Here is a 134,419-nt window from a genome sequence, read left to right as displayed (position 1 = left end):
GTAGTCGCCGCCAGAAATCCAAGAAGGCATCGACCATAAAATGCGATCAATGTCCCCCAAAGGTGTTCAACGCCACACAAGTCCTTGACAGCCAAAGAGTGTATACAAAAACCGATGCCCGTAAATGCTTGCGAACACAGTTCTGACTCTTCGTTTCCTAGTAGGCAGTAACATAGACAACGTCAAGGATACCGACCGCGTACTGAATTCCTGCGCATGTGGAAACGCCGAGCATATATACCATGAACCAGCAACGTCAATAGGGCGAACAGGCTGGTCCTGATCGATTCACGTCTGGCGTATCCGCTCACGAATTCACGTACTGGAGAGTAATTTTCATGTCAAATGCCTGTCCGCATCAAGTCGAACAAATTCTGTTGTTGCCTTCCGGTGCGGCTTGGGGTCCTGGTAAGGGATTTCTTCTTGGAATGTCGGTCCGAGAAAGCTAAGCATTATTTGTAGATCATCGGAGTGTTGGGCGTGGCGCTAGGAGGTATTATCGCTGTTGGAGGTATCATTCAGTACACTCACCTAGGTAAGAATGAGCACATCAATCACGTCCTCCCCTCCTAACTGGCTGTGGAACCAGGTGGTGACATCAAGAATAAGTTGCCATATGTCATCCAGATAGTCGTATATGGATTATACGCGATTATATCTCTTGGCGGGTAAGTGGAGCCTCCACAAGCGCGGTGATGCATGCTGACACCACGGGAAACAGATTAGTGGGGGCTGTCATCAAACGCATTGGTTTAATCAAGACGTTCTATTTCATCCTCATCGTGCATGTCATGTTTAGCATTGCCTCCGGATCCTTCTCCATCTATCGGTATTTCAAAGATGCGCCCGACAGCGTGAGATCATGTGTCAATGGATCCCAGGACGATCTGGTCGTCGAGGGATGCGAAAAGGGTGTATCCGTGATGAAAGGTGTATTGATCGGAGTCTTCGTTTTCGTATGGTTAATGGAAATATGGGGGTGTATGATCGTCAAGAGCTATTCGAGACAGCTAGAAGATGAGGCAGATGTAAAAGCATATGCGAATAGGCAGTGGGGGTAGCTTTCTGATCATGGACTGAATGTGAAAACTTTGAACGCTCTTATTCGATGACTACTTTCGGAACACTTGCAGCGATGACTATTGTACAACAGAATTACTCTGTGGATGACACAAATCACTAGGCGTAGCATAGAACCCTGTAGTTCTTCATATGGGTAATCATTAGTACCCAAATCATCGGTTTACCAGTATCAAATGACTTACGTGGACGGTCTTCTCATGGTTGTCGTACGGGATGACCGCACCTGTGAAACATTAGATCCCTGCTGTTCTTCCATACGTATTCAGAAGTAACGTACCATCGAGCTTGGAACTAGCCTTTCCAGGATGCACGGCACCCTTGTGAGGCGCTTCGGCGATATACAACGGCGTCCCATCGCTCTCGCGACCACCCTCAACGGGGCGAGCGCCTAAAGCAGCTACATCAAGCCTACCACTGGCATCAACCCATCGCAGACCACGCATATCCCCAACGAGGATTTCATAGGTATCGAGCTAATCGGAAAACATCAAATCCAAGCTAGAACGACGAAACAGCGTCACCTACATGGATCTCCTCGTCATCGTATCCAATAACGGCACCTTTCTTGAAGACATCAGATGCTTTGCCGATTTCTGAGAAAAGACTAGTCAGGGGTTCGTCGATGGTAAAATTATGATCGGAGACTCACGAATACCGCCCTGTATTGTGTGAAAACCTGAGTAAGTGCTATTCATCGGAAAGAAGAAGGAACAGATGTACCTCATAAAAGGCGCGACAAATATATAAGGTCCAATCATGCTCCCTGCCGACAACAATTGCGTTGTGAGGGATATTCTTGCCTTGGTTCAAGATCCACTCGGCCGGTCCTCTGGGACCATTGTGGCGGTACTGCTCAGTGCGTGCTTGGGCGTCTTGAAGCCAGTTCTGAAGTGCCCAAGTTTGCGCTTTTTTCTAAAAGAATTGAAAGATGAAGGACAAGAATGCGTATGCCCGAATTGACTAACCTCTTCTTCGCTCTTTTTATGCCCCTTGAAAGCCAAGTAGCCGGCGCCGAGAAGAGCGGCACCTACAAGCAAAGATGTGAGCTGAAGATGACGGTCAAAAGGACACGAGGTTGTACCTGCTACGAGACCTCCGCCTACCTATTAGTTGAAGGTCAGATGCGGCAAGCTCCTTTTCATGAAAGACAAAAGTTTCACCTCAAGCTGATGTTTCTTCTCACCGTCGAAATCGAACCAAGCCTTGTGGTCTGGTTTCTTGTCAGGCGCCTCTGTGAGAGAATAAGATTGTTGTTGAAATGATACAAGGGAAAGACACGCACGTTCATTGTAGTGAGGTTGCTCCTGAGGTGGGGGTGGAGGCTGGTATTGCTGCTGCGGTTGCTGGTATTGCTGCTGCTGCTGTCCCTGGTTATAGCCCGGTTGATAACCAGAGTTGTCGCATTCGCCAGTATGATCTTCATCTGAGAGGCGTCCCCACAAAGCGGGAGTGTTGTCGGGAGCCCAGTCAGACTGAGAGGAATGCGGCTGGATGATCTTGTATCGATGGCCTGCATAACTTGAGCTATATATTGCGCGCTCAGTAGAGGGGAGCTTACCATTGTACTGAACAATGTCGCCGTGGTTGTATTGAGTGCCAGGTTCCCAGTATTGAGTCATGGTTGCAGGAAGAGATGAGGATGAACGAGACGGAAGAGTCCGGTGTGTTATATCGAAGGGAGGTGGCGTGGGCCGCGATGTATTGCGTCAGGGTGACTCAGGACCCAGACGATGGATGTGTACTGATCAGTCTATATCGATGAATCAAAGGCCACCAGACCAGACACGTTCAATGCCAAGATCTGGGCATCGATGAAAGCAAGTACCATTTGCAGATGCTGCCTTGGAGACAATACGGACTAGAATCAGCATCAGTGACTGAAGAATGCGAGAAATGCTTTCAGTTGCGATGGGAGTCGATACCGGCCAGTAACCTCCGTGTTCACAGCCCTTCGACAGATCCATTGCGGTCAAGGAGATTCGACTACTCGCTGATGAGTACTAGTGCTCACTAACATTGTAGTTGTCGGCGTCGTAGTGGCGCCGTGGGAACAATTTTAGACTTACTCATCTCCATTACGAGAACAAATAGTGTGGGGCAGCCTCCGTTCACTACGTCCACTCCCTTCGAAAATCCTACACAATGTCGGCGCCAGCAGTATCCAAGTTTCAAGCATTCATGAACCATCCAGCGGGTGCGGTGTCTTCGCGTCTCGACTAGTATCCTCACCGACGACTGGCTGCAGGTCCGAAGACAGTTTTCTTCTGGGCTCCAATGATGAAGTGGGGTCTTGTTGCTGCAGGTCTCAAGGACCTGTCGAGACCAGTGGAGAAATTGAGCGTCTCTCAAAATCTCGGTTCGTCGTAGCCGTTTTTTCCCTGCAACACCAGCTCATTGACTTCAAGCGCTGACTGCAACCGGGTTCATCTGGGTGCGGTATGCCTTTGTAATAACGCCTGTTAATTACAGTCTTGCTGGAGTATGCGAATCATGTTTTTTCGTTGCGCCTAAACCTCACCCCCGTTCCTAGGTCAACTTTTTCGTTGGATTGAGTGGCTTAACACAGCTGGGAAGGATTGCCAAGTGCGTCGTCCTCTTCTGCCTTTGTTGGTTGATGCCTGACGTCCATTGCAGCAACAAGTGGCTTTCATGAGCACTCGCGGATATAATACATATTATACGTTCGAATTACATAGATTATCGTGAGACTGTTGTCTTGGCTCTGCTGTCATTTCCATCATCTTGTCCTCTTCCATCTGCCATAACGTCCATCGCCATATCCCACCACCGTGTGATTGCCCCAATCACCTCCTTGGCATTAAAGTCGCTACGGCTTTCCGGCTCATTTTTTGTTTCCTGCCACGCTCGGTGACGATCAAATGACTCCCAAACCCGGGGCCTCTGCGGGGGTGTCCTCGGTTTACGTTTTGAGGTTTGTCCACTGGGACTATTCAACATATCCATCGCCATCTCTCCAAGGCTAGACCATGGCATCAATCCTCCACTTTTGTTGGCCTGTAGTTGTTGGCTACCAAGCACCCATCCTGAGGCCCCGATTAGAGCGGCCACAATGGTGCCCCATTTGATAAACCAGAAGCTGGTGCGCAACATCCAGCTTGTAGTCCGATACAGACTCATGAGAGCGATATACGCTGAGAACACAGCGATAAGAGGGGGTAGTAGTGTTTGCGCATCCCATTGGAGAGGATTCGTTGAGACAAGCTCGCCGACCAGAGTGTAGAATGCGGTGCAAAACGCCAAACAGTGCGACAGCATAGAGATAATGAAGGAGTAGACTGGTGGTGGCAGTTGTTCCTTCAGAAAGGAGAGTATAGGCTCCAGGAACTCGGTAAGAAGGTCCATTGTTGAACGGGTCACTGCTGGTTAACTGGAGTGTCAATAAGAGAAGCACGAGCAAAACACGACTGACCCGGATGTCCGGCACGGAGTTGCTATATATGGACCGGAAAATGGGGTTCTCATTAGGTACTCGAAGCAAATAGCCGTCAATAATCAACAACCATAAAAGGGACCGAGTCTCATACGAATCCCATCCAGGGCGTCTTCTCTCCTTTCCATCACCTCCTTCCTCCGCTGTCCCGTCTTTGCTGTACCGACCCTAAGTCTTCTCTGTCCTTGTCACTATCCGTCATGGCCATGAAAAGAAAATTTGATGATGCCGGCGACGCGACGTACAAGGTACGCGTCTTGATCCATACTATCCCCCTTGCCAACTCTGCGCTTTCAGGAAGCAAAACAGCTGAAATGCGTTCCTTTCCCCCACTGCGAACCTGACAACGACGTCGCAATGTCTGACGCCGAGCCTCTTTATTCCTCTCATCATATGCGCGCCTCTTCTAATGCCAGCTCAGCATCCTCCGACACAGATTCTCCTTCGACGGAATCTCGTACGTAACGCAGCTACCCTTTTAACTCTCACAAGTCGTTTACCACACTCTCAGCCGCCTACCCGAACTTTGAAATCTACCCCCTTCCTTTCTTCAACAGCGCTGAAGCCGTCGACCAAAATTCTCACCCTTACTCAGACTACTCGACTCAACCTAACATCGGTCTCTTGCAGCCTCACAGCAACTTCGTACATCACGGGTAGGTGCACGTTCTAACTTACCTTGTGCGGTCCTTGTCAGTCGAACTATGCTCATGATGTCTTCCTTGCCTTGCACGAATTCGTGTTCTTAGTTCCCATTGCTCGCAAATTCCGAAATTACGTGTCGCCTGCGCTTCCGGAGTCCATGGACAACGTACGATGTGGAGTTTCTGCGAACAATGCGGCGCGATTTCCATGGTCGACAGTGATTGAACACCAGACGATCTCGACAGCCATCCTTTTTCACCTTTGAACCCATCTCTCTTTCCATCTCCTTTTCGCCACCTACCATGTCGACCTCTGCTTGCATCTCCCTTTTCATCCCTTTCGCTCCTCCTTTTGTTATTTTATACATTTTTTTATTCCTTTCAACTCTTGGCGACTCTCATCCGGTATCTCTGATGTATCGGCACACACTCACCCAGTAAAACTTACCGGCACTCCTCTTTCGACGTCCTTTCCGGAACATCGATTCTTGCGACCTCGTCTGCTCAAAATGTCACATACAACCCATCAGCATTCGATATGTCCCAACTGTATATATTGGCTCCGGACTCATTCGTATATATAAGTACCTTGTAGTACTGTCTTGTTGCTGCTCGCTTGCGCTAAAATATCTATGCTTATCGTTAAAGTGGTGGTGATCTCTGATGAGGTGCATTTTACGAATGTGTTTCGCTGAGAAATACCGTGGATATTTCATGTCGCACTTTGAAAGGAATTTTCATGGCTGTTTGTATTGAGCGCTTGAGCTTCCAGTGATAGAGTTTTCTTGCACGAGTGGAGAGAGTAACTTTAACTTTGTTGTTTTGGTTTTCTAATTTATCTCGGTGTTCTCGGGAAGTTCTTCTATGCGCTCGCAAGTTCCCCAAGTCCATACCTTACTTAGACCTTCTTTCATCATCCCAAAATGCCCCTGTCTATCAATGCAAACGGCTGTAAATATGCTGTTCCGACCGTATGAGGTAACGTTGATGTGCTGTCGGGCAGTCAACTACGTGTACACACCAAGTACATCTGGTAGGCACTTGACCAGGTGGTACAGTCATCTGAAGGCATGTCATGGTTTGGAGCATTTATAATTTGTAAGTAAGAACTGCTAGTCCAAGTTTCAATCATTTCCTCAAAAACGCACGAACGTCTGCCACTAGTCCTTGAAGCTTGAATATTTGAATCTTGAAGGCAGACAGTCCAAGGCCAAATCTCTCGCAGTTGAAGTTTTGGAGGACGGGCCGTTTGGATGCTCCAGATTCCCAGTAAGCCACTCTGAATCGTTTCAGGTGTATTTCAGCTTTCCCAATGATTTCAAAGCGCAGTGGTACACGACGCAAAAACAAGCACTTGCCAAGTGCTTGTTTTTGCGTCCTAGACTCTGCATTTGCCTTCGGCGGAAAAAAATTGCGCTTTTATGTGATGCGACAAATACCTAGCGTCACTTGACAGCTCCAACAACCAGGGCTGGCTGGCTGACGGCCGGTGAGCTCATAACCTTCGTCCTGGACTCGTTTGCATACTTGTGAATTATGGCTCATTATTTTCACATCATCTCAGGATGGCATGCATAGGATGTACGACCGTGATGAAAAAGCTTCAGCTAAGCTTCGACTGAGCTGCATGCGGTAATACATTCAAGATTACGGCGCTCCATTGCAATCAGCCATGTTTCCATGCGGAATAAGGGGTCTCCGGCTCTTCGCTCTGATGCATCGATTACTTAGCTGTCCAGCTGGGCTGAACATTTTAGGCGGTCTGTCATCGCCATATACCCCCATGCGGCTTCAGTTCCACTCGGAAAGAGATCCGATACTGTAAGGAGACTGTTTCTGTCTCAAGCTCGTCTAACGCTGACTAGGATTGCTGTTGAAACTTGGACCCACTTTAGACAACTCCAAGTCAGCTATCCGATCTTCCCGGGATGCTAGGAAATGTGCGTCATAGGTAGGTTGTAAAGCTAATAATTTGATTAGACATCATCGGCAACATTCTCTGGACCATGCTTCCTCTTTGGCCCAGCGGCAGAAGCTCCACTTTGATGACACTTGTTTCCATTCTAGACGAGTAATACACTGCTATAAAACTCTCCACACCCCGCATTACTCGTCCCCATCCTTCTCCAGTATTTCTCCCCACATCATGGCTACTACCGCCGAGAAAGAAAAGCGTGACTCGGAGTCGTTTCACGAGTACACCAACGCTGGCGGGCGCAAGGCCGAATCTACCCAGAACATCAATGCCAAGCTAGCTAATCCTCTCGCTGGATTGTCGCATGAACAGCTAATTCAGGATGCAAAGGATTTCGCCAAGCGTTATGATTTGGACGATCTATCGCTGGAGCTACAGAAGGGCGCTCTCGTCGCCCAGGACACTACACTGTTCGAGACTCTGCCATTACTGGATGAAGACGACAGAATCGCCCTTAGGCGGGAGCTCACACATCGCTGGGATCAGCCAAAAATGTTGTATTATCTCGTCATCCTGTGCTCAGTCGCTGCAGCCGTGCAAGGCGTACGTGTTGTTCACTCTTCGCCCTTTCATTCTGCTCATAAGCATTCAGATGGATGAGACTGTTATTAACGGAGCTCAACTTTTCTTCCCGAAACAATTTGGCATAGATCCTAATACACAGGATGGTAATGCTAGTAAGAATCAATGGATACTGGGTCTAGTAAACTCCGCGCCTTATTTATGCTGCGCCGTCCTGGGTTGTTGGTTAACGCATCCAGTAGGCTTTCACTCATCCACCATTCAACAGCATATAATAACATATTTATACAGCTAAATCAATGGTTTGGACGTCGAGGGGCCATCTTCATAACAGCACTATTTTCGTTCCTCACTTGCATATGGCAAGGCGTTACCAATTCCTGGGAACATCTCTTCGTTGCTAGATTCATCCTCGGAATTGGCATTGGTCCTAAGAGCGCGACAGTTCCTGTATATGCAGCCGAGTGCGCGCCTCCACCTATTCGCGGGGCCCTCGTAATGATGTGGTACGTTTCCACGTCGTATCCAACTTTAACTACGTAACATCTAAGGTATTTGGGACAGGCAAACTTGGACAGCCTTCGGTATCATGCTCGGCTTTGTTGCCGATTTGGCTTTTTATAGAGTGCCCGATAAGCCACATATCACCGGTCTCAACTGGCGTCTAATGTTGAGTAGCGTGAGTAGCAACTGAAAATATTCCGTGTTATCGTTGTCTAACTTCAGTCAAGGCTGGCCTTCCCGCTCTTTTCATTGTGGTTCAAGTGTTTTTCTGTCCCGAATCTCCTCGGTGGTATATGATGAAAGGCCGTTACAGGGAAGCGTACAACTCCCTCTTAAGATTGCGACACAAGCCCATCCAAGCCGCGAGAGATTTGTATTGTATGTCCAAATGTTTGTCGAACTCAACTTCTGTACTTAGCCGTCTGCAGATATTCATGTTCAACTCGAAACTGAGAAGCAGATTACTCGGGATCGGAGTAAATTGTGGGAGCTTTTTTCCATTCCACGGAATCGCCGTGCTACCCTTGCCTCCGGTATTGTTATGTTCATGTGAGTATATTTTCTTCTTGGCTGGCACACGGTACTGAGCGTTGCATTTAGGCAACAATTGTAAGTCTGTGTTGTTTTTCCGCGTCCATTCCGATGTAAATATATTATTAGCTGCGGTATCAACGTCATTGCATACTACTCGGTAAGCTGTCCTTGGCATGCGAGGAGATACAATCGAACTCACACGCCTGGTAGTCTAATATTTTTTCTGAGGCCAATTTCACCGAGATTCAAGCACTTTTGGCTTCGTGGGGCTTTGGCATGGTCAACTGGTTGTTTGCGTTCCCTGCCGTATGGACTATCGATACTTTCGGTCGTCGCAACCTACTCCTGACGACTTTCCCGTTGATGACGATCTTCTTGCTTTTGACTGGCTTTGCCTTGTAAGCCTATCGAGTTCCGCATAGATCATAACGCTCAACAGTCCCGTTTCAGCTGGATTCCTGAAGAAAATGAACATGCGAGGATCGGTGTGATCGCTTTGGGTATCTACCTGTTTACAATGGCGTACTCGCCTGGAGAGGGACCTGTGCCCTTTACCGTAAGTCAAACGAAGAGAAATAGAACATCAGCTTATTATTTATTGCAGTATTCAGCTGAGGCATTCCCTCTATACATCCGTGACTTAGGAATGTCGTATGCTACTGTGAGTACAGCAGATTTTGTGTGCTTGCGTCCTTCTGACCGCCAATGCTGTTATTTTAGGCAACACTTTGGTTCTTGTAAGTGCCGCTATTAAGCTATGAATAAATTGTTAACGGCGTACAGTAATTTTGTTGTCTCTATTACATTTCCTCGGCTTCTTGGGGCGTTCAAGCCTCAAGGCGCTTTTGGTTGGTACGCCGCATGGAAGTGAGTGTTTCGATGCCTTTTCAATGCTGTTCTCTGATGTGCTGTTTGTAGCGTCTTTGGGTTTTTTGCTATATTGTTATTCCTGCCCGAGACGAAGGCGCTTTCTTTAGAAGAACTAGACCAAGGTAGGTCTATTCCTCTTCAAGTTTACATTCATGTAACATCTTTGTTGCAGTTTTCAGCGTTCCGACACACGTACACGCTGCATACCAGATTAAAGCACTTCCGCACAACATCAAGAAGTATATCTTTAGAATGAACGTGCCAGACCTACCACCGTTGTATGACCATGAACAGCTTGAAGGAGCTCCGAAAACGTATGCGCCTGGAGGGGCGGGCCATGCATGAATACCCAGACCATCCCGACGATGTAATGTTACGGCGCGTGCAGGGATATTATAATGTGATGGAAAGAACAAGGACACGGAGAAACGTCACGACTCGACGATTAATGAAGTAAAGATGTTTCGTACTTTCAATGTATTATATATGTACAAGCTATCGTTGTGCTAAAAGGAACCATGAATGCTGGTAACTAAATTCTAAGTGTTCGATCAAAGTCACAGCCACTCAAGCGAGTTGTATTATACGACCATCATCTCCTTATGACATCGTACACCACTGGCTGAAACTTCCATGACCCAAACAACTTTTCTTCAATATGAGGCTCCTTGTGCGTATCCGGGTTTGGCCAGTTTTGTTAGTATTGACACCCTTGATAGGGCCTGTGCACAGTTTAGATTGGTGCAAGTCGGCCGCGCCAGGACAGCAACTTTGGCCGCGCTCTGCCTACCGTATTGGCATCGCCTCATTCACCGAAAATTACAACAACCGCATCGCAGTCATCGGCCTACAAGACGAGCGAGTCCTTGTCGAAGACGACTACACGGACCAATACCCCGACTTTGCCACGCTTTGTGAGGCACCCCACGGATATCCAGCCACCAGTTTGCAGTGGCAGCCAGCTTCAGCGACGAGTCATTCATGGACGCAGAAATCGCCGACGACGGAGTTACTTGCGACCACGGGTGATGCGCTTAGGGTGTGGGAGTATGCAAGCGATGCCTCTTCACAGATGTCGAGTTATGTCGGCCGCCAGTCAGCCGCCATGTCGCATAGTCTTACGTTGAAGACTGCATTGTCGGGGGTGCGCCGCTGTCGTCTGTTCTTGTTTCCAAGATTGACCATGCCTTCCAGCAATCCAAAGTCCAGAATCAGTCAACTGGTGCTCCTTTGACCAATTTCTCATGGAACGAGAAAGTTCCCAGTCTCATTGTGACTTCTTCCATCGATACAACGTGCACAGTCTGGAACATAGATACCGCAGCAGCCATAACACAGCTTATTGCCCATGACCGCGAAGTTTACGACGTTGCATGGTTGCCAGGCTCGACCGATATCTTTGTATCTGTCGGAGCAGATGGCAGTCTTCGCGCTTTTGATTTGAGGAGCTTAGAGCACTCCACAATCCTGTACGAAACACCAGCTCCAAAGAATGTTCCAGTCCCCTCTGTGTCGCCTTCCTCTTCTGCCCGTCCACCGACTTCCCCTCTGCTGAGAATCGCATTCAATCCTTCAGATTCGAATTACATGTCTACATTCCACATGGACGGCTCTGAGGTACAGATATTAGACATGCGGAGTCCTGGCCAACCCGTCATAGAGTTGAAGGCTCACCATGCGCCGGTTAACGCGTTAGGATGGGGGTCCGCCGAGCACCCTCTGCTAGCAACTGCCGGTCAGTGACAAGTTCCTTCTGCCAGCGACAAACATTTGACTTTTTGTATCAGCTGACGATTGCCAGCTACTATTGTGGGACTTGGCAAGTTACACGCAGACAGGCGCTTCACCCAGAAGCGCCGGATCGCGTTTGAATTCTCCGAGACCTGATGTAAAGAAACGGGTAGTCACTGAGCCCGTGATGGCGTACACGGCCCCAAGTCAGATAACGAACTTGGCCTGGTCTCCTTTAATTAAAGGGATGACGATGAACACAGGCCACACTACTGGGACTGGGGAATGGGTGGCCATTGCCAGCGGCAAGTCTATTCGCGCGTTGAAAGTATGATGCAGCACCGCTTTGATAGGCATATCGACCAATCCCTGTTATCTGCGACCCCATGGACTTAATTACCGGTTGAATGCTTGCTATATGTGCTTATCATGGCTGCGTGGCTTGTGGCGACACCAGGATCCACTCCTCAATGTATCTGGGGACAGGCTAATATATTTCTTGGCCTTCTTGATTACCTTGAGATAAACGTCTGTGCAACCCGCATGGTATCGTGTCGCAGCATGTGGACCAAGGTCCTATCATGCCATATGTAAGTACCCCGCTGTGCATACGTTCTAATTCGTGGACCTTGGGGGGCCTTATCATTCGTACGGATCACGCAGTTCCAACTCATGTCGGCCACCAAGACCAGCGCTCAGGTACCCCAGACTAAAGGGCATCACCTGGATAATCGCGAATCTCGTAATCCTTTAACTGCACTATCTCAGTCTAGTCCTGTCTTTCCAGGTTCGAGTGTCGTGACAGCACTGATGGAACCATATGGAAAGAAGTTACATCTTCGGATAACGTCCGATTTTAGCACACACTTCTTTTAAATAGATCAGAAAGACGGAGCATGATTAGTGCTTCTTCCTGCGACGCTCTCCGCCGTTTGCTCTAATGGCCGACACCCAGGCAGCCGATGTCCATCCCTATGCGCCTCCCTTGATCACTTCAGAGCAGACTGCCATACGGCGCAAGACCACGAGCTCGTCTACGTCCTTTGACGAGAAGAAGGGCCATGCTGCTAAAGATCCTAAGGTTGTCATGTCCAACGACAAGGAAGAGGATGGGATCCCAACTTTTTATCAGAGGTTCCGCCCATTTATCCTAGGAGCGGTTGCAGCTGTTATCTTGGGTTGGTGGATAAGTTCTATAGTATTGAAGGATACACGACATCGCTGGTGAGAGCTTCCCTTGTTTAACATCCACTTCTGAGGCTTGGGTTAGGATTGTCCAGACACTCTTTGCTTGGTTCTTCCTCCTCGTCATTGCATTCCGATTTATTCCCAACCGCGTTGTGTCGGAACCTGTCAGCGCAGTGTGGATGCCGTTAGTTCAAGAACCATGGTATAGATTAAACCGTAGGTTGCGGCTAGCAATCGGTTGGTTGTGTCTTCTCGGCATTGTTTTTGGATCAGCTTTTGGTTTCAAACTCGAGAATGTAAGGTTATACCAGCCTTCAGTATATCGGTCATTGACCAGTAAAAATTAGGGTTCCAACTATGGCGATCGTGCAATTTCAGTTCTTGGATTGTTCATCTTCCAATGCGGCTTTGTGATTTCGTCAAAGTCGCGCTCCACGATTCCCTGGTAGGTGTTGGAGTCACTGTCATATATTCTTCTCATATATGTTGCTGTGTAGGCCTACCGTTATCGTTGGCTTATTCATCCAACAGGCTATCGCTTTGTTTGTGCTCAAGAGTGGAGCTGGATTCTCAATCTTCAACTGGGTCGCAACTCTGGCGGCTGATTTTCTCAGCCAATCTAAAGCGGGAGCAGCCTTCTTCTTCGACGCTGAAACTGTGGCGAAAAGTTGGTTCTTCGTGAACACTGTACGAGCACGTTAACGCATTTCACAATTGTTTGCCTGATGTAATGCTTAGCTCGCGGCGATTATCTTTTTCGTTGCGTTTGTGCAAATGATGTACTACCTTGGGGTGATGCAATGGATACTGAAAAACTTGTCTGTATCATGTCTGTCTTTATTTTCAGCGCTTCTAATCATCTACTTCTTTAATCAGTGCCTGGTTCTTCTTCAAATTACTGGATGTATCCGGTGCTGAAGCCGTTGTGGCCGCTTCATCTCCGTGGATTGGTCAGGGAGAATCTGCCTGTTTGGTTAGACCATACGTTGACCGTACGTGATCAATTGAGGATCCTCTGGTCTCTCTAACGTCCTGCCGTATATACTATCTAGTCATGACAGATTCGGAGTTGCGTGAGTCATTCACTTTCTTCCCTTTCTCCTCGCGTTGATGCTATATTGGAACAGACTTGACGATGACCTCTGGGTTCTCAACAATTGCTGGGTCTGTCATGTCTGCCTACATTTCCTTAGGGGTTCCACCGGAGAACTTGGTAACCTCCTCCGTGATGAGTATTCCGGCGTCCATTGCCATAAGTAAGATTCGAATGCCGGAGGACGACGAGCCCGTCACTCGGGGTAATATTGTCATTGATCGCGGCGAAAGCAAAGAGCGGGCTCCGGTATGTATTACGACGTCTATTCGGCTTAGTGCTTATCGCGGGATGTTACAGAGTAACGCTCTTCACGCTTTTAGCCAGGGCGCTGTTTTCGGTCTTATCGTTGCTGGCCAGATTCTGTAAGCTTCAATGAGGTTTTCATATCAATAAATTTTATCCTCATGCCGTTTTCCAAGGACTAACGTTCTCACTGTCCTATCTTTGGTATCTGCGTGCGTCTGCGTTCTGTATTACACCTATGATGAACTAAACATTATCCATCTAGAATCAATGGCCTTCTTACCTGGATCGGTCACGGATTTGGAATCCACCAACTGACTCTCCAGCTCATCATTGGTTATATATTCTACCCTGTTACATTCTTCTTGGGTGTTCCCCGGGCCGAGATCCTCACGGTTTCCCGGTTGCTTGCGACAAAATTGGTCGCGAACGAGTTTTCTGCATACTTGGAGCTCAAAACATTGATGGCCAGTGATGGCGCACTTTCACAGCGAGGATATACGATTGCTTCATATGCGCTTTGTGGGTTTGCCAATCTTGGCTCTCTCGGTATCCAGATTGGCGTACTTGGGGCGCTGGCACCCTCTAAGGGCAAGGTTATTGCTCGCATTGCTGTCTCAGCGATGATTTGCGGATTTTTGTCTACGCTCCAGACCGCCAGTATTGCGTATGTGTTGTTTACTATCCTCATGATACGAGTCCTGACGTCCTTGTAGAGGAATGCTTGTATGAGAGGGATATATGTCCCATTTGCTTCCAAAAGAGGGTGTTATTCACTTTGTAGTTTACGTCTTCATGATATTCAGTGTATTCAAGAAAAATGACGATCGGTTTCCTGCACTTAGCTTGACTCCGCTAATACAAGAAACAGTGAAACAGTTACTATTGGTCGACTCTACTCGGACCGCGGCAGGCTGTTACGTAAGAACTACTTTTTTGACTCTTGACTGCAATGGACGACATACTTGAACAACCTAGTTCTGAAGCTCCTCCACCAAAACTCGATGATAATCCGGATGAACAGTCGTCGGGAGACGAAGATGAAGGCCCCGACTGGACCAAGTTGAAGTCTGTTATGTCCGTTCTCAGTTACGCAGCATCTGTGCTCAACGGCGTCCAAGGATAGGAATCTCTCGCCCCGTCATCCCCAAGCGCGGTGAAAAAGAACACGAGCCTGCAGCTGGCGGAGAGAGTGGGCTGCAGCAGCATATTTTACAACGGTCAAGAAATGCAATGTTTGAGGCGTTGAGAGCGACACGGACGATCTCCAGGTGAGTTATACATCTTTCTTCCCATCTCCATTTCTCACCCCCACAAAGCAAGACGGTGAGCTATGGAATATGGCATCCATCCCTTGCGCGTGTTTCCGTACCTGTTGCTCGAGGAACCCACTTTTCAAGCATGGGCCATTCTGCATCGCGTCTGGCGAAGGATAAAGAGAAGCCTACAAAACGTCTAGAGTTGCTCCCAGAAGAGGCAATTTATCTGATTGAGCGGGGATCCCTTTTCTGCTGGAAGGAGATCGACATTGACCTATCCGGATTGGAAGACGTATCTGGAGCTCCAATGAGTGTGCAGCAGGTATACGCCGAGATGATTGGGATGGAGGATGTCACCGTAGAGAAATATCAGGTTTACAAGCTGATTATGTTCCATTGTTTGATCTCATATGTTGCAGGTTTACTCCTACCTCAGGCGACTGGGATATGTTGTCACCAGGACCGTACCACCTACGTCGGAATATCCTGCGGCAGCGCCATTTGAGAAGATGTGTCCACTTGGACAACCGAGACCTTCTATCTTTGAGCGAATCCGGTTAACGTTCTTTACCTGGATACTCAAGTTCTTCACATCTGCCTTTAACTGGTGGAGGCCTCTACGTCTAAGCCGTTGGTTCTATCATGACAAGAACTATGGTTTGTTTTTTTGACTGCTTCCCCATAACATGTCTGATATTCCATTTTGTGCAGGGCATGTCTTTCGTTCTTTAAGGTTCATGCCGGCGGGACATCAGCTACCGTTACGCCAATCAAAGGAGGAGGATTCTCCTTACAAACCATTCTACAACCTTTACAAGCCTCCTACGCCATTCAAGAAAACGTCACCTCCACCTCCCGATTTTCAGATCGTCGTGATCAAGTGAGTGCAAAACGACTGCTTATCTTGATCACTTTTGAAAACTTATTTTTATCTCAAGCACTCGAACAACGCCCATGCCTTCCCTTCGAGAATTGACTGACCTCTTCGATATCTCACCCGAATTGCCCATACCTCTACCAAAAAGACCCCCTCCGCCTCGACCAGCACTTCCACCTCTTCCCTGGTGGCGAGCGATTTTTCCCTTCCAGCGCCGCGACCCAGGACCACCCGCGCGCCGACCACATCCGTTTGTGGCACTTAGGGCAGGGAAGAAAACCGTGGTCATCGCTGCAGTAGATTCAGGAAACATCAGTTTCTTCCGCTTCATGCAGGGCGCATTCATGGACGTACCAATGGCGTAACATGATACGCTCTTTCGGTGCTTCGGTAAAAAGAATGTATAATGTAAATTGTAGAGCACGCGGATTGCTGTATCCCTTCAGTTATATATGCATTCACAACCACCACAGGAGCTTTTACTATTCAAGTAGACGAAAACGTCAATGGTTGGATCGTGGTGCTATTTGTTTCATTAAACAACCTACAATTTAAAAGTGTGTTGAGAAGTCTATTAATGTGACACGGAGAGCTTAGGTCTACGCGGCGGTGGTCAACGCTTCCCTCCTTCAAACTAGACCCTACATAGCGAATTCTATTTCTTCGTAATTGGCCTTTGTATAGGTTAGTTATTCACATATACTATTTTTCGCTAGTACTTATAGGACCAGGTTGGCCTAGTTTTTAGAATCGTAAGCCCGAGCCCTGAGCCCAAACCATGCCTAGTCCAGTGCCTGAGATAGGTATTTTTGTCGGATGCACTTACAGTAAATGGAAATGTATTGCAACAGTCTATCCAGACCGACATCACTCTTCGGAGGTGCCAGTTAACATACCGTCATCGTCGGAAAGCAATCTGCATCAAAACTCCAAGCCTCAACGACACCTGCTTCCTGCCATGGATTCATCTTACAAGAAATTGCGGATGCCCTGGAACATCCTCAGTTAACATGGAGCAGTGACCCCGAAAATACTGCTGTCATTGCCTAGGATATATTTGAGAAGTCGCAAGGATTTCAGCGTCATCCCGCAGTCGATTACGGAGGTTGTTAGTTTTAATTCCTCCAGCAGAGAAATAACTTAAGCCTGATATGGAGGATGATGCCGTCGCTACCTCTCGTTCTTGCGAACACAATGTCACCGGTCACAGTTGTAGATACAATGTATAGACACAAGGCACACATCTAGTTATTGACCATACCCACCTTCTACTTTGTGAAGATGGAAATATTAAATTTCTGGCGTGCTACAACGTATTAAATGTAGACTCTAGAAAAGTCCAAAGGTCTCCTTTCAATATATCATTACACGATAGCACGCCTTTTGGATACTGGTTTACTACGCTTGCGCTTTTTACCCTGAGAGAATGCGTTTGCACTCTTGAGATCCCGACCCAGGTCATCTTCTTTCTTGACTTGGTAAATTCTGACTATCCAATTCTCCGAAGTGAATGCCTCATCTATCTCAGTGTCAGCAAACAAAAGTTGACAAGCTGGGTGCTGCATACCTAGGTAATCCAACGTCGGTCCTACTTTAGGGACTTGTTGGTTTCGCACTCGGTCAACCGCTTGCCCAGAGCCACCAAACAGTTCAGCAAAGCTGGAATGGAGAGCATTATAAACAGGTTAGATTCCAGTGTGAGAGGATGCTCACCGATGATAACTCATTTTGTACATCAGACTATTCTTCATGGTATTGGAAGCTCGCTCGTCGATTCTATATTCACCTTGAGGGGTGAAATAATTCGGTTCCTGTATTTCATCCGGCCATACACCTTGCGCTATGCGAACCATCCAAAGGAACTTGTTGATGTCGTCTCCGGAATAACCGATCAGACCGCCGAATATAATTAACACATAGTCCACGTCATGCTTGCGCAAAATGGGGTAGGCTATTTCCTCCGGGCTTGACATAGCTTTACCAACAGGTGGCAATATGCGCTGTGGTCTGCGTTAGCGAGGCATGTCATGCATAACATCGGATCTCATACTGTTATTCCATGTGTTGTTATCAACAAGTGTTGGCCTGTCCGCCATACCAGCGATTTGGTATCCATAATCCCACCAGCTCATGACGACAGCTGTCTCCGGCGTGTTTTGCCTGAGCCAATAGTACGCCTCACGGTAATCGTCAATGATGTGTTGACTTCCATCAGGGTTGCTTGAAGCTAGCACGACCGATGGTGAAGAGTATGCGTTCGAAGTCACCCATGTACAGTGGAATACGAAGAAAGCCAGCATTCCAAAGGCATTGAATATGATAATCATACGGGTGTCGAGTCCAAAGATACCTTTGGGAGCAGAACGAGTCCCACGTTTTTTGGTATGGGCCGTAACGGCAGCGACGACGTCGTTGAGAGTGGTCTCACCGTCATTCTGTGCATTTTGAGAGACGTCTGGCTCGGCAGGGTCGATGTAGGTGTCTAGTAATGAGGAGAAGGCCACTGCAGAAGCCACACACACGCAAGGCGTAAGAGTAAGCATCAGACGAACCATCACTCCCGCGAAATAGCTGGCCATCACGGCGTAGATGATGACGAAGACATGTTCGTCGCGCAGTTCACGGAAACACAGGACAACACCGGCGGGAAAGAGGAAGATGAGCAACTGGAGATCCATGAAGAATGAAGGCCAAGCAGTTGGCTGATGCTCTGAAACCGAAGCGATGATAGGGATATATCTGAGAAGGTGTAAGCTAAATAAGTTAGTAGCTTAAGGAGAGTAAATCTCACTTCTTCGCGTATCCCGTGTCCCAGAGGGAGTAGAAGCGACCGGTCCATGGTGCAATCCAACCTGCATAAGTTAAGCCCACAAATGCAAGGGTTCCTAGAATTCCCGTCGTTACAACCGAATAGAATAAAAGATTTTGGAACTGTTTCGAGGATAGATGTGATCGGACTAGTTGAGCAAAAGCAACAATCTGGAGGAGTCCGAAGACACCAAGGGCTGCCATATGTTCACTCGTCCGCACAGGCTGAAAACCAACAAAAGGAACTTGCATGCTCGCAAGTGTTCCGATTGCATACCAGGATGAATAGGCGACATAGAGACGGCTAGTGAAACGTCCCATCAGTATCAACACTAGGGCGTGGAGAGGTATCATGTTGGTGATGAAGACGTAACCACCTAAAGACTTATATTTACTGGTGAAAGTAGGGAGGAACGAGAAGACATACCCCAGGCGGCGACCATATAGAAGTAGAATATCGCGGCGACTGTGCCGAACAGCGCACTACCAAGTTTTAAGGCTTTGATCCAGCAGAAGAACGTGAACATGAGCAGGAAGATTGCGATGGCTTCATTGTCGTAGGATCCTGCAACAGAACGGGAGATGTAGCCAGGAACAATGCCGATGAATGCTGCGGCCAGCAAGCCTGCGCTGGCGTCTTTCATCTCTTTGGTAAACCTATTAGGTGTTAACTCATTGAAGATACTGCAATAGTAATAACATACATGTAGGTCGCCCAAGCAGTCAGAGCACTGAATCCTGGCGCTAGCAGCACGCAAATGTTTCGTATATCTACCGGGAGGTTGAGAGCATGTAAGATGTTGTAGATGACGCCGCTCGTTGCCATGAGCCCAGGATAGACGGTTCCACCAACGACACGACCTAATGGATACCTAGCCAATTATTAGCAAGAGACATGGGATATCGTGGGAAGTAAAACAACCAGGCGCTTGCATCAAACCAGTTGTAAAATGCCTAAGGGAAATGAGAATACTGATGCATTCGCTAGAGTGGGTTACGCACATAGAATCCTTCGGATGCTAATACCTTCGTAGCACGACTAAACGGCATCAATTCACGGAAGCATAATAACAACCAGATGATTTACTGACAAGTTGAACCATGGATCACTGGGAATGGAATAAGAGAAAGGACCAGAACGACGTCAAGAGACTCACAATTCGTGTATGATACTCTCAAAGTTTATCACAGCGAATAATCGAGAAGCAATAGCAGCGCCAGATATGAGAGCCAGAGCGATAATGCGCAGCAGGGATGCGGTATTGGCGACCGTCGCTGGCGAGACATTTGTAGGGAGCGGATAGGCCGCAGGCATGGCCAGTTATAATTTGCTCGTTGTGGGCCTGGAAGAGAGTCGAGGAGGAGGTCGAGGTGAGTGTAAGAAAGAAAAGTCGCGGCGGTCGTGACCTTAACGTGACTTGGATCTATACGTGTCCCAAATTGAGGGTAGCCTAAAGTGGGAATGGTAATCGCCACGTCGTCCTTGCCGTTTCCTCACCATCACTCACCTTCAATAACATCTCTCTCGACCAGTCTGACGTCGGGCTAATCGCTCGCAGCGATGCCAGTAAATCCAGTACTGCGCCAAAGGGCAAGGGCTGTCGCTACCTCAATCAATTCCCATCGCATTCTCCTCTATGGCACGCTCTCTACTGTCGCGGTCTGTGCCGCCGTCGCCAATGCTTTAAAGAACTACAGCAACTTCTACTCTGTCGCGATATATCTATCCAAAAGCAGCCGTAGTGTTCTTGTGCGCTGCTTCGTCCGTATGTTCTCCGACCATCTATTAATTCTTCGTAGGTTTTCGCAAACTTTGCGTTCATTCTCGCCTTGTTGTGCGGTCATGTACTTCAGAAGGTATTCTTTGGTAGTTTGAGGCCAAATGAAATAGAAGTACGTGCTCCAGCTTCTTTGTAGCTCTACATTCACTTATGTCTTGCAGCGTCTGTACGACCGCCTTTGGTTCTTCGTGACGGAATCACTTCTGGCATTCACCATCTTTCGCGATGAATTCGACGCTCCTTTCGCTACCATGTTTGGGTTCCTCCTGTTTGTCAAGTCATTCCATTGGTTGGCCAGTGATCGTATCGAGTGGGTGAGTAAATGCTGTGTCTGGCATACTTCATTCCTCTCACCTCGCCTGGTTCAGATGGATCAACGCCCGTATCCGGGGCCGTCGTTACTCTTCCACGTTCGGATGTCAACTTTGTTCGTGATATTATGGACGACAGATTTTTTCATGCTGCTGTTTGCGGTCGAAAACACGCTCGAATACGGCGTGGGAGGCATGGTTCTTTTTGCATGCGAGGCGAGTCATCATTCCCTTTCTGCGCAAAACACATGCTTATCCAAATGCTAACGGATAGTACGGCATATTGATGGCCAGCGTCGCGAATTCTATCGCCAAGTATGTCTTGTCGGCTTATGATTTCCGAAGAGCGGGCGTCCATGGGGGAGAGAATGCTCCTCCCTGGGAGCAGAAAAGTATGTGGACTTTCTACATCGAATTGATCACTGGTAGGGTCTTCTTTCAGACTGCAGTCAATTGCGCTCATCATTGTGGTTAGACTTCAGCAAATTGACGACCTATCTCTGTTTCTTTGCCATCATTCTCACCTTTTATGGCCTCCCGTTGAACATCGTACGGGATATCTACTTTACAGCGCGCTCCTTCGTGACTCGCTTAAGAGCCCTTCATCGGTATCAAACTGCGACCAGAAATATGGATCAGAGATACCCAAACGCTACTCAGGAAGAACTATCTTCAACCGATCATACATGTATTATTTGTCGCGAAGAGATGACACTTCCACAGACTCCAACAGGGCCTGCACCTGAAGGTCCTAACATGACACCCAAGAAGCTACCGTGTGGTCATATATTTCATTTTCATTGTCTACGGTCTTGGCTGGAGCGGCAGCAGAGTTGTCCTACTTGGTCTGTGGATGATTCAGCCCTGATATCTATACATACTAAATATTCGTATCACAGCCGTCGCACTGTCCTGGAAACAAATCCTCCAGGTGTTCAGGGCGGGAGAGATCGCAGGACTCCTGGTGTACAGGCGCAAAGAAATGCTCCTGCGCCCAATCGTAACAATGCAGCAAACAATGGCGCCGGTAATACGATGGACATGCTACGCCGCCTACTCAATAACCCAAACGCACCGAATCGGCCTCTAGATGCTGGTAATCACGCGGTAAATGTGGTTATTCAGTATGACATCCATAACTATCCACCCCAAAACACTGCCAATCAGCGCGATCAGCCACCATCGCAGCCACGACCTTTGCACCCCCCTCCGCAATTTGTGGGCTTTTATGGTCCCGGCGGTGTATGGCAGCCATGGCCTGAGCATGTTGCCCCAGAAGCCACCCAAAATAACGCCTCTGGTGCATCGAATTCAGCGTCAACTTCATCTACTGAGCCTGAGCGCGCGACCAATATCTCCGCTTCAACGGCATCTAATGTTTCAGCAGCGTCTTCAGGTGATGCCCCAGTCCTGTCTCCAACGGATGCCCCCCTGCCGTCGTCAGAGTCAATAAGCCCCAGTGAAGCTGCTGCGCTCGCCGCCCTTCGGCGGTTGAATCGCAAGGATCCATCACATGATAGGGCTCCCAGCACAAGGTCTGATTCTTCCTCTTCCTCTTCTTCAATGTCAAGCTCTACATCGGAGAGCAGTGACGGAGAAACATCACGAATCAACGAATCCCATCCTACCTCGCACGCTACTTCAACAGCACACGTCGGTGTCCCTTCATTAATACCTCTTGATTACATACATTCGGAATCCGGATCAGTACCCAGGCCACCACTAAACTCACAAGGTCGCAACCCTGGTCGGCCCTTCAACGAGATACCAATCTCACAATTACCTCCCACGTTGACAGAAGACCAGTTGGCTGTTCTGGACACGGTTACAAGGGAGGCTATCGATGAGCGGATACGCATCCTTGAAGGAGTATCGGGTGCAGTTTATCGGTGTATTGACGAACTTATGCGAGTGCGGAGTGCACTTCCTCCGCTACCAACCACCACACCTACACCCACAACGTCGACTACAGCAGGTAATGGGACCACAGGAAGGGAAGAAGATTCCAACGAGTAAGAAGGGTTTCAATATTATATATTTGAAGTGTACACATAGTCATGCAATGGATGTCATTTTCGGACACTGGAAATAAAGATCAAGGGCCATGTTACTTTTGAGGTAGAATAAGATCCAATCGTTGTTTTACGAGGGATGCGTCAACCTCGGACTTGTCCACAGTCGCGTAGAAAGCCTTCATAATCTTTCCAGTGCTCTTCCGTGGGTCACTGTCGGCAGTGATACCCTCCGCTTCCATAGCAGCACGCAGTCTCGAGTCTACCTCTGCCTCGGATAGTAGTAGGGGTAGAAACGCTGCCAATGCGTTGATTTCTTTGGACTCCTTGTCGACGAGATCTTGTCTGTTCGCTTTCGCATATTGGTCGATGGCATCATTCTGATACTTGGTTACAGGTGCGATGAACGGTGGAAACGTGTGACTTACCCGACGAGCAACGGCTTTCCGTATGATGGAAACTATAGCAGACTGGGAAACGGGGGCCCTTAGCCTTGTCTGCAGCATAGACTTCAGAGAGAACAGACTAGAGGACGAGATAGGTATGGAGGATGCAGAGAAGAAGACGTGACGAACGCGAAGTAACGTTGAGGTAAATGGATCCTTGTTCTTCAACGCATTTTTAACACCAGCAGTCAGTTGTTCTCGAATGGGAGAAGCTATGTGTCTGTGAGTAATAGTATTTAAATAGAGAATGACACTGACGCTGGACAGAGGTAGTGTACAGACGGAAAAGTGGACGCTGTAGGAAACAGCGAGCAGTACACAAGCTGGCCATGGAGAAAGAAGAAATCCACACGTGATTCAAACGCGTCTCTCCGAGCGAGCATCATCATATACCTAAGTACGTATACAGGACGGCGAATCCTACACGATGAGTGTTGCCTTTCCAACGTCTGGTTCATTTATCCAGTCCGTTCGTGAATCTTCCCGGAAAGCACGAACTGAAAATAAAATTTCTGTAATCTATCATCCTTGCGAATGCTAGTATGTATACTGATCTTCCAGTTGTAGATTACCAATGAATCAATTCACCGTCTTCTAACCTCGCCTGCGTTTACCCAGTCCTTTGCTGGCGTGAGCAAGTCGCATGGCCTTGCCATGCCGCTCAATTTCTCATCGCCCCTTGCTGAACTAAACGTTCTTGCTATCCTCTCCTTGCTGAATTTTGGCTCTGGTTACCGTGTGCCCCTTCATGAAGCAACCGGGCGCGGGGCATGGGACTCAATACGTGCACTGGTACTATCAATGTACATTGCTGATGAAAAACTGCTCACCGCACGGGGAATGCAATCTGTGGACGTCGGCAAGGTTGCAGAGTTGATGTGTGTCAAAATCCACATTGAGAAACCGCACGAGTCGATTCCGGGTGTCACGGTGGGCGAACTTGGTGGCCCAATGTATGAGCTGACGACGTTGATCACGGGCGTCTTGAATGAGACGGGTGATATTTTGGTCAAGGCAGGGTATCCCGATCTTGGCACGTTTGTGGCACAGACCCCGGAAGCCAACGATGCAGAAGCTATTCTTGAACGGGCAAGTAAGAACTGTATTCGCACTGGATCTATCTGATGACAAGTATTGATAGCTTGTTCGTGCGATCCCAGCGTTCAGAGATATGGCCCTCGTAAACGGACATCCCATCTACTGTTTCAAGAAAGCCCTGTTTCTGATTAACGGTATACGCGTCCGTTTTGGGGCCACATCTTCGTCTCCGTTTCCCATCCCATCCACTTCCCATCTTCCCATCTTTAGTGACAACGTTATTCCGTCCTTACTCGTCCATCTGGGTGTCATCGATCTCTCAGCATCCCCGATGCAAGCCGTCTTTTCGGACGCACACTCTGAGCAAAAAATAGCGTCGCTGCTGCAGGCAAGTGACGTTTCCAGCCGGCAAGCGTCTCGGGGGTTACCTCGGGAAGGGCCTAAATTAACGGCCGAACAGTCATTCATTTTACGTGCTGCTGCGATTGATGCTTGCGAAATGATTGTATCGGCAGCTGAATCAGCATCGTTAGGTGTTACCTTGAGCGACCTTGATGCGTGGCTCTGGCAGATTGCCAAGGATAGGGATGATTATCGCCAGTTGGAAAGGTTTACTGAGAAGGGGACCGTATTTTTTTGATGCAGTGCACGCTGGAATCTGATGCAAGTAGATAGGACGCAACGCGGGCGATATATAATGTGTTGTTAAGACGATCTTTTTGAGCTAAGCGTACCTTGCGAGATATTAAAAGGTACTTGCCTTTGCGCTTGCCTTTGCTGTTGTTTTACTCCCTCAATGTCCTTTCATCTGATGTCCCCAGATGCTGACACTTTCTCGACTCCTCCAACATCCCCGTTCGATCCTTCAATCCGACCTTCGCTCTCGAAAAAGAGCAGCAGGCCTTCATCCTTACATCTAGACTCGACTCGCACGATATGGCCAAATAATATTGTTCTAGAGACATCTGCATCAGGTGCTACAAATGGTCATCTATTGACCGGCAATGAAACAATGACGCCAACTTCAACCGCTCCTTCTTCCTCCAGTATGGATACTCAATCGACCTCCAGCAGCAATGGCATCCCTCGGCAGCCAATGCATTCTCCGTGTTTCGTTCACTCTCACCTCGACAAAGGTGCTTCTCTCACCGAGTGGCTGCGAAATAAGCAAACCGCCCTTATCCCAGAAGTCGGCGTCGCTCATTCTCTCCAGCGTAATGGAATCAACGGCAGCAGCGATAGTGACCACCGAATATCACCGCTTGGTTCAAGCCCGGGTTCTGTTATCAGCAGTAGCAACGACGAGGTCGACGAATATGGTGCTAGTCTAACCAAACAGCTTGCAGAGACCGCCGTCGGTGTCCGCGAGATGAGCAAGCAGCTTGGTACGTCCGGTTATCCATACTTTTACTGACCTCTTATCTTACATCCGTTTCTTAGGTCGTGCTCGTGTCAGATCAAATATTCAAAACGTTCTCATCATTACCAAAGCTAGGGACAATCGTCTTATCAAGCTCACTAGAGAGTTGGCCTTGTATCTCATGCTCAAGCCTCGGAATGGCCAGCAACGCGGTCTCGTTGTGTGCGTGCTCCGTTACGCTCCTTGATAATATCCGTTCATCTTGTCTTTTAGATACGTGGATAATCAACTACGGCATTCCCGACGATTTGACGCAGAGGGCATCGAACGCGACTATCCAGAGCTCTTCGTTCCATTCCCCCGTCGCCGTACTTCCAGCAGCACATCGTTATCATCTCTCGCCTCCGCATCTCTTCCTAAAGAAGAATTGTATCTTCAAGAAGAAGGACAGCTACGTTACTGGACGAGCCATATGTGCAGCCATAGTCCCCATCTCTTCGATTTCGTCGTCACGGTACGTTGCGATAATACTTCCAACACTGTTATCTCATATTCTCTCACAGCTCGGTGGTGATGGAACAGTACTCTTTACCTCATGGCTCTTCCAACGAATTGTCCCACCCGTCCTCCCATTTGCTCTCGGTTCACTGGGATTCCTTACCAACTTTGATTTTGCCGACCACCAGGCTGTCATGGATTCTGCTATCGACTCCGGTATACGCGTCAATTTGCGAATGCGTTTCACTTGCACGGTGTACCGCGCTGTCACCAATGGGAGCAAATGCCGAAAAGCTGTGAAGAAGGGGGAAACAGGAGAGATCATGATGAGGAAACTCGAGAAAGATGGTTGGGAAGCCGTTGAAGGCAGCTGGAGTGGCGGCATCGCATATAATGAAGGCTGCAAGAACCCAAAGGACAAGGAGATAATGTGTTTTACGACACGGCCTGTGGAAACTTTTGAAGTGCTCAATGATCTCGTGGTTGATCGAGGTCCCAGTCCTTTTGTCAGTCTTCTGGAGCTCTTTGGTACCGTTAAACCTTTTGTCTTTGGCCTCCTGTACTCAAGTTCTTGCCTTTATAGGTGATGAGCACCATATGACGACGGTTCAAGCGGATGGCCTTACTGTATCAACTCCAACAGGATCAACGGCGTACTCGGTATCTCCACATCCACCTTTTGTTGTATGCATGCTGACCTTTTTATTCTATCCAGTTATCCGCCGGAGGCTCTCTTGTTCACCCAGAGATACCTGCTATACTCATTACACCCATATGTCCCCACACACTCTCCTTCAGACCCATGCTTCTTCCGGATAGTATGGAGTTACGAATATGTGTTCCTTTCAATTCTCGAAGCACCGCGTGGGCCTCTTTCGATGGTCGAGGACGGGTCGAGCTGAAGCGTGAGTTTTTTTACACGTATAATGTCATCATGCTAATAGCACTATTAGAGGGAGATCATATCAAAGTGACTGCATCGAAATATCCCTTCCCGACTGTGTGTGCTGACAAACAGTCAACTGACTGGTTCCATGCCATCTCTCGCACACTCAAATGGAACGAACGAGAACGGCAAAAATCGTTTGTAATGGTAGAAGAAGGTCCAACAAAGCCGACGAAGCGGAACAAACTCAAGAACGGTTCTTCAGAGGTTTCTGGAACTGTTACTCCGGAAGTCGTGGAAGAAGAGACTGTGGAAGACGAGGAAGAGGATGAGGTGTCTGATGAAGAGCGCGATGATGGAAAATTCGATATAGACGATTCCTCCCCCGAAGCAGCCATGGCTAAAGCACCGAAGCTCGCGCGATCAAATACAGAGACGATTGGCCAAGAAAAAGTGCAGGAAATAATTGCCGAGGACCGACTTCACAAAGCTCTCCCCCGACCTGCTGTTTCGGTATTAGAATCTAAACGTCGGAAATCACGGTCACGTTCGCGTTCCCGACCGGGCTATCAGTCTGGTGTACAGACACCCGGTCGATACGCAGGTCCTGAGTCTCACCCTCCCATCATTTCTCCTCGCCGGGTAGAGTTTAGCATTCATGGGCCTGTATCACCCACGGATTCTACAGATTCAGGACCGTCAGACTCAGGACATCGTGGCGCAAGAGACGATATACATTCTTCAGGGAAGTCGAGTGGGAAGAGCAGGATACCCAAGGATAGAGATTTGGACGCCGACGCTGTACAGACACCTACTGTTGGAAATTCGCTTTATCATCGCGGGCATTCACGCTCACGGTCTCGAGACGCTTCGGGGCATCGAGCATTTGCTGTTTGGGGACAAGATGAGAGTGATAGCACTACCAGTGATAGTGACACCTAGGCCATTCGTATAATCATTAAATGCATCATACATCTTATGCTTTTAGAATGCTGCTGTTGTTACGAGTCCTATGTATGAGGAATTCAAGCTGAGAGCAAGGGTGCTCGGGAATGTCGGCCCGGAACATCCGGTAGGGTGGTTGGTTGTCCCCGGAGGGGGGAAAAAATTTCTGTGTATAAACCTTTAGGTGCTCTTAGAGCCTAAAAAATATATATTTTATATATATCTGTATTCATCCTTGTGATGAAACAGTACACCATTCAATGGCTGATCACAATCTGATATGGGGATATGCTGGGGAGGAGATAGGGTGATTTCTATCAGTGTACTATTACCTTGCTTGTCAAGGTCTCTCTAGGTCTAAAATCTTCGCTTACACAAGCCATGGTCTTCCCATGATATGACATCATTCTCCACACATAATCAAAATCCTTGTCACTGACAATTTCACCCTTTTCCATCACGCATCGAATGTCTTTTCACAACGGATATCAAATCGCCAACATATTAAATCCTCTAGATCTACTGGTAATGGCAAGATTGGACATAGCTACTGCCCTCAAAAACCTTAATGATATTTGTGCTTATCTTCCATCTGCATTAGAAAGACAAACTCGGCATATCATCTATATCTTTTGCGCTTTATTGCCACTTCCAATGTTGGCAGATCTACTTGAAAACCTCAAATCTCGATGATGGGGTGGATATAAACACTTTGTATGGAGATGTACCGACCATAATATTAGACACCATGTGTTGAATAGTGGGACTGAGCCATACGTGTGCTTCAACATTGCAACGGATAATGCGACTACCCTGCCGTGCCCTGCAGGTATGTCTGCATATTTCGTCCCTCACACTGTACACATATCCACTGATCACTGGCACTGAGTAGGAAACGACAACCTTAAGAGTACAAAGCCTAAGTGGAAAATTGTGGACGTTGAAAGAGGTGAGACGAAGAAGTTCATGCTTAAATGTAATCAGTTCAGGTAACTAGCAGGATTCTCTTAAAGGCATGTATGTATGATTATGGCGGTGTATGATTATTTTCAAAGTGTGCCTCACATAAATTGGATTCTACAAATTTGGGATGGGGATGAACACCGCTTAAGCAAGGTATGATAGTCGTCAACTGACGACTGCTAGTACAAATAAACATATGATATCATAAAATATACCTAAATATAGGCATAATAGAGTCACGTGGGTGGTTGGTTCTGCCCTGCTGGCTTGAAATAAAAATATTGACCCATGTGCAAAATTTGTTGGACTGGGGTGTCTATCTCCTCAATGTCCAGCTATCTCTGCCAGATTCCCATGGTTTGGACTCCACCTGTAGTAGTCCTCATCATGTACTTTAGACCATACTATACACATTGTATCTTCAGTCACTGTGTCTCTCCTGCCACCTCAGCCTATTAAATTTTATTTCCTGTACCCCCTTGGCTGAGAGAGAGGAGCAATAGATAGGCAATTTATATACAGAATGCACTGCCAATAAGCTCTATTGCTCTGAGGATGGATATAATTTACTTAAAGTTTAAACTAAGAGTATATCAGATGGGTATATAATGCAAAGAAAAGAAAGAGCATACATTCTCAGTCAGGGTCATGCCCTCTTATATAAGGAACCCCTTTGGACAATATTGATTGTGACAATACTGGGTTTTCCATCCATTTTGCTGGGTGTCATGCACTCCAAAACAAGCAAAAAGAATTTTAAAAAAAAGACTTTGGGAGATGTTCAGAGACTCAAAAACCATAGTCCTGACCTTGATTTTGTGACTCTGAAGCTTAAAAATAGCTGAAAGAGTGCTCTTTGAGCCTCCATTTCATATTTTGCACTAATGAATAAGTTTATAAACACTAAAGCTGGCATGTGAGTATGTTACAAGATATGTATTTCTATTGTACATATCATGAGGATAATAGGTTTGTGCAGGGAGCAGATGGCCCTGCATGAGAAAACTGTGAACCTGATTCAGCAGTTTTGAGCATAAACATTTTTTCTGGTTGATTCTTCTAGTTTAAATACTATCTACAACTTAAAGCTTGGTGGCTGAATAGTGATTTGAAAGGCCCGGTTACGATGAATGCATCAATGAATGGTGATGATGGTAAGCAGCAAAGTGATCTTGGCAACTTTCATCATGTCAATTTTGGGAGCTATAGTCTGACCAGACTTCTAAAATTAATCCCAAACGATGAGAAATGATGTGTTCCCCACTATTTGTTTTGGGTATTAGCTGATATTGGAAGCCTGAGCATGAGCCTGAGGCTTGGGCTTTTAAAATACTCATGATCGGCAAAAGTGATGGCCGCTACCAAATATAGACACGGCTGATCATTATTTTTTTTTTCGTTTGTGCTACTTCGCTAATGTCATTCTGCTTCTTTTTCTGATGCCCAAAGACACAATGCGACACAAACATGATGAGGCAGCAAAAAACCAGTTCATTGGTGCTATGCTCGCTACACACAAATTAAATAAAAGTGCCCTTCTCACCAGCATTCCATACGAGATGGCACGAAAAATCTGGCGGAAGTACAGGGAGCATGGTTCCATCGAAAATCTACCCCATAGTGGACGGCCAAAGAAGATTGATGAGCATACATCATGTCGTCTTGCCCGTGCAGCTGTAAAAAACCGCCAACTACCACTTAGAGACCTCAGTAATGAAGTTGGTATTGATGTGAGTGAGAAGGTTATTGCCAAGGCCTTGGAGGACCACAGACTGCATTGACGTGTTGCACGGAAATGACCCTTTCTCTCTGCAGACCAAAAGAAGGCACAAAAACAATGGGCAAAGGATCACAAGGAGCAGGATTGGAGGAAGGTGGTTTGGTCAGATGAATGTTACATCCATCTTGATGATAAGACAGGTCGGATTTTTGTGACACAGCATGTTGATGAAGAGTTGGATGAGAGCTGTGTAGTGCCAACATTTAAGCAGTCTTCCATGCACGTAATGGTGTGGGGATGTGTCGCATTGGGGTGGAAGAGACCATTAGCTGGTCTTGAGTATCCTGGTGGAAAAGGTGGAGGAATGACAGCAGCTCGCTATCAGGAGCAAGTGCTAGAGGGTCAGTTGAAGGTGTTTTGGAAGGATTTGGAAGAAGCCTAGCCAGGACTTGCCTTCCAGCAAGACAGCACACCAAGTCATACAGCCAAGACCACCAAACGCTGGCTTGCACAAAATGACATCCCTCTCTTTCCTCATCCACCAAATTCTCCTGATATCAACCCCATTGAACCAGTCTGGCATGAGCTCAAGAAGCATCTCCGTGCACTCCCAAGGCATCCAACAAGCACCAAGGCACTGCGAGAGGCGGTTTTGCAAGAGTGGGCCTCAATGCCCTTAATGGATATTGATAAGCATATTGAGTCCATGTCAGATCGGGTCAAAGCTGTTCTCAAGGCAAAGGGAGGTCACACATGGTTTTAGAGGATGGATAGTTGGTATATTTGGAACAATGGTGACAGTAGATGGGCACAATTAGAATTTTTTGTGATCACAGACCTGAGTACCATGCTGCGCCAAATAAGGCATCGGCCATCACTTTTGCCGATCACGAGTATAAAGCCTGAGCCTGAGCCTTCAACAAGCCCACCCCTATGGCTTGGCTTTTTAGGGCCTGGCTCAGCTTAGTCTGGCTTGGCTTAGGGCTTCAGGCCAGGCCTTTCAAATCACTATGGCTGAAGAGGCTGTGGAGGCTGTATATGCTTAATAGTGGTGCCTGTAATGAGCATGCTGACAGAACTCCGATTCCAAGTCAACTCCAACAAACCGCATTCTGGAATCCTATGGATTACGATCCCCAGTTTCCATTTCATATTCCATTTTATATTTTATCTCTCTATTTTAATTTATTAAGAGTCTGACATCAGTAGTACAGCATGTTATCGGACTCCACAGGCTACCAACTGGTAAACTACAACTACTGACCACCTTAGAATGTAGACCATTTTGAGTAGGAACTAGATCAGACTCCTAACTAGTATATAAACTGTAGAATTACATTGTAGATACTCAGTTCAAATATCAACTTGGTTCAGCCCAATCTCTCTCTCTGACTCTCAGTCAAACTTGTAAGAACTCATGGTTCACAGGTATGCACAAAAGGAACTAATGTTCACGGCAATCGTGCTAGCGATGCCCTACTAACTACACAGCTTTTATACTACCAGAATATGTAGAATGTACTAGAATAAATGAGTAATGTATCACTAATAAAATGAGTAAGCATCCTGGGGAATATGGGGAGAATGAGTGAGAATATTCATGCAAGCTCACTTTTCTAAAAATAGCAATCCATATTCTAACAAAACTCTCATTCTCCAGTCTGTGGAACTCCAATCTGTTGGACTTATCTCTTACCTCATCTCTGTCACTCCATGGACTTCTGTCCATATTCATCTTAGGGCTTCAGCTCAGGGGTGACATTGCTAATAGCTTTGCCTATGCCTGATGCATTCTGTGGCTTTTTGCTATGTGCAATCTCTGCTGCATTCCTATTGGCATGATCCTAACAATATATTCGAACTCAAACCCTTGAGTCAAAATTTTCATCTAAAATCATGTCCTCTACTTTGCTAACAGATCGTCTAACCCCTTCTTAGCCCAGCAATCAGAATCCAATGGCTGGGGTGAGTACTGAAATGATCCTCCATGGAATCTGCCTACATCCTTGTTTGACAACATTCCAGGTCAGGATGAGAAAGATGACCAAAGATTGGAAGATGGGGACTTCATTCCTCATACCCCAATGAATGGCCAAGGACGTCTGTCAGGAAATCCTGATGATGGCCTTGTATTAAGCACTAACTCTAATCTTGCCAAGGCATCACCTCTATCCTGTCATTTGTGTTCAGTGATTCAGTGTTAGAGGAGCTTTGGTAGATTGTAAGAAGTTAGGCATCACTTAGATAGTGAAAGCAAGGAGTTTGTAAGAGTTAGGAGTGTATAACCTTAGCCAAAGCTGGGGTCTAAGGCCACAGCATAGGCTAGTTTAAATACATGTCTGACTCATACTAAAGATAGTATCTATGAGGGCACGTGCATTGAGAAGTGTGCTCTGTAGCGAATGAAGATGGAGGACACTGAAAGAAGTGTGTCTCCAATGAATGAGAGTAATGAGCACATATCACCTGCATTAACACAAGACTCCATCTGAATTGACCATATCTCATAAACTGCTTTTGACTAGCGGTCGACTCTTGTCCAACCACTAAGAAGCATGATGCCACATGTCACATGTGGTATGTTGGTCATCCAGGATGCACAAGTCATCGGCAGAATGACAGCAGCCAGGTAAATGGATAGGAGATGTGCCAGCAGAATATTGTGAGTCCAAGAGATAAGATAGGTAGGTCTGGGGTTCCAGGAGATAAGGATAAGATAAGGAAAATAGAGGTAAGGTTGTAATAATACCCCCGACTAAGACTGTCGTCCCAACAGTCATTAGATGTACTCACTCCCTGAGTCAAAAGAGTGAGTAGATTCCATATTCCATCCATAGTCCTCAGTTTGTCTCCAAGCAGATATGCCCCATTCTTGTATCCAGGAGCTAGGGTCAGTTTGAGTCATAAGAGGAGACACTAAGCACTCATCTTTGAAGACGTCTTCATCCTTGTCCAATTAATAATAGTCCTGCTTGTCTGAGACTGGAAAGAATGTCAAGTTCTTGGTTGAAGAGCCAGGAGATGATATGGTTATACATCCCCCTTTGTTCTCCAAGTGTCACAAATCGTGATCCTCTACATGGTCCTCCTTGTTCTTGTAGTTATTGATGAGCTCTTCAGCATTGGTGAGGTTGCTTCTTTTGACCCAGGTGGCTTCCTCCACTGGATATCCTTTTCATTTGACCAAATACTCTATTATGGTCCTCTGGTTGCATTCTTGACTGATGATATGGTTGTGATCTTGAAGTAGTTCTTCTACTTTGTATTCTTCTTCACTGTCTACAAGCTCTGGCTCGAGTGGTGGTGGTTTCTCCTGGTTGGGAAACTCTGGGGGGACATATGGAGTTAGGTATCATTCATTGAACTTGTTATGGATCCTCCAACCTGGCAGTAGCCTCAGCTCATAGGCAGAGGGCCCTTTCTTTGAGACTATCTCAAAGGGTCCATTACATTTGTCGTCTAGCTTTTTTGCCAGTTGTGGGAGGTGTTTGATGGGAGAAAAGCCCATTGCAGAGTGTTGGTGGTTATTGTGAGCAAATGCTGCCCACTGCAGCCATTTGCTCCAATTGTCCTGCTTGTGGTTAACAAAGACTCGAAGATATTTTTCGAGCTCTTGGTTAACCTGCTCCATTTGTCCATTTGTCTGTGGGTGATAGGCTGTGGACAGATATTCATCATTGCATACAGCTCAGTGATGAATTTCGAGATGAATTGGGACCCCTGGTCAGAGATGACCTTGGAGGGGGTAACCTCAAATCCGCAAATGATCTTGTCATATAGAATTTTAGCTTACCCACTTGACAAGAGTTCCTTTGTGCATGGAATCAGCATGATGTACTTTGAGAATTGGTCTACGATGACTAGCACTGTGTTGTAGTCCTCGGATTCTGAAAATCCAGTGATCATGTTGATTGAGATATGTTCTCATGGTCAAGATGGTACAGCATTAGGATGTAGCAGAGCTGCTTTCCACTGCATGTCAGTCTTTGTCCTTTGACATGCCTCACATCCTTGTATGTAGGTTTCCATGTCCCTTCGCAGCTTGGGCCACCAGTATTCTCTCAAGACCAATTCTTTGGTCTTGTCAATACCTGGGTGCCCTGTGGAGACGTGATCATGGTAGTGGGAGATGAGTTCTCCCCATAATGCATGGTCATGAGGGACGTAGATATGTTCATTGTAGAATAGTAGGTGGTCCTTTTCGATGACCCCCTTCTCATGGTTGAGGCTTGAAGTGATCTCTCAGTCCCACTATTAGTGATTGCTTGTTGCTCTCCTGATCTTCCATGAATTTCTTCCTCCATTGGCATTATCAGGGCATGGAAGAATTCCAGTTTCAAGAGGACAATATCATCATTGTCCTTCTTGCCTTGGTTGTGGTCGGCCTTCCTATTGGACACTCCTGGTTTGTGGTTGAGCATAAAATGGTACTCTGCCAACTCAGTGACCCACTGTGCCTGTCTGCAGTTGAGTTTCTGAGGCTTGGGGAAATACTGCTGGTTTGAGTGATCCATCCAGATTTCAAAATCTTGACAGGCACCCATGAGATAATGTCACTATTCTTCCAAGGCGATCATTATTGTGAGTAGTTCCTTGTCATAAATCTCATAATTTCGTTCCATCATGGAAAGAGATTTTAACAAGAATGCGATCGGACACCATTTCCCTTCCTGTTCTTGTGACAGGACAGCACCAATGGCTCCTTCGCTGGAGTCCACCTCCACATAGAATTTGTTATTGTATCCCCAATGGACATCTAGCTTGGTGAAATACTTTGCATTCTTGAGCTTATCCATAAGGTCTGAGATAAGTGGTAAGGGGTAGTGATTCTTGATAGTCATTTCATTAAGCTTGCGGTAGTCTTGTACTGGCCACAATTTGCTATCCTTTTCCTTGACGAAGAAAAAGAGAGACACCATTGGGGACTTGGAAGGTTGGATTCGACTGGTCACCAAGTTCTCAAATGATTTTGTTTCCTTTCCCTCATTGGCCCTGGCAGCCAGTTCATTGGCTTTATGCCCTATCACCTGCACATGAAAGGCTTCCTTAAAGTCTATGATGAGGATTGTATCCCCATCTTCAACTTTGGTCTCCCACTGTTGTTCAGGATCCTTGTCTGGAAGTCAGAATGGTACCTTGCAGCAGTCACAGCGCATCAAGGTTACCGAACCTGTATTCCAGTCAATCAGTGGGTTATGCCTTTGCAACCAATCATGGCCTAGGAAGATAGGTGTCATTCCTAGGTCAACGACTGCCAACTCAATTCGTTCACTGTGGTCTTCTATCTTGAGTCAGGCCTCAGCAAATTTGGTGATGTTACTGCCCTTGTTGCAAGTACCATCTGCATGATAGACTGGAGTGGGGTGAGCCACTTTGTGCATGGTAATACCACAATCACAGGTCCACTGCTGGTCAATAGCACTTCCTGTACAGCCACTGTCAATCAGGGCTTTCACAGAGTGATGGGCCATAGTATCGAAGGTTTCCAGTTGTAGGGTGATTGTGACATTCTGTCTCTTTGCTCCATGGACATACTGGGGTGGTTTGGTAAGCTGGTTCATATGTTCCAGCTTATTGTATTCATCCAAGTAGGACTCCCCAACTTGGCTTTCCAAGTCAGTAACCAGTTGGTCATTAACCTCCATTCTTCATTGAGGATGGACCCACTGTTTGAGAAGTGATGTCTTCTCTCCTGGAGTCTTGGTGAGTCGCATAGCTTGTCAAGTCCAGGTGGCTCCGAAGGGCTTCAGCCATTGGGAGTCCTAAGGGTACTCCTCCAATGCTCGCTGCATTGGGGTCTTCCCCTCATCATTGTGCTCTGTAGGCTGCGTAACTGGTTGCCCTTTCACCTCAGTGCAGACACCCACTCAGGTTAGTTGGGACTTGGCTAGATTTTGAAGATCCCCATAAACTTTTTAAATAATTAAAGTTGTCTTCCTCATCAGTGACTTCTTCTAAATGTATACATACCTGGAAAGGGGAGTCTCTCTCCTCTGTTCAGCCCTCTTGATCCTTGTGGGCGATTGAGCTTTTTCAGCCAGTGTCCTCTGTGGTAGAGGTGGCCATTCCTCAGATTCCCTTTCTACCTGGTTCCACATGCGATGCTGGGTTGTCATCCCTGGCTTTAGAACAGTCTGTTATAGGGTCCGCTAGGCTCCACCAGCCTTCGGCCTCATCTCTAGACTCACCTGAATTCCCTGACCTCATCGTTTTTGAAGTGGTCTATCATTGAGGAACCTTGGTGCACTGGGAGGATGCCAGTTTGCTGTCATCTGGAACTCCTACCACTAAGAGTGGCTTTCCCAGAGCTGTGATCATCAAGTCACTGGCTCCCGTGTCATGACCACCTGAAGGCATGTCCTCACTCTCCTGTTTTCACACAGGAGTGCCTGTCAAACCAGTAGTACTGGGTGGTGTGCTTATGGAGTGACCTGCCAGTAGAGTACTGCCTGCATGAGGACTTGGGTTTGTTGCTCAGAGAGTGGCAGAAATCCCTGTCTACACCATTAGTTGGCAGACTTGAGGGTCCCCCTCCTGCTTTTAAGCAGGTTGGTGGTAGGTTCGAAGGGTCCTGTCAGTCCTGGGCTTCATTCCTAGTTGTACCTGGACTCTTGATGCATTGATCAAGAACCCTGTCAGGATTCTTGATGGAACAATTGAGAGTTGCTTCTGGATCCTCGATCGATTGATCGAAATCCATCTCACACTGGTACAGCTTTGAGCTGCTAGTCGGGTCTGACTCTTTTGTGTCTGACCCTCAGGGTTCATTGCCTGATGGGTGGTGGTAATCCCCTGCTACACCGTTTTGGTTACTTTTGAGTGTTCTCTTGGGAACTCCTACAGGTGCATAGTCAGCCTTAATACTTGCAGGGGGATACAGTTATTTATCAGCCAATGAAACAGCAAAATTGGATATTTACTGTAGGTTCCAATTGGTTGGGAATTTTGACTAGGTTTGAATGTAAGAATGTGTAATACTATGCAACAATGAGATACAGTAAAAAAAAGATGCTCAAAGGTGCAGGTACAAGTCTGTTTTCACAGCATTATTGTGGCATGGGTATTCTGGGCCATTTTGAGTCATTGAAACAGTCCGGCCCATGTACCCAAACCTCATTAGTCAGCTACTTGGAATCACTTGAGTGCTATAAGAAAGCAAGATCTCCTTTCCAGTCTCCCTCTGATATACAGCCTCAAAATCTTTGCAGATTTTTCTTGCACCTTTCTGAGGAGCACCAGGTAGTTTGGCAAGCTCATTCTTGTGTGCAATGACTGCCTTTTCCATTAGCTGGTCATGGCATTTGCGAGTAATCTGGCACTTTTTCAAGTTTGATTTAGCATGTCCAGGCATAGTAAAAAATTGAGCAAGAGGAGAAATAAAATTCGGAGGCAATGGGGCAATAATAGATGCATTGGACTGTCAGACTGTCCATCAAAGGCAATAGCTTGGCAGAACTGCACTTTTATTTATGCCCTAGACTCCTCAGATAATGGGCGCCTAGTCTCAAACCTGTCATACAGGTTTTTCAGAAGGTCATTAACATTATTGAGGCCTTTGTGGGTGATTACATTCAGATGGAGGACACACATTTCTGGGTCAGATTTTGAGTTCATGAGAAAATAGATATTTTTAGAACAGAAGCCTCAATTTCTTGGAATATTATCCATGTCACATATAAAGAATTACTGCAGAACATGAAGATACAATACACATCAGCAATGTAATACAAGTTAATGATGAAGGATGAAGGGAGGGAGAGCAAGAGGCTAAGTGTTTCATTGAACCATGGTGTTGCAATGACCAGTAAATAACTGTACTCACCTTGAGGTTTCTTTCCTGCACCTTGTGATTCCTTCATGGTGTGTGACAAGAGTAATATATTGTTACCAGTACTTACAGGTACAGCATAAGTGTGAATATTCATAATGTGAGGCGCACAATGATAAACCCCAGCGGATGAAGTAGAATCGCTAAGTCCTATGCTGGCATCTCTTTTATCTCCTTGACTTCTGTTGAGCTAGTGAGGTCTTTTTCCTCTATTTCTGCTAGGATGGCTCTGAGACAGGTTGCAAAAGTCAATAGTTTTTTCAGTTTGATTAACCACTTCAACTTGTCAGGCAAGCACTTATTGTCTTGCCCCAGGTGTCTGGTGTGTCTGCACTGGAAACATTGCTTTTCTCTTCTGAGATGATCAATGTTCATGGGTTCGCCTTCACCACCATAGGTGAATGCAGTGGCAACCCTCCTGCCCTTTGACAAAGAGCCCCCCACTGCTTGTTAAGCACTAACTCTAATCTGAACCAAGGCTGGTCTCTATCCTGTCACTCACATTTGGTGATTCAGTGTTAGAGAGTCATTTGGCAGATTGCAAGAAGTTAGGGCATCACTTAGATAGTGAGAGCAGGGATCTGGTAAGAGTTAGGAGTATATAACCTTAGCCGGAGCTGGGGTCTAAGGCCACAGCATAGGCTAGCTTAAGTACATGTCCAACTCATACTAATAATAGTATCTACTGGGGCATGTGCACCAAGAAGTGTGCTCTGTAGCAAATGAGGAGTGAGGACACTAGAAGAAGTGTGCTCCCAATGAATGAGAGTAAAGAGTGCATATCACCTGTATTGACATGGGACTCTATCTGAATAGATCATATCCCATAGACCACCCTCAACTGGTGGTCAACTCCTGTCCATCCACTAAGAAGTATGATGCCATCATGAGAAGCATGATGGTATATACTATGCATCGGTCATTTGGGATGTGGCAGCTGTGAACTGGGGTGATGGGAACCAGGTAAATGGGTAGGAGATGCCAGTGGAATATCATAGGTCTGAGAGATAAGATAGGTAGGTCCAGGGTTCTGGGAGATAAGGATAAGATAAGATAAGGAAAATAGAGGTAAGGTCATAATAATACCTCCTGACTAAGACTGTTGTCCCAACAGTCATTAGGCCTACTCACTCCCTGAGTCGAGGGAGTTTGTAGATTCCATATCTCATAAGTAGTCCCTGGTTTGTCCCCAAGCAGACATGCCCCATTCTTCTAGAGTGAAGCTAGGGTTGGTTTGAGTCATAAGAGGAGACATGGAATGCTTGTCTTCAAAGTTGTATTCATCAGTGTCTGATGAATAATAGCCCTGCTCATTGAAGGATAATGAATTGGTATGATTCCTGTTCAAGACTGGAAAGACTGTTGAGTTCTTGGTTGAAGAGCCAGGAGATGATATGGTTATACATCCCCCTTTGTTCTCCAAGTGTCACAAATCGTGATCCTCTACATGGTCCTCCTTGTTCTTGTAGTTATTGATGAGCTCTTCAGCATTGGTGAGGTTGCTTCTTTTGACCCAGGTGGCTTCCTCCACTGGATATCCTTTTCATTTGACCAAATACTCTATTATGGTCCTCTGGTTGCATTCTTGACTGATGATATGGTTGTGATCTTGAAGTAGTTCTTCTACTTTGTATTCTTCTTCACTGTCTACAAGCTCTGGCTCGAGTGGTGGTGGTTTCTCCTGGTTGGGAAACTCTGGGGGGACATATGGAGTTAGGTATCATTCATTGAACTTGTTATGGATCCTCCAACCTGGCAGTAGCCTCAGCTCATAGGCAGAGGGCCCTTTCTTTGAGACTATCTCAAAGGGTCCATTGCATTTGTCATCTAGCTTTTTTGCTGGTTGTGGGAGGTGAAGGTTGGTTCAGTCCAACCAGACTTTATTATCCAGTTGGTACTCCTGTGCTGGATGAGTGTGTTTGTCATAAGCCTTTCTCATGACCTCAGCAGCTTTATTCAGAGAGTGTTCCGCCTGCTTGCATACTCTCTGGAGGCTTTCAACAAAGTCAGTTACCAATGGTGTTTCTGACAGCCTCACCATGGTTGGGCAAATTTCTCCATCTCATCCAAAGATGAGTTTGATGGGGGAAAAGCCCATTGCAGAGTGTTGGCAGTTGTTGTGAGCAAATGCTGCCCACTGCAGCCACTCAATCCAGTTGTCCTGTTTGTGGTTAACAAAGACTCAAAGGTATTTTTCGAGCTCTTGGTTAACCCGCTCCATTTGTCCATCCATTTGTGGGTGATAGGCTGTCGATGGATTTCCTTGAATATTCATCATCACATATAGTTCAGTGATGAATTTCGAGACAAATTGGGGCCCTCGGTCAGAAATGACCTTAAAGAGGGTGACCCCAAATTGGCAGATAATCTTGTCATGTAGGATTTTAGCCCACCCATTCGACAAGAGTTCCTTCATGCATGGAATCAGCATGATGTATTTTGAGAATCAGTCTATGATGACTAATACCATGTCATAGCCCTTGGATTCTGGAAATCCAGTAATCATGTCAACCAAAATGTGTTCCCAGGGTCAAGATGGTACAGCATTAGGATGTAGCAGGGCTGCCTTCTGCTGCATGTCAGTCTTTGTCCTTTAACATGCCTCACATCCTCGTATGTAGGTTTCCACATCCCTTTGCAGCCTGGGCCACCAGTAATCTCTTAAGACCAACTCTTTGATTTTATCGATACCTGGGTGCCCTGCAGAGACATGATTGTGGTGGTGGGAGATGAGTTCTCCTTGTAATGCATGGTTGCAAGGGACATAGATATGTTCATTATAGAATAGTAGGTGATCTTTTTCAATGACCCCCTTCTCATGGTTGAGGCTTGAAGCAATCCCTCAGTCCCACCATTGGCAATCACTCATAGCTCTCCTGATTTTGCCATAGACTTCCTTCTCAATTGGCATTATCAGGGCTCAGAAAAACTCCGGTTTTAAGAGGACAATATCGTCATTGTCCTTCTTGCCTTGGTCATGGTCAGCCTTCCTATTGGATGCTCCTGGTTTGTGGTTGAGCATGAAATGGTACTCCGTCAACTCGTCCAGTGTGTCTGCATCAGAAACATTGCTTTTCTCTTTTGAGACAATTGATGTCCATAGGTTCGCCTTCACTGCCATAGGTGAATCCAGTGGCATCCCTTCTGCTCCTCATGCCACTCAAAGAGCCCCCCACTGCTCTGGGCTTGGAGCCAGCCATACTGCTGGGATACTTCCTGCCTTGTGCGATGTGAACTCAGTAGTTCTTGTCCATCTGCAGGACTCTGCACCTCCACTCTCAGTAGGTGGTAGGCCACATATTATCTCCAGCCATAATGATCTGCTTGCTGATGGATCCACCAGCTCTTTGCCTCTCTGTTGAACAAGTGGGCTGCAAAAGACTACTCGACTTGAGCCATACCCATGTGCTTCATTGAGTGCGAAGTACTGGGAAAAGGTCTCGAAGTAGTATTCGCAGTGGGAGAAGAATCAATCCAGGTCACTGGCCTTTCCATGGAACTTGTCAGAGACCTGTATCAATATTGGCTTCACATTTTCCCAGGGGTTTGGCTGTCCATCTGCAATTTCCCAGCCACCCGGCGGGTCAGGCAGCAAAGGGGGATTTTCAGGGCGAGGTAGTGATCGGAGATTCTGATCACTATGAGGTGATGGTGGCTGTGCTGGGGGCTGAGGTGGTATTGATGGGGATCCTCCTCCACCACCTCCATCCCCAGATCCTCCTGGACCTCTGCCACCTCCTCTGGGTGTGGCTGGTGCCAGTCCACTTATTCCCCCTGTAGGTGCTGATTGTGCAGGATCCCCACCCATACTGCAGGCATGGAAAATTCCCCCTCCTGTGGCTTTAATTCCTAGGATATTGGATGGTACCCATGCAAGGTCAGGGATTGGTATATCTGGGCCTACTATTTTTAGGGATCCCAGGTCAGAGAAGAACTCCTCCCTGTAGCATCTTCCAGGTGCTAAGGGTTGGTTGGGATATATCATATTCCAGTCGATGGCGGCGTGATACCAGGTTTCAGTATGGAGGATTTTATCCTCAATATCTGAATCTAAAGATGCAGCACTATATGCTTTTCCTTGGTTAGACATGACCCAGGTCATATCATACCGAAAGTGTCTGCTAGTCCAATCTAACATCTGTAGCCATGTTAGATCATATATTTGTTGGCCCATAAGCTCCTGTGCTTGAACCCTGGACAAACTCATCCTGCTTATCAGAGGGTTCATGGTCAGGTGGCTTATGGTAGCTCTCCTGCTGGTCGATGACCATTCCAGCTTGGATCCATGGGTCTCTCCTGGTATCATGGTCAGGTGAAAAGCCAATGACCTGATATTGGGAGAAAATTGTATATCCTGTATACCAGGCCTTGTTCCAGCTCCATATGTCTGTGGCATATCTGTAGTACTCATCCCAGATCTCCAGGACATCATCCCACTGCCAGATCCAGGGCCATAGTGCCTGGAGTGGGAGGTAGCCTCCATCATATCCATTAGGTAGGAACTCTCCTTCTGGGGCAAGGAAGGGTTCAAGCTCAAAGGAGGGTTTTGCTCCTTCATAGGCTTTACTGGCCAAGGTTCGAAGACATCGACAGATGGTACAGTTGCAGTAGGGGTAGAGGTTCCAAGAGATTGTCTGCTCAAGCTCCCTCGGGACATGGTTCGAGAGGATGATAGGGTCTGGAAAGGGTTGGTCTCTGGCAAACCAGTCAAGGATCCTGTCTCCCCAGGGAGTATCTCCTGGAAAGATGACCCACTGGTCCTTGCTAAGTGGGGATCCCGAGTAGGTGTAGTACTCTGGGAGCTCTTCATTATTACCGTCAGAGTACTTGGTGAATACAACGTCGTCAGGTCTGTCTTCGACGGTGTCACTGGTTGAGGGTTCTGAGATGTGGGCAAAACAGGGTTTGGCAAAGTTTCAGAGGTTGGCAATGGTGATGAAGTTTCAAGGAAGAACTTCGGATTCAGGTCAGGGTGAGGGAGTCATCATCCCACCATGAGGGAGGTCCTGCAATTCTGTAGGTTTCATCGGGGGTGTAGGATGGGAGAGAGGTTGAATCATGCCACTCAGGGTCTGGAGATTCATCTCCTTGATGCCCTTCTGTTTCTCCCATGCTATCTCCTGTTCTATCCACCCCTCATACATTTTGTCCTTCTCCTCGTTTCCAGGCAGGGAGGAACAGGTCTTCAATTTCTTCAAAGGTGGTTCTTTCCCTGGTTCGTCCATTAATGATTTGATTGAATACATCAATGTAGAACCTTTGGGTTCCCCTCTAATAGAGGCACTCTCCATCATCATTGACACCTGGGATGGCTGCTGATAACTCTGTGGAAGTGATTGATGGCTCCCTGGAGTTGTCATTGTTGTCCCATGTTGTGGCATCCCAGGACCCCTCCATGTCGGTCCAGTACTCGACTGTAAACCTGAGGTCTGCTCAGTCATCCCTGTCATCAGGAGGAATGCTGAGTCATCTGAGCTCTTCTTCTCGAAGGGATTCTTCACCTTTATGGTCTCACTGATCCTCGCTCTGAAGCTCGAGCATGGCAGCTCAGTCTTCTCTGTCAGGTAAGAGGTGTCAAAGTGCATCTCACTCCCCCTTGACCGGGGTGTGATTGACCAGAGCCAGATGGTACTCCCTGTTCGTGAGGTTCCTGTTGATGAGCCATTGAGTCTATGTACTCTCCCTCTTCTGGGGGTCAGTGCTCTTTGGTGTCGGATTGGTTGGGTAAAATGAATTACTGCGACTGCAGTTAATAGTATCAAGGTACTGAAGGTACTTCCAAAGATAATGGCAGTGCAGTCTGAGGGGGTGAGAGGCATAAAGCTCGTTGTACCACAATGAATGTTTAGGGTCTTGAGGTATGATAGGTGCCGTTTTACAGATAATGGGCTGAAGTTTTGAAGGTATAACAGTGACTGCCTTGAAGCGATACAGTTACCATTGTTAGACAATGATAAGGGTAGTAAGGGCAAGCTTCGGCTAAATGTTAAGCACTAACTCTAATCTGAACCAAGGCTGGTCTCTATCCTGTCACTTGCATTCGGTGATTTAGTGTTAGAGAGGCATTTGGCAGATTGCAAGAAGTTAGGGCATCACTTAGATAGTGAGAGCAGGGATCTGGTAAGAGTTAGGAGTATATAACCTTAGCCGAAGCTGGGGTCTAAGGCCACAGCATAGGCTAGCTTAAGTACATGTCTGACTCATACTAATAATAGTATCCACTGGGGCACATGCACCAAGAAGTGCACTCTGTAGCAAATGAGGAGTAAGGACACTAGAAGAAGTGTACTCCCAACAAATGAGAGTAAAGAGTGTATGTCACCTGTATTGACACAGGACTCTATCTGAATAGACCATATCCCGTAGACCACCCTCAACTGGTGGTCAACTCCTGTCCATCCACTAAGAAGTATGATGCCATCATAAGAAGCATGATGGTATATGCTGTGCATCAGTCATTCAGGATGTGGCAGCTGTGAACTGGGGTGATGGGAACCAGGTAAATGGGTAGGAGATGCCAGTGGAATATCATAGGTCTGAGAGATAAGATAGGTAGGTCCAGGGTTCTGGGAGATAAGGATAAGATAAGATAAGGAAAATAGAGGTAAGGTCGTAATACTGCTCCAGGCTTGGAGCCTGTGGTACTGCTGGGATACTTCCTACCTTGTGTGATGTGAACTCAGTAGTTCTTGTCCATCTGCAGGACTCTGCACCTCCACTCCCAGTAGGTGGTAGGACGCATATTATCTCCAGCCATAATGATCTGTTTGATGTTAGGCCAGATTGCAAGGGCGACAACTTTCTCCATTTTCTCATCATTGTGGAAGTGCTTGGCTTCCACCCCATACTCAAACCCTGGATGAACTCATCCCACTTGTCAGGAGGTTCATGGTCAGGCAGCTCATGGTAGCTTCTTCGCTGGTTGATGACCATCCTGGCTTGTGCCCAGGGGTCAGACCTGTTGTCATGGTTGGGTGGAAAACCAATGACCTGGTATCAGGAGAAGATTGTATGTCCTGCATACCAGGTCTTGTTCCAGTCTCATATGCCTGTGACATATCTGTAGTACTCATCCCAGATCTCCGCAGCATCGGTTCATTCAAAGATCCAGGGCCATAACCCTTGGAGAGGAATGAAATCTCCATCATATTCCTCAGGTAAGAACCCTCCCTCCAGTGCAAGGAAAGGCTCAAGCTCTGGGGTATGTCTTGCTCCATCGTACTTGTCATGGGCCAGGGACTGGAGTCATCAGCAGATGGCACAGTTACAATAAGGATACAGGTGGGGTTCAGCTCAATCAAGCTCTTCAGGGACACAGTTCAGGAGGATGATAGGGTCTGGAAGGGGTTGGTTTATGGCAAACTAATCAAGGAGCCTGTCTCCCCTAGGGGTGTATCCTGGGAAGATGACCCAGTGATCCCCACCGTATGAGGATTCAGAATGGGTGTAGTAGTCCAGGAGCTCCTTGCTATTGGTGTCAGAGTACTCAGTGAATGTGACATCATTGGGTCCATTGCCAATGGCATCGCTGGTGGATGGTTCAGAGATGTGAGCAAAGTGGGGCTCGGTGAAGTTTCTGAGGTCAGCAATGGTAACGAAGTTTGGGGGGAGAACTTCGGATTCAGGTCGGGAAGAGGGCCAGATGAACTCTGACTCATGGATGGAATCATTGTCCCACCATGAAGGGGGTCCTGCAATTCTGTAGGTCTCATTGGAGGTGTGTGACATGAGGGAGGTTGGAGCTATGTTCCAACCTGGCTCTGACAATTTATCTCTTCGATGTCCCTCTGCCTCTCCCTCTTGATCCATGTCTTATACATCTCCTCCCTGCCTTTGTTCTCAGGCAGGGAGAAACAGGTCTTCGACTTCTTCGAAAATGGTTCTTCACCCCCATGTTCTATATGCCATCCTCCAGTAGTTTCCTCTGGTTCATGCACCAATGATTCGATTGAATACATTGATGTAGAACCTTCAGGTTCCTCTCTGATAGAGGCACTCTCCATCAGAGTCGACTCCTAGTACCGGTGGCCGATAACTCTGTGGAAGAGATTGACAGCTCCTTGGAGCTGTCATTGTTGTCCCATGTGGTGGCATCCCAGGACCTCTCCATGTCAGTTCAGTACTCGACTGTGAACCAGGAGTCTCCTGAGAACTCTCCATCGTCTGGCGGGATGCCGAGTCGTCTGAGGTCTTCTTCCTGAAGGGAAGTTTCATGGCCAAGCTGATCCTCGATCTGATGCTCAATTGTTTGAGAGTGGTCTGCTCTGTTGGGTAGGAGAGCTCAAAGTGTGTCTCGCTCCCTCCCTGGCCTTGGTATGACAGACCTGAGCCTGATGGTGCTCCCTGTTCAGGAGGTTCCTGTGGATAAGCAATTGAGTCCATGTACTCTCCTTCTTCTGGGGTCAGTGCTCTTTGGTGTCGGATTGGTTGGATAAAAGAGATAACTGTGATTGCAGTTCATAGTATCAAGATACTGAAGGTACTTCCAAAGATAATGGCAGTGCAGTCTGAGGGGGTGAGAGGCATAAAGCTCGTTGTACCACAATGAACATTTAGGGTCTCGAGGTATGATGGGTGCCGTTTTACAGATAATGGGCTGAAGTTTCGAAAGTATAACAGTGACTGCCTTGAAGGTCACTTAGATAGTGAAAGCAAGGAGCTTGTAAGAGTTAGGAGTGTATAACCTTAGCCAAAGCTGGGGTTTAAGGGGTAAGGTCATAATACCCTGATGGACACAGTGGCTCTGGAGGTGGTCCTAACAATAACCCTGGTAACAATCCTAACCCCCCTAATAACGATGCTCAGATTCTCATCCAACTCATGAATGTCCTCTGCGGAGATTCCGATGCTGTCAATGGCAACCGTCAGCATGCTGTATGCATGAAGGTCAAGGAACCAGATACCTTCAATGGTTCAGACTCCCAAAAACTCAAAGCTTTCATTGTTTCCCTCCAGTTGAACTTCAATGACTGTCCCAATGCATTCTGATCAGATAAGGTGAAGGTTGCCATTATCAGCTATGGTGACAACTCTCTTCATCACACTTTCTACTGTGATCTTTACTCCCACATCAAAGATGATATGGCTCACCATGGAAAGCCTGATAACCTTCGTGATATGTGTAATCTTGCTCAGGAGCTTGATACTTGCTACTGGACTTGGAAGGCTGAAATCACCTGAGAAAATTGCAGTAATCCCTCCTCCAACAACAATGGCAACAAGTTGAAGGGTTCTAACTCTTCACCTTCCAACTTCAACTCCGTGGGCCAAAAATCCTCTAATTTAGGCTCCATGGGATCACCTTTATCTTCCTCCAACTCTCCTTCATCTTCCAACCCCAAGCCTTATGCTAACAAGCTAGGCAAGGATGGCTGTCTTACTTAAGAAGAAAAAGACCACCGTCAGAAGAACAACCTCTGTATGTTCTGTAGAGGTAAGCACAAAACTGAAGATTGCAACAAGCACAAAGCTGTGGCCTTTGCTCATGGCCATGCTGCTGCTGTTTCTTCCACTCCTGAGTCCACTGTCTCTATTGAACTAGTTCTGTTGGAATCAGAAAACTAAAGAGCAACCCTGTATCCTCTGCACTAGGACAGGATTGCATTGACTGTCATTGTGCACTGGAGATCGTAACCCTCAATGCTGCCACTCTTTCTAACCATTCTCTAACTGTCCCCTTCTCCTCTGATGTTGGCTCCAGATCAGAGCCCAACGGCTCACTCATTTCTATTATCCTTTGTTTTCTTGCTCTCATTGATTCTGGCTTTAGCCACTGCTTCATTGATTTGAAGTACATTGAGTATCACAATCTCCCTACCAAATCCATTCCTCCTGTTCAACTTTGGCTTCTTGACAGCTCTGTTGTATACATCTCTCAATCCATTTCTCTCCCCATTCACTTTCCATCTGGAGATATCCTTCTTATTGACTTCTACATCACTCATTTAGATTCATCTTGTAACATTGTTTTGAGATACAACTGGCTTTCCTACTACAATCCATTGATGGACTAGGTAAAGCACAGTATCACTTTCTGTTCACTATTATCAGTTGTTTCTTTTTCAAACACTTCCGCAGCTGCTGACACACATGTGCCAGTCTGCTCAGACCCTTCCAGTTCAATCCAATCATCCCAATCCTCATCTCCCACTCCAAAATCGAGATTCCAATAGGCTCTGCTGCCTTATGAGCCTATCTATTCCTACCTTACCATTTCTTCCTTTGATGCTTTAGCTGCCCCCAAGATATCTATTACTTTGGCTGCTGCTTTTATCTGAGCTTGTGCAGAAAAATAGGCTCAGCAAGTTCACATTGCAGCCTTCTATGCCTAGTGTAAGTGGCATGGCTAGCTCCATGGCTCCCACCAATGTGACCGATGTCTCACTGGAGTACCATGAATTCACTGATGTATTCAGTGACTCTCTTTCTGAAAAACTCTCCTAGCATTGCCCTTATGACCTCAAGATCAATATTGAGGAAGGTTCTACTCCTCCACTCAGTCCCATTTATTTCTTTTCCAAATCTGAACTAAAAGTCTTATGTGAGTTTATAGACAATAATGTCCATAATGGTTTCATCACTCCTTCCTGCTCTCCACATGGAGCTCTGGTACTGTTTGTCAAGAAGAAAGCTGGTGAACTTAGACTCTGTGTAGATTATCATAGACTTAATAAAATCACCAAAAAAGATCACTATCCTTTGCCCTTAATCTCTGACCTTCTTGACTCCATGTGTTCCGCTTGTCTTTACATCAAGCTAGACCTTCATCGTGTCTATCACCTTGTCTGCATAGCTGAGGGTGATGAATGGAAAACTGCATTTCAGACCTGCTACAGCTCTTTCAAATGACATGTTATGCTATTTGAACTCACCAATGCTCCTGCAGCTTTCTAATGCATTGTCAATGACATCTTTTCCAATATGCTTGATGTATCCATTGTTATATACCTTGATGACATTCTTATCTACTCTGACAATCCTGAGGAGCACTGAAAACATATAGGTGAAGTTCTACACATTTGAGCTAATGGCCTCTACTGCAGAGGTTCAAAGTGTGAGTTTCATCAGGAAAAGATGTAACCAAAATATTCCACAAAGTCACCTGAAGGCTTACATGTGTTCAAAGACAAGGTCAAAGCTATTACTGACTGGCCAGTTCCATGAAAGGTCAAGGATATTCAATTCTTCCTTGGGAGCCCTGGCTGTAGATTTTAGTCTTTGACCATAGGAGCTAGTCAGTAAAACTGGTTGAATTCTCAAGGTAATGTGCTTGGTAATCAGCATAGGCACTGCCACATCTCATTTAGGCTAAATGTGCTCTAATTGGTATTTGAGGCTTGTCAAGATCCACTCGCTAGCTGATCATTTGCTCATTTGAGCCTAAAATTACAACCCGTGCACTTTCGTGTGTGAGCACTGGGTGGGACTACATACAATACAGGAGACAATGGTACAAAGACATAGGGTGGGTACATAAAATACTTCAAGTTCTAGCATGATGACGAGAGAGTTCAGTATGAGACCAAAGGAAGTAGAACTTAGTGTATCTGGCAAGATGGCGAGAGAGTTAAGAGGTCTTGTCACCTCCATCAGGGTTATATCATAGTAGTGAGACAATCTATCATCATCTGAGACCTCAGTAGGCTGCCAAAGTAGCAAGTCTCATGCTCACATAGAGAAAGGAAGGTCCTTAGTAGAGGCCTGAATATGCGCTGTGAAGCAGATACGTGTCCTGAGGCACCAATTAAAAATCTATTATTAGAATTAATCTCATATTTTATGCTATTTATAGATTCTAATCCAATTTTAAAGGCTCATATCCACTGTTTCTTAAATTTCTGGTTTATTCCTTATTAAGCTGGCCTAATATTAATAGTAAACCTTTAATAAATAATCTATAATGGATTGATGATCTCGTCCCATCAATATCCAGCTAAAAAAGGCTGGATGCATCAAAAGAAAACTGAATGTACTTAAAAATGCGCTTTTTCTTAAATTTCTTGCTCATTTCTTGGTGAATTGGGCTAATATTAAAGGAAGAGTCTTCCCATGTATATTCTATAATGTTAGTAATATGATTTCATCCAAATGTGGTCTGAAATAGCTGGATGCCATGAAATTGGGCTGGACATAGTGGCTGTGTAATAATTGATGCCATCAATATCAGTCTATTTTCAGTCACAATATAGATTTGGGCCCATTGAGGCATTCTCTGAGCACTTCATGGGTCAGGAAATAGTATTAGTATATATATAAATATAAATAACATAAAAAGAAACCTTCTAGTGAGGTACAAGAGCTCTGGGAAGTGTATAAAAGAGTAATATGATGAAATATAGTGAAAATAAGGGTATTTTTTGCTTTTAGAGGGTTCTTCATGCATCGGATCACTTTAAAAACATTACCAATAAATTCCTCAATCTTTAATACCCTCAAACTACTTCTTATTCCACTTATGGAGCTTCAAAACAATGGTAATACAGAAATGATAGTTTAGGAGGAGCATATATAAATACTCACTTTTGATAGATTCTAATAGCTTTGAAAATGTTACCAATGAATTTCCTGACCTCAAGCATGAAGAACCCTCTAAAAGCAAAAAATACCCTTATTTTCACTATATTTCATCATATTACTCTTTTTATACACTTCCCAGAGCTCTTGTACCTCACTAGAAGGTTTCTTTTTATGTTATTTATATTTATATATATACTAATACTATTTCCTGACCCATGAAGTGCTCAGAGAATGCCTCAATGGGCCCAAATCTATATTGTGACTGAAAATAGACTGATATTGATGGCATCAATTATTACACAACCACTATGTCCAGCCCAATTTCATGGCATCCAGCTATTTCAGACCACATTTGGATGAAATCATATTACTAACATTATAGAATATACATGGGAAGACTCTTCCTTTAATATTAGCCCAATTCACCAAGAAATGAGCAAGAAATTTAAGAAAAAGCGTATTTTTAAGTACATTCAGTTTTCTTTTGATGCATCCAGCCTTTTTTAGCTGGATATTGATGGGACGAGATCATCAATCCATTATAGATTATTTATTAAAGGTTTACTATTAATATTAGGCCAGCTTAATAAGGAATAAACCAGAAATTTAAGAAACAGTGGATATGAGCCTTTAAAATTGGATTAGAATTTATAAATAGCATAAAATATGAAATTAATTTTAATAATAGATTTTTAAAGCACATTTAACCTAAATAGGATGTGGCAGTGCTTATGCTAATTACTAAGCACATTACCTTGAGAATTCAACCAGTTTTACTGGTTAACTCTCAGACTCCTTCTCACTCTCCTCAATGGGAGGTAAAACTGCTTCGCAGTATGACGAGACCCTAATGTATTTTTATCTTATCTTATCAATACACATGACTTTCATAAATTTCTTGAACCTTATTTTTTTTTACTCTCCATTTCAGAGACTAGCGTCTTTTGCAGTGGCACGTTATGCATGTTTGGCTGAAGCTTCCCCTCCAGTGCCAATCTCGCTGCCTTTTGCTGTTCCTGATATTGCCTCGTTGGCTACACATTGTAGTCTACTGGTAATTGATTTTATTTTCAGAATAAATAATCTTTGCTCTCGTCTCACACCATCCTCTAAGTGAGCCATCCATGCATACATTTTAGCATGTTACGCTACACGCAACCAAAAAGCAGCATACCTTGGTTAAATCAGATCATAAGTGTTCTTGAACACAACAATGTAACGATATTTGACGTCTTGGTGCAGGTCCTTCGCTTCGGGCATGTTGCACAAAATCTCCATGCCTATCGGGCAAATCTCTGGGAAGGGGCAGGGGAGATTGCAGATCTGCTATTGGAGCAAGAAGAGGATGTAATCAGGAACTGGGTGGCAGCAGTCACGGTTCATACATATCAGACCGAGATTTTGCATCTGATCGAAGGACAGCAAGGTTTTCACTTCCAGGCTAATCATGCCACACTCGAGCAACTTGAATGCTTTGACTTGGCAGAGTTGGGTACAAAGATGAAAGGCATTGCACCGTTGACATGGCAGATGCTTGCTGCTCTCCTTAACTCGGACAATCGGCGGCACTGGGAGGTAAACGAGGAGGATAATGAGGACACTTCATCAGACTCAACCATGTCGGATAGTGATGATGAATTCATCTGGGATGACCTTGATCTGCAGGAGCTCGATGTGTGGGACATACCACGTGAAGCATCTGATGAGAACGACACTTTATCTGTGATATCCATGGAACTCGACCAGCCAGACATCCAATGGGAGAGTTCATCCCAGTTCAGTATGGATGTTGATCTCGAAACGGTAGTGCCTCATCTCAATGTTGCCGCTGGTGATTCTACTGATGACGAGCAGCCCAAACGCAGACGTCGTCGCAGACAGGATCTCCCGAAATGACACAAGGCCCTGTTGCTCACAGTCAGTGAGAGACCTTCAACAATTTAACCTTTACTTACCTATGGACACAGAAACAAGTTATGATTCTCTCAGTTCTGAGACATAGCTCAAATCAAAGATTTAATGCATTTCAGTCTGTCATTGGCTCCTTCCTAGAGTCAAAACAATGTCCCGAGATCATCTTGGAGACAGTCGCACACATGGGCATATCCATATCTGTCAAATCTATTGCACGGATGGTCAATTCATTGTCCAAAAAAGCTGAGGAGCAATTAAAAACCTTGGGTCCTTCAAATAACATTTACGACAACTTTGACATGGATTTTCCCATTGCGCATCCTATGCCAGATCACCCGAAAACCCATTTAAGTGCCACGGCAGCGACATTTGTTCCCTTCATTGATGTTGATCGAACGAAGGATTTGCAGTTCACTGAAGAGCTGCAAGAGACCAGTGAATACAACATACACGTTCCCCCCAATGATCCACAAATATATAAACCACGTATCGATGACATTCTCCCCACATCACCTCTCACAGGTAGCAGCACCAAGGACATGCAGTCACTATATGAAGCCTTCGCATGGCATGTATGTTCCATATTGATTGAGTTCAGAGGAGTGGGGTTTGCGAAGTTCAAAACGAAGCTAGGAATGCCAGGCAGTGTTCAATCATTACCTGTGAGAAAGACAGCGAATCACCCAGGACATGCTATGCATGCAGACAAGAGCACCTATGATGGTACCTGGGAGGTCTTTGTCAATCTGGCGAAGCAACGTGACTGGACTGACGAGGAACTGAAACGGTTCATAGAGCTCATTCATGGTGATCTCGCAACGAGGGAGCAGTATGAGGGTCTGCAGAGAATGCAGGTCATTGAAAAGTCTGCCAAGAATCACCTAGACTTCGTCGTTTTTGTGCTGGGATTATTCCACCTCAAGATGGCAGCCGCCAATGCCTACTGGCGCATACACATGGAACCCAAACCAGATCGTGACGAACCCGTAGGGCTGTTTGAGTATATCAATTACCTCCGCCCCAAGGCGACTGCAGAATTTGCAGCAAAAAACGGACCTGGTTTCCGTTCAATGCATGAGATTATCTACCATGCCACGTGGACAGACATACTGGAATGCTGGCATGTCGAAGCCAAAAAGAGGCAAGGCATACAGACTTTGGAAGACTTTGCTCAATTGAATCCAACCTGGGATGATATTGTGTCAATGTCAACGTCTATAGTGGACAACTACTTACCCTCACAGGACTTCGGAGACGAATATGAGAGGGATAAAACACGTCGAGATACTGTCTTCGAGAACCTGCATCTTTGAAACCAGCATGGTTTACTCTACCTGGAACTGGCCCAAGCTATGAACTACGGTGATGTCGGCTGTATTCTTGAATTGTTCCCATACTACATTGCGATCTTCACAGCTACAGGCAAAGATAAGTATGCAACACACATGATCAAGTTTTACATGGACCTTAATCATGTGTACCCGCCTTGATTGCATGAGGTGATCCTTCAAAACTGGCTGTGCAACCCCAAAGGCACTCCAGATGGATTCCATGCCATGGACTGGCTCCAAGAGCTAAACAACTTATACACAAAGGTTGTGTTTGCGGGGCAGGGTCTGAATCGTATGAAAGAGTTGGTCTTCAAACGCTCCATCCTACTCCAAGTGTACCGATCAATGCAGCAAACCATCGAGGAAAACTTCTACCTGACGCGCCATACGGTTCAGCACAGCAAGCCCAAGATGACCAAGACACTGCAACATCTTCGAGATCAGCTTACGACGCTTGATTGGTTTGCTTTCAAAGCCGGTTGCAGCACTAGCACTCCCATGGCAGGCTGGTCTTGGGTTATCCATGATGCGATTAACGAGGGATATGGCATGCTAGTTAAAAAAAGAACACTTTATAACATTGTGGATGATAATAATACAGGAGAGGCTGGAGAGGCTGGTCAGATCACTGGAGAAGACTTGGGAGTGGTATGACTCACTAAGTACGAGCGATGGTTGGTCGAGATCCCCATGAGTAGCATCGCCATCAACAACAGCAATCTCGTTGCCAAACAAGGAACATTTCTTATTCTTGCCTGCAGGCAGGATGAGCTGGAGAACGAGCATTCAACACAACAACTTACGATTGTGTCCCACAGCACTGCATGCACTGCATTGACTTCGTTTGCGCTCCTTATGGCCCGCCGGCATGCCAGGTTCCAACAACGGATCGGCCACGGTGAGGTCGAACAAACGAGTTGCTGCAGAAGGGGATGGCTGAGGTTGTTGATTCTGAGCACTACTGATTCCAAGTGGTCGATGTAAGGGTGTTGATATGAAAGGAGATTCTCATAGGGATCCGTGACGATGACTGGCCAGTATTCTGGCTCACAGAGGTCGCAGCAATGCCGAGCAGTTCTCGGCGCGCAACGAGGGCAGCAGTAATTTGGGGCAAAGGGCACTGATGGAGTGTGAGAGAGATCAAAAAGTCTTCCCATGGTTCCAGCTCACCGATCCCCACATTCCCAAAATGGATAGAAGCAATCCTTCTTCGACATTTCTCTGGTCGGTTCACCGCGTTGATAAAATCATCCATCGTGTGGTCCACCTTGATAGGAATACCATGAACATCAAAGGCTACAGCCTCATCACTCACAGCTGGCCATTTTCTCAGCATCGACTTCTTTCGCGTACTCTGGGCTGATCCTTTCCCCACCCATTTTGTGACTGAGCTGGCGGCATTTATCCTTGCACGTTTGATACTGGGATGTCCGTCTGATACATGGGAAGAGGTGCATTTGTGAGAGCCAGATTCCTGATTGTGAATGGCTGTGAGTTGCTCGAGATCAGGCGGCACTGTATTTTCCTTATTAGCAACCAATGTCGAAGGTCTGACATCTCGCTGGTTGGTTTGGGCTCATGCCTCGAGCTTAGTGTCGTCAAACATGGATGATTCAGCCAGGAGGATAACAGTACCGTCGAGTGAGAGATTACGAATGGCACAGCCTGCATGCTGCATCCAGGTGCTCATACTGGCAGGGACTCGATATTGAACGATGATATATACGTCTGGTATGTCAATTCCCTGTTCATTGATCAGAACATTATTGACCCAAAATTTAGTAGACTACATACCAACCCTACAGCATCAGTAGCACATTCACCAATGTCTTCCCCGTTCTTGAGAGCGTGAATGGCATCCTCGCAAAATTCATTGGTCATTCCAGAATGTACCCACTTGAGTTTTTCTCTAAGCTTTGGAGGGAGTCGGCTCCAAAGAAATTTGGCGCCCTCTTCAGCCTCTTTGTGTGAGTTAAAGAATACTAAGAATTTAACAGGCAAAGGACCATCCGGATCAAGGTCCTTGGGAATGAGAAATGCAAGGTCATGATATGAGTTGATGGGATATTCCATCCGTCGCATGCAAAAGAAGATATTCGGACGGTCTGTGTTCAACCACAAGACTGTTGTGTCAGGATTGAGACGTAGTTCTTTTTTAAGTAGTTCAACAGTACTAGGGAGCTAGTGTCGCAGTACCCAGGTGGTAAGGAACTCGCCATGACATGAGATGGCGAAGATGACCGAGTTTCTGGTAGGAGTTATGGAAAGTACTACCCCACTCTTTGATACAATGGGCCTCGTCAAAGACGACGTTGATCAAGTGGTTGATGAACTTCTTGTTCTTGATCAACGCATCGAAATGAGAGTCTTGCTCGATGATTTCTGGACTGAACATTATGACACGGTACTTTCCATTCTTCATGTCCTTCATATCATAAATTAAACACTGAAAACAGATGTAAAAATTAGTTACATACAGAATATAAGTCCTTGCTTGTGTTTTCAGCAGTCACTGAGATAGCAGACAGCCCTTTCGAGTTGAGTGAAGATGAGAATTGTATTCCGAGCTGTTTTAAAGGAAGTACGACCATCACTATGCCCTTGTCTGTGAAAGCCAGTGGGATCCAATATGTTAAAGACTTTCCAGCACCAGTTGGAGCTACAGTTATAACGTCTTTGCCAGCAAGAACACTTCGAGCTACCTTAATCTGCCATAGACAGGGGCTGCATCTGAACATGGCTTCGACCCTTGCCTGGACTTCTTCATCCTTTTCAGGCATCGTGTGATGTATAGCAGCCATGAGGCAGATGGAGGTAGTGCGTTCTGAGGCAAGCAAGGGAGGCTTCAGCCAAACATGCGCAATGCACCACCGCAAAAGATGCCAGTCTCTGTAATGGGGGGTAAAAAAAAATAAGGTTCAAGAAATTTATGAAGGTCACATGTATTGATAAGATAAGATACGATGTGATACCCCACAGCTGCGAAGCAGCTTTTACCCCCCATGAAGGAGAATGGGAAGGAGTCTGGCTAACTCCTTGGCCTGAGACAAATCCTAACTACCACAGGTATCTTTGGTTTCGCTAATTTCTATTGCCGTTTTATTCACAAGTACAGTGAGATCATCCTACCCTTAACATAACTCACTTGCAAGGGTACTCTATGGAAATTTGACAACAACTGCCTATCCATTTTCAATGAGTTAAAGTAGGCTTTTACTCATGCATCTATCCTTACCCACTGGCTTCCTGATCACCAATTGGTCATGGAAACTGACACTTCTAACTGTGCTATTACCACCATCTTATCCATCTATCTCAATGATGGTGAGATTCATCCAATCTCCTTCTTGTCCTGGAGTTTCCACCGCACTGAACTCAACTATGACACACATAATAAAAAGCTTCTAGCTATTTTTGAAGCTTTCAAATATTGGTGTTATTACCTTAAAGCTCTATGAAAGCTATTGACATTGTTACCAACTATAAGAACCTTGAATACTTCTCTACTACTAAGGTTCTTACTCGACATCAAGTGTGCTAGTTCAAATTCCTGTCCTAATTCAACCTTGTGATTCAGTTCTGACTGGATAAACTTGGTGGGAAACTGAATGCCCTACTAGATGATAGGATGTTTACTCTAAAGAGGGAGATAGTCAATATGCTCAAGTCAACCCTCACAAATTCCAACCTGTTTTCACTCAAAACAACTCTTCATTTCTCTCTGTGCTACATTCCTTGAAGGCCCTGCCTTACATGCTAGCACTATCATGGATATTGACAAGCTCCATTCTGATATCAAGAACACACAGCCATCAGACTCCACTGCCATTAAAGGCCTTTGACTCACATTCTCTCTCTTCAATTCATCTTGTTGGTCTGTGAATGAATCAGAACTACTACATCTTGACAGTCACATCTATGTCCTGGACTCCAATGATCTTCATCTTTGTATCCTCCAAAACAATCACGACCACATCTTGGCAGGTTATTTCAGCCAAAATCAGACTCTTAAACTTGTCCAATGAAATTACATCTGGCCACAGATGTGTGAATACATTTGCCACTACATTAAATCTTACACTACCTGTGGATGTAACAAAGCACCTAGACACTATCCATTTGGCTTACTCAAACCTTTGCTAGTTCTGGAATACCTGTGGGATTTCATTTTCATAGACTTCATTAAACAATTACCGGATTCTAACAGATTCACCACTATCCTTGTGGTTGTTGACTGCACAAGTAAGCAAGCAATTTTCATTCCTACCCATGATACCAACAACTCTGAGGAGCTTGCCCAGTTATTTGTCACCCATGTGTTCACTAAGCATGAGGTTCCCAATCATATAACCTCTGCTCACAGCTCTGAATTTGTCTCCCAGTTTACATGCACCCTTGCTAAAGCCTTAGATATGGAACTTCACTTCACTTCTGGATACCATCTAGAGGCTGATGGACAAACTGAATATGCTAATCAAACTCTGGAATAGTATATTCACATCTACTGCTCCTACTAACAAGACAATTGAGATATCTTACTACCCATTGCAGAGTTTGCCTACAACAATGCTCCTAACACCTCTACCAGAATCTCTCCATTCTTCGCTAACAAAGGCTACCATCCCAATGTTACTGTGCATCCTGAACATGATATCACCTCCACCCAGGCCAATGACTTCATTGCTAACCTTGATGATCTTCACCAATTTCTTCATGATGAGATCACTCATGTTTAGTCTTGTTACAAATTCGAAGCAGATAAGCGATGATCTCCAGCTTTTAACTTCAAAGTAGGTGACAAGGTTTACTTCAGCTTCAAACATATCAGAACTACTTGCCATACTGCAAAATTTGCTGAAAAATTCCTAAGACCATTCAACATCATTGCCCAGTCCACATCCCATTCCTTCACTCTCAAACTCCTGTCAGACCTTCATTCCATTCATTCTGTATTCCATGTTTCCCAACTCAAACTGGTGGAAACTAACACCCTTCACCATCTACAAAATCTCCCTCAAACTCTCACCCATTACTTCTTGACCTATTCTTAACTTATCAGCTCCCTACAGTTTCTGCCTCTCGAATTTCAAATCAAATCCTGAAAAACTATTGCAAATTACCTTCCTAATTGGAAATAAGACCCATCAGATGCCTATTTTTTGATTTCCCTTACTTTCCTCTCACTCACTCAAGTATACAAACTAAGATATATGTTATTGCCTATTGGGCCCCATGCTATCAAAATCCATGTACAAAAAATCCAAAAAATATTGAAGTCCAAAGAGGCTTAAGCATCTGCAGGTACCAAATCTCCCATCACTACATCTTCCTCCTCTTCATCCACCTTGTCCTCTTTTTTACCTTGCTGATCTTTCTCTTCTACTGGCATCTTAATCAACTCCAACTCATTCAAGACCAGAATTCTGGTGGAATGCATGCCTGGCAACATTGTCACTCCACAGACTTCCATCCATATTCATCTTAGGGCTTCAGCTCAGAGGTGACATTGCTAATAGCTTTGCTTATGCCTTACACATTCTGTGGCTTTCACTACATGCAATCTCTGCTACATTCCTATTGGCATGATCCTAACAGGATTGGAAGAGATAGCTACATCATTAAAGCCCAACACTTTCAATGCTAAGATGAGATCTGGTATGGTATGAGCATGATGACCAACCCTTTCACAGCTCCATTCTGCCACCACAGGTTCCTTTCTCAACCAGAGGACTCATCCTTGACATCCAGAATCTCTTTGGTCAATATGTCAGCAGTAATCCTTCTCAAAATGTTCAACTACCATATACCATAACACAACTTCTTCAATCCTCAGAACATTCACAGTGCATGGTTCTGAGACTTCAAGCACAATGTAGGAACTATCCAGAAAGAGGAGTTTTAGTATTTACCTAGACAATAGGCTGAGGAGGCAAAAGTCAACATTGAAAAGATGTGGGAGTGCATCGTGATAATATGATTCCATCGACTATTTTCTCTCAGACATCCTGTACCCTCCATGATAATGACAGAGTGTCTGTTTAGATCATATGTGAATAGAATGGAGGTGGAGTTATTGGGAGCATTCACTAAGTTTATTGCTGGTGAGTATAGGGTGTTCCTTGTATGATACACAAGCTGCTATTCCTTGTGGCATTATTTCCTCCCTCTGGAGACCACTCTCTTCATCAACAACCAGTTAGTGAAGGGGCTGCTAGTTTGACCTAACATCCATGCTCCTTCTTTTAAACATGCTGTTCTACTTGAGAAAAGGCCTCGGTGTGTATTACCAGCTAATGAGAGGAATACAGACTAAATCCCAACTATAGCATTTTAACCCAGTGGTGATAGAGGTGTATCACAAAACTTGTTGACTTGTGGGAGAAGACAGAATGCTAATGAGGTATATAGCCTGCAGGATGAAGTGGGGAACTTGAGAGTGTATGACTGCTTACTTGATGGAGCTCATCCTGTGGACCACAGCAAGGTTCAGAATACTTTCCTCAATAAAAGCAAGAATAAGTTTTTGATCCAGGATTTCATCAGATGGGCCTTCAGGAAAATCAGCCACTTAAAAGCTATGGCATATCAGCACATGTACAATCACACCATTGTATCTGGGTCAGTGGAGTGAGGAAAAACCATTCAACTTTTCTGTTTAAAGTCTATCACCAATGTCATTGAAGAAAAGGCAATGAGAGAGGGCCACATAGTAATGAGGGATCAAGCTTGAGAGTTATACTTGTTCCTTAATGCTCCCAAATCTGATAAAGAAGGGGATCCTCTTGCCAATTATCCCCTCAATCCTAGCCCAATCAAAGAGCTCCTTTCCATATATCCCAGCCCTTTCTTGGACCTAGATTCTAGCAACAAAATGTTGTGGGATGTCTTGATGGAAGCAGTACAAGACCCACTGGCTTCTTCAACCAATCCAGTGAACAAGCTTCCCTTGCTGGAAAATTTGTTGAGGGAAGACATGAGCTATGAGGAGCAGAATTTAAGGCACCACTTGAAACCTGGACTATCTGAAAGGAACCAGAGCAAGTGTTCCCTGGAGCAAACAATTGAGGACAGACAAAGAGATCTTCATATTGTATTCAATGACAAAAGCAGCGAGGAATGAGAATCAAAGAAGACAAGAGCAGACTCTCTGGTCGAGGATTGGCATGATGTGGAATCAGAATCAGACAAGAACAACACATGAGTATCAGGTGACTTCTCCAGTTACCCCATTTCAAATGACCTCATGCTAGCTACAAATTGGGATACTATGCCAGCTGGACCCCTAGCAATCCCAATCAACAGCCTTCTCTGCAGCTTCACTATTAAAGATCTACCTTTGGACCCCTACATGTGTGGCTCTTCTCTCATCAGGACTGATGATGCAGTCTTAGTGATAATAAGGAACTGAATGATGCATGGCTTACCTGAGGTAATCTTCCCTGCTTTTCCATCAGAACTCCAAGCTTTTCACAATGTCATGAATTCACCCCTATTTTTTGCTTATCTTATCTTATCTCATCAACTCATCATTTGACTCTTGTCATCATTCCTTGTACCTGATCCACACCATTCATGACCCAATTGATCACATGCATGATCCACCACTTACACGCATGATCTGTTTGATGGCCCATAGATCTGATCATATGACTATGGGCCCAACCCTCCTTTACCCAGTCACGCTTCTTTAGGATGACTCTGATCACATCCTAGGATGGATAAGCTGCCACGTATGCTCATCCGAGGATAGCACCATCCCTCTGACTCGCAGACACGCTTCTACCATATCAAGCGCCATACGGATGCCTGCCTTCTTACTCACAGGAGAGCTTCTCCTATACCAAATCACATACAACCAGAAGACAGCAATGCATTGGGACACTGTGCATCGAGATGCAGGAGCAGTACATACTAGTAAATACCACAATGTATTTAAATGAGCCTCGCTGTGGTCTTACACCCCAGCTTCGGCTAAAGTTATACACTCCTAACTTTTCATGCAGAAACTCCCTGCTTCCAATCTAAGGACTATCGTTTCTGACCTAGCGATTGCAATGCCCTCTTCACAACTGAATCACCGAACGCAAGTGACAGTTTAGAGGCAAACGTTGTTCAATTCAAGTTAGTGCGTTACAATTAGCCAAAGCTTGCTTGGCATACCCTCACCATTGATCCAGTTATTACACTGTTGATCTACATTTTCCTGTTATGACTCTCCACGATAACGGTGGTCATACTGTTAATCGTGACTAGTACTTTCATTGTTATTCAATGATGGTGACTGTATGAACCCCGAAGACCAAGAAGCCTTTGCAGTCACCTTAGAATCGACTGTACTCCTATATGCTTATGAGCTAGAACGAACCCGACAAAGAGCACTGACCCTCCTGAGCGAGCGAGTAACAGGCTCTAATGAATCCTCAACAGGACACCTCACTCCCATCAGACTCCACCCAAGCATGCCACAGCCCTCAGGGGAAAGGCTTCGAATGCCTGTACCCAGCCTCGAAGACCTCACCTCAGAGGATGATGGTATCCCTTCACAGCAAAACATGGAAGGGCAAAATGACAGCAGGGGTGAAGAAATTGGGACTCTCCTTCATGAAAAAAACCTCGGATGACTCAGCGTCCCTCCAAACGATGACAGCAACAATCTCAGAGAGCAGCTACACATATGAGAAGCCTGAAGGATCTACATTGATGTCGCTAGAGGAAGAATCCTCACAGACAGAGGCCATGAAATACGCCTTGGAAGTACAGCACCAGAGGCAATTGAAGGAGAGTGGGTCCGACCAAATGCCAGGTGCGATGTGGGAAGCAGCAGCAGTGGCCCAGATAGTTCAGACCCTGGAAGTGCCCGATCGACAGACGAGCACAGCGAGAGACCCTGGGGAGAACCCTTCATGGCTGGAAGAGGCACAACAATAGAAGGCGAGTCTAGGGATACGATGGGGGATTCCCCAGAGCCAAGAATCCCAGGCCCTGGGTCCCCGACCAGCGCCTCTAGCTGGCTATTCTGGTACTCAGCAGACAGAACCCAACAAGTCTATGGGATCGACACTCCATGACATTATTCGTCGCCGATCCCTGGCTCAAGTCGATACGTTCCAGACCCTCCAATCCAACCTGACCCCAGAGAGCTCGCAGAATGGGCAGAAGAGGAACGTCGTGCCCCAGCCAGAGAAATTATCACTATCGCAGACCTCAGACACCTCGCAGACGCCGTGACTGCACGAATCTCACCAGTCTGATCCACTTCATCAATCGGGGGAACCCTCAACACCGTTACTGAGGAAGAGAACCCTATCCCACTCACACTCCCAAGACCTGCAGGGGCTGAAACCCCTTACTATTACGACGATGACCCATGGGGCGAGCACCCCCAGACCGAGTCCCCGCAGCCAGAGCGCAGAGTCTTCTTTGCAGACGGAGGGCCCAAGGACGACACCATTATCTGGTGGTTCACAGGAGCACACTCCCTCGCTGGGACCACCGACGTTCCAAACCCTGTTGAGGAAGAGCTCAATCAGGCAGACCACAACGACTGGCCCCATTGCCAGTGCAGAATCTGCCAGTGACTACAGGATCTGGCCCGAGCCCGATATAACGAAGTTAGGCCTCACCCAGACCTCGAACCCTTCCTTCACCCAGAACCCACCTTCAAGGTCGAGCCACCCTTTGTATCACAAAGGGAGCTTCAGTGGTGGGTCTACGAGAGAGAGGACTTCGATCTCATCTTCGAAGAATATCGAAGATACTTCGCATATGTCTGGAACTGGAATCAGATATGGATCGACGGAAATCCCTATCTCTTACAATATGAACCCGTCTTCCACCCAACCAATCATACAGACTGATTGGACTCGTGGGTTAGAGCCAGGATACAAATCGACAGGCTCACCCGTGTGGGAGAATACGCAAATGAACCCCCCTTCAACGATGAAGGCAACAAGTTCATTCAAGGATCTAGTACCGGTCCCAACCGCTGAAGAACTCTATAGGATGAATTGGGACCAGTTCTGGTGGCACATACATGATAGTCTGCCCCTCGAAACGTACTGGTCCACCACCCCACAAGGGCAAGCCTATCAACGGGCTGAGCCTGGTTCCCTATTAGAAAGGGACATTCTATTGCACAAAACCCAGTATGCTGCGATAAACTAATGGAATATTCTACACCCTGACCGACAGCTACTCCAGGGGGGCCAATACAAGAGATCCCCAGTTCCGAAAATTTGGAACTAGATTTCTCCACCCTAGGAATTCTTCAAACTGCTGGTACAATTACGAATCCTAGTGGGACTCAAGGACTATTTGCCAGTGGGAAACAACTAGACCAGCACCTCCGAAGCATGGGAGGTGTGACAATGACTTCCATCTCAGGCCCAGGAAGTGGGCCAGCACCCGTGGCACCGGGAGGAGGAGGTGGAGGGCCCAGAGGAGGAGGAGGCAGTGGCGGTGGTGGAGCACCACCCCCTCCGGCAGCTCCACCTATGCCCCACAGTAATCAAAACCTCCGATCACTTCCTTGCCCTACAAATCCACCACTGCCACCTGATCCGCTGGATAGCTTCACGATCACTGCAGGACAACCAAACCCATGGGCAGACATAAAACCCACACTTATAGAAAAGCCAGATGTGTTCTATGGAAAATCTCATGATCTCGACCAATTCTTCTCTGACTGTTATGCTTACTTTGAAGTCTTTTCGAAGTACTTCTCCCTCGATGAGACACAAGGATACGGCCCCAGTCGGGTGGTATTTGCGGTGTCCATATTCAAAGGGAACGCTAAACAGTGGTGGGTGGACCAACAATGAAAGTATTGGGACACCCATGACCTTCATCATCGATACCCCACATGGGTAACCTTTGAAGATGAAGTACGGAGGCGATTCTGAGAAGTAGCAGAAATTGAGATCCGACGAATTGAATGGAAGAAGCTGCAACAGTCGCAGTTCAAAACGGCCATAGAATTCTTCAACAAGTTCGAAGAATTGGCAATCAAAGCGGAACGATTTCAGAATGCGGACCAAATGGAGGAAGTGGTAAAGCTAGCCATTCGACCTTGTGTCAAGGAAATTATCATGGGGAGCGACAATTGTTGGCCCCAAGGCTACTACGAATGGAAGGACAGAGTTAGCTGTAAGGATAAGAACTTTCGAGTAGGAGTAGCCGAACATGGGAGGCATCCCCCGGGGACTAAGGGGTACAAATCAGGACCCCTCGGATGAACCAGTACCTCGGGGGGAGGCAGGAGCAATAAAAAGGATGCTACTGGGACCACCTATGGGGGCGAAGGTGAACCCATGGACATCGACTGTCTCAAGAAAGAGAGGCGATGCTTCTGATGTGGTAATACGGGACACCTCAGCAGGGATAACAAATGCCCGACTGACAAGTCCAAATGGCACAGCGTGAAGAAACTGAAATCCATGCCCTTCACGAAACGGACAACACCATTTACACAGCGCCTGAGGGCCTTAATTGAAGAGGCTGAACAGGAGGAGACCCCCACTACAACAAAGGTAGAGGAGGTAAAAGAAGAGTCGACCGAGGACTAGGTGATTCCCCTCGGTCGACCAGGACTTATATTTCAAACGGTATGCATCCTATTACAAAATTTAATGTTGATACCTTGCATGTAGGTACTACTATGAACAATATATCCCTTTTATTGCGTACCCAGGAAACTCAAACCGAATCACAGGACGATCTTTGTCACCAATCTCAGACCCAGCACAGCATAGAACAGGATTTCCGCCTTCGCATTGACCAGGACTAGTCAATCAATAAAGAACCTCACCCACCAAGTCCTCATGTGGGCGACTCCTGAGTGTTGGAAGTTGATTCAACAGGCAATAGAACTCGGGTGTATTTACCTCAAGGAGCGAGCCCAAGCAGCTTAACAGCCACAGGCTTGGGCAGGCCACAGTATGTGGTCAACCTTCCAGCAGGCTGGAAAGGGGAGAAGATCCCAAATGATCAGATGGATAGACCCCAAGTGGGGGATAGATGGAACCCAAACCCAAGGACGAACCAGCACAAGGTGACATGTGGCAGGCAAGTCAAGGATCCTATCAGGATTTGCGTCAGCTTGTCGGACGAGTATCCCGAGGACGGAATCAGAAAATTCCACCCCCTCAGAATGCTCAGCTCCAGGAGTGCATGTCCAGGTGAGGAATGGGATGAAGCCGATGGCGATGCATGCCTAGCGGACCCAAACCCGAACTGTGTTAAAGCAGAAGGAAGACCCTTGGGAGACACAAGCACTTCAGGCCTAACCACATCGACACAAGAGGGATCAAAACATGGAGTACAAGGGATTTCCTCTGCCAGTACAATGACTGTATCGACAGTGAACCCCACTAAGCGCAACTCATGCGCAACTCCAGAAATGAGCAAGCGAAGCATTGCTGCTGGCGGCGCAGGATCAAGAATGAGTAGGCTCTGCTGTGATGGTGGAGAACCCCTTGGAAAAGTGGAAGGCCATGCCACAGGGACGGTAGAGGCCTGCAGCATAATAGAGCTACCAGATGAAGGTTTGGCAGTAACCTCCATCGTCCCTGGAAGCAGGAGTGACACCCAAGCTCGGATCAAGTTCCCAGCGGGTGAGAAGACCAAACTGCCTGATGTGGGAAAGTTCGGGATGCAACGGAGAGGCCCCGCATCAGAAGAAAGCCGAGTCCATGGACTTGCATGGTAGGAACGGCAATGGAACTAGACGCGAGCAACCAGGTGAGCCCATGACCCTAGGGGACCTCTCCCACTGAGACACGAGAATGCAGAATGCATCAACCGGCACAGAGCTCAGAGGTGAGGTGATATCTATGGACTCCTCTACTCTGCCTAGTACCGCCAGGATCAAGGATAAGGGTAAGGACCCTTCAAGTAGACAAAAGACCTCGCAGGGCAAAGGCCATACTGCTCGAGGCAGAGACAAGGAGTCTCTGGGGAGTAAGTCCTCGGGGAGCCGGTTCTCCCCTCGAGGCAACCAAACAAATAAAAAGGTAACCCTTATCAAAATCCCTGATGATGAAGATGATTTCAGTTACCAACAGAGTTTACGAAACTCTAAAAAATCTGGACTGTGCAGGCCATCCCCGAGTGAAAAAGACCTCAGTAGTGTGAGCGAACAGGCAGGAAGCTCAGTAACTGCAGAAGACCAAAGGGCCACAAATCCTGCAGCGAACAGCGACAAGGGGAAGTCCCTGATGCTGAAAGAGGGAAACCTTGAGTACTCGTCAGAGGAGTACCCTTCGGACCAACAGTACTTAGAACCCTACCAATCAGCATGGATCCGAAGAGCCATGTGTCTTACCCCAGATGCTGCCAAAGCCCACTTACAACAGTGGGTCCATCCTCAACACCTCAAGGAGGTAACCGATGAACTAGTAGAAGCCCTACTAGAACGTCCTCATGAGACATGGAAAGAAATCAGCCACAAAGCACAGTGGATGGCCAACCTCAGGCAACCACCACAATATATTCAGGGAAGGAAAGGACGGAATGTCACTATTTCCATTCAACTAGAAACCTATGACACCCTGGCTAAACACCCAGTCAAAGCCTTGGTAGACAGCGGATGTACGGGAAGTGCTATTGACCAAAAATGGGTCAAAGAACACCAAATCACCACCCAAACTGCTGCACATCCAGTACCTGTATACAATGCCAACAGAACTCAAAACACAGGAGGGGACATCACAGAATACATTGAAGTCTGCCTCGCAATTGGGGATCATACCGAATGAATAGAGTTGGCCATGGTCGATCTAGGCACCATGCCAATCTTCTTAGGGCATGATTGGCTGCAGCGCCACAACCCCCTGATCGACAGGAGCACTGGGACTGTCACCCTAGCATGGTGTGACTGCTGGAAAATCCCGTTCTGGTTACCTGATGAAGATCCGAACCAACAGTGGGGAACTGAAGTTGAGAAAGGGGATAAAATCCTCGTAATCAACTTCGAACAGGCATTCCATGTTTGGGCTATGGGGACTAAATCCACAAGCTTAGCCGCCCAAGCCCACAAAGACAAAAAAGAGAAAACCTTTGAAGAAATCGTACCCGAAATCTATCGAGACTTCATAGATGTATTCGCCAAAGAGAACTTTGACGAGTTACCCCCACGAAAACCATGGGACCATGCCATTGAGCTAATACCCAATGCCAACGCCAGCCTGGATTGCAAGGTATACCCCTTGAATCCCCAAGAACAAGACGAACTCGACCAATTCCTAGACGAAAACTTATCAACAGGAAGAATTCGACTGTTGAAATCCCCCATGGCCTCACCTTTCTTTTTTGTCAAAAAGAAAGACAGAAAACTGCGACCTGTCCAGGATTATCACAAACTTAATGAGATGACCATTAAGAATCGATATTCACTCCCACTTATATCAGAGCTAATGGACCGATTACGGGGTGCTAAGTACTACACAAAACTGGATGTGAGATGGGGATACAACAATGTTCGCATCAAAAAAGGCAATGAATGGAAGGCGGCCTCTGTACCAACCGAGGCCTATATGAACCCCTTGTCATGTTTTTCAGGCTCACGAACTCTTCTGCAACCTTCCAATGGATGATGAACGACCTTTTCAAAGACCTGATAGTTCAGGGGTTGGTCAGTGTCTATTTGGACAACATACTCATCACCACCAAGACCAAAGCAGAACACCAGACCATAGTTTGGAAAGTTCTGCAAATACTCCGAGCAAACAAACTCTTCTTAAAGGCTGAGAAGTGTGAGTTTGAAGTAGAAGAGACAGAATACCTCGGAGTAATTGTCAGTGAGGGATCCATTAAGATGGACCCTGTCAAAATTGCTGGAATCCTGGACTGGCCAACCCCAACCAAGAAACAGGAATTACAATCATTCCTAGGGTTCGCCAATTTTTACTGCTGATTCATTTGGCACTACAGTCACCATGTCAAGCCTCTAACCCGACTTACCGGAAAAGAGGCCTGGACATGGGGGAAAGCGCAACAAGATGCCTTTGAGACCATTAAACAACAGTTTCTAGAAAATGTTGTTCTCGCTATCCCAAGTAACGAAGGAAAATTCCGAGTAGAGGCAGATGCGAGTGAAGGTGCTATTGGTGCTGTATTATCCCAGGAACAGACAGATGGAAAATGGAGACCAGTCGCCTTCCTCTCTAAGGTGCTCTCCACCACGGAGCGCAACTACGAAATCTACGACAAGGAATTATTGGCCATAATGATTGCCTTAGAAGAATGGCGCCACTACCTCATGGGTGCCATACAAAAATTTGAGATTTGGACTGACCACTCCAATCTCCAATATTCCCGAAAGCCTCAGAAACTAAATTGTCAACAAGCCCAATAGGTCACAGAACTCGCAGAATACGAGTTTACACTACATCATAAACTGGGCATTACAAATAAAAAGGCAGATCTACTCAGCCGAAGAGCAGACCACGATCAAGGCAAAAAGGATAACAATGATTTCGTCATCCTTAAACCTGAACTCTTCAGAGCCCTGATAATGCCCACGGAAGGGGCAATCCACCATAAAATAGCAAGAAGCACAGACAATGTTCAACTATGGGATAAGGGGATCTCAGACTCCCTTAATTATGAAAAAGGAGTCCAACAGAAGGGAAACCTTCTATTCTACAATGGAAGAATATATGCCCTGAAAGACACTCCGTTACAAGGAGAACTCATCTCCTACGCCCATGACCACATAACAGCAGGACACCCAGGCATTGCAAAAACTCAAGAACTGGTACTTCGCGATTACTGGTGGCCTAGAATGCACAGGGACGTAGAAAAATATGTGAAGGGATGTAAGGTCTGTCAAAGAACTAAATCTGACCACCACAAATGCACCGCTCCCCTTCACCCTAACAAAATACCATCACGACCATGGGAACATATATCGGTCGATCTAATAACTGGACTACCAGAGTCCAAAGGCTACAATGCAATCCTCGTAGTGGTCGACTGATTCTCCAAATACAATGTCTTTGTGCTAGAGATCTTCATGATTGCTGGGTATTTGACAGGTACCCATGGGTAACCTGGCATCCGTACCTGGCAGGTACACATCCGCAGATGTCACAGTATCTGTGACACCCGGGTGCTGCATGGATGCTGGGTATGGCTCTGCATGTGACAGGTACCCATCACAGGTACCCACACAGCCACTGGAATACTCTCTCCTCCCACCACCTTGCCCTCTCACGGATCTTCCTGGTGCCCAGACATGGTTCAGTCAGTCATTTTACCTTAGTCCTTCATCCTAGACATCAATTCTGAACTCCCACATGTCTACAGTCTCCACCCACATCAAATCTCCACCTCATAAGCTCAGATCAATATCTTGTGACGATGATTTTTCCATCATTTTTCACCCGTTTTTCTTGCGTCTGGAAGCGTTCGAAAGCCCCAGTTCATGGCTTCAAACCGACCCCTTATTCGCTAAAATTGGCCACTTCATTGCAGAGTTATGGCAGGATCTTTGTTTTGGCAGGGGATGGAGAGCATATTCAAGATATCTTGGGTTCGGATGGGTGCTTCCCTACATACTTGGTACGCTCTCAAAGCTCTTTTTTGACATATCCTGACGCTGCCTTAGTGTCCATTATCTGTTACCATCTCACGGTGCTGCTCCCTTATCATTGCCCTCACTGTCTGACTCAGCCATCATTTTGTTCAGTCCATATCTTTTTCGCTTTTTGATCGTTTCCCTTCGTTCTTAGGGCGTTCGAAAGCCCTTGTCAATACCTTTCAGACGACCCCGGCACAACCCCATGGCGTTTCTCCCTGCTCCGGCAGTGTCACCATCACTATAGGTCAGCATCCTCTCTTCCTCCTCCTCCTTATTCACTGTGTGAGGCTTAATGCCAGACAGATTAGTTACTTAGATGTTAGTTACATGTATAGTGTAGTTTATTGTACTTTATTGAGTAAGAATTGCACGGGTATTATGCAGGTACTCATGCAAGTACCTGCAGGTACCTGTATATACCCGGGTGAGTGCGGGTACCCGCCACGGATGCAGGTACTCATGGTGCGGGCCGGGTCATCCATGCCACGGATGTTGGCACGGATGGTGGGTATGGCATTTGAGCCACGGGTACCTGTGGTCACGGATGCGGATGTACCTGGGTATGCAATCGTGAAGACCTCTACTTTGTGCCATGCACAAAAGAGATTGCATCCACCAGGTGGGCCAAAATCCTACGAGACGAAATTATTTGTTGATTTGGAATTACCCCATCGAAAATAATCTCAGACCGAGGTTCACAATTTGTGTCTAAATACACAAAAGAATTATATACCCTGATGAATATTCAAGGCAATCTCTCCACCGCATATCATCCCCAGACGGATGGACAAACTGAACAAGTTAACCAGGAACTTGAAAAGTACCTGCGCAACTTCATTAACTTCAAACAAGATGATTGGAGTGACTGGCTACTCATAGCAGCCTATGCTCTCAACAATCGAAAACATAGTGCGACTGAATATTCTCCGTATAAAGTCCTATTTGGACAAAACAGACAAATATAACCCGTCACACTTGAAGCTACTGCTATGCCTTCAGTAGCTACGTTGGTGGAAATGCTTCACCAAACCCAAGAACAGGCGAAACTCACCCTAACCAAGGCAGCGGAGACAATGAAACAAGCGTATGACCACCACCAACAACCACCTCGAGACTACCAACCAGGAGATAAGGTTTGGTTAGACACCACCAACCTACACCTGCTGTGCCCAGCAAAAAAGCTGGACAACAAACGAGTCGGACCCTTCGAGATAATAGCCAAAAAAGGGTCATCAGCATATGAACTTTGACTACCTGTCAAATGGAAAATCCATAACTGGTTCAACGAAGTTTACCTGACTCCATACTCACCACCGAAGTTCCCCAACCAGGAACAACCAGGACCTCCTCCCCCTGAACTGATTGAAGGACAAGAAGAATACGAGATAGAAGAAATTTTACAAGACAGAGAGACTGCCATATGATGAGGCAAACAAAAACAAAGAAAACACATCACCGAATACCTCATCAAATGGAAAGGATATCCAATAGAGGAAGCCACTTGGATATCACGCAGTCAGCTGGCCAATGCAGAAGAGCTTGTTCTTGAATACGAACAACGCTTAGCAGCAATATACCAGAAAGAAGAGGATGACGACTCATCCGTAACAACGTCATGGACTGAGAACTCAACTTTCTTCCTGGATTCCCTGGATCCAGCTTATGAAACCACCTCCGAGCGCTCTATATCTCCTCTGTCGAACATTGAATGGGGAGACGAACCTTACACTGACTCAGTCGGGACGACCGAGTCTTAGTGAGAGGGTAATGTCATGAATCCATCCCTATTTTTCACTTATCTTATCTTATTTCATCAACTCATCATTCGACTCTTGTCATCATTCCTCGTATCTGATCCACACCATTCATGACCTGATTGATCACACGCATGATCCACTGCTCACACGCATGATCTGTTTGATGGCCCATAGATCTGATCACACAACTATGGGCCCAACCCTCCTTTACCCAGTCACGCTTCTTTAGGATGACTCTGATCACATCTTAGGATGGATAAGCCGCCACGTATGCTTGTCCGAGGATAGCACCATCCCTCTGACTTGCAGACACGCTTCTACCATATCAAGCGCCATATGGACGCCTGCCTTCTTACTCGCAGGAGAGCTTCTCCTATACCAAATCACATACAACCAGAAGACAGCAATGCATTGGGACACTGTGCATTGAGATGCAGGAGCAGTACATACTAGTAAATACCACAATGTATTTAAATGAGCCTCGCTGTGGTCTTATACCCCAGCTTTGGCTAAAGTTATACACTCCTAACTTTTCATGCAGAAACTCCCTGCTTCCAATCTAAGGACTATCGTTTCTGACCTAGCGATTGCAATGCCCTCTTCACAACTGAATCACCGAACGCAAGTGACAGTTTAGAGGCAAACATTGTTCAATTCAAGTTAGTGCGTTACACACAAAGGTTGGAACCAGGATGCCTTCCTCCTGATGCTGGAGAAATCAGCAGTCATGATGAAGCTGTAGGCCAATGTACAATCAGGCTTCAATAAAATTTTCAAACTGCTTCTCCATGCTATGCAACACAATATCCCCTTCCAATTTGCATATGATCTGTCCAAGATAGCAGAGGAGGAGGAGAAGAGAAGGAGGAGAGGTGAGCAGTCAGCCTTGGCACAATTGAAACAACTTGATAGATCTCACCTTGAACACAAGTATGTGGAGGATGACTTGAAGTTTAAGAAGGGCAGGCTAGACTTTGTCATGAACTGGGAAGGAAGAATTAGCAACATCTTGAGCAGAGGACATGCCACTATAGCCATTGGTAAAGGCAGCATCACTGCTTGGATCATACACAAGTGGTTAGAGTGGCTAATGTGAGAGGGCTTCATGCAAGAGAGCCCCTCAAATGCACTATCTTACCATACACTGGGACAGAGACAGTCTTGCCACAACCTCAAAGTGAGGCAGCAGCTATATGACAGCCTCATGCAAGGCAAGAAAAATATCATTCTAGGACATGTCAATGACATGAGTTTGGTAACCTGCATCATATAATCCATGGAGGAAGCATTCCAAGAACTGTGAGTCTTTCAGCTAGGTTACTTCACACCTCCATGTGCATGAGTTTTGAAGTTCATCATGGAGCAAATTTGTGCAGGGTGATGGGAACCAAAATTGGTGAAGGAATGGTCTCTCTTCCTACATTAGTGTAACAGTCATCCCAAGAACACCCACTATTCCATGCTTTCACTGATTTTTCCTGTCATTATTTTTTTTACATTCGGACCAGAAAATTTGACAGTAGATGAAATACATAGTAATTAATGATGTGTTAAAGTTGTGAGAAGCCAAAAACACTGTATTACATGCAATACTTGAGAAAAAGTGAATCTCAGGCCAAAAGTTATCTGCTCAAAATGTATCCTCCTCACATATACAACTATTGATAGTATGAATAAATTTTAACAATAAATCTATTTGGCTCCTCTGGGTGATATTTACATAAGTGTCTCCCCTTTAGGCACAGGTATGGTTGCAGAGGTGTTATTTTGATGCAGCTTCCCTGGACCTTTTAGATACCATCATAATGCATGCTATCATTTTCATCTACATACAGTCCACTGGCTGTCTTCTCCACCTCTCTCATTGTCTCTAACTCTGTATGAGTAATGACTAAGAATAAATATTCTTCTATCTCTTTCTCTGCTGTTGAATGGACCATTGTTTTAGCAAACTTCTTTGCTTGCTGTTTCAGACAGCGATGAGAGGTTTGTGTTTTGAGAAATCTCACACACAAACATTATGAGAAACACTAGCCTAACAGGGTTTACATGATAATGTCATTGGCTTCCTGGTTTGCCACATCTTAGGCTCTATTCTATTCACTCATATTGCTCTCTATCTCATGGTGATAATGACTGGACTTGTGTATCCTTGGCCTCTTATAGTCTTTTTGCATAATAAAGTGGTGGATAATGATAAGTGATGGATCAGGATAAACAGTGCATAGTCCAATGTAGCAGCTCTTACCCTGTATTGATAATGAGCTAAGGACTCTGGACTTGATTCGAACAATATGAAGGATAGATGGGCTATCTGTGGCACTTGGTGTATCATGACTATTTTTTTGTCTCTATGGTATCTGAGAGCCAGATACACATTGTGAGTAAAGCTCACATTGTTTGTCTAATCAAATTTAGATTTTTCAGTGCTCTAACTTCTAATCATTCTCTCAATTAAACTGATACTTGAGTAACTAGAACATGATGTCACAAGAATAGACCAGTATCTCAGGAATTTGTCAGAATATAGATGGCTCTAGTCAGTGGGTTTTTCTTGCTCTGTATTATCTCTCTAGCCTTGCCTGTGCTCACTATCATCTGAATCACTGATTATGAGTTGTCTGTCTTCCCATACTGCCTATAGTGAAATAAAGGATTGTACTTTGACTTCCCATGGTTACAGCTCAGACCTAAGCTTAGATGTTGCTTCTGCATAGGCTGAAGATCTGATACATGAAGATATGCATACAGAAAGTATGTTTGATCTCTTGCCAGCTCAACAGATAATCTGACCCATCACATACAGACATGATCATCATCAATATTGAATCTTCTCTTGTTTACTGCATCTGAGCTTCCAGCTCATAACAACTCATGCTCTGTTTATAAGGCATCCTCAAATGACATGCCCTTTTCAACAGAGTTCATTACATCACTCACTGTTGATCAGTGCTCAAGTCTTTTCTTGCCCTTGGTCTTACCTCTCAACACTGTCTACCTTGTTGGATGGGCAAAAACTGTCCCACCAGCATCTTCTATCAATTTCCAGCTTCTCAGTGCATTCATTCCTTGTGGCAAAGACATACAGACATTTCTTGGTGACCAGAAGCAGCAGTATAAAGTTGGGTTTCATGCAGTTGTTCTGGAATATAATGGTTCATTCTGTTGTCATAAAAGTATTTTGGGTTTATCTAACATTGATATATATGTAGAAGATGTCTACACAGTTCACTACAGTCTGATACAACTCTGGCATAACTGTCTTATTCTCCAGAAGCATGTTGGACACATAAATGCAGTATTAAATGCTATTCAGATCTTAGAGATTCTTTTGCTAGATAATTATGAATTACTGCTCTCATGTTGCATTAATACTCTACTGCAAGGCTTTTCATCATTGGTTACACTCACACTCTCCATGCTTCATGAATTTTCAGGTGAGACATGGCTCAGTTAAAGTATTCTTGATGCACACACTCACTTATTCAAGTCATTGCTAAATGCTACATCATCAAATTCTATTCACATTCTTCCCACTTTCTTTCACCAGGAGCTCAGCCTTGCTTTTGAATGTCAGAAGTTCACAAAACAATTCCAACTGCTATGTGATCTATTCCTACAAAATCCTCCTACATATCTTGCTTTTGTGTATAACAAGCATGGTGTTCATTGGGCATCTTGTTTAATCTCATTGAAGCATTATGTTATCTTTTATGGTGATTCTCTGAAATGGGAAGCTGATGACAATATGTGCTGTAAAGTCCAGTGGCTCTTTGGGGATATCACTGAGATCCAGGATCAATGGCAGGAGGATATTCTTCCTATTTCTTCGCAGTTGCTAGGCAGTGGATCTTGTGGGGTTGCTGCTCTTTTAGCAATTGCATCTTTTATTGATCATAGCCTGTCTTTGTGGACTCAGAGCAAGTCATAACAGTTTTGTTGTATCTGGATGAGCACTATTCTTCAAGTGCATTGTCAAAGTGTTTGACAGAAACACAGCTGCTTGGTGAGTTAACAATATACTCAATGATATTGCCTATAAACTCAACACTATCCCAGTCTTTAGCAGATGGATTTACATCCAAAAGTTCAGTGTTGCTTGTCACAGTCCAACAACTCAGCCAGGAGTCTTTCCTCATATCTGACAGCTATGATCCATTCTTTGATGCTTCTGTGCCTGTAGTCAAAGATCTCATACTGAAGAATGCTGACAAACCCCTTGCTGATGGTGAGGATTATGGACTGGATATGGATTTGGAGTCAGATTCAGACATAGCTCTTGATGACAATCTGTCCATGCCATCAAAATAGGCTTCCTTGCTCAGATCTTCCTATTTGTTATCAAAATATGCCCCTACCATACCTTGTTCAGAGAGCAGATCTCCATCCAAGCTGACAAGTGCACCTTTAGATCCACAGTGGCCACTGCAGGCAATGATGTTCAATACACTTGAGGCAGCACTGCATTACATCTATTTCTATGAAGAACAACATGGATATGTCTGGAAGAAGACTGAAAGTGTTTGCAACCATATTACAGATGAGCTCATATCAATATCATTTTTATTCCATTCTTATTCATTTTAGGAGTCATTAAGTGACTTTGAATTTGATGCAACTGTCATGAAAGTCCTCAGTTTTCTCATAAAAATAGCATAGATCCATCAGACTTCCAAAAAGGCAAAAGTAAATGTACAGGATGCTCTGCTCATGTCAATATCTGATGCTCTGCAGAATTAGGTACATTTCACTTCACATCTGTCAACCTTATCCATAATCATCCAATCACCTATAATGACAACCTTCCCATCTACAACCTTCCATCTGAAGCTCAGAAAGAGATGATATGAACTCTGGTACCACTCAAAATGCTCACTTGCTCTGATATTTCAACACTTTTTCCTTTACATTTTCCTGATTATCTATTATCACTTTGCCAGGTGGTGAATCTTATAAACAACTCTTGCCATGAAGCTCCTAATGCTGTACAAAACCTTGGTGGAGATATAGTTGCTGTTGTTCAGAGATTGACTGAGTTAAAAGCAGCTGATGATTGTTGGATGGTACATTTCAAGATTGACAGTGTCACAGAAGAGTTTTGTTGACTGTTCTTTATGATCCCAACACAGGTGGAATTGGGTCAATGGGTCAGTGACATTATTATCAATGGTGTTGCTCTGCAATGAAATCAGTATAATCTTCCATTGAATATCTTTGTCTGCATTGACCACTTTTCTCAACACAAAACCTTGCATACTCACTGCATACAAGCAAGACATCAGAAGAGCACAAATAGGCTCTGAACCATCTTTTCTCTGTGCTTCCATCCTATTCTGACCAATCATTCTTTTCAGACTATGATAGTGGTCTTCTCTCAGCAGTATCTCATCATCCTCTGACCAAGATTGTGTTTCATGGACAATGTCTCCATCATCTTGATGGCAATATCATTATGCATGCCACACCAGTGTCTGGTCCTCTCTTTCAGCCATTCCACTGTAAGCATGCTGCTTACCACGTCGATATTACTCATTAGATCCCTGGTCATAGATCCTTCGATCATACTATATCTCACGTCATGTACTTACATATTTGGCGCTAGTTTGGGCTACGCCCTCACTTACCTTCCAACCACCATCATCCCCCTCTTCGTAGTTGACTACATCCCTTTCACCCTTCCTCTTGCTTTCAATATATGCCATTCCTTGTTTGTCTTGTCTGATCTTCCCAGTGGTCTCGCTCCTTCATAGAGCAAGGTTACACTTTTTTTTTTAACGATTGAACGATGACTCCAACCAGATCCTTGCCTGTCTGAGATGAAGGTCTTTGACCGACGTCTTGCCTGCCTTTGCCAGCACGAATTCCCACCCATGCCAGACCACGCCCGCACCCACACCATTGCCAGGTCGAGTCATTACTCAATAAAAATTTGTTCTAGATTTTTCTGACATGCATATACTTTGGTATAGGTCATGTAGTGCCAGGATCCACTTCCTGCTCCTGCCGAAATCAATCCTCATGTCAATCCTCTGTAGACATACAGGAAACCATTGCAGAAGAACTTTTCGCAATGCCTCATGCCAGCCCCATTGCCAGCATCATTGGCCCACCTCTTCCTGCCTTTTCTGCCTTCCCGTTGATGAGCCTAAACTTCCATGGCAATGGCAAAAACCAAAACTCTAGAGGAGTTCATGGCAAACGGCGTGTAGTGGCAATAAAGGCTTTGTTGTTGTGCAAGTGTTTCGGTGCACCTCCGTGCGATGAATTCCTCAAGAACGCAAGTATACACTGCGACTTTTCAGTCAGCGAAGTAGTACCCTTAACGATTGAGTACTAGAAAACGTTGGCTGTAAGCCGGGAAGGGTCTCGATAGACGAGAAGGAACAGAATCCGGTATAACTGGGAATACCGGCAAACCGTGAACGAAGTGATGGCAATTTAACTAGTAAAAGCCATGGGCGATGTTGACAGAATTAGAGAAAATGCCGTCAAAGAGCAATACCGTTGGCAAGATAACAAATACCATGACGGCAAGAGATGAAGACTGTAGTCGAGAAACGAGAAACTGGCAGTAAAACGAAGATAAGACGGACTGGCGATGATATGAGGGGGAACTAGTGACAGCAAAACAATGGCTGGGACTGGGCTGGACTGAAACTGAAACTATACTGAGGTTAACGACAGCAAAACGAAACTGATACTAATCCTGAGTCTACACAGAGACTATCCTATACTGAAACTGATGGCAAGATACCAAATACCATGACTGATGATCCTATACTGAAGCTGTTGACCGAAATTCCATGACAGATGCTGCTGGCGGCAATAACAATCCTAATCTGAGTCCACATGGGGACATAACGATCCTGAACTGAACTGGGTAAAACGATGGCGACGTAGAAGGTGAAAACTGATGAAAACGATCCTGGCTGGTGAAAGTGAAACAATGCTGGCGGATTAAAAGATAAAAGCGAGTTGTGGACACCAAATTCTGTGTATTGGCGCAATATGAGCATACACCAATACCGTTAGAAGAAAAGCCGTGACAGAGAGTATAACTTGGAGTGACTATGTTGTTATTGTCTATCTCCTAGTGAGTACAAGCGATAATGGTGGTCGATAACATGGATGATGGCTAGTGTCCAGTAACTTCTCTAGCAACTCCCTATTTTCCGTGGTGTATACTAGCTTTTATACTACAAGTCCAGAATAAATTTAGAATACTTGAAGTGAGTCCTTAGTAAGTCCATAGTACATAGATTGGTAAGAAATGATACCAAACACATGTTCCCAATGTTCTAAAGTAACAGCACCCACACGGTTTTACTGTGTACTGTGGTTCGAAAGTAACAGCACCCATATGGCTTTTACCACATATAGATGAAGTGATTAGCAAGAATGCCACCGATCTCCAGAATTTTGAGCTGCTGTGTTGCTGCGGCAAAGTACATTGAAGCAAGTGTACTGAAGTAGATGCTTGCGGCAATCTCTTGGCAGTATAACAGCCTTAGTAAAGACTGAGGAAAGGTCACGGCATTAGAGCTAATGCCACGGAATTGCTATTTGAGCTGCGGAATTGTGGCTGTGCTGTGGAATTGCGGCTGTGCTAAGCAATCAGATGGGATTCTAATTCCGTGAGATTGACAATCAGGTGCCTGGCAGAATTAATGAAAGAAGACTGGCAGAATTAATGAAAGGGGCGCGTAATTGATGTGGGGTACAAGTGGGGAAGGATAATTGGCGGCATTGAGCAATATTGCCGGGATCAAAATAGTAGGTTTGTGTGGTGGCTGGGGAATTAAATATCTGGTAAAATCCGTGAATTCTGAGCGTACAGAGCCTGGAGGCTCATCACCATCCTCCTCCACGTTAACTAGTCTCCCATCTTCAGTATCTCAAGAATCTCAGTTGTCAGTACCTACTGTACCTGCACCAATCCCTGCACCTCTACCAGCACCAGCACCAGCACCAGTTCCACCTCCTGCCATCCAAAAGCAAATCATTGCATCAGACTCTTCCTCTGATTACTATTCTTCCAGTCCAGTATGCCCTCTGCCCCCCACGAATATGTCCAGCACCGAGAACCAGGTGTCCCACGTTTTGACCCATGGCAGTGGACGATCTCCTCCCACCCTGATGCAGGGACATCTACACGACCCCAAGACACTGAGTACATACTCTGATGTAGGGGAGAATTACATGCGATGCCAGCTCCAGAAGAGACACGCTCTTCCTGATATTCTCGTGAACCTCGTCGAAGGACTTGTGGAGAACCTCACCACAGTCACATGGTTTAAGCAGCACCAGAAACACCTCATTACTCTATCTTTCACGCAGTTTATGGCTGAATTTCGAGAACACTTCCTTCCCACTATCTGGAAAAAGGACCTCGCCAATGAGATCTGGCAGGAATCAATGCCAGAGGGCTGTAACTTCATTGATTGGATCGAGAACCTCCAGGGACGTAACAGTCTCCTTGTGGACTATCCTGAGTTCATCAATGATGCAGCCTTCCTGGCGAACTTATGTGGCCATATCTCCAAGCCTCTCCAGGACGCAATTTGGAACATCAAGGAAATCTGTGAATGTAACAATTTAGATGCATGGACAAAACTCGTTACTGTTCAGGATGACAAACTGCACCACAAACATAAGGAGATTGCTGACGTTGTGGTGACTCTAGAATTGGCAAAATGTCAACACCTTGACAATTCAAACGCTACTGCTACATCTTCCTCTGCCTCCACTGTCCCCACAACCTTCTGCCGACCGCCACGTAGGACGTACACTCCTCCTTCAGAGGCATCCACATTGACTACTACCTCATCCTCTGCAGCCACGCTTCCTGGGAACACGTTCATATACAAGTTCCAGGGGAAACTTGGTGATGATGAGCGTGCTGTTCTTGCAGCAAACAATGGTTGTTTTGCATGCCGCGACATCGATATCCCACACGAAGAACAGGGATATGGCAAGTGCAAGGGACGACCACCTCCAGCTGCTGGTTACGAGCATTGTACCACAGACTGGGTAGTCTGACATCATGCAGACAAGGCCAAAGGACTACCGCTGTTCACTATCGCAGTCATGAATGCCCAGACAACTATGCCTGCCACTGCTCCTGCTCCTGCCCCAGCACAAGCTGCCCCTCAGGCTCCCGTTGCCTCCATACAAATCTTGGGAATGATGGCATGGCCTATTATGGCTGCCATACCTGTCAACGAATCCTCAGTACTCGATGTGGACAATGCTGATGGCACTATGGCTGATGCTAACCTCTCGGTTGATTCAGAAACTGTGAGTAAAATCCCCCCGCCTGTTCCCTTTGCTGTTTCACACCTGCTGTGGCAGTGTGCTGTTGATTCCCATGATCTGGCTGCACTAGAACCCTGTTCTAATGTTACTGCTTTAGTAGATGATGGCACACACCTTGTGCTAATTTGCCCAGAACTTGTTGAACGCCTGCACCTGAAACGTAGAACCTTGCCTGAACCTATAGAGATTGGTGTCACGATTTCAGACACTCCTTCACCTGCTTGCCACCTTACTGAATGGGTTAAACTCAAACCCCATGACACATTGAATCTTTGGTCCTCACAGATGGTACATGCCATTATTGCACCAGGACTTTGCACAGATATCATTCTCGGCCTACCCTTTCTTTTGGCCAACCATGTTGTAGTTGACCATCATCGACGCACTTGCATTTCTCTTCCTTCCGGTTTTGATCTTTTGCACCTGAAGGCACCACTGCCAAAAGATACTCCTTTACCTGCCGCTGATGTACGTAAACTTAATTCCCAGCTCAATCGCTCTGTGTCTTGTGAACTACCTTTCTTTACCTTACCTCCTGATGAAACTGCTTTTGCTACCCAGACTGATCATGCATATAACAAACTTTGTAATTCTGATATTATAGCTGCACTACGTACAAATATTGAACGATTAGCTTTCCTCAAATGCCTGAAGAAATTGAATGATGAGATTAAAGTCTCATATGCGGATGTTTTTGCCCCCATACCCCATGCTGATACCCTCTCTACAGACATGACCTGTAAGATTAAATTAAAGAATGCAGACAAGATAATCACCTTCCATTCCTATTCTTGCCCCCAAAAATTCTGTGAAGCCTGGCAGACGCTGATCCAGAAAAACATTGACGTGGGATGCATATGTCCATCTTCATCACCATATTCTTCCCCGGCATTCCTTATTCCGAAAACTGACAAGACAGTTCTTCCCAGATGGGTAAATGACTTCCGGCAGCTGAATGTGAATATGGTCTCCGACAAATACCCCTTGCCTTGCATTGACGACATTCTGGCAGACACTGGCCGTGGCAAGATATGGAGCAAGCTCGACATGACAGATAGTTTCTTCCACACCTGCATGCACCCAGAGAGCATTCCATACACAGCGGTGCAGACACCCTTTGGACTTTATGAGTGGTTAGTGATGCTACAGAGAATGAAGAATGCACCAGCGATCCATCAGCGCCGTGTCAACCATGCACTCCATCACCTCTTGGGAAAGATTTGCCACATCTATCTTGACGACATCATTATCTGGTCTGACTCAGTCGAGGAGCACATGCTACATGTGCATCAGGTACTCGATGCATTACGAGCTGATGCGCTTTACTGCAACCCGAAGAAATCTCAATTTTTCTTGCTGGAACTGGAATTTTTAGGCCATCGCATCTCGTGAAGAGGTATTGAGGTTGATAAATCTAAGGTTGAGCATATCAAGGAGTGGCCATGTCCTAAGATTGCCTCCCATGTTCACCAATTCCTCGGTCTGACTTGGTACCTTTCGGCCCATCTCCAGAATCTGGCGGAATATATTCGCATTCTGTCCCCACTCACTACAGATCAAGCAGAGAAGAATTTTCCAACTTGGACTGAACAACACCAAGAGGCATTTGACGCAATCAAGAATCTTGTATCTGAAAGCGCCTGTCTCACTGTGATAGACCATGTCAACCCTGGTGAGAATAAGATCTTTCTCACATGCGATGCAAGTGATTTTTGTACTGGTGCTGTCCTATCCTGAGGGCCAACTTGGGAGACAGCTCAACCTGTAGCATATGACTCCATGCAACTTACAGGAGCACAGCTCAACTACCCAGTTCACGAAAAAGAATTACTCGCAATTATATGTGCCTTGAAGAAGTGGCAATCTGACCTTCTTGGATCCCATATCTATGTTTTCACTAATCATCGCACATTAGAAAATTTTGACATGCAGAAAGATCTATCATGTTGACAGGCCCGTTGGCTCGAGGTGATGTCCCAATATGAGATGACCATCAGTTACATCAAAGGTGAAGACAATTGTGTAGCGGATGCATTATCACGATTACCCACAGATGATACACCTGCCACTGATGAAGATCCAGATGAGATCACATCCTGGAAAGACTGGCTCTCAAAAAACATGATAAACGCTGTACTGTCAATCTCGATGGACGTCTCAATATTATCAGCCATCAAGGCTGGTTACAAGATCAATGAGTTCTGCTCCAAATTTGTATCTGGCAAAACTATTCTCCCAAACATCAAGGAAGTGAATGGTCTCTGGTACATCGGTGATCGACTTCTAATTCCACACACGGGAACAATTAGAGAAGACTTATTCAAACTTGCACATGATACTCTTGGACATTTTGGCACTGATAAGTCTTATGCTACTCTTAGAGATGCTTACTACTGGCCCAACATGTGCAGAGATCTCGAGGCATTGTACATACCCAGTTGTGTACCTTGCCAGCGCAACAAATCTAGCACGATGAAGCCTGCTGGACCCTTACATCCACTTCCTGTCCCTGACAACCGTGGAGACAGTGTGGCGATTGATTTTGTTGGCCCTTTGTCCTTGGACAATGGCTTTAATTGTCTCCTTACCATGACAGACTGCCTTGGGTCCGATGTCCGACTTATTCCAACCTGCACCGATTTGACAGCTGAGGCTCTTGCTTCCCTCTTTTTTGACCACTGGTACTGCGAAAATGGTCTCCCCAACAACATTGTTTCCGATGGCGATAAACTTTTCATATCCAAATTCTGGAAAGCCTTACACAAACTAACTGGTGTACAGCTAAAAATGTCTTCCTCCTTCCACCCTGAGACTGACAGATCCTCTGAACGGTCTAATAAGACAATAAACCAGGCGATACGTTACCACGTTGAACACAACCAGAAAGGATGGGTACGCACCTTACCTGTCATTCGTTTCAACATCATGAACACAGTCAATGCCTCCACTGGTTTCTCAGGCTTTCAACTACATATGGAATGCTCACCCTGGATTCTACCTCCTCTAGTTCCGAATCGACTTGTGGACAATGTGAAATCCAATGCTGATGCTGCTAAGATCATCGCACAGCTCTTGGACGACACAGCTCAAGCTTGCGACAACCTCATCAAGGCAAAGATAAACCAAGCCCACCATGCAAACAAGCATCGAGGAAAAGAAGATGTCTTTGAGGTGGGCGATAAGGTGATGCTCAGTACCTTCCACCATCGTCGAGAGTACAAAGCTGGAGACAAGAGTCGCGTTGCTAAGTTCATGCCATGTTATGATGGTCCTTATGTTATATTACATGCTAATCCTGCCCTCTTGTCTTATACTATAGAAATGCCAAACACGCCAAATGTATTCCCCACCTTTCACGCCTCTGAACTCAAATGCTTCATACCAAATGATCTGACCCTCTTCCCCTCTCGAGAACACCATCTTCCTGAACCAATACTCACAGCAGACAGTTTCAAGGAATGTTTTATTGAATGAATCATCAACCAGCATAAACGCGGATGAGGCTATCAATACCTAGTCCGCTAGCTCAGCCAAGGACCTGAAGAAGATCGCTGGCTTTCCAGCAGTGCACTTGACGATTGTTCTTGTCTGATCCTCCCAGTGGTCTCGCTCCTTCATAGAGCAAGGTTACATCCACAAGGCATTTACATGTGGTGTCCATATGTCAGGTCATGTGGAGAGTGAGAATAGAGTTAACAAGAGTATTGGCGATATCAAAACAACACTCTTTGATCTTGTCACTGGGCTTATCAAGAGAACAGAGGGTCAAGATGACATGGAAACCCTACATGTTCAACAGGTATATATCTATATGCTATTGGAGCATCTTAAATTGCTCACAATTGATTCAGACAACACAAGTACAACACCCTTCAGCTATAGATGTGCTATTTGCAGAACCATTGAAGTTGATTCAGGGAAACTGTGTCTTGTATGCTGTTCAGAAATCATACAAACAAATGGAGCATTCTGTTTTCTATCATGTCGAATAGGTATCTCTTCCAGCAGGTCATACACATTAGGTTGGTGATTTACTGTACAGCTCATACTATAACATGTACTGATAGCTTCATAGAATGCTCTTGTTGTTTCAAATATACCTGAGGCACCCTCTGTGGTACATCATGCCTTAACAGAAGATGACATGACTTGTCTCATCAATGCATCAAAGGTGAATGATGTTCACTGGGAGCAAGAAGTCTGCAGTAGCTGATTACTGTATGATCTCAAGAGAGCATTACATTCTAAATTTTCGGCCAGCCTGATGGCTGGCTCCATGTTTGGTTTCCTATCCAAGAAACGTAACACCAGATAATAGGCTTGTTTCATCCACAAATCCATAATGCAGGGTGTTAGGGCTGGTATTGGACTGCCTAATAAACAATGGACTGAGGGATGAATAGAAAATGTCCATGTGGCAATATATCATCATTAGATGAACATGCAGAGACACATCATGGACATGTAGACTACAAAAGTGTATAAATATTAAACAAAACATCTGAATGAGTAGCTTTTTTACCCCACATTACAGATTAACAACCAATCAACTTGAGAGTCTCTGAACTAAGCTTCAGACCTTTAAAGCAAGTAACTAAGAATAGTCACTCACTCAGAATTTACCATTGCAACTGCAATCAATGCTATCACTGCCATATATAGCCATCAACACTTGTATCATTTCACATCATCACTACATCATAAACTATGCTGTTGAGCTATAAAAAGTAAGCTTAAACAAATCTATTGCATCATCAAACATCAATCACATCTCAATCACTCAAAGCTTAGCCAAAACCATAGCATTCGTGCTCTTCCCCACTTGAACCACACTACAGTATAGATATTTTCTCCATACAATATTATCTTGCTAACCCTGACTTCCGCTGACAAGGGGTTTCTGGTTTCATTCATACAAGTACATACAGTATGTACTATCTTTCACAGAATCTCCTCAATACATTTGAAGATGATAACATCAAGCTGTCTACAAAATACCTTCTCTGTTTTATTGCTACACATGGATGGTTGTGCTCAGGGTTATTTAAGATTGCCTACTACACATCTGAGTCCATTCATTTCATTGCTGTCCTTGACATGGGGCATACCCTTTGTGATTGCATGATGGGAATAAACCTAGGAATCCCATGCTGCCACTACTATGCACTTCTTCACTATTCCAGGCTGACTAGAGAACAAGGCTTATCTACTGTTGTATTCTATCTTAGCTTATTCAACCAAAGGTATTTGTCCATCAGTTTCAATTTAGAACACACCTACTTATAACACACAAGATGGCTTGCAAACTGTGACCTTGATATCATCAAGCTATCATCTGTCACCATAGGAAAGGCTGCACTGGATAGCTTGCTGTCTGTTGATCCAATCATTCCCTCAGCACTCCCCCTCTTTTTGTCACGGTTTCACCCCTATTTTTTGCCTTATCTTATCTTATCTGATCTTATTTTCATCTTATTTTATCTCTCAGCACCCAGTACCAGGATCTCCTGGAACCCCTATACACCATTATTCCCATCAGCTTCTACAGGGCTCTGATCAGATGTCTGCTCCATAACTATCACTTTGGAGTAGAGTGCTGGCACACTCTGGAGCTGCCAGCACTCTAGCCTCATATACTTTTTATGCTCATTCATTGAAAGCCATACTTCTCTATGTGAGAACCACAGATAGTACATTATTTTTAAGTAGGACTTACATATATTTAAGCTAGCCTCAGCTGTAGTCTTAAACCCCAGCTTCAGCTAAGGTTATACACTCTCAACTCTTACTTGAGCTCCCTGCTTATGGACTAAGAAGTCAACATCACTTAAAATGTGGCTTGCAACACATCTCTTACTCTGATTCACTGAACATGAGTGACAGATAAAGAACCCATCTTGCTAGTTGAGTTGGTGTATTACAATTAGCCAAAGCTTGCCTTCGAATATCCTCATCATTGTTTAATGATGGTGATTGTATGAACTCTTCAGACCAAACTGCCCTCATATTTGCCTGCACCTTCAGTTCTCTTATACTTTTAGTAGGAGCCATCACAGTTCATTACACCCAACCCTGATGACACCAAAGAGTACTGACCCCCAGAAGAGGGAGAGTAGACAGGCTCAATGGCTCATTAACAGGAAGCATCCAAACCAACAGCACTGTCAAGCTCCAACACCATATGCTGGAATCCGACAACAGAACAAAACAGGGCTTCAAACCTCCATACCCACTGACAAAGACCTCCCCATGTCAGTCCACTCTATCCTTGCAAGAGAAGCTCAGCCAGGCAATAGAGAAGGTGATTCCCTGAGAGAAGAAGATCTCAGCCAACTCCATATCCTGCCAGATGACACTGAGAGCATCACAGATCAGTCAGTCACTTCCACTGAGTTATCAGCTGCCATACTAGGCTACAACTCAGATGGAGAGTGACTCTATCAGAGAGGAACCTGAAGATTCTATGTGGATGCCATCTGTGGAAGAATCATGACTGATAAAGGAGATGACATATGGCTCATCAACTCAACCAGTTGAGTTGACATTACTGATGAGTTTTTCATTGGGTTATGAGGGCAAGACATGGGAGGAGGAGATGGACAGCTTTCTGGAGAGGAAGAGGCAGGAGAACAGCCAGACCTGAGTCAGATGTCCTCCCAAGAGACGTCATCACAATTGCAGACCTCAGACGTTTTGTGGAGCCTTCATCAGAGCTCCAGCACCCAACATTCACCCCAGATGACTACTCAGACACCACTAACCAGGAGAGAGACTCTTCCTCTGACAAGAAGCTCTATGAGTACTACACTCATGCTGACTCTCCACCCTGGATCAAGCCTATACAGTGGGTCATCTTCCTCCTAGATGAGGATGGTCAGTGGAGAATTCTTGAGTGGTTTGCCAGAAACCAACCCTTTTCAGACATGACCTTCCTCCTGAACCCTGTTCTGGAAGAGCTCGATCAGGCAGATTCCAATAATGACCCTCACTGCCAGTGCGCCATCTGTCAGTGCTTACAAGACCTCTCTTGAGCCTGATTTGATGAGGTTGGACCCCTGGGTCAGAGCTGGGATTGAGATCAATCAACAGGCATGGGAAGACAAGTACAACAATGATCCCCCCTATGATGAGGGAAGGGACAAGTTTGTCCAGAGGTCCAGCACTGGGACCCACAGGCAAAATATTTAACATAACATGAAAACAAATGCTAGACTGGACAGAGTGATGCCTCCCCTACAAGGTGACCTGGACCACATCCCCACAAGAGAGAGCCTATCGAGCAGCACCCCTAGGCTCAGAACTTGAGAAGAGAATTTTCTCTCTTGAAACATGATATGCTGCTGCCAAGTTTTGGAACAACATCCACCCTGATCAACAAGTGTCGGTCAGAAAGTGCTACACCATCCCCATCCCTAGCCTCAGTGATGCAGGCACCAACATCTCCTTTGTTGGGGGTAGTATCCATCAACTGATACAAGACCCCACTTAGCAGCCCATCAGACACATGGGCCTAGGCCTATTCATGGGTGGAGAGAATGGAGGTTCCAACCCCACACCAGGAGGAGGAGAATCTGGACCATCAGAAGGCAGCAGTGAACTGCCCACATCTCCTCCTCTGCCAGCTGTACCACCATCACCCTGCAGCGACCCAAATTTACAGTCCCTTCCACAACCCATGAACCCCCCTCTCCCTCTGGACTCTCCAGGAGGATGGACTATTGCAGATAGATAGCCGAATCCCTGGAAGAACATGGCTCCAAAGCTGATGTGGGTCCCCATGGTCTTCAAGAGAAAGGCCAATAACATTGACTGATTTTTCACCCAGTGCAAATACTACTTTGAGTCGCATGCTCAATTCTTCACCCCTAACGAGCATGGATACTGCCCTAACTGAGTCATCTTTGCTGTGTCCTTGTTTGAGGATAAAGCCATGGCATGGTGGGTCCAGCAGCAACAACGCTACTATGACTCACACTCAGAAAGACACCGAGCACCCAAGTGGTTGGACTTCAAGAAGGAAGTATGCCAGCAGTTCAAGGAGGTGGCTGAGGTAGAGATCAAGCACATTAAATAGAAGAAGTTAAAGCAAGCTAACTTCAAGTCAGCTGTAGCCTTCTTCAGCAAGTTCAAGGAGATGGCAGTGGCCACAGAATGCTTCCACAATGATGAAGAGATAAAGGAAGTTGTCAAGGCTGCCATCTGCCCAAATGTCAAGACAATCATCGTGTCTGGAGACAATGCATGCCTCACCAATTATTGGGAATGAAAGGACCACATCAGCTGAATGGACGAGAACTATAGGGTGCATATTGCACAGGGAGGAGGATGCCTCAGCAGGACCAAAGGGTTCAGGACCATGACTGGCAAAACCAGCAGATCTGGAGGCACCCCCAGTAATAACAGGAGAGACATCACTGGCATCACCTATGGAGGCCAGGGCCAGCTAATGGACATCAACTGTCTCAAACACAAGAGGTGATGTTTCTGATGTGGCCACAAGAGACATACTAAACAGGACAACAAGTGCCTGCCAGAAAGTCAGTGGCTGATTAAGAAGAAAAGGATACCAGTACAATGCCTATGAGCCATGTTGGCCAAGGCAGAACAGGAAGACCTCACAAGCTCGACAAAGATCAAGGAGGCAAAAGAGATGCCATCAGGGCACTAGGTGATTCTGCCCCACCAGCTAGGACTCAAATTTCTTTTGGTACATGCTTACTTATGAATAGTCATGCTTATGATATGCTTGTAGATACACCTATGGACAATATATCCATTTTGTCATGTTCCAAGGAGACTGAACATGAATCGCACCAACATGGCATAGGAGGGGATTACTGTCACTCTACAAGTACAGAACCCCTGACTGAGAATGAGCAGAGGGGCTCACCTCGAGTACAATTACCTCCAGGTGGAGCTAAGCAGTGGGATACAAGCATGAGTAGCCTAACAGTGAAAGGCTCAGGTAAGCTGCCTCATGAAGCAGCAGGAGAATCTCTCCATGATGAAACCTGTTAAGCACTAACTCGAACCTTCGCCAAAGCTGGTCTCTATCCTGTCACTCGCGTTCGGTGATTCAGTGTTAGAGAGGCGTTGGTAGATTGCGAGAAGTTAGGCGTCACTTATAGCGAAAGCAAGGAGCTTGTAAGAGTTAGGAGTGTATAACCTTAGCCGAAGCTGGGGTCTAAGGCCACAGCATAGGCTAGCTTAAATACATGTTAGACTCGTACTAAGAATAGTGTCTACCAGGGCGCATGCAGCAAGAAGTGCGTTGTTCAAAGAATGAGGAGCGAGGACACTAAAAGAAGTGTACTCCCGACAAATGAGAGTAAAGAGCGCATATCACCTGCATCCGCGCGGGACTCCGTCTGAATAGGCTGCATCCCGTAGACCACTCTCAACTGGCGGTCGACTCTCGTCCAACTACTAAGAAGCATGATGCCATCAAGAGAAGCGTGATGGTGCATGCGGGTCACTGGTCATCTGGGAGGCGGCAGCAGGAACTGGGGTGACAGCAGCCGGGTAACCAGATAAAGAGTGTGCTGGCGGAATATCATGGGTCTGGGAGATAAGATAGGTAGGTCCGGGGTTCTGAGAGATAAGGATAAGATAAGATAAGGAAAATAGGGGTAAAACCATAATAAAACCTCGCCTGTGAGCACTCTCAACTTTTATGACACTAACAATATGATCATAGGGAAACATCCACAGGTGACAATATCATCATCTTCTATACAGGTAGAAAACCATGGACACTGCAGAGGAGAGGGCATAGTTGTGTCAGGGTCTTTATGTGCCCCTTACAATAACCCAGTGCAGTCAGAACTGATCTCCAACCCTGGGAGAAGTTATGTGCTGAAAGCCTTTGAAAGTACTGCCTACTGCTCAATCACCCACAAGGATCAAGCAGGCCAAACAGGGGACAGAGAGTCCCCTTACAAGGTAAGCATTGAGGAAATTCCTGATGCTGAAGACAATTTTAGTTACTGACAGAGTTTGTGGAACTCTACAAAATCTGACCTATGCAGGCCATCCCCAACAGAAAAAGTCCCAAGTAGCACAAGTGAATGGGCAGGAAACTCAGTAACTGTAGAAGAACAAAAGGCCACAAGTCCTATGATGAACAGCAACAAGGGGAAGACCCTGATGCTGAAAAAGGGTAACCTCAAGTACTCATCAGAGGAGTACTCTTTGGACTCTTGATGGCTGAAGCTGTTTGGGGCTGCCTGGACCAAGCATGCCATCAAAACTACAGGGGAGAAGGAAAACCTTCTCAAACAATGAGTACACCTCTGATGAATATCAGAGGTCACCACTGAACTAGTCATCAACCTCCAAGGGAAGATCAGGAAAAACTACCAGGAGGAATATGAAAAGCTGGAACATATGGACCAGCTAATCAAGCCTCTGCAATACATCCATGAGAGGAAAGGACACAATGTGACTATCAGCCTACAACTAGAGACCTTCGACACTAGAACCCATCATTCCATGACAGCCCTGATTGACAGTAGCTGTACTAGAAGCGTGATAGGCTGACAATGGACCTGTGATCATAGTATTACCATACATAAGGCAGCTCATGTGACTCCAGTCTATAATGCCGATGAAACTTATAACAAGGGGAGCGATATCACAGAATTTGCTAAGGTCCATCTCAAAATTGGCAACCACAGTGAATGAATAGAGCTAGCTGTCATGGACCTAGGAATAACACCAATCTTCCTGGGGTACAACTGGCTGCAAAGGCACAACCCGATCATCGACTGAAAAATAGGATCGGTAACCTTAGCACACTGTGATTGTTGCAAGATACCGTTCCAACTCCCAGACAAAGATCCTGAACAGAAGTGGAGAACAGAAGTTGAGGGAAGTTTGTCAAAGTTTTCTTTTGTGAAAACATCAATAAAGTCCCTGTAATGATTGGGGATGATTTCTTCAAAGGACTTGACTTGTTTCTCTTCATTTGCCTTAGCTGCCAACTTGTTGGCTTTGTGGCCTATTGCTCATACATGAAAGGCCTTGTTGAAGTCGATTACAAGGATGGTATCCCCCTCCCCTTGCAAACCTTGGGATCATGCAATTAAGTTGACCCCCAATGCAAACATGAGCCTAGACTGCAAGGTCTACCCCTTAAACCCAAAGGAGTAAGAGGAGCTAGACAAGTTTCTTGATGAAAACTTGGCAACAGGTCGAATGGATAAGCTCAAGGGCATGAAGTATTTGACTAAGCTAGATGTCTGATGGGGGTACAATAACATCTGAATCAAGGACAGAGACAAGTTCAAAGCTGCATTCTGTACCAACTGAGATCTCTATGAGCCCCTTGTCATGTTCTTCAGGCTCACCAACTCACCCATCACCTTTCAGTGGATGATGAATGATATCTTCAAAGATCTCATTGCATGAGGAAAAGTCACAATTTACCTTGATGATATTCTCATCTTCACAAAGGACAAGACAGAGCACTGAAGAATTGTGCAAGAGGTCCTAGAGATCTTATGAAAGAACAAATTGTTCTTAAAGGCAGAAAAGTGTGAGTTTGAGGTGCTAGAAACTGAGTATCTCAGAGTCATCATCGGCGAGGGCTCAATCAAGATGGACCCTGTCAAAGTCACAGGAATCATGGATTGGCTGGAACTAACCAAGAAACAAGAATTACAATTGTTCTTGGGGTTCACCAACTTCTACTGATGATTTATCTGGCACTACAGTAACATCATCAAACCAATGATCAAACTCATAGGAAAGGTCCCATGGACCTGGGGAAAGGAACAAAAAGGCATTTGAGAAACTCAAATGTCAATTTGCAGAAGGAGTCATTCTGGCAATGTTGTCAAAATCCCTCTCAACAATGGAATGCAACTACGAAATCTATGACAAAGAGTTGCTTGCAATAATGATCGCCCTGGAAGAATGGTGGCATTATCTGGTGGGCACAAGACAAGAGTTTGAGATCTGGACAGACCACTCAAACTTGCAATATTTCTGCAAGCCTCAAAAACTCAATCATAGACAAGCACAATGGGTTACTGAGTTAGTGAAATATCATTTCATGCTCCACCACAAGCCAGGAGCATCCAACAGGAAAGCTGACCTTCTGAGTTGGCAGGCAGATCATGACCAAGAGAAGAAGGACAATGACGATGTAGTCCTTCTTAAACCAGAATTATTCTAGGCACTGATCATGCCCATGGAAGAAGAAGTTCACAACAAGATCAGGTGGGCAATGGGGGACTCACAACAGTGGGACAAAGAAATTTCAGCCTCCCTTAATCATGAAAAAGGGATTGCCAAGAAGGATTGCCTACTCTACTATGATGGATGCATCTATGTTCTCTGGGACCATACACTATGAGGGGAGTTGATCTTCCACTGCCATGACCACATCTCAGCAGGACACCCAGGCATCAAAAAGACCAAGGAATTGGTCTTAAGAGAGTACTGGTAGCCTAAACTGTGACAAGACATGGAAACCTATGTCAGAGGCTGTGAAACATGTCAAAGGACCAAAACAAACATGAAGCAGAAGGCAGCACTGCTGCATCTGAATGCAATACTATCATGACCATGAGAACACATCTCAGTTGATATGATCATCAGATTCCCAGACTCCAAAGGCTATGATGTGATACTTGCCATTGTGGACCGATTTTCCAAGTACATCATCCTAGTCCCATGCACCAAGGAACTTTCATCAAGTGAGTGAGCAAAGATCCTATGCAACAAAATCATCTGCTAATTCAGAATAACCTCATCCAAAGTCATCTCTGATTGAGGGCCCCAATTTGTCTCCAAGTTCATCAAAGAACTATATGCAATGATGAACATTCAGGGGAACCCCTCAACAGCCTATCACCCACAGACAGATGGACAAACAGAGTGAGTCAACCAACAGTTCCCAAACAAGCAGAAACCCCATCGGTCACTGACTTTGTCAAAGACCTCCAAGAAGTTTGTGAAATAATGAAGAAATCCTTGGAAAAGGCAGTGGAAGCCATGAAATGCACTTATGACAAGCACACACATGCTCCAGAGGAGTATCAACTGGGTGACAAAGTCTGGTTGGACTCAACCAACCTTCACCTCTCACATCCCACAAAGAAGCTGGATGACAAATGAGTTGGCCCCTTTGTGATGCACTAACTCAGATCTGAACAAAGGCATGATCTCCAGCTGACACTCATGTTCGGTGATTCAGTGTGAGAAGAAGTGTTTGCAGATCATAAGAGGTGGAGCATTACTTAGATAGACTCAAGCAAGAAGCTTGTCTCATAAGAGTTAGGAGTGTATAAGCTTAGCTGAAGCTGAGGCTTAAGGCCACAGCATAGGCTGGCTTAAATACACATTTGCTCTATCTAATAATAAATCCCAGCCATGATTCTCACATACAGAAATGTGGCCTTCAACAAATGAGTATAAAGAGCGTATGTCACCCGCATGGAAGTGGGACTCCATCTGACTTGACCTTATCCCATAGACTGCTCTCAACTAGCAACTTGTATTGTTAAACCATTAGGAAGCATGATGCCATCAGGAGAAGCATGATAGCACATGAGGAGCATCAGTCATCTGGGACATGGCAACCGGTGATGTGCTTGGTAATAGGCAGTGCGCAAATGAAACAAGCATCTAGATCATCAATCTAGATACTAAATCACACACACACACTATCACCAATGTATATAAGTTTGAGGGTGAGTACAATAGAAGCACTCACGATGTACTTAGATTTAGATAATCTAGTGGGGTTTTGTCTGAAAACAACTTCAATTCTTCTTTCGATGTGTTTTACACAAAGTACACTAGTCCGCAATAGCAGGATTTATGAACTTGTTTTGCAAGGTATAGTCGAGCAAGTTATACTCGTTTTGATGTCATCTAGAAGAGCTTCTAGCAGACACTTCAAATAATCAAACAACCAAAGACTCCAAGGTCTACAAAGAGTGCAAAATCACTCTACAAAGAATGCACAGGTTCTGACTTCAAGTATAAGATTTGCGAAGAGTACACAGACTCTGGAGTTCCTTGAACTTGATGATTGTTCAAACTTAAAGTGTTCTAGGGCTTATTTTACTTCAACTAGATGAGGTCTTTTGACTTAAAGTTGACTCAGCACATCTAGATCGCTAATCTCGGAGAGAGAGAGAGCACGAGGCCTTTGTCTGCAGAGCAGTTCAATTAACTAGCAAGGCGCAAATGCGGGGACGGCTCTACTTCCTACTTAACTCTTCTAGATTACTGTAGTCGCCCTTATGGGTTGACTTTGGTAACTTAATGATGTAACCACTGATCGTGATCAGCTGCAGGTCCGAGATTATATTCTGTTGATCACTGCACGATCAAGGTCGGTCATCTCAGTACCCAACGTGGCTATTCATTCTTCCAAGGTTATTCCTTTCCTAGCCTGAGTTGATCTCGAAAGCTGATCTGTTTCTCGACTTAGCAATTTTTCTTGACAGGTTCTTTCTATTTGTCGAGGTGACAAGGCATCTAGTTCATTCCATTCTTCAACTTCTTGGTTTTTATACTTCATACAGATGAGTCCCCGAGATTTGACTGTAATAGTCTTGTTTAGGTAGGGCTTAGCTTGGCATGTTGATGGCTGGTAGAATTGACTCTTCAAGATGTTGTTTCTAAGTCCATTCTGTACTGCCATGCTTTCATTCTTTATGTAGTATTTAGCTACCAGTGTGAAGCCTCCACTGTAGCTCTCTGTACTGCTTGTAGATTGTATAAACTGATGTAAAATCGCAAAATCTATGGGTAGTCTGATATCAGGCATATCACTGGATAAACAGGTAGAGGATTAAGCATGATGCAGCCAAGATGCTGAGGTCCAGATAAGATAAAATAAGGAAAAATAGGGGTAAAATCATAACAATATCCTCCAACTAAGACTGTCATCCTGACAGTCATTAGATGTTAGCCACTAACTCAAATCGACTTAGATCGTACTAGGGTCACTACTCGCACTTCGGTAGACGACGCTCTAGCAAGTCAAAGGCGATGTAAGTCGATGGGACACGTAGTCACGAAGGACGGAGTTCGATGTTAGGTAGAATTAACCTTAGCCGAAGCTGGGGTTCAGACCAGCTGAGGCTCTACTTAAATACACGTGAGTATTCTAAAAATACCACTGTGCAGTCAGTCCGTGATGATCGTGCACTGCGTAATCCGGCTGACTAAAGAAAAGAAAAGAAAAGAAAAGGAAAGAAAAAGAAAAAGAAAAGAATAATCGTAACATTACCCCCTCCTTAAGACTCATTCGTCCCGAATGAGAATATGTCTCCTTTCTTCCACAGCAGTGAGTCGAGGGTCTCCCTTCTGCTTTAAAACAGGATCGATTGGGCCTCCGCTACACCGTAAAAAGTCACTTCGTGTGTTCGGCCTCCAACCCTCTCTCCCCCTGGACTCAGGTTCCTATAACTCCTGAGCCACTTTGCGCCGGTTAGGCCTCGACTGTCTGTCGGGATCCGCGATCCCTAAGGGTTCAGTGCTCATAAATGAGCGGTGGAAATCCCCTTCTACACCGTGGAAATTGCTTTAAGACTCCCGCGTCCTGCAGGAGTCAATGGATACTTCTTGGGAAGAGGACGATCCTGATTCCGAGTAATACGACCATTCGTCGTCATCTTCATCATCGTTGTCATCATCTTCATTTTTGTCCCAGTCTTCGATGACTCGTTGGAGATGGTCTACATCCGATTCATCGATATCGGAGTAGTTAGGTGACTCGTTGTGTAGTGAAGGGGTATTGTCGATTACGTTGAGTTCTTCCAAATGGGCCGGTGCGGTACATTCAGAGGAATAGACGGTTATGATATCGGTGACACAGGGGGTATCGGGGTCATGATATTCAATCGGAAGGTTACGGGGGATTTTATCGTCGTACCCAGTGGTCCTTCCCTCGTCATTGACGGTCCATATCATCTTTTGAACCCGGGCTTCATAATCCGTTACCAGTTCTTCCGCATTGGCCATGTCGGAACGTTTAACCCAAGAGTTTTCCTCGCCGGGGTAGCCCTTCCACTTGACTAAATATTCCGTGATTGTTCGCCGAGTCCTTCCGCGGCCAACAACTCGGTCCCTTTCTGCAACAATCTCCTCGATTTCGTATTCCTCTTCATCATCAATTAATTCGGGGGGCGGCCTTTCAGGTCGCGGTTGATTCGGGAATTCCGGCGAGTGGTACGGAGACAATAGGGATTCGTTGAATCGATTATGAATTCGCCATTTTTGTGGGAGTTTCAGCTCATAGGCTGATGCTCCTTTCTTGGCTACGATGGTGAACGGACCAACTCGTCGGTCTCCTAACTTTTTCGCGGGGCATGGAAGGTTGAGGTGAGTAGAATCTAGCCATACTTTGTCGCCAGGTTGGTATTCCACTGCCTTCCCTTTATGCTTGTCGTAGTTTTTCTTCATCAACTCGGCCGCTCGTTCAAGAGATTGTTTCGCCTTCTCTTGTACTTCCTGAATTCCTTGTACTAGTTTTGACGCTGCTGGTACCGCATCCGGTCGCTGAGTGGTTTTAATGACTTGTCCGTCGCGTCCAAAAACCACCTTGTATGGGGAAAAGCCGGTCGCTGAGTGCTTCCGGTTGTTGTGAGTGAAGGCTGCGAGGGGCAGCCATTCACTCCAGTCATCCTGTCGATAACTGACGAACATCTTGAGGTACTTTTCAATTTCTTGATTGACCCTTTCTGTCTGTCCGTCAGTTTGAGGGTGGTAGGCTGTGGAGGGGTTTCCTGTGACTTGAATGAGAGCGTAGAACTCCTTCATAAATTTTGACACAAAGACAGCCCCTCGGTCGGAGATGACCTTTTCTGGCATGACGCCGTACAGTACATAGACGTAGTCTCGGAGGATTTTGGCAAAGCCTAGCGATGACAATTCCTCGGTACATGCAATGGGTATGATGGTCTTGGAGAACCTATCGACCAGGACCAGAATCGAATCGTTCCCTCTTGAATCGGGAAGTTTAGTGATCATGTCGACCGAGATATGGGTCCACGGTCGGTTGGGAATCTCATTTGGGTGGAGAGGTGCCCTTTTGGGGCGACGATCTGCCTTAGTTCGTTGGCAGACCTCGCATCCCTTGACGTATCCTTCTACCTCCGAACGCATTCGTGGCCACCAGTAGTCTCTTAAAATGAGCTCCTTGGTTTTTTCGATTCCTGGGTGCCCCGCGGTTACATGATCGTGCCGCAAGGAGATGATCTCGCCTCGCAGTCTCTTGTCCCTGGGGACATAGATGCGCCCATCGTACCATAGCAGCTCTTGATCCCGAGAGATTCCCTTTTCGTGGTTAAGGGAATCGGATATGCCTCGATCCCACTTGCGTGGGTCATGAGTGGCCTGCTTGATCTTTTCATGTAGTTCCTCCGTGGTGGGCATGATGAGTGCGCGGAAGTGAGCGGGTTTTAAGACCGTCACATCCCGGTTATCGTCCTTTCCTTGATTGTGATCTGCGCGTCGGGACAACAAGTCGGCCTTTCGATTTTGCGCCCCGGGTTTGTGGTGTAGAGTGAATTGATACTCCGCCAACTCAGTTACCCATCGAGCTTGTCGTCGATTGAGTTTTTGAGGTTTGCGAAAGTACTGGAGGTTAGAGTGGTCCGTCCAGATCTCAAAATCTTCTCGAGCGCCCATGAGATACTGCCGCCATTCTTCTAGCGCCAGCATAATGGCGAGAAGTTCCTTGTCGTAGATCTCGTAGTTACGCTCGGTGATGGATAGTGCCTTGGATAAAAAGGCAACTGGTCGCCACTTCTCCTCTTGCCACTGGGACAGTACGGCCCCTACGGCTCCTTCACTGGAGTCTGCTTCCACTCTGAACTTCCCCTCGTCAAGAGGAATGGCCAGCACCACGTCCTCGTGAAAGAGCCTTTTGAGATTCTCGAAGGCCTCCTGCTGGACTTTCTCCCATTTCCATTCGACCTTCCCTGTGAGGGCGGTAAGGGGTTTGACGTGTTTACTATAATCGCGAATGAACCGTCGATAGAAATTGCAAAAGCCTAAAAATGATTGAAGTTCCTGCTTCTTGGTAGGAACTGGCCAGTCGAGTAGTCCGGAGATCTTGACTGGATCCATGCAGATTCTTCCTTCGCTGATGAGCACGCCTAGGTACTCCGTCTCCTTCACCTCGAACTCGCATTTCTCCGCTTTAAGGAAGAGCTTGTTCTCCCGGAGGATTCGTAGCACCTCTCGTACGACACGTCGGTGTTCTTTCTTGTTCTTCGACGCGATTAGTATGTCATCGAGGTAGACCGATACCTCCCCTGCGGTAATGAGGTCTTTAAAGATGTCGTTCATCATCCACTGGAAGGTGGCAGGTGAATTGGTGAGGCCGAAGAACATTACAAGGGGTTCGTAGAGGCCTCGATTGGTTCGAAAAGCGGCCTTCCACTCGTCCCCTTGCTTTATCCTAACGTTATTGTACCCCCACCGTACGTCCAGCTTGGTGAAGTACTTCGCTTGCTTCAACCGATCCATTAGTTCCCCGATAAGGGGCAACGGGTACCTGTTCTTGATGGTCATCTCGTTAAGTTTGCGGTAGTCTTGGACTGGACGCAGCTTGCTGTCTTTCTTTTTAACGAAGAAAAACGGGGATGCCATGGGCGACTTAGAGGCTTGGATGCGCCCGGTGGACAGGTTCTCGTCGAGGAATTTGTCCAACTCCTCCTGCTCCGCGGGGTTAAGAGGATAGACCTTACAGTCTAGGTTGGCGTTGGCGTTAGGGATTAATTCTATGGCATGATCCCATGGCTTTCTGGGTGGTAATTCGTCGAAGTTTTCTTTGGCGAACACATCCTCGAATTCTCTATACTCTTCCGGCACTATTTCCTCAAAAGACTTGGCGGTTTTGCGGGCATTTGCCTGGGTGGCTAATTCGTTGGCCTTAGTCCCCATGGCTCGGACGTGGAACGCCTCTTCAAAGTCGATTACCAAAATAGTGTCTCCCTCCTCATACTCCTCCCATCGGGACGTGGGGTCCGTGTCGGGGAGCGAGAAAGGAATTTTCCGACAAGTGCAACGTGCTAAGGTAACGGCTCCTGTGTCCCAGTCTATTAACGGGTTATGCCTTTGCAGCCAGTCGTGCCCTAGGAAAAGAGGGGTGGACCCTAAGTCCACCACGGCTAGTTCTATCCGCTCCACGTGATCTCCTATGCGAAGCCGTACTTCGGCATACTCGGTAATATCGCCGCCCTTGTTTCGGGTGCCGTCGGCATTGTAGACCGGAACAGGGCGAGCTGCCTTTTTGAGGTTGAGGGCATGGTTCTGGGCCCAGGCGCGATCTATGGAACTGCCGGTGGCTCCGCTGTCCACTAGCGCCTTTACGGAGTGCGTTTCTCGAGTATCTAGTGTCTCCAGTTGTACGGTAAGGGATACATTGCGTCCTTTTCGACCTCGTATGTACATGGGGGGCTTCTGTAGATCCTCCAACCATTCCCACCTATCCCTCGCCTCTGCCGCGGTCTCAGGCTGTTCTTTGAGCGCCTCCCATAGTTCGATCGTTACTTCCTCAGTCCGACGGGGGTGTACCCATCGATGAAGAGTAGCGAAGGCGGCTGACTCTGTGGTGGCCAGTCGTAGCGCTCTTCAGGTCCAATGCGGTCCGAACGGCTCGTAATAGGTGTCCTGAATAGGCGTCCTCTTCGTAGGCCTAGGCTCCAAGGTAGGGGTCACAGGAGACTTCCCTGACGGTATTCGGACCGGGATGTCGGACCGAAGGTAGGCCTCCTCGTCTTCTACTTCCTCTACGGAGACTCGGGATCTTGTACTCGTGGGTGGCATTTGGTCACCGGGCCGGTCGTCAGGGCCCCTCAGCGGCATTTGGTCACCTTCCGACGAGTCGGTGGAGGAGGGCTCGCTGCCCTGTGTTCGGCCCTGGCCACGGGCGCTTGTGCGCGGCGTTGTAACCTCCACGGTGCCTCCGTACTTGCGGCTCTTCCTGGACCCGGCGGTACTTCAGGTAACCCTTCGTGAGCGCACACATGTTGGCTCAGACGGGGGGTCTGCACTGTTTGCCGCAGCATTGTCCTTGGCTACTAAGGGCAGGTGGTCCCTCGTCTTCACGGCCTCAGCTGCTTTCTCAACGCCTCCCACTGGAACAGACGGCCCCACAGACAGGGACGCAGGCCCAGCGGGCTGGGTTGTCGACCTTTCTCCCACTCCGGGGTGACCTCCCTTCGTCAAGGGTGCAGTCGAGACACGACCTAGGGGGCTCTGCCCTCGAGGGGCTTTCCCTGTGCGGTCGGCCGGGGGTTCCTGAGCTGGGACAGCCCCTAGGGGTTCATTTCCAAGCGCAGGCTGCGCTAGGAGGCGGTAATCCCCTCCTACGCCGTGAGCGGATTGCGATTCCTGGTTCTTAGTCTTTTCAATCGGTAACGCGGCAACAAGATTGGTATATTGATCAAACGGAGTACCTACATACGTAGTATAAGTCCGACTAGTAGTACATGATTGCGCACCGACAGAAACTAAGTCCTTAGCCGACGCCGTCGAATCGCTTATTTCGACGCCGGCTTGTCTTTTGACGACTTCTCGTCCTCCTTGACCTCTTCAACCTTCGTAGTGGTGGCTAGTTCTTCTTTTTCGGCATCCGCGAGTAGTTGACGAAGGCGGGCGACGTTGGGCTTTTTGCGTGGTGGGAGTTTGACGGGGAGCCACTTGGACTTGTCGTCGGGGCATTTGTGCTTCGGGTTCCATCCCGTGTTCCCACACTTAAAGCACCGCTTGTCGGACCGCAGCTTGTCGATCTCCATTGGCTGCCCGATCCCTCCATACGTGGTTCCTGTGGCGTCCTTCTTATCACCACCAGAACCCGATCCCTTCGTTTGATTGCCTCGACCCGAACCACTCGGGTTCGGGGAGGTCTTACTGGCGAGGCCTTGGGCCACGTCGTACTGATAGTTGGCGTCGATCCTAAGGACTCGCGCCTTCCATTGTGCATAGGTTGTGGGGCGCTCGTTGTCCCCATGCATAACCGTTTTTCGCACCGTTGGCCTAATCGCCGCTTCGATCGCCTCGAACATCTGCTTCTCATCTCCGAACTCTCCGCACTTGTGGGCTAGTCTTTCAAACTTCGCGAAAAACTCCACCGCCGACTTGAAATCCGACTGTCGGACCTTCTTCCACTCTGCCTTCCATATGGCAAGCTCTGCTACTTCCCGGAACTCCACGGTGATATCGCGGGAGAATTCCACCCAAGTGGGGAATCTCCAGTGGCCCTGGTCGTCCCGGTACCTGTAGTACTGGTCACCCCACCATTCCTTGGCCTTCTCGCACAGATATCCTTGCGCAAAGGTGATGCGATAAGGATTCTGCCCCTGATCGTTCATGGTGAAGTGGAGCGGGAACACCTGGAAGTACATCTCGCAGTGATGGAGGAAACGGTTAATGTCCGTGGATTCCCCGGTGAAATACTCCGGCTGCGTGATGAGCTTGGGTTTAACGTCATTCCACGGGTTATTATCTTTCCCCGCGGCTAACGTCCAAGGTGGTATAGGGTCCAGTGGTGAGGGTATCGAGGGAGGAACCGGGGGGTTCGGTGGTCGCGGTAGTGATCGTAGACGATAGTTGTCCCCAGGCGGCGGGTAGTCGCCTGGGTATCCCGATCGACGCGGAGGCTGCGATGGCGGCTGCGTCGGGACCGTGGACTGCTTGCCTTTATTTGAGGGCCCCGCCTCCGGCTCGTCCATGTCATCGTCGTCGGGCCCCGCGCCCGCCCAAAAGTCTTCGGTTTCTAGCGGATTGGGCATCGGCTGTGGCCGGCGGTAGGGTTCACATCCTCGTTGGGGCGCCTCGGGGTTCATCATGTTCCATACGATAGCTGCCCGGTGCCATGTCTCCACTTCGAGGATATTTTTCATGAGGTAGACGTCCCTCATGCTTTTCGCGCTTTGATAGTCGACCCCAGCGTCCGTGAACATCCACTGTGGGTCCTTCTCCATGTGTTCCATGATGATTTCATACAGCCCGTGCCAGGGGAGTATGTCGAAGATACTCGGCCTAGGAACTGGGCCCCGCAGCATTACCTGTGTCACCGCCGCCATTACGGTCGGTTCGAGGGCCTGGTTCGGGGGCCGACTTGGCATCCTCTGCCTCCTTCCTCTCTCTGGCGATTCGGTCAAGCTCCTTATTTCTCCTCCACCTCCCGATGTCTGAGTCGGGGTCAGTGATTTCGCTCTGGTAGGCGCTCCAGGCTCGAGCTCTTGCTGCCAGGTCGTTCCCGGCTCGCCTTGCCCTTCCGGTATATCGAACGGCAGCGGCTCGTATCCGGTTATCGACCTCGGCCTGGGTTGCGTCGGGCTCGAGAGGGAGGTCCCACCAACCGTGGGGCCCCTGGAGGGTGTCCTCTTCGGCTCGGCGGATACGTGCGTCATGCGCTCTGCCTCTGTCCATTCTGGCCTGGACTTCTGGGGACTCCCGGGACATCTCGAGGGAGTCGGAGGGACTCGACGTACGTGTGGTAGAGAAGGGGCCACAGTACGCTGCGAGAGGGGGACGGGGTCGGCGAATGCCCTTGACGCGACGGACGGGGTCCAATTGGAGACTCCGGCGAGACGCTCGGCTGCGGTAATTGTCCCAAGTTCTTCGGTGTCGAAATCTGGGAACTCGCTCCAAAGCTCCCGACTCGTCGGCTCGACCGAGGGGACGGAGGGAGGGAGCGTTGGGGCCTCGGCCCTTTCAGAGACCTGGTCGGACTCTGCTCCGGGCGCGTCTCTGGCCACAGCAACCTTCTTCCCCGTCGTCTGCGTAGACCCAACTGGTGTCGGGGTACCAGGTGACTGGGGGGCCTCTATCGGTCGGCCAGGCCCTTGGAACAGGCTGTGGCTGAGCTGTACTGGTGGTAGCCGCGGAGGCTCCGAGGCCAAGCTCTCTGGGATCGTCGTAGAAGTCGTCTCGGCGACCCCTGTTGCACGCAATTCTTGCGCGGTCTCTTGCGTCGTCTGCCGCGATCCTTCTGTCGCGGACCTCCTTCCATGTGCCTGCATGTCCCCACCCGGAGTGGGTTCTCTCACACGTGGAGCTTCTGGAATCGGTGGCATCTTCCTCCTCGCTCGGGTAGAGGTCGTTGAGGAGGTCGTCGAGTCGAGTCCTTTCCCACTCGGTGAGCTCGTCCCCTTCGAACTCGGTGTCAGGGCTTTCTTCGCCCGTGACCAGATTCCTGGTGTCTTGTCCTCCGCTTCCGTCGTCGCCAGACTTGCCTTGGACTGGAGACTGGTCGAAGAGACCTGGTAAGGGCGAGTCTCCTCGGTCGAGGAGTACCCCCCGGGTATCGGTGATGTCGATGGAGTCTGCTGGTGCGCTGGAAGCGCTTCTGTAGGAGTCGGTGCTCGACTCTGAGGATCGCGAGCTGGGTCGCGACGAGGTGTAGAGGGACCCTCCAGGTCCCCCGGAGTTGCCGGATTCGACATCTCCGATCGTCTGTTGGGATGCCGAGGGAATGTCGATTACCGGCGGTGGATACGCCGGTGCGCTGGGGATGTAGTGGAACGGAAGTTGTGCGCGGATTTGTCTCCGCTGGCAGCAACGGCGAAGTTGGTACAAAGTAATGGACAAGAAAAAGAGTATAAAAGTCGCGAAGATGGCGAGAATGGATTCTGACCAGGGCATTCGTCAGAGGGTCTATCCGTGGCGTAAGTCGACGATTGACCATGCAAGCTGATAAACAGCGAGTATGGTGAGGACAATCAGAAGGGCGATGATCAGGCTGAGGTCGGTCTCGTAGTTGGAACCGTTCATCAGCTGAACTTCGCAGGAGTCGTCAGATGGGGAACTCGTCACTATTAACAATGCGATTGTTAACAGGGAGGCGAGTTGGAGAGCGAGAACGAAAGGTTTAATGTTTTTAGAAATGGCGTAGGAATCCGACCCAGAGTAGCAGGAGGAGTCCTGCAAACACCGGGGATGGGACGTATACGCAAGCGAGAAACACTCGCAGGATGGTTACGATAACCAATCCTAGAGGGTCGTTAAGGAGAAATTGCAGCACGGAGAGTGCCACAACCAGGAAGAGAATAATAGGGAAAATATTGGGCAACGGTACGTCGTTGGGCAATAGAAGACGAGCTTCGGCTAAATGTTAGCCACTAACTCAAATCGACTTAGATCGTACTAGGGTCGCTACTCGCACTTCGGTAGACGACGCTCTAGCAAGTCAAAGGCGATGTAAGTCGATGGGACACGTAGTCACGAAGGACGGAGTTCGATGTTAGGTAGAATTAACCTTAGCCGAAGCTGGGGTTCAGACCAGCTGAGGCTCTACTTAAATACACGTGAGTATTCTAAAAATACCACTGCGCAGTCAGTCCGTGATGATCGTGCACTGCGTAATCCGGCTGACTAAAGAAAAGAAAAGAAAAGAAAAGGAAAGAAAAAGAAAAAGAAAAGAATAATCGTAACAATTAGATGTACTCACTCCTTGAGTCAAGGGAGTTAGTAGATTCTATATCCAATCCATAATCCTCAGATTCTGAAGTGAAGCCATATTTAGGCATCTCTTGATCATCCAGAGGTGTGGTGTATTGAGATTCTAGAGCAAATAAACCTTTGCCACCATCTGAGACTGGAAAGACTGTTGAAAGAGCCAGGAGATGATATAGTTATACATCCTCTTGTCTGGTTCTTCAAGTGTCACAAATTGTGAGCCCCTATGTGGTCTTCCTTGCTTTCATAGTGATTGATGAGTTCTTCAACATTGGTGAGGTTACTCCTCTTGACCCAGATGGCTTCCTCCACTGGATATCCCTTCCACTTGACCAAATATTCCATTATGATCCTCCGGTTGCATCCTCAGCTGATAACATAGTCACAGTCTTGAAGTAGCTCCTCTACTTCATATTCTTCTTCACCATCCATGAGCTCTGGCTCAGGTGGTGGTGGTTTCTCCCGGTTCGGAAACTTTAGGAGGACATATGGAGTAAGGTATCGTTCATTGAATCAGTTGTGAATCTTCCAACCTGGGAGCAGCTTTAGCTTGTAGGCTGAAGCCCCACTTTAGAGACCACTGTAAAGGGGCTAACTTGCTTGTCATCCAGCTTCTTAGAATAGCACAGGAGGTGAAGGTTGGTCAAGTCCAACCAGACTTTATCACCTGGTTGGTACTCCTGTGCAGAGCACATGTGCCTGTCATACACATCCTTCATGGTTTCTGCCATCTTCTCCAGGGATCATTGGGCCATTTCATGGACTTCCTGTAGGCTTTTGATGAAGTCATCTATGATGATGAGTATTGTGTTGTAGCCTTTTGATTCTGGAAATCCGGTGACCATATCAACCAAAATGTGTTTCCATGGTCAAGATGGTACCATGTTTGGGTTAAGCAGTGTTGCCTTCCACTTTGTGTCTGTCTTGGTTCATTGACATGCTTCACAGCCCTTGACATAGGTTTCCACATCCTTCTGCATCCTGGGCCACCAGTATTCCCATAAAACTAGTTCCTTGGTTTTCTCAATACCCAGGTGCCTGGCAGAGATGTGGTTGTGGTAGTGGGAGATAAGTTCTCCCTGAAGTGCATAGTCTCAAGAGACATAGATTCATCTGTTGTAGAACAGCAGATGACCCTTCTCAACAACTCCCTTGGCATAATTAATAGAGTTGGAGATTCCTTTATTCCATCATTGTGGGTCCATTGTGGCTCATCTAATCTTGGCATGGACTTCCTCCTCTGTGGGCATGATTAATGCCTGGAATAATTCTGGTTTTAGAAGGACAAGAAGGACAATGTCATTGTTGTTCTTCTTTCCCTGATCATGATCCACCCTTTGACTAAGAAGGTCAGCTTTCCAGTTGGATGCTCCTAGTTTGTGGTGGAGCATGAAGTGGTATTCTGCTAACTCAATCACCCACCATGCTTGTCTGCGGTTGAGTTTCTGAGGTTTGCTGAAGTATTGCAAGTTCAAGTGATCTGTCCAGATCTCAAAGTCTTGCCATGTGCTCATTAGATAATGTTGCCATTCTTCCAGGGTGATCATTATTGCAAGCAGTTTCTTGTTGTAAATCTTGTAGTTCCATTCCATTGCAGAAAGAGATTGTCAAGCACCAACTTGACTATGCAAGATCAAGCCTTAGTTCATCACTCGCACTTCGGTGAAGCAAAACAAAGGTAGCAATGCGGAGCATGATTGAGTGTTCAGGACTTAATTAGTCGTGGAACTTGGAGTTCAGGTAAAGTTGGGAGTATATGACTTTAGCCGAAGCTGAAGTCTAACCACAGCATAGGCTACTACTTAAATACAAGTTTGGTGCATTAATAATAACCGTGCTACTATGGTTCCATGATAGAGAATGAGTGCGACATGGCCAATGGCAATACACCAGCAGAAGGACTGTCCAATGGTGAGTGGCCAGCTAGATGAGCAAAGTTCTGGAGGGATCGTGCCCTTGTGGCCGGGACTCCACCTGAGTAAGAATGTCTGAGCTCATCCACCATGAACCAGGGATCAAGTGATGCAGAAGCAACTGTTGATTGATTGGAACAAAGATACCATGATGGAAGGATGGTGTGATGCCGGAGTATCGGCATGGGTTACAAATGAGCCGGATAGGAGTGATGATGAGAATCAGATGACGATCGAGAAAGAATGGCATAAAGCAAATAACTAAGGCAAAAAATAGGGGTGAATTCATGACATTACCCCCCCACTAAGACTCGGTTGTCCTGACTGAGTCAGTGTCAGATTCGCCGTCTGAAGATGGGTAGGAGTTGTCCGAGTATGAATTTTCATTCTCGGCATCCATTAAGAGAGCTCCTAAGTGTTGCTCATACTCTAGTATGAGCTCTTCCGCATTGGCGAGTTGACTTTGCAGTACCCATGTTGCTTCTTTAACTGGATAACCTTTCCATTTGACGAGGTATTCAGTGATGTGGACTCATCGCTTCCCTCGCCTGATGGCAGTCTCCTTGTCTTGTAAGATCTCCTCAATTTCATATTCTTCTTGTCCTTTGATTACAGCGCTTCCGGAAAACCTTGAGAATCGATCGAGTTTATTTTTTTTGTATTACTTGATTAGGAAGGACTTGCTCCTGCCCTTCGCTACCATTATTGTAGAGATCTTCACGATTGCCAGGTATTTGACAGGTACCTGTGGGTAACCCGGCATCCATACCCAGCAGGTACACATCTGTGGATGTCACAGTATCTGTGACACCCGGGTGCTGCATGGATGCTGGGTATGGCTCTGCATGTGACAGGTACCCATCACAGGTACCCACACAGCCACTGGAATACTCTCTCCTCCCACCACCTTGCCCTCTCACGGATCTTCCTGGTGCCCAGACATGGTTCAGTCAGTCATTTTACCTTAGTCCTTCATCCTAGACATCAATTCTGAACTCCCACATGTCTACAGTCTCCACCCACATCAAATCTCCACCTCATAAGCTCAGATCAATATCTTGTGACGATGATTTTTCCATCATTTTTCACCCGTTTTTCTTGCGTCTGGAAGCGTTCGAAAGCCCCAGTTCATGGCTTCAAACCGACCCCTTATTCGCTAAAATTGGCCACTTCATTGCAGAGTTATGGCAGGATCTTTGTTTTGGCAGGGGATGGAGAGCATATTCAAGATATCTTGGGTTCGGATGGGTGCTTCCCTACATACTTGGTACGCTCTCAAAGCTCTTTTTTGACATATCCTGACGCTGCCTTAGTGTCCATTATCTGTTACCATCTCACGGTGCTGCTCCCTTATCATTGCCCTCACTGTCTGACTCAGCCATCATTTTGTTCAGTCCATATCTTTTTCGCTTTTTGATCGTTTCCCTTCGTTCTTAGGGCGTTCGAAAGCCCTTGTCAATACCTTTCAGACGACCCCGGCACAACCCCATGGCGTTTCTCCCTGCTCCGGCAGTGTCACCATCACTATAGGTCAGCATCCTCTCTTCCTCCTCCTCCTTATTCACTGTGTGAGGCTTAATGCCAGACAGATTAGTTACTTAGATGTTAGTTACATGTATAGTGTAGTTTATTGTACTTTATTGAGTAAGAATTGCACGGGTATTATGCAGGTACTCATGCAAGTACCTGCAGGTACCTGTATATACCAGGGTAAGTGTGGGTACCTGCCACGGATGCAGGTACCCATGGTGCGGGCCAGGTCATCCGTGCCACGGATGTTGGCATGGATGGTGGGTATGGCATTTGAGCCACGGGTACCCGTGGTCACGGATGCGGATGTACCCGGGTATGCAATCATGAAGACCTCTACATTATTGTGTATCATATCTTGCACATGCCCTACCGATACATCAGCCCAGACCTCAAAGAGTGCACTCTGCGCCTTTGGGAGCTTGGTTGGACAAAGGAGCTCATTGTTGAGAGCCTCGCCATTTCCCAGGCCAGTCTATACAGATGGAATGACATCTTTCTTGAATATGGCAACGTTGCTCACCCTCCTGAATCTTACAATCCTCGTGGATGCCACAGGATCTTGACTCGGTCTATCCTTACAGCAATAAAGGATGTCTATAGGGCAGAAGCTGACACATATCTGGATGAACTGTGTTGGTGGCTTGCGGTCGAACATGACATTGTTATATCTACTTCCGCACTCCAGGAGAACCTTCGAGAGGCTGGTTTGACATGGAAGCTGCTTCACAAGATAGCTCATGAGCAAGATGAAGCTCTACAGATGGAATTCAGAGCAACAGTGAGGGATAACTCAGCAGGAGATGGGGAGGAGTTTGTCTTTCTTGATGAGATGAGCAAGAAGGACCATGATACAGCATATTGGTATGGCTATGCAATGCAGGGGGAGCATGCTGATTTTGTGGACAATTTTGTGTGTGGGGATCAATATTCACTGGTCACTGCACTTGCTCTTGATGGATATATTGCACACCGAGTCATTCCTGGATCATTTGACTTCATGAAATTCTTTGATTTTGTCACAGAAGATGTGGTGAGTGAATTGTCCATTTCTACATACAACATACTCACATATACCAAGGTCACTCAAATGAAATCATTTCCACAGCCACGAAGTATTCTCATCCTCAATAACTGCCGCATACATCATAATGAGGCCCTTATTGACCTTGTCAATGGTGCAGGTAGGGTCCATGCTTACGTCTTAACCTAGAGATAGTCTAACCTGTTGCCAATGACCAGGCTGCTTGCTTCTCTACCTGCCTCCATATTCACCAGATCTGAATCCGATAGAAGAGTCATTCAGCACTTGTGAGTAAATCTCTGTTCTGTTTCGAGTCAGCTGCTCATTGAGTGTCTAGTAAAAGCCTTTCTGAGACATCATGGCATACAAATCCATGAGAACAACAATCCTGAAATGGCGCTTCTGGAGGCATGTGGATGTGTCAGTAGAGAGCAAGCTCGTGGTTGGTTCAGGCATGCTGGTTATATCTGGGATCAATGATACATTCCATTGTTATTCTGATGTGATTTGTATACATGATGGTACGAGCGATGAGGTGTGTAAAGCTATTGGAAAGGTGCAGGTAGTGGTATCAAAAGCGAGATAATCAAAGTGAAAGCAAGGTAGCAAAAGCGAAAGCAAGGTAGCAAAGCGGTACACATACTATACGTCCCAAAATCCATTCTTGACATCCTGGATAAAGTGCTTATGCTTCGATAAAAAATTGTCCCAAAGAAGTTTGGAGAATCCAGCAAACCCCTGCCAATCGTCACGTCCTAGATGCTCAACACAACAGTCTCCTGGCTGGAACTTGAGCTTTGTCAGATGCTGTTTATCTTCATCATCGATGAAATAGTGGTCACAAAACTCTGTGAGAGAAACTGGACGTGGGAGTGCCATTTTCATGGGTGAGTTGGGCGTGGAATTGGTCACATCATGGAGTAACAGAGTATGGGGCCTATCATTGGGGTATCCGTAAGGCTGTGCAACATGGTGTGCTCCATGTGCCATGTGAGGATACAGAGCAAACAGCATGGGAGGAGGATAGCCATAGTATGGGGGGAATCCATATGGATAGTGCGGTTGCATACCAGGCAGAGCATGAGGCGGGAGGACAGGTGCAGTGGGAGCGGTGGAATCAATATTGTTCAAGACTTGAGTACCAGTTGCCGGGGCCTTGAGGCGCCTGTCATGGGCAAAATGCATACTTACAGGAGGTTTATCTTTGTCCGTACGTTTCTCAGCCTAATGCACATGTCAGTGTTGTGGATAAGATGCAGCATATATGGACGTACTATCACTACTGCCCAGACAACAACATTCGCCCCATTGATCTCCCAGCAATTCTGAGTTCTGGGCTCACAGTAAACATGCTTGAGCAGCCAGCATGGGTCATTCCCAATGGGGTACATGCTGTAAATCTCACTGATTTCATTGGCGTATTGGTGATTGAGTAGATCCTAGCGCCATTCATCAGATTACAGTTATTGCCAACCACCCTTGCTTGACGCACCTTTTGTTCGTGAATTGATGAACCGATGGGTCCTTGAGAAAATTCTTCAAGCTCAGCGTCGTCCTTATGCAGATTCATGTTGGCAGAGGGCTACACCATTAGCATGATGGTACAGAGTAACAAATACCAGAAGCTCACAAGTTTTTGCACCTTTGAAAGTGGTGGAAGGAAAACAGTGATTGTCATATCCTTTCCTTTTGATGAAAGCTTTGAGAGTCCTGAGATGAGGGCCTTGTATCCATCTGGGCTTGAAAGAGGTTTCTTTGAGTCGTTCTTGGGCGTATTCTGCTTCCACGTCAACTTCTTCTGATTTATTGCGGATGCAGATGCGGAATGGCCTTCAGGAACAGCAGCAGATGCAAGAGCATTGAGGAAGGTAGATTGTGAGTCGCCAAGAGAGAAAAAGAAGGGGCCATGATGCTCAACAGTGGGCTTTGCTCTGAGTGTACGTCCTGGAGCAACAACCTCGATGTATGCAGTGATTGTTGGGATGTTCTCATCCTCTGTCCTCGCTTTTTTGCTGGGCCGTTGAGTCAATGTATTGCTATTGTCATCATCTCCATCATCGTCCTTCAGCTGATCCTCCCTGTCATTGTCACTGCTGCTGTCAGTCACCGAGCCATCCTCTTCTGGCATGTTACGGTTATTCATTTTCTTTCCTTTTGCTTACATGTTTTCTTCACGTCATATGCTTCTTTCTTGCAATCAGTACAGATGCATTCTTACAGTACTATTTTTAGGCATATCATTGTGTATTTAAGTAGAGCCTCAGCTGGTCTAAACCCCAGCTTCGGCTAAGGTTTAATCTACCCAACTCGAACTCCTTGTTTCACGTCTATCTAAGTTTGCTCCCACTCATTCCATACAAGCTTAGGCCTGTGAGTGTATCGATCCACTGAAGTGCGAGTGGCGATCCTCGTTTGATCTAGTTTGTAGAGTTGGTGGCTAACATTTAGCCGAAGCTCGACATCTATTGCTCAGCGCCACGTCGGAGAACGAACGCTGCCCAATACTTTTATGAAATCTATACTCTCTGCCAGACCAGAAAGGTTACTACCATGTGTTTGAAAGGACAATCTCAGGGATTGTTAGCACACTGTAGGTGAACCAACAGAAAGGCAAACCCACCACATTTCCAAACTGTTAATCTTTATCACTATCGTTCAACTCCTCATGGTGGCAGTGGTCATACTGCTTATTGTGACAAGCGAACTCTTCCTGAGTCTAATCGTCACCTTGCTCATCGTGACCATTGGACTCTTCACCGATTGAATCCAAAAATGCCCATGCCGCTTGCTGAATTGCTTCCTACGGTCGCAGTAGCATTCGGATTACTGGCAGGGGCACTCCTAGCAATTGCCATTAGGGCAGTGTACAGGTGTTGCACCCATGCCTGTAGGGCCCGACTTCCATTCCATTACATTCTACATCTCCCAATCCCGTATCCAACGACTCCATACCCGCACATTCCAGTGCAACCGACACTTCACGATGGCAGACCCATCACACCCAGAGGATCTCTCTCTGCCGGGGAGTCTTCCCCCACCCCAAGAGCATCCTCCGTCGACATCACAGATGTACGAGGAATTGATCTCAGAGACAGCGACTTTTCTGCCTCAGGAATCGTCGACCTCCCTCCCATTGGAGGAGAGGAAGGAGGGAATATAGTCGAGGGCGAAGAAAGCAATGATGACCTCACAGAGTTCGAAAGGATCTGTCTCCAAGACCTCCTCGACGGTGTCATGATGGAAGAAGGGAATGACCCCTATTCCAGAAGCAAGTACCTCACCGCGGAAGCAGACACAAGAGAGTACTTCCATGGAGACAACCTTGCAGAAGACAGCAGAGAGCTTGGCCTTGGGGCCTCCACCGCAACTACCACCGGTCCAACTACTGCAGACCCCTATGACAGAAGAATTGCACCAGGCGGCGGAAGAGAGTGGCAGGGGATCCCTGTGGCATGGTACCCCCACACAAGTTGGGTCTTCACCCAGGAAGAAACTCCTGTGGCCGGAGTATCAGCCCAAGCCACAGGGCCCGAGAACACCCCTATTAAGAGGACCATTGCCCTCCCCGCCGAAACAGAGCAGCATATCTGGGACACCATTGAGGCGTACAACCCGGACACTAACCCTGATACCGCTGGAGGAAGTACCTCCGCCAATGAACTCCCCAGAGTCCCTGCTTTCACCCTGTCAGTCGTGCCAAGGGCATTCGCAGCCTCCGTCCCCTTCAATCAGTGACCGTGGACCGATGAGTACCATGCGCTCGTCGAGTCCAACTTCGACCTTCGAGCTGCCAGGATCACCCCTGAAGGAGTGGCACGAATGGACAGAGCAAGAATGAGCAGTGCACGCTCCTGAAATGCCGAGCATCGTGCCATACGAGACCATGAGTACCTCCCCCTTGAACCGGACGCCACGGATGATGAGGCACGAAGAAGAATCAGAGCTGCAGAGCTTCGATTCCACGAAGCACTACAGAGATCTGACGATGAAAACATCCGCGATGAGCTCCGATATCAGTTCCTCAATGAGGTCTTCGACGAGGATTGCTCAGATCTCGCAGAGTGGAGGAGGGGGTACAACCTCAGAGAGAGGCGATGTAGGGAGTCCAGAGAGGACCAGTGGGACCTCTGATAAAGTCACTGGATCGATGCCAAAGAAGCCACCCAATGCCGCCATCGCAGGAGAAGTGATGAGACAGGTGAGGGCAGTTCTCACTAGGTCGGTGAAATATGTGCCGGCCATATTGGTGTTCTTAGAGTGGGAAGCATTGTATGAAATCATGGCAGAGGACATGGTACAAGACCCTCAATGGCTTCTTACCAAAGCAGGAGAAGATTACATCAACGCAAGGCACGCCGGAGATGTGTACTTGATGAGGAATATTCTCGAAGTAGACGCCTGGCACCGGGCTGCCATAGTATGGAACATGTGCAACCCCAACTCCCAGCGACCTGGATGCACCGCATATCGTCGACCAGCACCAATGCCTAACCCTTTGGACGTAATAAGGTTACAAGCAGGAGGAGGAGGTGGAGGAGATGAATGGGCCGAAGAAGAAGGAGAAGCCGGACCCTCCAACCTCAACAAAGGAAAAGGGTCAACAGTTCCACCCATGCCCAGCAAGATGCCAGCAGGACCACCACCCCCAATACCTCCCAAACCAGGAGGATACCCATCGCCGGGTCATAACCCAAAATTACGATCCTTACCATGACCCCCGAACCCTCAGATTCCACCAATGCCACCACTGGGTACCCCACCCATGTGGCAGCTTCCCCCAGGAGCAACAAATAACCCTTGGAACGATGTAAAGCCCAAGTTAATTATGCAACCAGAGTACTTTACGGGAGTGTCTTCGGACATTACCAGGTACCTCCATCACTGTGAGCTTTACTTTCAGGTGTTCCCAATGTATTACACACTTAACACGGCCAGGCAGAATCCCTACCGTATCACGTTCGCCCAGTCCTATTTGCGAGGGGACGCACAAAAGTGGTGGAACGACCAATACTATCGATACCGCGATGAGCACGGTCACTGGAGATTACCCTCGTGGTTTGAATTCACCGAGGATCTCACGACCCACTTTCGAGAAGTAGCGGAGATAGCAATTTGGAAGCAGGAGTGGAAAAAACTCCACCAGGCAGACTTTAAATTGGCAATAGAGTTCTTCATGAAGTTCGAAGAACTGGCCCACGAGTGCGAGGAGTTCGGAGACAAAAAGCAAATGTTCAAAGCCATAGAAGCTGCTGTTAGGCCCACGGTTCGAACCACCATCATGCACGGGGACAATGCTCATCCAACCACATATGCAGAATGGAAGTGGTGCATCGAGAGAATCGATGCCAACTATCAATACGGCCTTGCGCAACAGCAAGGCAATAAGCCCTCCTTGAACCAGAGTAGCGGTTCGGGTCGAGGCCATCAAAATCAGTCATCCGGGAAGACCAGAGGTTCTGGAAGCACTGGTGATAAGAAGGACGCCACAGGTGTGACCTATGGAGGAGCAGGACAGCCGATGGAAATCGATAAGCTGCGGAGCGAGAAGCGATGCTTCAAGTGTGGAAATACCGGGTGGAGCTGGGACCATAAATGCCCAACAGACAAATCAAAATGGATCCCCGTCAAGCTCCCCCCTTGCAAGAAGATCCCCGCTCAACGGCTATGCCAATTACTCGCTGAGGCAGAGAAGGAGGAATTAGGAAAGGACATGAAGGACAAGGAGGTCAAGGAGGACAAGTCATCAAAAGACGAGCCGGTGTCGAAATAAGCGATTTGATGGTGTTGGCAACGAACTTAATTTCTAGTGGTACGAGCTCTCTTCACGCTGGTCGGACTTATACTACATATGTAGGTACCCCATATGAACAATATCATAACATTTTCGCTGCGCTCGCTATCGAAGAAATTAAGGATCAAGAATTGCAAAACGCCAATGGCATAGGAGGGGATTTCTGCCGCTCCATGCAGTTCACGTCTAGCAATGAACCCTGAGGGGCTGTCCTACGGGAACCCCCACCTGACAGTATGGGGAAAGTTCCAGATGCAACAGAGAGGCCCTCATGTCAGGACCAGGTTGGGCCCAACCGCCCCAGTCAGGAAGAATGGTCGACAACCCAGGCTGCTGTTCCTACCCCAATTGTAGCAGTAGTCAGTGCTGGAAAAGCAGCTGAGGCAAGGAACCAGGAGGACCACCCCCACTCAGTAGCCACATGAACGCAGAATGCAGCAGCAAAAGGTGGGGACCCTACTGGCGAGCCAACATGTGTGCGTCCACAAAGGGTTACTGGGAGTACGGCCAGGTTTCCCAAGGATAAGGAAAAGGATAACGAGGAGGTTACAACACTGTGCACAAGCGCCCTTGGCCAGGGCCGAACAAAGGGCAGAGAGCCCTCCTCCTCCAACTCGACGGAAGGTGACCAAGTGCCGCTGAGGGGTCCTTCTCGACCTGGTGACCAACTGCCACCTCGAGACAAGAAACTCTTCATGTCATTGGAGGAGGTTGAGGACGAAGAAGCCTACCTCCGCTCCGATATACCTATTACACCCCAAGGGAGGACCCACTCCGTTCACGCTGATGTTATCCAAACCCATAAACAGATTCCCGACACATACTATGAACCCTTCGGACTGCACTGGACCTGATGGGCGATCCGATTAGCCACCAACAACTCCGTGATGTGGGCTATCATGAACGGTTGGGTACATCCCGCTCGAAAAAGCGAAGTAACCCCGGAATTGATAGAAGCACTTAAAGAGCAACTGGAAACCACGTTGGAAGCGAGGGATAAGTGGGAGTGGCTAGAGGACTTAAAGAAACTGCCCATGTACATATGAGGGAGAAAGGGGCACAATGTATCTGTGAATTTGCAGTTAGAAACGCTTGATACCCAGGACATTCACAACCTCAAAGCCCTGGTAGATAGCGGGTGTACTGGTAGCACCATCGACCGAGCCTGGGCCCAAGATCATGGGATCAGAGTCCAAAAAGTGGCCCGACCTACCTCTGTTTATAACGCAGATGGGACGAGGAACAAGGGCAGAGATATCACTGAATATGCCAATGTCCGGATACGCATAGGAGACCACTCTGAAAGGATCGAGCTGGCAGTAGTTGACCTGGGAAGTACTCCCGTATTCCTAGGGCACGACTGGCTACAGAGGCATAATCCTCTCATAGATTGGAAAACAGGGTCTATTACCCTAGCTCGGTGTGGGTGCAGGAAGATACCTTTCGCCCTTCCTGACGAGGACCCCTCTGCTAGATGGGGAGAAGAGTATGAAGAGGGAGACACCATTTTAGTGGTGGACTTCGAAGAAGCCTTCCACGTCAGGGCAATGGGAACCAAAGCCAATGAATTGGTGGCACAGGCACATCTGAAGAAAGAGGAGAAGACATTTGAAGAAATAGTGCCAGAGGAGTACAGGGAGTTTAACGACGTATTCACCAAGGAAAACTTCGATGAACTACCCCCGCACAAGCCCTGGGACCATGCCATTGAGCTAGTCCCCAACACCAATGCTAGCCTTGACTGTAAAATCTACCCCCTTAATCTGACCGAATAGGAGGAACTGGATAAGTTCTTAGACAAGAACCTATCTACAGGAAGGATTCAACCTTCCAAGTCACCCATGGCGTCTCCCTTCTTCTTTGTAAAGAAAAAGGATGGGAAGCTCAGACCGGTCCAAGACTACCATAAACTCAATGAGATGACTATCAAGAACTGTTATCTGTTGCCGTTAATTGGGGAACTCATGGACAAGTTGAAAGGTGCTAAATATTTCACTAAACTGGACGTTCGGTGGGGGTATAATAACGTGCACATCAAACAAGGGGACAAATGGAAGGTGGCATTTAGAACAAATCGGGGCCTGTACAAACCCCTGGTTATGTTCTTCGGACTAACCAATTCTCCTGCCACCTTCCAGTGGATGATGAATGACATATTCAAGGACATGATTAGCGCCGGGGAAGTTACTGTGTACCTGGACGACATCCTAGTGGCATCCAAGACCAAGGCAGAGCACCGATGCATAGTTCAAAAGGTGTTGCAAAAACTATGAGAAAACAAACTATTCCTCAAGGCAGAGAAGTGTGAATTTGAAGTGGAGGAAACTGAGTACTTGGAAGTTATCATCAGCGAGGGCAAAATCCGAATGGACCCGATAAAAATTGCTGGACTCTTGGAGTGGCCAGTTCTCCACAAAAAGCAGGAACTACAATCCTTCCTTGGCTTTTGCAACTTTTATCGACGATTTATCCGTGACTACAGCAAACACATGAAACCTCTCACATCCTTGACAGGAAAGGTGGAATGGCAGTGGGGAAAAGCGCAACAGGATGCATTCGAGAAGCTTAAAAACCTATTTCAGGAGGATGTGGTCCTGGCTATCCCCTTGACAACGGGAAGTTTTGGGTGGAGGCAGACTCAAGCGAGGGTGTAGTAGGGGCCGTACTATCCCAGGAGCAGGACGGAAAATGGAGACCAGTAGCATTTCTTTTCAAATCGCTATTGGTCACCGAATGCAATTACAAAATCTACGATAAAGAGCTACTAGCCATCATGATTGCATTGGACGAGTGGAGGCACTACTTGATGGGGGCAAGAGAAGATTTCGAGATATGGATGGACCACTCGAACTTACAGTATTTCCGAAAGCCGCAGAAGCTTAACCGTCGACAGGCGAGATGGGTCACTGAACTAGCAGAATACCAATTCATGCTACATCACAAACCGGGTGCCCAAAATCGAAAGGCGGATCTACTGTCATGACGAGCCAATCACGACCAAGGAAAGGAGGACAATAAGGACATGGTGGTACTCAAGGCGGAACACTTCCGGGCACTTATCATGCCCACCGCAGAACAGCTTCAGGAGAAGATCAAGTTAGTCACCCATGACCCCCATTGGTGGGATAGAGGAATTTCAGATTCCCTCAACCATGAGAAAGGGATTACGTGGGAACAGGACTTACTTCTGTACGAAGGATGAATCTATATTCCCATGGATCGAAAGCTTCGAGGGGAAATCATCACCCTGAAACATGATCACATCACCGCAGGGCATCCAGGAATCGAGAAAACCAAAGAACTGATCCTCAGAGATTACTGGTGGCCCCGAATGCGCTGGGATGTAGAAGCCTACATAAAAGGGTGTGAAATCTGTCAAAGGACCAAGGCAGACCGGCGACCCAAACGAGCCCCCCTTCATCCAAATGAAGTACCTACTAAACCGTGGACCCACATCTCCATTGACATGATCACTAAACTCCCTGACTCGAAGGGGTATGACTCTATCCTGGTCATCGTTGACAGATTTTCCAAAACCATTATCCCGATCGCTTGCACTGAAGAGCTCACTTCCCTCGGCTTTGCTAAAATCCTATGAGACCAAGTGTATGTGCCATATGGAGTAATGCCCGAAAAAGTCATCTCAGACAGAGGAGACATATTTGTGTCCAAATTTATGAAGGAATTCTATGCCCTGATCCAAGTTACAGGCAACCCCTCAACTGCCTACCACCCTCAAATGGATGGACAGACAGAATGTGTCAATCAGGAAATAGAAAAGTACCTCAAGATGTTCGTGAACTATCGACAAGATGACTGGAGCGAGTGGCTACTGTTGGCCGCTTTCACCCATAACAATTGCAAACACTCTGCAATGGGTTTCTCCCCGTACAAAGTGGTATTCGGGAGGGATGGACAGGTAATCAAGACCACCCAACGTCCTGGCACCATTCTGGCCACCTCAAAACTAGTACAAGGAATTCAGGAAGTACAGGAGAAGGCAAAGGAGTCCTTAGAGAGGGCCACTGAATCCATGAAACGCACTTATGACAAAAACAAGATATCCGCCGTTGAGTACCAACCAGGTGATAAGGTTTGGCTAGACACCACCAACCTACGTCTCCCACGACTGGCATGGAAATTGGATGATCGACAAGTAGGACCCTTCAAAATCCTTGTGAAGAAGAGAGCATCATCATACAAATTGAAACTACCCGTAAAATGGAAAATCCATAATCGTTTCAATGAGGCATTGCTGACTCCCTACGTTGCACTCGCCTTCACCAATCAACCTCGACCTGAAAGGCCACCCCCAGAATTAATAGACAAGGAGGAACAATATGAAATTGAGGAGATCGTCGATCAAAGAGATAAAGTTGTAGGACAGGGAAGAAATCGTCGAACAATAACCGAATACCTCGTTAAATGGAAGGGCTACCCCAATGAGGAGAATTCCTGGGTGAAACACTCAGACATGGCCAATGCGGAGGAACTAGTCAACGAGTACGAAGAGCGAGTACAAAAGATACAATGGAGGATCTGAGAAGACGGGAAACTAGTCAGGACAGACGATAAAATCTCGCCTACACATCTACAATCAGATAGTGTAGTAGGGTATGCTGATCCAAACACCCCTTGCATCACTGACATAGTCACCATTCCGTCGTCCCAGTGCTCTGCCCCAGCCCACTCGGAAGAAATTGACAGGATAGTGGAAGACATCGCCATAAATTGGCATCCAGCCTTCAATCCAGAACTAGAAAAGGACTTTATTGAAGGAAGATGGACAAAAGTCACTACCGACAAGGCAGAGGGAATTCCCCAAATTGATGACAATGAGACGGACCTTCAAAACCTTCAACGCGTTCATGAGGATTGGGACTTCAGCGAAAATGGGGACGAGGACGACAGCATTGCCTACGTCACTGGTACAGAAAGCCAAGACACGGACAAGTCAGACTCTAATAACTCATTCGGGACGAACGAGTCTTAAGAGGGGGGTAATGTTATGGTTATTCATTTTCTTTCCTTTTGCTTACATGTTTTCTTCACGTCATATGCTTCTTTCTTGCAATCAGTATGGACGCATTCTCACAGTACTATTTTTAGGCATATCATTGTGTATTTAAGTAGAGCCTCAGCTGGTCTAAACCCCAGCTTCAGCTAAGGTTTAATCTACCCAACTCAAACTCCTTGTTTCGTGTCTATCTAAGTTTGCTCCTGCTCATTCCATACAAGCTTAGGCCTGCAAGTGTATCAATCCACCGAAGTGTGAGTGGCGATCCTCGTTTGATCTAGTTTGTAGAGTTGGTGGCTAACACGGCACCTCCTTTGTGTTGGTCTGCTGAGTCTTTTGTTCTTTAGGCCTGGATGGTGCCCTCTTTGCTGCAGTTGTCGTGCCAGATCCAGCCTTCTTGCTGTCTCGGGATCTTACTTTGTTTGGTGCATAAGCGAACCATCTGCCATCTGGTGGTCATCTGTGTCATTCAGGCCTCCTCTATGGACCAGGAACTCACATTTGGGGTCTTGAGATATTTCCTGGATGTCCTGATTTATTTCTTCAAGTGCGGAGAGCATATTATGGGTATAAAGTAGGTGGTAGAAGCAGAGTCATCATGGTAGGAAGGTAAGAAGGTGTACTTCCTAATCAAATAACACAAAAAAATAAACGCAATCAATTCTCAAGGTTTGCTGAAAGTGCTGTAACTCCGGGGGTGGAGGTTCAGGTTGTTGTTGATTTGGGAATTTGGGTGGTACATATGGAGTGAGGTAGACCTCGTTGAATCAGTTTATGAATCTTTCACCCCGTTGGTAATCATAACTCGTAGGCTGAGGCCCCTTTCTTTGTGAGGATTTTGAAGGGTCCTACTTGTTTGTTGTCCAATTTTTTGGCTGGTTGTGGTAAATTTAAATTGGTCACATCCAGCCATACCTTGTCACCTGGTTGATAGTCCCAACTGGGTTGTTGGTGACTATCATATGCTCATTTCATTGCTTCTGCTACTTTGGTAAGTGCAGCCTCTGCCCATTGCTGGGTTTTTTGTAGTCCTTCTACAAATGTGGCTACTGATGGGGTTTCGGTGCTTTGGGATATTACTGGTCGAATTTTTCCATCTTGTCCAAAGACGACTTTGTAGGGGGAATATCCCATTGCACTATGTTCTCAGTTATTCAGAGCATAGGCTGCTATGGATAACCATTCACTCCAATCGTCTTGTTTAAAGTTGATAAAGTTTTGCAGGTACTTTTCAAGTTCCTGGTTAACTCGCTCTATTTGTCCATCCGTTTGCAGGTGGTAGGCAGTAGAAGAATTGCCTTGGATATTCATTAGGGCATATAGTTCCCTTGTGAATTTGGATACGAATTGTGGACCACAGTCCAATATTATTTTTGATGGGGTGACTCCAAATCGGCAAATTATCTTGTCTCATAGGATTTTTGCCCATCTGGTAGATGCGATTTTCTTTGTGCATGGAATGAACATATTGTATTTGGAAAATCGGTCGACAACTACTAGGATGGCGTTGTTGCCTTTGGAGTCTGGTAACCCAGTGATGAGGTCGATGGATATGTGCTCCCATGGTCATGAGGGTATTGTGTTAGGGTGGAGTGGAGCAGAATGCCTTTGATTGTTTGGTTTGGTTCTTTGACAAACCTCACATCCTCGGACGTAATTGGTTACCTCTCAATGCATCCTGGGCCACCAATAATCTCGGAGTATTAGTTCTTGGGTTTTAGCTACTCCAGGGTGTCCAGTGGTGATGTGATCATGGGCATAGGAGATGAGTTCTCCTCACAGGGAATGATCTCTAGGGATGTAAATCCTTCCATCATAGTACAACAGTTTTCCCTTCTGTTGGACCTGTTAGGATCATGCCAATAGGATTGCAGCAGTAAGTGCACGTAGCGGAATGCCGCAGGAGGCATCAGGTGTAGGCAAAGCTATTAGCAACGTCACCCCTGAGCCGAAGCCCTAAGATGGATACAGATGGAAGTCCGCGGAGTGGCAGGGACGAGGTAAGAGATAAGTCCAATGGACCGGAGTTCCGCAGACTGGAGAACGAGAGTGTGACTTAAGAGTCAGAGAGAGAGATTGGGCTGAACCAAGTTGATATTTGAACTGAGTATCTACAGTGTAATTCCAAGGCTTATATACTAGTTAGGAGTCCGATCTAGTTCCTACTCAGAGTGGTCTACATTCTAGGGTTGTCAGAGGATGTATTCTACCAGTCAGTAGCCGATGGGGTCCGATGACATGTTTGCTACCAATGTCGGGCTATTGATAAATTGTAATGGAAGTGAAATATAAAATGGAATATGAAATGGAATATGAAATAGAAACTGGGAATCGGAGTCCGTAGGATTCCGGGCTGTAGTTTGTTGGGTTGAGTGGAAGTCGGGTTTCCGTCGGCATGCTCGTTACAGTATCCCCCCCTTAGCGTTCTTGCCCTCAAGGACGCAGATCCCGATGGCCGAGTGTGACCGCATGGAATTTTTTCAGGTTGGTCATGTGGCTTTTCACCTCTTAGCTTCCTACCATCACCATCTCCTCTATTTTCTGAATTTTGTCCTCATTGTTCGTCATGTCGTCAACCATTGAGTACCGTGTTTCCATGATGCCCGAACCATATGAGCCTGCCCCTATGCCCGAAGATATTCGTCCTGAAGACCTGGAAGCCTTTTATGACAAGCGGGATGCCATGGAGAAAGCTAGGGAGGATGCCGTGGAGGCTCATGAGGCCTGGAAAGCACAGAAACAAAAGGAGGAAAAGAGGCAGGCTCTGGAGTTGGAACAGCGAGAGAAAAAATTGGGGCAGGAGAGGAAGGTTGCGGAGGCCAAAGCAAGGAAGGAGAGGGAGGACCGGGAGGCCACAGAGAAGAAACGGCAAGAGGAGGCAGAGGCTAAGGCAGAGGCAGCTGCCGTGGAGCAGCGGAGGTTGGAAGAGGAGGCCAGGGCCTTGGAGGAAAGGAGGGCCATGGAGAAGAAGAAGTTAGAAGGTGAGGCCAAGGCCAAGGCTTTGGTGGAAGCTAGCAAGGCCACGGAGGCAGAGAAGGAGAAGGAGAAGGTAGATGGGAATGAGGGGAGCAAGGTTGGTAGTGGGTCCGACAGAGATGACGAGCGGGAGAAGGACCCGAAGGGGAAGGCATTGAAAAAATTGGTGAAGCAGAGGAAGGATAGGAAGGGTAAGGGCAAGGTGACCGATTCAGAGGCTGTGGACGTTTCGAGAAAGTGTAAGATCAAGTCTAGTGCAGTGGTGGTCAGTGGGGAAGAGGAAGTCATGGGGCCGTCGGGAAGGCCTTTGAAGAAATTGAAGACTGAGCCTGAGATGCAGGCGGACGACGAAGAATATAAGGGTAATGGTAAGTTACTTCCATAGGGTCCCGTAGCTTATGCTATTATGACTTTACCCCTATTTTCCTTATCTTATCTTATCCTTATCTCTCAGAACCCCGGACCTGCCTATCTTATCTCCCGGACTCATGATATTCTGCCAGCACACTCTTTACCCAGTTACCCAGCTGCTGTCACCCCAGTTCACACTGCCGCCTCCCAGATGACCAGTGACCCACATGTGCCATCACACTTCTCTTGATGGCATCATGCTTCTTAGTAGTTGGACGAGAGTCGACCACCAGTCGAGGGTGGTCTACGGGATGCAGCCTATTCAGACGGAGTCCCGTGCAGACGCAGGTGATATGTGCTCTTTACTCTCATTCGTCGGGAGCATACTTCTTTTAGTGTCCTCCCTCCTCATTCGTTGAAAGACGCACTTCTCGTTGCACATGCCCTGGTAGATACTATTCTTAGTACGAGTCTAACATGTATTTAAGCTAGCCTATGCTGTGGCCTTAGACCCCAGCTTCGGCTAAGGTTATATACTCCTAACTCTTACAAGCTCCTTGCTTTCGCTATAAGTGATGCCTAACTTCTCGCAATCTACCAACACCTCTCTAACACTGAATCACTGAACACGAGTGACAGGATAGAGACCAGCCTTGGCGAAGGTTCGAGTTAGTGCTTAACACCCAGAAAACCCAATTCCCGACACCACCTGGGCACCTTCCAGCATCTTAGGACTGGAAGCAGCAGGAGGAGGCACCTTCCATGCCCATGGTATGGGTGGAGAACTCTCACAATCCACGCCAGCAGGAGGAACAGGTGAACCAGCACCTGCTGCTCCTGCAGGAGGTGGCAGTGGAGGACCAGGAGGGAGTGGCAGAGGAGGACCTCCACCCATACCACCTCAACCTCTGGTGCAACCACTGTCACCCCATAGTGATCAAAATCTCTGATCACTACCATGACCTGCCAACCCCCCTCTACTGCCTGATCCACTGGTTGGATGGGTTATTGCTGATGGACAACCTAACTCCTGGAGAAACGTGAAGCCAACGTTAATAGAGGTCCCTGACAAATTCCATAGGAAGGCCAGTGACCTGGATCACTTCTTTAATCACTGCAAATACTACTTTGAGGTCTTTACCCAATACTTTGTGCTTAACGAAGCATATAGGTACGGCCCGAGCTGAGTAGTTTTCACAGCCCACCGGTTTGGTGGGGAAGCGATGACCTGGTGGGTCCATCAGCAATGACACTACAAGGATCCACACAGTGGGAGGCATTGCCTTCCCTCCTGGGAAACCTTTCAAGAAAACATCCAAACACGTTTCAGAGAGGTAGCGGACGTCCAAATCAAGCAGATGCAATGGAAAAAACTGCAACAGGCACAGTTTAAAACAGCCATCAAATTCTTTGAGAAGTTTGAACAACTGGCAGTGGAGGCTGAATGCTTCCACAACGACGAGGAAATGGAGCAAGTCGTTGCCCTCGCAATCTGGCCCAATATCAAACAGATTATTATGGGTGGAGACAATATGCAGCCTACCACCTACTGGGAGTGGAGGTATAGGGTCCTACAAATGGATGAGAACTACTGAGTTCATCTCGCCCAAGGTGGGAAGTATCCCAGCGGGACTGCTGGTTCCAAGCCCAGAACAGCGGGGGGCTCTTCAAGTGGCTCGAAGAGCAGAAGGGATGCCACTGGATTCACCTATGGCGGTGAAGGCGAACCTATGGACATTGATTGTCTCAAAAGAGAAAAGCGATGTTTCCGGTGCGGACACACCAGACACCAGGGGCAGGACAATAAGTGCCTGCCTGACAAGTTGAAGTGGTTGAAATTCCCAAAGAAAAAGCCATCGACTTTTGCAACCTGTCTCAGAGCCATCCTAGCAGAAATAGAGGAAGAAGACCTTGCTAGCTCGACCAAAGTCGAGGAGATAAAAGAGATGCCGGCATAGGACTCTGTGATTCTACTTCGTCGGCTAGGGTTTATCATGGTGCACCTTATGACATGAATATTCATGCTTATGCTGTATCTGTAGATACTTGTAACAATATACCGCATTCGTCTCTCACCATGAAGGAATCGCAAGACAAGAACAGTGTAGCAGGGGATTACCACCGCCCATTGGGCAATGAACCCTGAGGGTCAGGCATGAAAGGGTTGGACCCAACTAGCAACTTGAGGCCATACCAGTGTGAGACAGATCTCGATCAGTCGATCGAGGATCCAGAAGCAACTCTTGATCATTCGATCAGGAACCTGGATCGAGTTCTCGATCAATGGATCAAGAGTCCAGGTACAACCAGGAACGAAGCCCAGGATCGATGGGGCTCCTCACACCTGTCCCAGCCATCCAATGCTTATTTAAAAGCAGGAGAGGGACCCTCGAGTTTGCCCATTAACAGCGTACACAGGATTTCTGCTGCTTTCACTAGCAATGAACCCCACCAGTCAAGTCCTAGTACTGGCAGTACCAGCTGTGTCCAAGCCACTGCAAATACCCCTTTGGGGCACACGTACGATGCAGCGGAGCCTACCAGTTCGACAGGCAACCAAGGGTGGAACCTTGGGGGTGCGACGTCGTTGTTCCCTGCAGGCGACATCTGCCATATGGGAGGTCAAAATGAGGACTATGTAGTCCAACTCCTGAGAAAGTCATGTATAGTGGCAGTGGATCCAGACGATGGTGAACTGGCATCTTCTCCATGCACCAAGGTTCCCCGATGACAGACCACTTCAGTGATGGTGAGGTCGGAGAATCCAGGCAAGCCTAGGGACGAAGCTGACAGCCAATGGAGCCTAGCAGACCCAATGGCAGACTGTTGTAAAGCCTCAGGAGACAACCCAGCACCACACGTGGAACCAAGTAGAAAGGATACCCAGGAAACGGCCACCTCTATCACAGAGGACACCGGCTGAAAAAGCTCAATCGCCCACAAGGATCAAGTGGGCCGAACAGGGGAGAGAGGCTCCCCTTCCCAGGTATGTACCTCCTTGAAGGATGGCACTAATAGTGAAAGCAACCCTAGTTATTTAAAGAGTTTATGGAACTCTCCAAAATCCAGTGAAGTCCCAACTAACCCGAGTGGGTGTCCACACCGAGGTGAAAGGGAACTGACCAGTCGCACGGTCATAGGAGCAGGGCCTTTGCAGCCTATGGACTGCGACAATGAGAGAAAGACCCCGATATCTCCTGTATCAGTGGAGTACTCTCAGGACTCCCAATGGCTAAAGCCCTTCGGAGCTGCCTGGACCCGACAAGCCATGCGACTTGCCAAGACTCCAGGAGAGAAGATGTCACTTCTCAAACAGTGGGTCCACCCCCGACAACAGGCAGAGGTGGATGAGCTGCTAGTTACCGACTTGGAGAACCAAGTCGGGGAGTCCTATCTGGACGAATATCGAAAGCTGGAACATATGGACCAGCTTACCAAACCACCCCAGTACGTCTGAGGAGTGAAGATGCAAAATATCACAATCACCCTACAACTTGAGACCATTGACACTATGGCCCATCACTCTGTGAAAGCCCTGATTGACAGTGGCTGTACTGGAAGCACTATTGACTGACAGTGGACCCGTGATCATGGTATTACCATGCATAAAGCGGCTCACCCCACTCTGGTCTATAATGTGGATGGTACTCGTAACAAAGGCAGCGACATCACCAAATTCGCTGAGGTCCGACTTAAGATCAGGGACCACAGCGAATGTATCGAACTAGCAGTTGTTGACCTAGGAACAACACCCATCTTCCTAGGACACAACTGGCTACAAAGGCACAACCCACTTATCGACTGGAACACAGGTTCAGTAACCTTAGCATGCTGTGACTGTCGCAAGGTACCGTTCCGACTCCCAGACGAGGACCCACAATAGCAGTGGGGAACCAAAGTCGAGGATGGGGACACCATCCTCATCATAGACTTTGAGGAAGCCTTTCATATATGAGCAGTGGGGCATAAAGCCAATGACCTAGCAGCCAAGGCCTATGAGAGAAAGGAAGTAAAGTCGTTCGAGGAAATCGTACCCAAACATTACCAAGACTTCATCAATGTTTTTGCTAAGGAAAACTTTGATGAACTTCCCCCTCGCAAACCTTGGGACCATGCCATTGAACTTATTCCCAATGCTAATGCCAGTTTGGACTGCAAGATATACCCCTTAAACCCAAAGGAGCAGGAGGAGTTGGACAAATTCCTTGATGAAAACCTGGCCACCAGCCGAATTCTACCCTCCAAGTCCCCTATGGCATCTCCCTTTTTCTTTGTTAAGAAAAAGGATGGAAAGCTGCAGCCAGTACAAGACTACCGTAAGCTTAATGAAATAACCATCGAAAACTGCTACCCTCTACCACTTATCTCCGACCTTATGGATAAGCTAAAGGATGCGAGGTATTTCACTAAGCTAGACGTCCGTTGGGGATACAACAATGTTCAAATCAAGAAGGGAGACAAATTCAAGGCCACATTTCGCACTAACCGGGGGCTCTACGAGCCCATGTTTATGTTCTTTGGGCTAACCAATTCGCCCACCACGTTCCAGTGGATGATGAATGATATCTTCAAGGATCTCATTGCTCAGGGAAAGGTCACCATTTATTTGGATGATATTCTCATCTTCACAAAGGACAAGGCGGAACACCAAAGAATCATGCGGGAAGTCCTGAAAATTCTGCGAAAGAACAAATTGATCTTGAAGGCAGAAAAATGTGAGTTCGAGGTACTCGAAACAGAGTACCTTGGAGTCATCATCAGCAAAGGGTCCATTAAAATGGACCCGATGAAAATCACTGGCATTATGGACTGGCCAGCACCCTCCAAGAAACAGGAACTACAATCGTTCCTGGGATTCACCAATTTCTATTGATGATTCATCTGGCATTATAGTGCAATTGTCAAGCCAATGACAAAACTCACAGGGAAGGTCCCTTGGACCTGGGGAAAAGAGCAACAAGAAGTGTTTGAAGAACTCAAACATCAATTCACAGAGGGAGTCGTTTTGGTGATGCCAAATGACTACAGCAAATTTTGCATGGAGGCAGACTCCAGCGAAGGAGCAATTGGTGCTGTCCTGTCCCAGGAACAGGAAGGAAAATGGCGCCCAATCGTGTTCTTGTCAAAATCTCTTTCCACAATGGAACGGAATTATGAGATTTATGACAAGGAACTACTAGCGATAATGATCGCCCTGGAAGAATGGTGACATTATCTTATGGGTGCCCGTCAAGACTTTGAAATCTGGATGGATCACTCAAATCTACAGTACTTCCGCAAGCCTCAGAAACTCAACTGCAGACAAGCATGATGGGTTACTGAGCTGGCGGAATACCACTTCATGCTCAATCATAAACCAGGAGCATCCAATAGGAAAGCCGACCTCTTGAGTTGATGAGCCAACCATGACCAAGCCAAGAAGGACAATGACGATATTGTCCTCTTGAAACCAGAATTCTTCCATGCCTGGATAATGCCAACGGAGGAAGAAATTCATGGCAAAATTCGGAGAGCTACCAATGATCACCAACAGTGGGACCAATGGATCGCTTCTAATCTCAACCATGAGAAGGGGGTCACCGAGAAAGACCACCTTCTATTTTACGACGGACGTATCTACGTCCCTCGTGACCATACACTACAAGGAGAGCTCATCTCCCACTACCATGATCACGTCTCTGCAGGACACCCAGGCATCAAAAAGACCAAAGAATTGGTCTTGAGGGATTACTGGCAGCCTAAACTGCGAAGAGACGTGGAAACCTACGTGCGAGGGTGTGAAGCGTGTCAAAGAACAAAAACTGATACACAGCGGAAGGCAGCTCCGCTACATCCTAACGCTATACCATCTCGACCTTGGGAACACGTCTCGGTCGACATGATCACTGGATTTCCAGAATCTAAAGGCTACGACGCAGTATTGGTCATTGTAGACCGGTTCTCGAAATACATCATGTTGATTTCATGCATGAAGGAACTCTCATCGAGTGGATGGGCCAAGATCTTACATGACAAGATCATTTGTTGATTTGGGGTCACCCCCTCCAAAGTCATCTCTGATCAGGGACCACAATTCGTATCAAAATTCATCACTGAGCTATACGTAATGATGAATATTCAAGGAAATCCGTCAATGGCTTATCACCCTCAGACGGATGGACAAACGGAACGGGTTAACCAAGAACTCGAAAAGTACCTTCGAGTCTTCATTAACCACAAACAGGACGACTGGAGTGAATGGCTACAGTGGGCAGCATTCACTCACAACCACTGCCAACACTCTGCAACAGGCTTTTCCCCCATCAAAGTAGTCTTTAGATGAGATGGGGAGATTCACCCAACCGCGGTGAGGCCGTTGGAAACACCATCGGTAACTGACTTCGTCAAAAGCCTCCAAAGAGTATGCAAACAAGTGGAACACTCTCTGAATAAAGCTGCCGAGGTTATGAGAAAGGCTTATGACAAACACACTCATCCTGTGCAGGAGTACCAACCAGGTGACAAAGTCTGATTGGATTCAACCAACCTTCACCTTCCCCAACCAGCAAAAAAGCTAGATAATAAGCATGTCAGCCCCTTTGAAGTAATCTCCAAGAAGGGGCCCTCCATGTACCAGCTAAAGCTACGACCAGGATGGAAGATCCACAACAAGTTCAATGAACGATACCTAACTCCATACATCCCCCCGGAGTTTTCCAACCAGGAAAAACCTCTGCCACCTGAGCCAGAGCTCATGGAAGGCAAAGAAGAATACGAAGTAGAGGAGCTACTTCAGGACCACGACCATTTTATCGGCTGAGGACATAGCCGGAGGACCATAACAGAATATTTGGTCAAATGGAAGGGATACCTGGTGGAGGAAGCCACCTGAGTCAAGAGAAGCAACCTCGCCCACACCGAAGAACTCGTCAAACAATACGAGAACAAGGAAGACCACATAGAGGATCACGATTTGCGACACTTGGAAAACGAAGGGGGATGTATAACCATATCATCTCCTGGCTCTTCAACCGAGAGCTCAACACTCTTTCCAGTCCCAAACAGGAATCATACCAATCCATTATTCTCTGACGAGCAGGGCTTTTATTCATCAGACACAGATGAAGACGTCTTCGAAGACGAGCATTCCATGCCTCCTCTAACGACTCAGACCGACCCCAGCTTCCCTCCAGAAGAACGGGGCATGTCTGCTTGGGAACAAACTAAGGACTACAAATCAGATATGGAATCTACTAACTCCCTTGACTCAGGGAGTGAGTACGTCTAAAGGACTGTCGGGACGACAGTCTTAGTTGGGGGGTATTATTATGACTTTATCCCTATTTTCCTTATCTTATCTTATCCTTATTCCTTGGAACCTCGGACCTACCTATCTTATCTCTCGGACCCATAATATTCTGCCAGCACACTCCTTACCCATTTACCCAGTTGCCATCACCCCAGTTCACAGCTGCTGCATCCCAGATGACCGACAACCCGCATGCACCATCACGCTTCTCTTGATGGCATCATGCTTCTTAGTAGTTGGACAGGAGTCGACCACTAGTCGAGGGTGGTCTACAGGATGCAGCCTATTCAGATGGAGTCCCATGCAGATGCAGGTGATATGCACTCTTTACTCTCATTCGTCGGGAGTACACTTCTTTTAGTGTCCTCACCTCTCATTCATTGAAAGGCGCACTTCTCGCTGCACATGCCCTTGTAGATACTATTCTTAGTACCAGTCTAACATGTATTTAAGCTAGCCTATGCTGTGGCCTTAGACCCCAGCTTCGGCTAAGGTTATATACTCCTAACTCTTACAAGCTCCTTGCTTTCGCTATAAGTGATGCCTAACTTCTCGCAATCTACCAACACCTCTCTAACACTGAATCACTGAACGCGAGTGACAGGATAGAGATCAGCTTTGGTTCAGATTAGAGTTAGTGCTTAACATGGACTTTGTGCCTCAGTCTAGAATCAGCACTGCCACCCCATGTGAAACCCCCCCTGCAGTCATGAATTATCCAGATGCGGCCTTACAAAATGCATTGCATAGTTTAAAACTATGGCAAGTCAGCCACAGCCAAAGAGAGTTAATCATCAAAGTATTGGAGAGCTGGTTAGTGAAGACGCTTGGTAATATTAGTATAGCCTTAGGCATGGTAACTGTGCATACTTACAAACTTTGCTAAGTAAGAACTTGAATAATGTGTGCTATAGTAATACTAGTGCTAGAGTAAGGTAGCTTAGTTAGCCAGTGTAGCGAGTATTTAAGTTCACAAGCTGGTAGCCAAAGAGGAGTGAATCAGGGAGACCCCAGATTATTCTCTATACTTACCTTCAATCCCTAACACCTACACCATTCACCATACACCCTTTGAAGTAGTGCAATAAAGATATTTTGCTGCTAAAACTTCATTCAGAACCTTTAATTCTCTAAGCAACAGTTAAACCTGCACGATTACTTGTGCTTTTACATCTTTCCTACCTTTTATGCAAAATATTAAGGAGTCCTGCCACTAGGAACTCTTTGATTATTTTGCTTCGCCAACTAGTTTGCTTGCCTCTGCAGCTAGGAGACAGTGTTTTCATCAGCCATGCCAACACCTTCGCTTTCTCACAGCCAGAGAAAGTCTTATTGAGTATCTGACCAATTCTCATTACCTCGACCCAACCTTGCCATGCGAACTAAATTATTCACTAACACTTCTAAGTTCACAGCCAGAACTTGGAGCAACTACCTGTTTATTTAGAAACCTCTGCCATTGCACTTGCAGCCAGAGTTGCAATAACAAGGTATAGTCTTTGTACAAGTACTAATTACTCTTTAGGGCTGCTTCTAGGACCCCTTTTCTGATTACTTCCCTTCTTGCAAATTTAATAGTTCACTACCATTCTCTACACTCCTAGTAGAGATAATTCCCTATCATTTTAAACTTAGAAGGCTTTAGTCACCACATGGAGGTGCTCAACTAGACTCACTAGAACCATCCTTCAGATTCTGTGTCTGTTAGCACATATCACACCTAGGTTTTGTGTTTCCACCCATGGGAGTCTATAGGTTCATCAATGTGTCAGACCCTTTGAGATAATCTCAAAGAAGGGGCCCTCCACATACAAGCTGAGGCTACTGCCAGGTTGGAGGATCCATAACAAGTTCAATGAACAATACCTAACTCCATATGTCCCCTCAGAGTTTCCCAACCAGGAGAAACCACCACCACCTGAGCCAGAGCTCATGGACAGTGAGGAAGAATATGAAGTAGAGGAACTACTTCAGGATTGTGACCGTATTATTGGTCGAGAACGCAACTGGAGGACCATAACAGAATATTTGGTTAAATGGAAAGGATATCCAGTGGAGGAAGCCACATGGGTTAAGAGGAGTAACCTTGCCAATGCTGAAGAACTCATC

The 134,419-nt window shown here is 46.6% G+C and overlaps 30 protein-coding genes across 30 annotated transcripts in view; 22 read left to right on the top strand and 8 right to left on the bottom strand.

Moving 5' to 3' along the window:
* EV420DRAFT_565477 (uncharacterized protein) overlaps positions 1 to 111 on the top strand; it is a 1,096-nt gene extending 985 nt beyond the window's left edge. The window contains exon 1 of the mRNA XM_060482605.1: positions 1 to 111. This exon is cut by the window's left edge and continues 985 nt beyond it. The gene's annotated coding sequence lies outside the window, so the exon portion shown is untranslated.
* The window catches only part of EV420DRAFT_565630 (uncharacterized protein), a 1,217-nt gene extending 28 nt beyond the window's left edge, over positions 1 to 1,189 (top strand). The window contains exons 1-5 of the mRNA XM_060482606.1: positions 1 to 214; positions 264 to 408; positions 463 to 535; positions 590 to 668; positions 722 to 1,189. The exon at positions 1 to 214 is cut by the window's left edge and continues 28 nt beyond it. Coding sequence (XP_060328901.1) covers positions 346 to 408; positions 463 to 535; positions 590 to 668; positions 722 to 1,061 — 555 coding nt within the window. The 5' untranslated portion in view covers positions 1 to 214; positions 264 to 345 and the 3' untranslated portion in view covers positions 1,062 to 1,189. The remainder of the gene's footprint in view (positions 215 to 263; positions 409 to 462; positions 536 to 589; positions 669 to 721) is intronic.
* EV420DRAFT_1693054 (carbohydrate-binding module family 12 protein) lies at positions 1,159 to 2,702 on the bottom strand (the record flags this gene model as incomplete). Its single annotated transcript, XM_060479372.1, has 10 exons — positions 1,159 to 1,306; positions 1,361 to 1,556; positions 1,609 to 1,676; positions 1,733 to 1,742; positions 1,804 to 1,995; positions 2,049 to 2,110; positions 2,165 to 2,186; positions 2,244 to 2,293; positions 2,366 to 2,593; positions 2,642 to 2,702. 10 exons carry the CDS (start codon positions 2,700 to 2,702, stop codon positions 1,236 to 1,238), a joined length of 960 nt encoding a protein of 319 aa, XP_060328900.1. The 3' UTR covers positions 1,159 to 1,235.
* A 262-nt stretch (positions 2,703 to 2,964) lies between these two features.
* On the top strand, positions 2,965 to 3,758 carry EV420DRAFT_565684 (UPF0041-domain-containing protein). The gene is made up of 5 exons (XM_060482607.1): positions 2,965 to 3,277; positions 3,329 to 3,439; positions 3,489 to 3,562; positions 3,614 to 3,666; positions 3,718 to 3,758. Exons 1-5 carry the CDS (start codon positions 3,226 to 3,228, stop codon positions 3,734 to 3,736), a joined length of 309 nt encoding a protein of 102 aa, XP_060328899.1. The 5' UTR covers positions 2,965 to 3,225; the 3' UTR covers positions 3,737 to 3,758.
* EV420DRAFT_566082 (uncharacterized protein) lies at positions 3,283 to 4,694 on the bottom strand. The gene is made up of 2 exons (XM_060482609.1): positions 3,776 to 4,694; positions 3,283 to 3,701 (listed from the first exon to the last, which is right to left on the bottom strand). Exon 1 carries the CDS (start codon positions 4,444 to 4,446, stop codon positions 3,781 to 3,783), a length of 666 nt encoding a protein of 221 aa, XP_060328898.1. The 5' UTR covers positions 4,447 to 4,694; the 3' UTR covers positions 3,283 to 3,701; positions 3,776 to 3,780.
* On the top strand, positions 4,575 to 5,723 carry EV420DRAFT_566045 (uncharacterized protein). The gene is made up of 4 exons (XM_060482608.1): positions 4,575 to 4,782; positions 4,832 to 4,991; positions 5,046 to 5,190; positions 5,284 to 5,723. Exons 1-4 carry the CDS (start codon positions 4,735 to 4,737, stop codon positions 5,402 to 5,404), a joined length of 474 nt encoding a protein of 157 aa, XP_060328897.1. The 5' UTR covers positions 4,575 to 4,734; the 3' UTR covers positions 5,405 to 5,723.
* A 1,601-nt stretch (positions 5,724 to 7,324) lies between these two features.
* Positions 7,325 to 9,928, top strand: EV420DRAFT_1272684 (uncharacterized protein; the record flags this gene model as incomplete). The annotated part of the gene is made up of 14 exons (XM_060467715.1): positions 7,325 to 7,696; positions 7,746 to 7,913; positions 7,967 to 8,181; positions 8,240 to 8,354; positions 8,407 to 8,557; positions 8,608 to 8,728; positions 8,840 to 8,870; positions 8,924 to 9,111; positions 9,164 to 9,269; positions 9,318 to 9,374; positions 9,434 to 9,450; positions 9,497 to 9,580; positions 9,632 to 9,705; positions 9,756 to 9,928. The coding sequence occupies 14 exons, from the start codon at positions 7,325 to 7,327 to the stop codon at positions 9,926 to 9,928; spliced, it is 1,872 nt and encodes a 623-aa protein (XP_060328896.1).
* Positions 9,929 to 10,173: 245 nt separating this feature from the next.
* On the top strand, positions 10,174 to 11,833 carry EV420DRAFT_1553372 (WD40-repeat-containing domain protein). Its single transcript, XM_060473554.1, has 4 exons — positions 10,174 to 10,253; positions 10,303 to 10,727; positions 10,778 to 11,318; positions 11,371 to 11,833. Exons 1-4 carry the CDS (start codon positions 10,217 to 10,219, stop codon positions 11,646 to 11,648), a joined length of 1,281 nt encoding a protein of 426 aa, XP_060328895.1. The 5' UTR covers positions 10,174 to 10,216; the 3' UTR covers positions 11,649 to 11,833.
* Positions 11,834 to 14,685, top strand: EV420DRAFT_1553366 (Na+ dependent nucleoside transporter C-terminus-domain-containing protein). Its single transcript, XM_060473553.1, has 12 exons — positions 11,834 to 12,538; positions 12,585 to 12,798; positions 12,850 to 12,947; positions 13,000 to 13,189; positions 13,241 to 13,320; positions 13,379 to 13,494; positions 13,555 to 13,575; positions 13,630 to 13,844; positions 13,896 to 13,960; positions 14,018 to 14,053; positions 14,107 to 14,508; positions 14,558 to 14,685. The coding sequence occupies exons 1-12, from the start codon at positions 12,255 to 12,257 to the stop codon at positions 14,571 to 14,573; spliced, it is 1,737 nt and encodes a 578-aa protein (XP_060328894.1). The 5' UTR covers positions 11,834 to 12,254; the 3' UTR covers positions 14,574 to 14,685.
* An 88-nt stretch (positions 14,686 to 14,773) lies between these two features.
* On the top strand, positions 14,774 to 16,758 carry EV420DRAFT_1553360 (tRNA-splicing endonuclease subunit sen54 N-term-domain-containing protein). Its single transcript, XM_060473552.1, has 7 exons — positions 14,774 to 14,909; positions 14,963 to 15,112; positions 15,161 to 15,473; positions 15,520 to 15,757; positions 15,812 to 15,980; positions 16,039 to 16,661; positions 16,709 to 16,758. Exons 1-6 carry the CDS (start codon positions 14,794 to 14,796, stop codon positions 16,340 to 16,342), a joined length of 1,290 nt encoding a protein of 429 aa, XP_060328893.1. The 5' UTR covers positions 14,774 to 14,793; the 3' UTR covers positions 16,343 to 16,661; positions 16,709 to 16,758.
* A 143-nt stretch (positions 16,759 to 16,901) lies between these two features.
* Positions 16,902 to 20,166, bottom strand: EV420DRAFT_1553355 (oligosaccharyl transferase STT3 subunit). Its single transcript, XM_060473551.1, has 11 exons — positions 19,943 to 20,166; positions 19,877 to 19,894; positions 19,788 to 19,824; positions 19,708 to 19,739; positions 19,490 to 19,657; positions 19,213 to 19,442; positions 18,769 to 19,162; positions 18,014 to 18,716; positions 17,691 to 17,977; positions 17,545 to 17,636; positions 16,902 to 17,496 (listed from the first exon to the last, which is right to left on the bottom strand). The coding sequence occupies exons 1-11, from the start codon at positions 20,098 to 20,100 to the stop codon at positions 17,342 to 17,344; spliced, it is 2,274 nt and encodes a 757-aa protein (XP_060328892.1). The 5' UTR covers positions 20,101 to 20,166; the 3' UTR covers positions 16,902 to 17,341.
* Positions 20,167 to 20,249: 83 nt separating this feature from the next.
* Positions 20,250 to 22,958, top strand: EV420DRAFT_1765440 (uncharacterized protein). Its single transcript, XM_060480829.1, has 7 exons — positions 20,250 to 20,535; positions 20,586 to 20,678; positions 20,728 to 20,880; positions 20,935 to 21,093; positions 21,152 to 21,302; positions 21,353 to 21,722; positions 21,777 to 22,958. Exons 1-7 carry the CDS (start codon positions 20,347 to 20,349, stop codon positions 22,891 to 22,893), a joined length of 2,232 nt encoding a protein of 743 aa, XP_060328891.1. The 5' UTR covers positions 20,250 to 20,346; the 3' UTR covers positions 22,894 to 22,958.
* EV420DRAFT_1553353 (Yqey-like protein-domain-containing protein) lies at positions 22,959 to 23,692 on the bottom strand. The gene is given in 5 exon segments (XM_060473550.1): positions 22,959 to 23,269; positions 23,318 to 23,349; positions 23,369 to 23,414; positions 23,465 to 23,547; positions 23,594 to 23,692. The coding sequence occupies 5 exon segments, from the start codon at positions 23,664 to 23,666 to the stop codon at positions 22,985 to 22,987; spliced, it is 519 nt and encodes a 172-aa protein (XP_060328890.1). The 5' UTR covers positions 23,667 to 23,692; the 3' UTR covers positions 22,959 to 22,984.
* Positions 23,682 to 25,124, top strand: EV420DRAFT_565184 (uncharacterized protein). Its single transcript, XM_060482604.1, has 3 exons — positions 23,682 to 23,849; positions 23,903 to 24,424; positions 24,477 to 25,124. The coding sequence occupies exons 1-3, from the start codon at positions 23,763 to 23,765 to the stop codon at positions 25,011 to 25,013; spliced, it is 1,146 nt and encodes a 381-aa protein (XP_060328889.1). The 5' UTR covers positions 23,682 to 23,762; the 3' UTR covers positions 25,014 to 25,124.
* Positions 25,125 to 25,169: 45 nt separating this feature from the next.
* EV420DRAFT_1693034 (uncharacterized protein) lies at positions 25,170 to 28,301 on the top strand (the record flags this gene model as incomplete). Its single annotated transcript, XM_060479371.1, has 7 exons — positions 25,170 to 25,758; positions 25,814 to 25,955; positions 26,007 to 26,247; positions 26,297 to 26,759; positions 26,815 to 26,891; positions 26,947 to 27,136; positions 27,185 to 28,301. The coding sequence occupies 7 exons, from the start codon at positions 25,170 to 25,172 to the stop codon at positions 28,057 to 28,059; spliced, it is 2,577 nt and encodes an 858-aa protein (XP_060328888.1). The 3' UTR covers positions 28,060 to 28,301.
* A 9,509-nt stretch (positions 28,302 to 37,810) lies between these two features.
* On the bottom strand, positions 37,811 to 38,099 carry EV420DRAFT_1553341 (uncharacterized protein; the record flags this gene model as incomplete). Its single annotated transcript, XM_060473549.1, has 1 exon — positions 37,811 to 38,099. The coding sequence occupies one exon, from the start codon at positions 38,094 to 38,096 to the stop codon at positions 37,866 to 37,868; it is 231 nt and encodes a 76-aa protein (XP_060328887.1). The 3' UTR covers positions 37,811 to 37,865.
* A 256-nt stretch (positions 38,100 to 38,355) lies between these two features.
* EV420DRAFT_1553337 (uncharacterized protein) lies at positions 38,356 to 38,670 on the bottom strand (the record flags this gene model as incomplete). The annotated part of the gene is made up of 2 exons (XM_060473548.1): positions 38,356 to 38,557; positions 38,615 to 38,670. The coding sequence occupies 2 exons, from the start codon at positions 38,668 to 38,670 to the stop codon at positions 38,356 to 38,358; spliced, it is 258 nt and encodes an 85-aa protein (XP_060328886.1).
* Positions 38,671 to 52,229: 13,559 nt separating this feature from the next.
* EV420DRAFT_1644611 (uncharacterized protein) lies at positions 52,230 to 52,985 on the top strand (the record flags this gene model as incomplete). Its single annotated transcript, XM_060477674.1, has 1 exon — positions 52,230 to 52,985. The coding sequence occupies one exon, from the start codon at positions 52,230 to 52,232 to the stop codon at positions 52,983 to 52,985; it is 756 nt and encodes a 251-aa protein (XP_060328885.1).
* A 71-nt stretch (positions 52,986 to 53,056) lies between these two features.
* On the top strand, positions 53,057 to 53,308 carry EV420DRAFT_1232966 (uncharacterized protein; the record flags this gene model as incomplete). The annotated part of the gene is made up of 1 exon (XM_060466553.1): positions 53,057 to 53,308. A coding segment is annotated over one exon (252 nt), but the record flags the coding sequence as incomplete, so codon positions are not given.
* Positions 53,309 to 53,326: 18 nt separating this feature from the next.
* Positions 53,327 to 54,316, top strand: EV420DRAFT_1272688 (uncharacterized protein; the record flags this gene model as incomplete). The annotated part of the gene is made up of 1 exon (XM_060467717.1): positions 53,327 to 54,316. One exon carries the CDS (start codon positions 53,327 to 53,329, stop codon positions 54,314 to 54,316), a length of 990 nt encoding a protein of 329 aa, XP_060328883.1.
* A 183-nt stretch (positions 54,317 to 54,499) lies between these two features.
* On the top strand, positions 54,500 to 54,814 carry EV420DRAFT_1227310 (uncharacterized protein; the record flags this gene model as incomplete). Its single annotated transcript, XM_060466513.1, has 1 exon — positions 54,500 to 54,814. A coding segment is annotated over one exon (315 nt), but the record flags the coding sequence as incomplete, so codon positions are not given.
* Positions 54,815 to 55,292: 478 nt separating this feature from the next.
* EV420DRAFT_1644608 (P-loop containing nucleoside triphosphate hydrolase protein) lies at positions 55,293 to 57,114 on the bottom strand (the record flags this gene model as incomplete). Its single annotated transcript, XM_060477673.1, has 5 exons — positions 55,293 to 55,909; positions 55,970 to 56,078; positions 56,129 to 56,457; positions 56,531 to 56,759; positions 56,812 to 57,114. 5 exons carry the CDS (start codon positions 57,112 to 57,114, stop codon positions 55,293 to 55,295), a joined length of 1,587 nt encoding a protein of 528 aa, XP_060328881.1.
* A 5,632-nt stretch (positions 57,115 to 62,746) lies between these two features.
* On the top strand, positions 62,747 to 64,498 carry EV420DRAFT_1481246 (uncharacterized protein; the record flags this gene model as incomplete). Its single annotated transcript, XM_060469755.1, has 4 exons — positions 62,747 to 63,137; positions 63,276 to 63,558; positions 63,660 to 63,893; positions 63,919 to 64,498. 4 exons carry the CDS (start codon positions 62,747 to 62,749, stop codon positions 64,496 to 64,498), a joined length of 1,488 nt encoding a protein of 495 aa, XP_060328880.1.
* A 5,885-nt stretch (positions 64,499 to 70,383) lies between these two features.
* On the top strand, positions 70,384 to 71,425 carry EV420DRAFT_565159 (uncharacterized protein). The gene is made up of 4 exons (XM_060482603.1): positions 70,384 to 70,894; positions 70,941 to 70,966; positions 71,016 to 71,157; positions 71,213 to 71,425. The coding sequence occupies exons 1-4, from the start codon at positions 70,630 to 70,632 to the stop codon at positions 71,227 to 71,229; spliced, it is 450 nt and encodes a 149-aa protein (XP_060328879.1). The 5' UTR covers positions 70,384 to 70,629; the 3' UTR covers positions 71,230 to 71,425.
* Positions 71,426 to 76,095: 4,670 nt separating this feature from the next.
* Positions 76,096 to 76,981, top strand: EV420DRAFT_1644601 (uncharacterized protein; the record flags this gene model as incomplete). The annotated part of the gene is made up of 4 exons (XM_060477672.1): positions 76,096 to 76,107; positions 76,161 to 76,529; positions 76,571 to 76,676; positions 76,737 to 76,981. The coding sequence occupies 4 exons, from the start codon at positions 76,096 to 76,098 to the stop codon at positions 76,979 to 76,981; spliced, it is 732 nt and encodes a 243-aa protein (XP_060328878.1).
* Positions 76,982 to 85,628: 8,647 nt separating this feature from the next.
* EV420DRAFT_1272717 (uncharacterized protein) lies at positions 85,629 to 87,271 on the top strand (the record flags this gene model as incomplete). Its single annotated transcript, XM_060467720.1, has 3 exons — positions 85,629 to 85,784; positions 85,837 to 85,968; positions 86,933 to 87,271. Coding segments are annotated over 3 exons (627 nt in total), but the record flags the coding sequence as incomplete, so codon positions are not given.
* Positions 87,272 to 109,048: 21,777 nt separating this feature from the next.
* Positions 109,049 to 109,828, top strand: EV420DRAFT_565117 (uncharacterized protein). The gene is made up of 3 exons (XM_060482602.1): positions 109,049 to 109,282; positions 109,346 to 109,600; positions 109,647 to 109,828. Exons 1-3 carry the CDS (start codon positions 109,156 to 109,158, stop codon positions 109,748 to 109,750), a joined length of 486 nt encoding a protein of 161 aa, XP_060328876.1. The 5' UTR covers positions 109,049 to 109,155; the 3' UTR covers positions 109,751 to 109,828.
* A 399-nt stretch (positions 109,829 to 110,227) lies between these two features.
* Positions 110,228 to 111,076, top strand: EV420DRAFT_1272671 (uncharacterized protein; the record flags this gene model as incomplete). Its single annotated transcript, XM_060467713.1, has 3 exons — positions 110,228 to 110,644; positions 110,708 to 110,896; positions 110,945 to 111,076. 3 exons carry the CDS (start codon positions 110,228 to 110,230, stop codon positions 111,074 to 111,076), a joined length of 738 nt encoding a protein of 245 aa, XP_060328875.1.
* A 453-nt stretch (positions 111,077 to 111,529) lies between these two features.
* On the bottom strand, positions 111,530 to 113,190 carry EV420DRAFT_1765435 (proline-rich protein; the record flags this gene model as incomplete). Its single annotated transcript, XM_060480828.1, has 4 exons — positions 112,518 to 113,190; positions 112,380 to 112,469; positions 112,162 to 112,326; positions 111,530 to 112,111 (listed from the first exon to the last, which is right to left on the bottom strand). Exons 1-4 carry the CDS (start codon positions 113,028 to 113,030, stop codon positions 111,530 to 111,532), a joined length of 1,350 nt encoding a protein of 449 aa, XP_060328874.1. The 5' UTR covers positions 113,031 to 113,190.
* An 11,071-nt stretch (positions 113,191 to 124,261) lies between these two features.
* On the top strand, positions 124,262 to 124,982 carry EV420DRAFT_1481243 (uncharacterized protein; the record flags this gene model as incomplete). Its single annotated transcript, XM_060469754.1, has 2 exons — positions 124,262 to 124,910; positions 124,942 to 124,982. The coding sequence occupies 2 exons, from the start codon at positions 124,262 to 124,264 to the stop codon at positions 124,980 to 124,982; spliced, it is 690 nt and encodes a 229-aa protein (XP_060328873.1).
* Positions 124,983 to 134,419: the final 9,437 nt, after the last annotated feature.

Source organism: Desarmillaria tabescens (genome assembly GCF_030435595.1).
Source record: "Desarmillaria tabescens strain CCBAS 213 chromosome Unknown EV420scaffold_25, whole genome shotgun sequence".
Classification (NCBI taxonomy): domain Eukaryota; kingdom Fungi; phylum Basidiomycota; class Agaricomycetes; order Agaricales; family Physalacriaceae; genus Desarmillaria; species Desarmillaria tabescens.
This window is presented reverse-complemented; position numbering and strand designations above follow the sequence as displayed.

Excerpts from the sequence above, each read along its gene's own strand:
- EV420DRAFT_565684 (XM_060482607.1), top strand. The coding sequence starts at position 3,226 with ATGTCGGCGCCAGCAGTATCCAAGTTTCAAGCATTCATGAACCATCCA. Across the intron at positions 3,278-3,328 it reads ATTCATGAACCATCCAGCGG|GTCCGAAGACAGTTTTCTTC; the intron begins GTGCGGTGTCTT and ends GACTGGCTGCAG. Across the intron at positions 3,440-3,488 it reads GAGCGTCTCTCAAAATCTCG|CGCTGACTGCAACCGGGTTC; the intron begins GTTCGTCGTAGC and ends ATTGACTTCAAG.
- EV420DRAFT_566082 (XM_060482609.1), bottom strand. The coding sequence starts at position 4,446 with ATGGACCTTCTTACCGAGTTCCTGGAGCCTATACTCTCCTTTCTGAAG.
- EV420DRAFT_566045 (XM_060482608.1), top strand. The coding sequence starts at position 4,735 with ATGGCCATGAAAAGAAAATTTGATGATGCCGGCGACGCGACGTACAAG. Across the intron at positions 4,992-5,045 it reads TTCTCCTTCGACGGAATCTC|CCGCCTACCCGAACTTTGAA; the intron begins GTACGTAACGCA and ends CCACACTCTCAG. Across the intron at positions 5,191-5,283 it reads AGCAACTTCGTACATCACGG|TTCCCATTGCTCGCAAATTC; the intron begins GTAGGTGCACGT and ends TCGTGTTCTTAG.
- EV420DRAFT_1553372 (XM_060473554.1), top strand. The coding sequence starts at position 10,217 with ATGACCCAAACAACTTTTCTTCAATATGAGGCTCCTT. Across the intron at positions 10,728-10,777 it reads TGAAGACTGCATTGTCGGGG|CAATCCAAAGTCCAGAATCA; the intron begins GTGCGCCGCTGT and ends CATGCCTTCCAG. Across the intron at positions 11,319-11,370 it reads CCCTCTGCTAGCAACTGCCG|CTGACGATTGCCAGCTACTA; the intron begins GTCAGTGACAAG and ends TTTTTGTATCAG.
- EV420DRAFT_1553366 (XM_060473553.1), top strand. The coding sequence starts at position 12,255 with ATGGCCGACACCCAGGCAGCCGATGTCCATCCCTATGCGCCTCCCTTG. Across the intron at positions 13,495-13,554 it reads GGTTAGACCATACGTTGACC|TCATGACAGATTCGGAGTTG; the intron begins GTACGTGATCAA and ends TATACTATCTAG. Across the intron at positions 14,054-14,106 it reads GTCCTATCTTTGGTATCTGC|AATCAATGGCCTTCTTACCT; the intron begins GTGCGTCTGCGT and ends TTATCCATCTAG.
- EV420DRAFT_1553360 (XM_060473552.1), top strand. The coding sequence starts at position 14,794 with ATGGACGACATACTTGAACAACCTAGTTCTGAAGCTCCTCCACCAAAA. Across the intron at positions 14,910-14,962 it reads CCCGACTGGACCAAGTTGAA|GATAGGAATCTCTCGCCCCG; the intron begins GTCTGTTATGTC and ends ACGGCGTCCAAG. Across the intron at positions 15,474-15,519 it reads TCACCGTAGAGAAATATCAG|GTTTACTCCTACCTCAGGCG; the intron begins GTTTACAAGCTG and ends CATATGTTGCAG.
- EV420DRAFT_1553355 (XM_060473551.1), bottom strand. The coding sequence starts at position 20,100 with ATGCCTGCGGCCTATCCGCTCCCTACAAATGTCTCGCCAGCGACGGTC. Across the intron at positions 19,658-19,707 it reads TGGTTTGATGCAAGCGCCTG|GTATCCATTAGGTCGTGTCG; the intron begins GTTGTTTTACTT and ends ATAATTGGCTAG. Across the intron at positions 17,978-18,013 it reads ATAACAGTATGAGATCCGAT|CGCATATTGCCACCTGTTGG; the intron begins GTTATGCATGAC and ends CGCAGACCACAG.
- EV420DRAFT_1765440 (XM_060480829.1), top strand. The coding sequence starts at position 20,347 with ATGCCAGTAAATCCAGTACTGCGCCAAAGGGCAAGGGCTGTCGCTACC. Across the intron at positions 21,094-21,151 it reads TGGTTCTTTTTGCATGCGAG|TACGGCATATTGATGGCCAG; the intron begins GCGAGTCATCAT and ends GCTAACGGATAG. Across the intron at positions 21,303-21,352 it reads CTACATCGAATTGATCACTG|ACTTCAGCAAATTGACGACC; the intron begins GTAGGGTCTTCT and ends CATTGTGGTTAG.
- EV420DRAFT_1553353 (XM_060473550.1), bottom strand. The coding sequence starts at position 23,666 with ATGGCCAGCTTGTGTACTGCTCGCTGTTTCCTACAGCGTCCACTTTTC. Across the intron at positions 23,548-23,593 it reads GTACACTACCTCTGTCCAGC|CTTCTCCCATTCGAGAACAA; the intron begins GTCAGTGTCATT and ends ACAGACACATAG. Across the intron at positions 23,415-23,464 it reads TTACCTCAACGTTACTTCGC|TCTGTTCTCTCTGAAGTCTA; the intron begins GTTCGTCACGTC and ends CTCGTCCTCTAG.
- EV420DRAFT_565184 (XM_060482604.1), top strand. The coding sequence starts at position 23,763 with ATGAGTGTTGCCTTTCCAACGTCTGGTTCATTTATCCAGTCCGTTCGT. Across the intron at positions 23,850-23,902 it reads GAACTGAAAATAAAATTTCT|ATTACCAATGAATCAATTCA; the intron begins GTAATCTATCAT and ends TTCCAGTTGTAG. Across the intron at positions 24,425-24,476 it reads CAGAAGCTATTCTTGAACGG|CTTGTTCGTGCGATCCCAGC; the intron begins GCAAGTAAGAAC and ends AAGTATTGATAG.
- EV420DRAFT_565159 (XM_060482603.1), top strand. The coding sequence starts at position 70,630 with ATGTCTACAGTCTCCACCCACATCAAATCTCCACCTCATAAGCTCAGA. Across the intron at positions 70,895-70,940 it reads GGTGCTTCCCTACATACTTG|TGTCCATTATCTGTTACCAT; the intron begins GTACGCTCTCAA and ends ACGCTGCCTTAG. Across the intron at positions 70,967-71,015 it reads TTATCTGTTACCATCTCACG|GTTCAGTCCATATCTTTTTC; the intron begins GTGCTGCTCCCT and ends AGCCATCATTTT.
- EV420DRAFT_565117 (XM_060482602.1), top strand. The coding sequence starts at position 109,156 with ATGGATGCTGGGTATGGCTCTGCATGTGACAGGTACCCATCACAGGTA. Across the intron at positions 109,283-109,345 it reads TGGTGCCCAGACATGGTTCA|TCTCCACCCACATCAAATCT; the intron begins GTCAGTCATTTT and ends ACATGTCTACAG. Across the intron at positions 109,601-109,646 it reads GGTGCTTCCCTACATACTTG|TGTCCATTATCTGTTACCAT; the intron begins GTACGCTCTCAA and ends ACGCTGCCTTAG.